The sequence below is a fragment of the Podarcis liolepis genome, assembly GCF_965112155.1.
Source record: "Podarcis liolepis genome assembly, chromosome: 1".
Lineage (NCBI taxonomy): Eukaryota > Metazoa > Chordata > Lepidosauria > Squamata > Lacertidae > Podarcis > Podarcis liolepis.
In genome coordinates, this window is record NC_139554.1 from 23670590 (window position 1) to 23801030 (window position 130441).

The following is a 130441-nucleotide window of genomic DNA, read 5'->3' on the forward strand; positions in this document are numbered from 1 at the left end:
CACACGCTCCACCACCAAGCTACAACAATTTACTCTTCAGTTTGTTTTCACAAGCTCTTTTGCCCTGTATCTTATTTTATTTATATCCTGCCTCATCTCCCAGTACCTAAGGCGGAACACCACATTAATTAAAGCAGATACAGCTAGAACACATGCAATAAATATTTTTTAAAAGCAAATAAATGAGCAGCCCTATTGAAAACAGCACTGGAGACGGTTAATGCCATTCTAAAGCACACATAAAAGTACAAGAGCCTCCCTCAGAAGACCCTGCCACAACAGCCAGGTAGCAGGCAAAGGTCTGTCAGGACAAAATTCTTTGCATTTGCCTTATTTACCATGTTTCATAAGTAATCCTCTCTCCACCTCGCAATCCCTGTATAGGCTGTGTTTCTGAGCTATGAGACACAAGGTTCTGTCTTGGGCCCGGTCTTATTCAACATCTTTATCAACGACTTGGATGATGGACTCAAGGGCATCCTGATCAAATTTGCAGATGACACCAAACTGGGAGGGGTGGCTAACACCCCAGAGGACAGGATCACACTTCAAAACGACCTTGACAGATTAGAGAACTGGGCCAAAACAAACAAGATGAACTTTAACAGGGAGAAATGTAAAGTATTGCACTTGGGCAAAAAAAATGAGAGGCACAAATACAAGATGGGTGACACCTGGCTTGAGAGCAGTACATGTGAAAAGGATCTAGGAGTCTTGGTTGACCACAAACTTGACATGAGCCAACAGTGTGACGCGGCAGCTAAAAAAGCCAATGCAATTCTGGGCTGCATCAATAGGAGTATAACATCTAGATCAAGGGAAGTAATAGTGCCACTGCATTCTGCTCTGGTCAGACCTTACCTGGAGTACTGTGTCCAGTTCTGGGCACCACAATTCAAGAAGGACACTGACAAACTGGAACGTGTCCAGAGGAGGGCAACCAAAATGGTCAAAGGCCTGGAAACGATGCCTTATGAGGAACGGCTAAGAGAGCTGGGCATGTTTAGCCTGAAGAAGAGGAGGTTAAGGGGTGATATGATGACCATGTTCAAATATATAAAAGGATGTCACATAGAGGAGGGAGAAAGGTTGTTTTCTGCTGCTCCAGAGAAGCGGACACGGAGCAATGGATCCAAACTACAAGAAAGAAGATTCCACCTAAACATTAGGAAGAACTTCCTGACAGTAAGAGCTGCTCGGCAGTGGAATTTGCTGCCAAGGAGTGTGGTGGAGTCTCCTTCTTTGGAGGTCTTTAAGCAGAGGCTTGACAACCATATGTCAGGAGTGCTCTGATGGTGTTTCCTGCTTGGCAGGGGGTTGGACTCGATGGCCCTTGTGGTCTCTTCCAACTCTATGATTCTATGAGACATCTTCCACTACCTAACACTTGTGCACGAGTTAGTGTTTATTATTATTATTTAGTTGCTTTCCTCTCAAAAGTGTACCAAAGCAACTTGCAAAAACAGGTTGGCACTAACAACTGTTGCTCTTTCCACTCAGGGTCAAGCCCCAGGTCTTTCAGAGTTTAGGGCAGTTGGCCCTTGCTTACTTCCAGAGCATGAGGCACCACAGTCACCCTGCTCATAACAACCAGTAGGTAAGTCTATCCGTCCTACTGCAAGAGGCAACCTCTGGTCTCCCTTCAGCCTTTCCCTTGAGGTTTTTAAGTCGTCTGGGAGCTTGCAGCCTCTTATCAGCCTTACCTGTTTGCACCTGCAGCAATCCCAGATGATTATCGGTCAGTCAGTCTTGTAGCTTCTTCCCAACAAAGCGATTTCAACCAAAGATGTTCTACAATGCAACAGACTGCTTTGGAAGGTAGATGGAATATCCTTCATTACTGGACGGCTGCTTATCAGGGATGCTGTGGAATAGTTAATTTCTTGCCTCAGCAGGGGTTGGGCTAGATGACTTTTGAGGTCCCTTGCACCTGTGTTTCTATGATTTCCAGCATGATCTGATGGTGGATAATGCAGTTCTGCTGAGGAAGCTAAACAGGACTGCTCCTGTTAAGAGGCCTGGGTGAATCAGTCATCTCAGACTCCTTACATTATAAATTTAATAATAATCAGGTGGTGTCTATGAAGATTATAAATATAATAAGCATTGTTAGACTGAACCAGTCTAGCTTTGCATCTTGGCTAATCCTTTATATATTTCCCATAGAGCCATTCCTTCCATTTCTGATGTTCATGGTTGTGAGTGCTGTTGCTTATGCAGCCAAAACAGAACTACTCACACAGAATAGGGAGGTATCAGCAGCCTTGAGGGAACCCCGAGTCTGTAGATTTAAAAATAAATAATAAACTGGAAAATAACTCACAAGGAGCAAAGCAAAACCAAAAACCCTCCACAAATGGCCCAATGAGGACTGAGCATGTTGCCTGTTGTTTAAGGATAGAAAACCAGGTCTTTCTTGTTGCAGTTCTTGCTCTGCTTAATATAAATTTCTGCATGGTCTGATGCTTAAAATGATCGAGCGATTGCCAGACTGGAATCCCTATCATTTGTGATCAGTATGTATCAGTAATATTTACAGTACTTGATGATTGCAAAGGAGTCATTGTTTGGAGTAGCAGCTGCTCTGAGACACAGGAGTGCATTTTCACCCATCACCTCACCTGCAGGGGCAACTGATGCCACCACAAAGGCGTGTTATGAGAAGGGGCTGTAGCTATCTTCACTAACACCAATCTTGTTTTTCTGTTCCTACTGGAATGGAATGCTCCGAATGCTTTCAATGCTCTGTGTACTGCAAAGGGAGAGACCGTCATTTAATTCTGCCCAGAGCATTGGCAAAGTCTTAAAACCTTTTCAGAAGCATCCCCTTGAAGGACAGAAGCAGGACAAAAAAATATATACAGCCATGCAGAAGCTTTAGCTACAGCTATATATTTAGCTATATATAGCTATTATATTGCAGCAGAGAACTGGCAGAACTTGCTACGCCACAGCTTGCTGCCTGGGAGTGTTTGTTTGGCATGTCGGCTGTGCGCAATAAGCAAAGGCATGCAGCCTAGTAAGCTATGATCTGCTGCTTCCTAAAGTGCATGCCTATTTGGAAATACGACACATTTACCGTATTGTCTGTCTAACCACCAATATGGGCTGCAGATCCCTTACACGCTGCTGCAGACCCAAAACCAAGAGGTCCTAAAACTAAATCCACTGAGCAGCTGTGAGTAAGCCAGTTATCTGGGACAGCAATAGTGGCTTCAATTAGGAGTTGCGATAATGCAGCGGTGGAGGACCTGTGGCTCTCCAGATATTGTTGAGACCACGATTTCCACAATCCCCGAGCACTGGTCAGAGCTCATGAGAGTCCCCACAACAGCTGGGGAGACCTGAGGTCTTGCTGCAGCAAGGAAGCATTCACCTGCTTCTTCATGTCTCTTTTGATTCCTGGTCTTTAGGAACTAGGATTCTACAGAGCTGCAGGAACCAGAGAAGACTGTGTAGCATAGTTCCCCATTGAGGATTTGATGCTAAGATGCTGGTTTCTTCTAGTGAGAAGCATCATCCAGAGAACTTTCCCTGTCCTTCACACTCTTTACTCACAATGTCCATCTCCCCCAGTACAGACACATCTAGCCTAGATAATGCAGGAGAACAGAAGTTTTATGCTATACATATTCTGGTGTGCATTTTTTTCCTTGCTACTGGTATTGCCCGAGCTCTATAATGCTATTGAACCCAACTTTCAAGTTCTGCAGAAACAAGCTTTAAAAATTAGTAGCTGAACAGGACATGCGGTGCTCAGGGTTTCAGTTCTCCCATCTCTTTCTGCCTCCCCAGGATTAGAAGTAGAAGACAAGACTGTGTGGCATAGTGGTTACAATGTCAGACTAGGGGTCTGGGAGCCCAGGGTTCAAATCCCCACTTGGGTGTGACGTTGGCAGGGTGACCTTAGGCCAGTCAGCCTAACCTACCTCACAGGGTTGTTGTGAAGATAAAATGGGGAAAGGGAGAACCACGTACACCACTTTTAGCTCCTTGGAGAAGAGGGGTAAATGTAATAAATAAATAAAATGAGCAAGAAATCCTGGCAGCCCCAGAGTTCAGATTCTTTTTGGTTCAAGGTCCTTCAGTGTGTAATTTGGACCTCTCTCTTGAAACAGTACTGCATGTAAGGAAATTTGTATTTAAAAATTGCTCCTAGCACACCTTTGTTGGACTCCCATGTGGAAAGCTGTTCTGCCTGTTCCCCATTTCTACCCTCACCCGAATTCTTAATCATGCTTGATAACTTGCTTCCATGCATCTCCCAACAGGATGAGTGGTTAGTAATTTTTCATTTTATTTTTATTTTTGTGTGTGGAGGGGGGACACCCTCAAAAGTGCCCTTTTCTATATATATATATATATAAAGCCTAGCATTCCAGCTAAACACAGACAGGAGAAAAAACAGTGCCACTTCCCTGCAAACTACAGAACGCTGAGTTAGAATCAAGCCAGTTTTGTGAGCCACTGAATTAAGATTGTCATAAATATGAAAGGCAAGCACAAGTTCATTTATTTATAGCAAAGGTCTTGGGTTACAAGAGGTCAGTTCTTGCCATCTTGAAGAAACGTTAAACGGGTTAAGTTATTGCATACATGTGCATTATAATTTAGCAGCAAGTCATTCACAGAACACATTTATTTCCCCTTCCTACTGCCTTCTTTATTTAAATTTTTTTGGTTTCGTCTCTCAAATTGTATATATATATTTATGTATTTATTTATATATATATATATGTACGTATATAGATATATAGTTTCGGCTTTTACGAAGCATGTAACACCACCTTTAAGTTAATGGTCTTTTATTGGAAAAAAAGACTAGCATTTACAACTTGGAATGGACATAACTGTAATATCTTGAACAGCGATGTTGATAGTTGTGCTGAAGTCCACAGGCTACCCCGCCAGCTCCAAGTCTCATTACGGAAGGTTTTTTAAAAATGCAAAAGAGAGAAAGAGAGAAAGAGAGAAAGAGAGAAAGAGAGAAAGAGAGAGAGAGAGAGAGAGAGAGAGAGAGAGAGAGAGAGTTGTGTGTCCAAAAAATGCTCCCGCCCCTTCATGGAGGTTCTCTTTTTTTTAAATAAAAAATAAAAGTTTTGTGAACGGTAACAGCCCAACACCCGTTTCACAATAGTGCAATGCAGACAATATTAAAACCAATGTTAACACAGACATGCCACCCATAACCTCCGCTGCATTTGGGGGTGGGGGGTGGGGAGGACACTGCTTCTACATACAGGATAATCTTTTCCACCTTTGGGGGGGGGGGGAGATTCCTTCTAAACATTTTGCATCCTTCAACTATTTTTGCTGCATACCATCCTGAGGTATAGACCAATTTGAAAATAAACCAGCTATGACAATTTTATAACTACAAATTGAGCTAGAATCCACTTTTGGACAAAAGAGTGGATGATTTTTTTATTTGTTTTTTTTTAAAGATTTGGTGTCTTTTTCCCCTCTTTTTTTTAAAACTGTTTTAATACAAACGTCTGACTGTGCTCAATTGTCAAGCTGCATGCATGAAAAACTGGCCAGCCCAAACAGTGTAATAGTCATTAGCAAATGGAACTTTGAGGAGTTCACTAAGTGCTTTCTTATTTTTAAAAGGTAGTACAATTATTTATATTGGAAAAAACTGATAAGTTTAACTCGATCTTTTTTGGGAACAGGACCACCAACCATTACATGCAGTTTGTGGACAGAAGGTATTTTGACATTCAGTTTTGCTATACAGAAACAGAATGAATAAATGAACATTATTATTTTTTTTGCAAGAGGTAAGTAAAAGATTCAATTTGATTCTTCTAGAGGAAAAAAAAGGTGAAAGGAAGTCTCTTCATTTTGCAGTCATCATCTGTACGAATTCTGAAAAGAGACAAAAGAAATCCCACTACTTTTAATGCATTTTGAAAGCAAGTACTATAAATAGCTTTCAGCAAACACTGAAATTATGGGACAAGCAAGGAAAGTGAGCAACCTACAGCTTCTAGTAGGGCAGGATTTCCCAAACCTGGGTCTCTAGCTGTTGTTGGACTACAACTCCCATCATCCTTAGCTAGCGGGACCAGTGGTCAGGGATGATGGGAATTGTAGTCCAAAATGATCTGGAGACCCAGGTTTGAGAAACACTGTTCTAGGGCATCGATGGGGAACGATTGATCCTCCAGCTGCTGCTTGTCCACAACTTCCCTCATCTCCAACTTGCCATGCTGGCTAAGGTAGACAAGAGTTGACGTCCCACAACATCTGAAAGGCCCTGTGTTCCTTATTCCTGCACAATGCTAATAAATAGCTACAGAGGAAACCACACCTCACCTTCATAGTTGACTTGTCCATCTCCATCAATATCTGCTTCTCTGATCATTTCGTCTACTTCTTCATCCGTTAGCTTCTCTCCTAAGTTTGTCATAACATGACGTAGTTCTGCCGCACTGATGTAACCATTGCCATCCTGGAAAGACAGGTGACAGGGGATTGAGATTAAAGATTTTTTAAAAACCCAGTAGAGGTTGTCATCCACTCTGAACTTCTCAAGCCAACCCAGAACCTATATCGTAGGTGGGATGGACACACAACCTGACCTGTGTAAGACAGCTGCCTAGGCTTTAGGGCAAGAATTTGATGGCTTTTGCATGTGCTGTGTATGCAAGTTCCACTTTGATTGCCCGTATTCCTAAGTAAGGTTTGCCCACTTAAGGTTGCACAACTATCTAGAGAGAAATGCAATTCTACCTTCTAAAATGATAGCCTGAGAAGAGGTAGATGGTGATTATGATTAATTATTACTACTACTCCTACTACATTCCTATCCCACTTTTCATCCAAGGAACTGAAGTCTGACTCAACAGGCTGTAGTCCTCAAGCCGCTTATTTTTGTTACCTTGATGGAACAGTTCTTTAAGAAACAAGATTTAACATCAATGATTCTGTCCACAACCTCTCTGCCTGCCTTATGGAGCTATCTCTAGTATGGAACCACTTAAGAAATGTCAAGAAAGCCCTTGAATAATCATTTAACAAAACTCTTTGATGCAAGGGAAGCTGCTGGGATCATTGTTTTGCTTCATTTGGTGGGAGGTTCCCACCCCCCACTCCAATCTACAGGCAAGTCCGATAACTAGTAAAAGCTGGGAGCAGTGGAATATTCCCCACAACTCCCATTCACAGGGAACAAATCAAGTGTGTGACAGAATAAGATCATGGAAGCAAATAACACTGAAAGTATTGGGGTCACATCACAATTTGGCTCACACAATCAGCTTCAGGATGTTCACAAAGACTTAATATTTTTCTTTCTGAATGTCAGCCACAAGCCAATGGCATCACTAACCACTTTTGAAATCCCCTGAACTGGTTTTTAAAACAGGATTCATGCAGCATGGGAAACTGCTATTAAAACATGATCCAGAAGTCCTGCTGGGTATATATGGCATTAATCAGGTAGTTCCTCAGATTTTGCCCTCTATTTAGCAGGGCATTTTATTTAAGCCAGAACCCTGCAATTGATGTTATCTGGTATACCAACAATACAAAGAAGTCCAGAGTGTTGGGGGCAAATTTGCATTGTTAAGTCATTGGCCTATTTCAGACGTGAGATCATGGTTTGGGAGGAGCCTTTAACACATTGATACAGGGGAATTTGCTCCAGGAGAGGCACTACATGCAGTGGGGACCAGATGTTCAAATTTAGGCCAGGGAGACCAGGCCTCAGTTGTTTACATAGCCACAACCCTCCACGGGGCATCCATGGGGAAATTACCCCCTCTCAAACTAACCTCATTCAACGGGATAAATACTGATGCAACAAGCTTTCCTCCTCCCTTACTTAGAATTCAGCTGAGTCTAAGTGGAAGTCGTTTCACACATTACAGAGCAACAAACCAAACAATTTGCCACAAAGCATGCACTCATGAAGCATCAGTCAATCCTGGTTGTCTGACATTTGTCATGTTCTATATTTTTGTAGATGCCCATCTCAAAATGGTTGTGTGAAGAGGTCCTCCTTCAAGCTCTCCAGAATGCCTTTTGCCCTTGCAGTGGGAATTGTAATGTGTTTGGTACACAGTCATTTTATCATTCCCAAAAAAAGCTGGCTTGGTAAATTACACCAAGTAAGTGACCCAGTAGAAATTTGATTATGGCCTTCTACTTAAAAAGCCATTGATGTATACTGAACCTTATGAGGGTCTCTCTCTCTCTCTCTCTCTCTCTGTGTGTGTGTGTGTGTGTGTGTGTGTGTGTGTGTTTTTCAACTGCATTAAGCAACTGAGAAAACTCCTTATTTTTGCCGTAACCAAACCAACAACTCAGACATCCCAAACACCCAGTCAATGCCTCCAAATATACCTTGTCAAAGACTCTGAATGCCTCACGAATTTCTTCCTCGCTGTCTGTGTCCTTCATTTTTCGGGCCATCATGGTCAAGAACTCGGGGAAGTCAATGGTGCCATTGCCTTTAAAATAAAAAAGGGGTGGTGGTGAGAAGAGAATAAATTATAGCAAAACTTATTTTTAAAAAACTTTATTAAAAAAATGGCAAACACACTCCTTTTCCCTTTGCGACAACAGAGTTTGCTTTCAAAGTTAACAAATCTCAACTTGTTTACCAGGAACAGGGGTGGGGAACATTTTTTCAGCCTGAACACAACATTCCTTATTACGCAGTCTTCCAGTGAGCAATGGACCAGAGGTGGGTAAGGCCAGAAGCAAAAGTGGGCAGAGCAATGGGTGTTCATTTTACCTCTGTACCAAAGGCCTGTTGTCACACACACACACACACACACAGCCCTCTCTATCTTTCATCCGGGAAAGCAAGCAGAATTATCAGAGTCCAAGGACCCATTCTAGCAAAAGCACTCAAAGAGGGTGTGACCTGGAGAGACGAGGCATGGCTAGGGAGAGACTTGAGGGACAGACAAAGAGGTCTAGAGAACTGGACTCAGCCCCCGGTCCTGAGGCTCCACATTCCCTGTCCTAAAAGCATGGTTGTTCTGTTAATATATGTGAACGAGACCAGCCTAACTTGATTTAACATCCTTTGCAGTTGGTTCACCTTCCAACAGGATTCTTCTCTGCCATTACAACCTGAAAGTCCAGCAAAATTGGAGCTACTCTTAATTCTCCTCCTTGAATCACTACTGCGGGTCAAGTTGGTAACTGGTGTATTTAATATACAGACACTACTTAGAAGTGCTGTGAGGGCTTTACAGCTTACAGTGTCCGTTGAAAGACCAGGTATTGATCTAGACATGTAAGAAGCTGGGCCTCTTCAGAAAGACTCTTTAAGATTGTTCAAGAGGTGTTACAATGCATTTTGAATTGAGCTATTGTTAGGAGAATACAATGCCAACAAATAAACTCTCTAGTATTGTCACCTCCTGCCCACTAGGGGCACTCCTGCAACTTCATACACTCAAATAGGTTTTTGAGCCAGAAGCGATAGCTTCCATCTCTACTATTAAAATCTTGAATTCAGGTCCTGTCCTGCTTCCAGGTTTCCCACAGGCATCTGGTTGGCAACAGTGAGAACAGAATGCGGGACTAGATGGGGCACTGGCCTCACCAAGCAGGCTCTTATGATGTTCAACAGAACACAGAAGCGGGCAACAATTCTATTGCCAACCCCCAGAAATAGGCACATGTTCTTTGATTGCCCTTAAAAGGGGGCAATACTGTGACCATTTCGCTTAGCACCTGACTTAACATGTTCCATGCTTTCAACAGCAATTTGCTGAACACAAAAATCCCAATAAATTCCCTCAAATTAAGCTCTACTCTTTTTAGTAGAATTGATGCCAACTGAACCATTTTTTAAATAATGGTTGTTGTTGAATCCCACTGGGGATAAGATGTGTTAGTCAAATGTTAGCGATGGGTAATCTGTTTATGGTGTCGATAGCAGGACAAAAAACCTCTTTAAAAATAAACTTTAAAATACGGTATGTGTAACACCAGCAGAATGTTTATATAATATATATATATATATTCACAAAATACATATACACAACAGATATAATACTTGGAACTGGAGTTGCTAACATATACTCTTGGGCATCATGCCACGCTCAGACACCCCCACTGCTACCCACAAGGCTGTCTATCCTGAGGGATAGCTCAGTTGTTAAGAGCATCTCAGGGTCATGGGTTTGGAGACTCAATCTCAGGATCATGGGTTTGAGCCCCATGTTGAGTGAAATATTCCTGCACTGCTGAGGGTTGGACTAGATGATCCTTGTGGTCCCTTCCAACTCTAGAATTCTGTGACACCCCTCCAGCATTTTTGTTTTATTAGTTGGAAGTAGCAGGAGAGGAACTGCCTGCTTTTTGCCACTGTTTTATTTGTTTGGAGGAGGGGTATAACTGTATCGCAATGAGGTTCTGAATGCAGCCAGTTTTTCTCCTGCGAAATGGGTATTTGTGGTGCGCATTAACAGTCTTACATTTTCCAGGCGGACCCCTGGCCCAGGAAGGTTGGGGACCCATGATTAAGAACATACAAAACATTAGCAAATAATAAGGCATCTGGGATCACCTCCAATTAGCCTATGTGATACCATCTGGGATCTTAGTCACTAAGTTCTTGCACAACACCCATGTGGTTTCAACATGGACTTGTTCAGGAGGAATTTCTCATATATAGTTTTGGTTCACCTCCTTCCAGGCGTTTCTTTTTAGGAGGCTGAGACTAGAGGATCATAGGGTAGGTGCCAGAAAGCATTGGAAGGGACATCAAGGGTAGTCTATAGTCTACAGCATTCCTCATAGGTAGTCATCCAGCCTCCGCTTAAAAAACTATTAGCAAAGGAGAGCCTGCCCCACTGTCATTCAACTCATACCGTTGGAGGAAGAGAACACAGGCTGAAGAAAGAGCTGTGAGAGGAAGGGGGCTCTTTTCCCATTATTTGGACCTGCTCTCCCTGAACTGAGCATGAAGAGTGCAGCTGAATGGGACAATGCTGCCGGCAGCCTGAGGAGGTACCATCCACTTTGGGCCTGCCCATAAAATGCAAATCTAGAATGAGAGACCAGGATGTCGTCTGCTGTTTCCAGGAACCCTTCTCATTGTGAGACTTTTGTGGGTGAGCTGAGAGTTTGTTTGGGCCTTGAGTGAGAACTCGAAGGCTGAGAGGGAAGGTATGTCAGAAGGAGAATGAGCTGATTTATATATATTAGTAACTTTATATTAATGTAACATTTTATATGAAACTGCACATTTTTGTAATATTTTGTTTTAAATTTTCTGTTATTGCTTCAGTTTTTTGTACACCACTTAAGAGATATTTTTAATACACTAAGTGGTAGAGAAATTAACTAATAACATTGGGAAGTTATTCCTAATGTTTAACTGAAATCCTCTTTCTCGCCATCTGAATCCACAGGTTCAGTTCCAACCCTCTGGAGCAGCAGGAAACAAATTCGTTTCATCATTCATTTTGTCCTTTACTCTAGAGGAGGGGTGCCCAAACTTTTTTCAAAGAGGCCCAGATTTGATGAAGTGAACATGTGTGAAAGCCAAAGTTTTTGAGCTTTTTTTTAAGAATTTGACCGCAATAAATATACTGCTATATGCCATAAGGGCTAGAGAAAATCAACCAGGGGGCCAAATTAGGCCCCCAAGATGGACTTTGGGGGACCTTTGGCCCTCCCAATTTTGGCTGGACTGCAACTCCGATCATCCCTGGCAATTGGAGTCAAGCAACATTTGGAGAATCACAGGTTAACCACCACCCCCTGCTTTGGACCAAACAAATTCAACTCATTCCACCTTTCCTCACAGAACTTCTTATCCTGATGGATCAGGTCAATGGCCCATTTAGTTCAGCATCCTATTCTCACAGTAGCCAACCAGAACTTCCTCTCTAGGAAACTCACCAACTTTGTCACTCTCCTCCAGGTAAATTATATTTAATATATATCCTTCTTAAACTGCAGGACCAAGAACTAGACGCAGAATTCTGGATGAGGTCTGACCAAAGAAGAATAGAGGAGTACTAATATGTTACCTGATCTGGACAGTATCAAGAAAAGTAATGGTACCACTATATTTTACTTTGAGCCAACCTAAAAAGAGAGAAATTCCCAGTGGATGTGTATATGTATATATATATATATATATATATATATATATATATATATATATATATCCATATACCTGTTCACCTAAAATGCCACCATGATTTATGTACGAATAACCATTTATTAAGTCATGGCTATACTTATCAGGAGCTTAAAAGCATTTTGAACAAGAAAACCAATGTTTCATAGGATTTCTACAACTAAGCATTTCCAAAATTGCTATGTTCATGCAACAATGGTAAGAAGTTCACCTCTTCAAAATGCTTACCATCAGCATCTACCTCATTGATCATGTCTTGTAGCTCTGCTTCTGTTGGGTTTTGACCCAGCGACCTCATGACTGTCCCAAGTTCTTTTGTTGTGATGGTGCCATCACCATCTTTGTCAAATAGAGAGAAGGCTTCCTTGAACTCTGGAGGACAGAAAAAAGACCCGTCGCAATTTAGCACCATGACTGACATGAAGGGCATTATCAGCTGTCAACTGCTTAGTTCAAGCGATGATCCCCACAGACAAATTAAGACCACGTTCCACCTTGTTGATAATTTACATATGCAAATCTGATTGAGAATATGCAGACCTACATTACTGGACACCAACACTGCATAAAACTGTTTTAATACCTTGCTTGGAAGCATCAATTTGCTTGTCCTAGGAATGCTGTTTGTTGTTGGGAGTAAATGAGAGCCAACATGGCAGCCTCCAGAGGTTTTGCAATACAATTCCAATCAGACAGCATGGCCAATGATGATGGTAGTCCAAAAAAAAAAAAAAGAGAGGGCACCAGACTGGGGTTTCAAAAACCCCACTCAGCCATGAAGCTTACTTGGACCAATCTCCCTCTCTCAGCCTGACCTATGTTAGATGGGTGCTGTGCAACTAACTCCCATGTTCTGAGTAACTTGGGGAAGGTGGGATACAGGTGTGAAAAAAACAGTTATGGCATTACAGACTGCTAGGCAGAAGAGTAAATTTCCAATGGCAGTGTTTGCACATAACATTAACCCATGGTTTGTTTTAATCAAAGTTTATTCAACTGAAGTGGCTTCATAGATGACCAAACAAGCCTTGTCTTGTTTCTCTAAGGTTTGGTTTGTTTCTCAGCAGCTCATGTCTCATCCCTTTGTAGGTTGGTAAGGATCTGAGGTGGGGCAGCCAAAAAACAGAGTTAAACAAAGCTGCTGGGTCCAAACCAAAACTTAAAAACAAGCCATAGTTTGTAAGTCAACAACAAACCACTGTCATTTGTTGGCAGAAAGCAGATCATGGTTCGTCTGCTTGGCTGGCTCACACATTCAAACTGACTACAAGCCACAGCCTAGTGTTATGTGGTAACCAGGGCACGGTTATGCCAAACTCCTTCTGTAACCATTAGCAACCTCTGTTCAGAGTCAATGTCTCTCGGGTTAACATCTTTTTTTCCTCCCCTAGTTCATGTCAGTTGTTCAAATAATAGAAGCTCCCTATTGTTATGAACTGCAGCACATTAACCACAATTTATTTCTTTAACCAGCCAGCATAATTCTTCAGCATACAATGCAGCACAGAGAGTGTGCGTTAAATGTAATTTCACAACACCCACCTCACAAACCCAAAGCCTGACAGGTTGAAAGACAGCGGAGAACCTTATAAGCAATCATGGCCAAATGGAGATCTGAACCCAAAAGTCTCTCACATCCCCAACCATTCACTATGGCTCAAAATGTTCAAGTCAGTAAGTCCAGTTTTCTGTAACTGATGAACAGGAATTGTCTTTATGGTGAGACAAGCTGTCAATTAACACTGAGCTCTTAAGTCTTCAAACAAAACAAAAATCATCTTTCTTTCTTTTTTAAAAAACTAACGTTGTCTTTGATTAAGACCAGCTGTTGCACTCAAGATATAGTAGACATGATTATGTAAAGGCCTTTGCACCACTGATATTAAACAATAATACTTAACATTTTAAGAATGTTTTCATAGTACTCAGTACAACACAATCCTTAGAACAACCCAGCAAAATGGGTTTCTAATCTCTGTATGCTGCAGGACAGGGGATTGGGCACCGAGGAGCGAGAGGTATGCCCAAGTAGACTCATAGCAGGCTTCTGAGTTCAGCCACTATACTACATTACTTGGAGCAAATTGTACCAAGCTGGAGGAACTATTAAGTATATGTTAATAAGCATCTGTCTCACAAAACACACATCATCAAACCAGCAATGCTTGGGTTCCGACCGCATGAACTACCATGTTTTAGTCCAGGGGTGAACAGACGTTACACGGTGGTCTACTAGTGAACCACTGGCCAATTTTTGTTGCTGGGGTTCTTGCAAAAAGTTCTGGACAGGATGGACTCTCGACTTGGTCCAGCAAGGTGCTTATGTTCTTTGGTAACAGTTCATCATCAGGTCTTTTAGAGAAGTGCCAAAGCCCATTAGCTGAACACATGCTCTGCATACAAAAAGGATCCACTCTAGATCCTTGGCATCTCAAAGTAGGGCTAAGAAAGACGCCAACCCCTGAATCTGAAAGAGAGCCACTACTGTTCTGAGCACTAGGCTAAAGTGACTAATTGTCTGATTTCATATTAAACAGTTTCCTATATAACTGTTTAAAAGATCCTGAATATGCATAGAGGTTCTAACAATCTCAGCCTAACAGCATTGTCATCGTCATCCAACAATGTTTCAAGTCAACTCAAGGCAGAGGTGAGGATTGAACCAATGACATCCTAATTCATATCATAGCTCAGTCTTCTAGCCACCGTGCTACATCAGCTTGTGGGGCTGACAAGAATAAAATGCATAGGGATGGAAAATGGATTAGAAGGGAGGAAAAGAAGAAGACAGCCCACACTTGGTCTAGTTCAGCCTCTGCCAACCAACTGCTATGTGCTGATTGGGGCTGATGGGAGTTGTAGTCCGAAATGTTGGGAGGGTGGCAGGTTGATTGAGGCCGCTCTAGTCAGTGCAATTGCCCACAAGACTGTGCAATAGCCTTTCTCTAGTCCTAGTCCTGCACAAACAGAGCAGAAACTATGGTTTGATTAAGCCTGGAATTAAGTTCCATGTGGGAGGAGAAGGGAATTTGCAGTTCTCCAGTCCATGGTCTTGAGGATTGTCCAAATGCAGCCAACATCATGTGCTGTATTTAATATTGTGGATTGCCAATTGGACTCAAGAACTGGCAAATTAGATCTGGGGAAAGCCAGTCTCCTGTACTCCACTGAGTGATCCTTATGCACTTTGAGTGATTTTGTGCTTGCTTTGTGTAGCTTCTACCTATCTGAACTTTCAAATTAGTACCTATTTCATGACTACCAACTGGCAAGAGTAACTGCCAGCTCCTGGGCATTTTATCTTCAAGTAAGTGATTCTTTTGTTATTTTCGTTATTGCACATTTACAGAAAGAGTCAAACAAATCCATCTATTTCTCTCCTTGGGTTGTATCCAAGTAAATTCTACTCAGAGTAAACCCACTGACACTAATGGACCAAAGTTATTCACATCAAAGGGTTTACTCTTGTGTAGAACTAACATTGACTGCAACCATTTTTCTTGATCCAGATATAATTGTATCATGCACAAGAAGAGGACAAGGGATGCATGATCAACCAGTATGTTTAAATGACAACGGTAATAAAGTGATATATTATGTTCAAGAAACATAGTACAAAGTGGGAAACATTTTCCTGCCCATTTTTTTAAAAAACACACAAAAAATCAACCTACTCAGATAGGAATGTACCATCCTGAGAAACAGCCAAGCGATAGCAGCCACCAAGAATGTTCTGCAATATTTTTGTATTCAGAATAGGTTGCTAGGCCAACAGAAACCATCTCCCTCCATTTAGGATACTTACCAGCAATCTGTTCTTCGGTCAGCTGATCGGCCTACGTAAAGAATAGAAAAGTATTTCAGAACATTGTTTTTACCTGTAGCTATGTCAGTCAAAACCACAAGATGCAATTGCAATTCAGAGGCAAGATGGCATAATGTTATGTTAACGTTTGGCACATCCAGAAGCGATTGGCAACAAATCATCGCTCTGTCCGCTAAAGGGAGAACAAACAGGATTGAGGCAGCACAGCAGGAGTGTGCACAGGGTGCCCAGCCAGAATGGTAGCTTGCCAAGACAGGGAAGCAAGAACCTGCTACATCAGTGATCAAGGAACAGATCCTACCCAGATTAATTTCATATCACGGTTTCATTACAGCCAAGAGGCCGCTATAGTCTTAGCATGATGTGGGCCATCTAGCAATGCTTAATCCTTCAGGTGCTCCCTCCAAAAACTGACCACAGTCAGACATATTCAGGACTAATTTAAAAGCTTGTTTTCCGTTTTTGGATAAAGTCTTAATTTTAAGGCAGCTGAGGCTGCCTTCGGCTGACATTAGCACTCTGCATACTCAGATATCACTACTTAAGACAAACACAGGATTGCGTTTTAGCAGGTCAGTGTGCTGAAGAGTACAGAGCACAACCCAAGCAGCATTTAGAATAACTACAAAGTCTCTGTCAATTTCAATGGGACGTGCAAATTATGTACTGAACTCTGGCAAAAGCGGGAAGGAAAAGCTTAACTTGAGCAGATCACATCCATGCCCCCAAGAAATAAATTTGCCTTCCTGTAGTCTTGAAAACCTGCTTCCTCCACCTCACATAGGTGTCTTGACACTGCCAGGGTTAAACCCCACCAAGACAGGTCAGACAGACACAGCTAAATGGCTGCTGCGGGTGGGCTTTGAAGACGAACAAATGCGTCAAAAACACAGCTGCGGTTTGGAAGCCTTTGTTGGCAACCACCGATTTGCCAATGCAGTGGCTTGCCATTAAATTAAGGTCATCCCAAAGGAAGCTTTTCTATTATTATTATTTTTTTAAAAAAAGCAAGAAACAAAAAACTCACAGCATTTGTTGCTGGCACCTAAAAGTGAAACCCTGTCCTATCTCCACCCAGAACTCCAGCACTGGATTTCCCTCCAGTGAGGCAAGTTGACATAGTGATTTACATAACATATCAGAGCAATACAGAACAGGAAACAGGGCCACACCTAATAGAGGGGGAAAATGATGCAAATCAACAGAAGCAAGAGTGTAGGAAACACTCTGCCTGACATGTGAAGGATAATAATCTAGGTTTTGTACTTGCAAGTTGCTACATTATGCAGCATCCTTGTTTGCCAACCTTTTTTGGTTGGCAGGCACAAAACACAGAGTGCCGTGGCTATGGCCAGATAGCCAATATTGTGTTGAAGCAGCCACCCCACCCATTCAAGTAATTAAGGAGGAAAGGGGGGGGGGGACTGTCGGTTCTGGTGATGTCACCCTTCCTAAACAGGATGAAGGGGGAGCAGGAGATCCACCATGCGTGGCCCATATTCATATCTGGCCATGCAAAATCTTATCCTCTCCGTTCCAGGAAACCAAAGCAGAGATTTCCACCCAGAGCACATATACACCCCCCTCAAGACGTCACAATATTGAAGCAAATATCTGGTGTTTTGCTGTGGAAAGAAAAAGAGGGCCGAAGACTGAATGAAAAGGTCACAATCTAATAAATGCTCTTGGGGGGGACGGACCCTCAAGTCAGCATTGGATGAGGTTAAATCAAGTTGCACAGAAAAACAAAACAAAAATGGCAAAGAAAGTAGTCTGCTTCCATGGTGCAAAAGAGGAATAAAGGTTTCCTCTTAAACAGCTACTGCACAAGCAATAAATCTGTTTGTTTGACACTAACAGGAGTCCACCGGTGACCCATCCTTTTCTTGGCATCCCCATCTTGCCAATTATGCTTCTAACACACTTTCCTGTACGCAGATCATGCACCTTCCTTCTCACGCCCACCTAAACCTTATCTGAATCCTCCTGAGGTAGCAATTGCATTTCAGTGTCTTCCTTGAGGCTTACAGGAAACTGATTAATAGAGTCCCTATTAAAACCACCCCAGCTTTTCACCCGCTACTCTTGCTGCCTCTTGGGGTCAGGGTGGAGACCGGAGAGGAAGAAGAGGTGGAGAAATGATGTAATGCTGCCATCACCCAAGGCTTTTTAAGCACTGCTGCGTTTGAGGGGCTTGGGGAAAGGGGTGGGGGAGAAGGAGAAACAGCGCAATAACTGCAGATGTTCCCCCCTGCGCAGTGCAGCTGGTGGAGGAACCGGGATTGTTTCCACCTTCTGAACTGCCATCTCCTTCTAGCAAGCCTGGAAATTTTTCCAATTTCCCCACCCACTAAGGGGAAAGGGGTGATCTCTGTCTGCAATAGCCTCATATATTCCGAAATCTTTGGATTTTTATATTTGTGTTAAGGTAGGGATCCTTGCCCCTATCTGCAGCCACAGCTATGCCATGCACTGAAGATCACACCCTTGCCTAATGCACTTGGCATAGACCCTGGGAGGGAAAATAAAAAGTCGTCATTTCACTCATTAGCACAGGCAGAAAAGGAACAGGGAGAGAGGGCGCGCTAGAGGGGCTGCAGAGTCCAACCGAGGGGCGCCTTTTCTTTTTCTAAGGCAAGTGCTTTGGTGTCCCTGGTCTGCAGTATGCGGTCTTGTGTCCCCAGGAAGTCAGACCGCGCCGGAATCTGTATTCCCCACTCTCCCCCTTGCGATTTTCCACGCGGGTGACAGCTTCGATCCCTTCTCAGCTCGGCTCCCCGATCCATCCTCAGCTGCAAAGAAGGAACCCTGCATCGACTCTTCTGGGACCCATCCAACTAACTACAAGCAAGCTATAAACATAAACACCCCTTTTCCCGTGCGGGGATGGAGGCTGGTGGGGGGAGAGAGAGACTCGCGCCCCAGGCAACCGCCTCCATCCTCGGGAGAGGCGGAGGCCCCACCGTGGGAACCCTGTGCCCACGGGCAAGGCGCGGGCGCAAACACTCCCTCACTCGTGGAGTGGGGTGTCGGCGGGGGCAGCGGCAGCAGGGCGCGCCTCCCGCGCACGCTGCCGCCCTCTCCGCCATCTGCCCCGGAGCGCATGCAAAGCGGAAAGAAAATAAACGAAGCCAAGCCGGTCTCGCTCTGCAGGCAGCAGCGTCCCTGCCCCGGCTGCTTCTCCGAGCCTTTCCAAACCGCGCGATCGGTGGCCTCTCCAGCATCCCCACCCAGCCTCCGGAGGCGCGAACTGCGAGGAACCCGGCTTGCAGTCCTCATGCACCGGGGCAAAGCAGAGCGCGCCAGTTCCGGGCAAGCGGCTTCTCTGAAAGACAGGAACCGGCCGCAGCCCCGGGTTTTTATTCCCCTCCCTTCCTTTTGCTGAGGAGAGGAAGCGAGAACTGCAACGAGCCCCGGAGCTGGGAAGAGGGCGCGTGGGTGGCTGAGTTGGAGGGTGAAGATTTGGGTTGGGCAAGAAGGATCAAGGATAGGGAGCGAAAGCGCAAGTCAGGGCTCCCTCTCCACCCCCCCCCTTAGGACATCCGAGCAGACCCCGCAGCGCAGGCAGCCGTGAATGGGGTGGGGGAAAGCAGGCGAGAAGAGACCACCGATCCTGGCCAGCTGTGCCCAAAGAGGGTCGGCGATCCAGCTGCGCCGCAGCCGCCCGCCCCCCCCCTCTCCAACACGAAGATCAGCCACACCAGCTCGCCAGCCGAGCTCCGGGACGCGGGCCTGACCGAGTCCCCGGCGCAGCCGCCGAAGCTAGCCAATGCACGGGAGCGGCAGGCTGAGAAGAAGCCGGGCTCCGGTTAGGCTCCCGCCAGCAGCAGCCCAGAGGATCCCGCCGCAACAGCAACTTCCGAGGAAGTAAAAGGGGGAAAGGAAGAAAGAAAAAAGCGCAAGCCGGCCACCTCCATCGCGCCCAAGCCGATCCAGATGCTCTTCGTCCATTTTTGCCAAACTGCGAAACGAAGCCAGCCCGCGCGTGCTCCAGGCCAGCTCCAAAGCAACCCGGAAAGTTATCGATTGCCTAGATCAGCGCCTCTCCTCGCAGGTCCAAAGCTACCTACCATTGCGGCTGGTGATGGCGCTTGTCTGTGCACGGGCGAAGGTGCCGAAGGCGGGCGGCTGCTCTCAGCTCTCGCTGCCTCCTCGCTTCGCCAAAAATGCTGTAGGTGTGAGGCTGCGCGGCGCGCTTTTTATACGGCGCGCTGTATCCCTCCGCCGGAGCAGCGCCTTCTTTTTCCCTCTCCCTCCCGGGACTGGGGCATGTGGCAGCAGAGTGACTGCAGCAGGCAGCCCTGCCCCCCTCCCCTCCCCTCCCCTCCCCACACCCGCCCCAGCCCCTCCCCCGCTCCCTCCCAGCCGCCAGCCCAGCTGGCAGGCGGCGAGGAGGAGGAGGAGGAGAGGGGTCGCTGGGCGCGCGCTCCATCTCCCTCCAAGGAAACGGCGGGCAGCAGCAGCAGCCGGCGCATTGGCTTCGGAGCGCCTGCCAGGGGTTGCAGCAGATGCTGCTCGCGGCTTAGGCGGCTTCCGTGTTCCTGCTTTGGTCCGAGAGGCCGAGCTGTTCCGCAGCAGGCAGGGAGAAGGGCAGGCTGTGTGTCTGCTGCTTCCCTCGGAAGCCCGGAGGTGCGGAAGCCTGGCAATAAAAACAAGAGCGAAAAGGGGCCTGGCGAGGATGCATTTGGGGCCGGCCCTACCGTTATGCAGAGTGAGGAGGAGAGATCTTGAGGCGACTGGTTTGGGGGTGGAGGGAGGGCAAGAAAAGGAAGCAAATTGTTGCCTAGTTCACTTATTGTTTCTGGAGTTTTGCTCCCAGGCAGGAGGAGAGGAGCCTGTGGGAATTTTGTTTCCTTTAAGTTAAGGTGCCAAAATGAACTTGGCAGACCTCGGGTTGTACTGTGCACCTTTGCACCTTGACTTGGAGGAGGAGAGTAGCTGTTCTGCCTCAGGTAGCAAAATGTATTGGGCCTGCCTTTGTGTAACTAGAATAATACTGTAACGATCATTATGATCATTTGTGTAATAAAACACTGCAAGGCTGCACACTAACTCAAAAGCCAGCCATTTTGAATCCATTTATGGGATTTCTGAGTAAACGTGCCTAGGATTGGGCTGTATGCAATGGAAGGTTTAGAGTGGACATACGGCCCATTATCTCAGTAGAAAGAACCGGTCCTTCCTATTTCAGTGCTGGCGCTGGCCTAGTTCATTGTAAAGTTGCATAGCGAGAGAGAGATTTAGTTGTGAAATTTGTATTAACCCCTGGTTTAGTCTTGGTGGTGGCCAAGGAGAGGAAGGTTTTAAAGAATGAAGTTTCCATTTGCAATCCACATCTGCAAATACAAGTCTGATTATATTTTTGTACCCCACATTCAGGGAAACTATTTCCAAAAATTGGGAATACGACACAGAGGAATAGTTAATGCCCTTCCATGCCATTTTTCCTAATTACATGGGGTCTTTCAGCCTCAATTCAACTTTTTTTTTAAAAAAAGTCAGGAGACCTGATCAAAGATTTTCCAGCATCAAACTTGCATCTTCGGTAGCCTTTCAGGCCTAAGCATTTTGGATGGGACCTTGAGTAAAATTGTGGGGATTACCTATGTGGGAGATCTCATTTTGCATTCTTACTGAGTTCAAAGGGATTCTACCAACAAGTTGTGCTTCAAATTGCAATGTTTGATACTGTTTTGAGTTGGGGATGTCTTTGATTATGGCAGGTGGATCCATATATTAAGTTTTATTTATTTCCTAGAGCTTATACTCCCTCCTTGGATATAAATTGTACTCAGGGGGGTTCACAAGGGCTTACAGCAACAAAACAAATGTTTAGTTTTGCCTGAAGAGGTCAGGAATGATAAAAAGCTTACTATGCCTTGATGGCTGTGTAATCTTCAAAACAGTTATTGATCATCAAGCCCTTTGTAGAATTTAGGTACAATATGACGTTTAAAGCTTTTTTAATAACAATTGGTAAGCTGTTTTTTATACCATTTCTCTTCAAACAGGACCCCTCATGAGAGTTCAAGGAGTATGATCAGAAAAGGTCTGGAGCAAATGGGTTAGTTCAGATTGGGAAGTGTGTGAGAGAAAAAGCTGCCATTTGGTGAAACTGAACCACTGTGTAGTATAGGGACTCTCTTTAGAAATCTGATGGGAGAACAGCAGATTTGTTTTCTGCTTATAGGAATCTGCTAGCTTCCACTGTGCTGTATTTGAACATTGTCAGTGAAGAAAATATTACAAAGACGATTGAGTTTCCAGTGCTCTCTCATTTGAAAGATATGAAACTCTATGACAGTGCTATGCACAAAGCCATGGCAGCAATCCTAACTCCACCTACCTAGGAGTAAATCCAGTTGCATTCAATAGGATCTGAGTATAGACATAGTTGGGATTGTATTGTTAGAAGGGCTATAACTCCCTGTTGCTTCTGCATGTCTGAACACATCTTTACCGTATTCCAGTGGGCTGTTGGAGAATGTCCAAAACATTTTATAGTAATGTTTTCAGCTCTGGGTGCTAGAACAATGCTCCCCTTTCAGATCCCCTCTTTCTTCCTCTTCCCCCTCCACCCCCCAGCAGATCTTTGGAAGGTATCTCAAAAGTTTCCACCTGCAGATTTCCCTTGTTGGCCTTGATGACAGTCATTACTGAGAACAAAGCCCAGTTCTATTATGAAACAATTCACAATATCCGCTTCCCAGATATCATGTTACAGCAGACAGGGCCAATTTTTGTGCCTAACTTTCCCCCATTTTCTCCCTGGTGCTTCCTCACCAGTCTTTATCTGAGGCTATCAGTACTCTCCATCTTTGTCTACCTTTCCCTCAAGACGTGTCTACATGTTGACTCTTAATGATGGAAGTACTGTATTTTTCTGTGTATAAGACGACCCCTATTTTTTTGGACCGCAACAAAAAAATGGGGGGGGGAGATTGCCCAGAGTTGTTGAGCTTCTTGGGGGGGGGGCATCGCCGCTAATCACTCCCCAGCCTGCCCGCCAATGCAAATTGCACACATTTCTGTGGCCACCAATCGTCTGCACGCTCACCACCAAAAGTCTATCTGCACACTCGACACAACCACAGCCGATTGCACACATGCCTCGCCGCTGCCATAAATAGCCCACCCAATTGCTGCAGCAGCAGCCAGTCCTCAGCAGGCCTTGGCGCAGCAACCAATCACACGCCCAGTCGCCGCTGCCAATCTCCTGCTGGTTGCTGCCACAAATCACCCGTCCCACCTCACTATCTGTGTATAAGACGACCTACAATTTTTACCTGTTATTTCTAAGGAAAAGATATCATCATATACGAGGAAAAATATGGTATTAGATTCCTTGTAAAATATTATTATACATGTTATACCATCTATATCACTTTAGCTGCTTCTGATCTTCAATTCCCCAGATCCATGCATCATGCTGTGTGCTGTGGGACTGATTTGCATTCCCATAAGATTTACCACACAATCTATTTCCTGAAAAGGAAGAATTGATTTTTATTTTTTTTAAAAAAATGGCACTTGCAAATTTCTCCTTTGACTTCAGTCGTCTTTTGGTGGCAAGTTTTATTGCAGTGCCAACAGACACAGCAGTTCCCCTCAAATTGCCTAGTGTTTTTCAAACAAATCAAACCTGCAAAATGTTACTTCCCTAGTCAGCAACTTCCACATCCATGCCCACATTCCAGCATGAAAACCATATTCCATTCCAGTCTCTCCTATGTAACCTGCTTGCATAAACAGCTTTGTAGCAAGCATCCATTTCATTTCAGGTGCTTCTTTAAAGGCTAATTTGGAAGTCCTCACGACTTCCAAAGTCTGCTCTATATTGTTGTTCTATATTAATTTTATATTAAGATATCTTCTGGCATCTTGGTGGTGTTAGCAATGCCTCCAGGCTGTGCCAGCCATATCTTTTGTTGGAAGAGTTGTGCGAGTCAATGACTCAGGATGGAAGAGTGATGTTTCTTCAATAGGAGCTCATTTCTGGAATGTGGCAGACACCTAGGGAATATTTTCCACCCCAACACCACTGAGGGGGGAGGGGGGGAGTGCATTTCATGTTAATCCCACAAGTTTTATTCATTATCCTTTTTGTTAATTTCTTCCGTTTATGAATCACTTCCCATAAAATATCTTGAAGCAATTGCACTGTGAAAACATCGACAGAAATAGTTGGAAGTCGAACATGAATTAGCTTTATCAAATATTTCAAGACAACAATCTGGATTTACACAATAAAGAATTAATAAGCTCTTTATCACAAGCAGCGAGACACAGCATAACCAGACACTGGAAGGATCTTTCTGGCACAACGATAGACAATTGGTACAAAACAGTTTGGGAAATAGTCCTCCTTTGGAGATAAAGAAATAAACACTGGTTGGCATGTGGATAGATGGCTTTCCCCCAGTGTGGTTTAATTTCATAACAGTATTCCAGAAAATGAACAATCCCTTCCATCAGCATTTGTCTCAATCTGACTGATCTAAATCTAAACCTAAATTATTATCTTCACTTTGAACCGCCTCCCACATTCATCAATATGGCAACACTTGATATTGTTTCATTGGTAACATAAGAGGAAAGACGACTTATTACTCATGCTTAATCTAAGCACAACCACAAGGGTTCCTGATTGAACCTTTAGCTATGCGATGTTGAATGTTATCTGTTAACCCTGTTCTATCCTGTTTCCCCTTTGTTTTCGTTTAAATCAACTCACGAACCAAAAACTTCTACATTGACCATTAATAATGAACCATATGCTGTATGTATTACTGCAAATTTATTGTGCTGTTTTTGTGATACACAAATGACATGAGGAGACTTGGTCTATTTATTTGCACCTGCATTATTCTTACAATCCTTGTTCATAAAACCCAATAAAAGTTACCAAAAAATAAAATAAAAGGGAAGATCTTCAGTAGGTGCCAATAACACAATAGAGACAGCATTCCTGATGTCAAAGAAACTGTACTTCAGAGGTGTTCAGAGCGCTCTTCTTCCTTTCCTGTGAGACTCCTGACAGAGTCCTGGATTGCGTCTGCTGCTCCAAGCCACAGTCCTAAGGCTTGCACCAAGTCTGAATAACTTTCCCTCTTTCCGTGGAGTGTTTTCTGCCCAACTATCGACTGGTCCAGTCAGATTGCTTACCCTCTTTCTGCCCAACATCCCAACTTCTTAAGGAGTTTACATCAAATTGGGAATGATTAAGTTTCCCAGGATATTTTCATAGAATCAGAGAATAGAACCATCGACTTGTAGAGTTGGAAGGGTCGTGTAGGGTCATGTAGTTCAGACCCCTGCAATGCAGGAATCTCAACAGTCTTCTGTTTGAAGGTGTCCTTTACTTGAAGAACTGCCTAGTTAAAGGTGAAGAACTGGAAGTATGTGGAACAGGGATCCTGAACACAATTCATTTGATCACAGTTTTCCCCAATATAGAGAAGAAGAAGAGTCTGGATTTGATATCCCGCTTTATCACTACCCAAAGGAGTCTCAAAGCAGCTAACATTCTCCTTTCCCTTCCTCCCCCACAACAAACACTCTGTGAGGTGAGTGGGGCTGAGAGACTTCAAAGAAGTGTGACTGGCCCAAGGTCACCCAGCAGCTGCATGTGGAGGAGCGGAGATGCGAACCCGGTTCACCAGATTACGAGTCTACCGCTCTTAAGCACTACACCATACTGGATGTATTGTATTTCTATTTAAATTATAGGTTTTTTTTTTAAATCACAAGGAAGGTGTTTCAGATCCCTGCACCTTTTTTTCTGCACCATTTCTATTACAGTGGTACCTCAGGTTAAGAACTTAATTCGTTCCGGAGGTCCGTTCTTAACCTGAAACTGTTCTTAACCTGAGGTAGCACTTTAGCTAAGGGGTTAAGATGGCACGGCCAGAATTGTACATAGCATTCCAAGAGTGGTCTAACCATAGAATCATATAATACTCAGGAGCCAGAGGGGTTGAGGAATAAAATTTCCAGTGGAAGAGGGTGAGGCATCAGTGCCCCAATGTAGCTCTATGCCCTTCCCCAAAGACTACCAGAAGCAAAATGAATTATGCGAAATACCACAACTATGCACAGCAGTGCAATGGAAGAGAAACCATGCATATTTTCCTGATTTATACAGGTCACAGAATTCACATTTTCTTTGCACGGAGTTGTGGTTACCTTGACAAATAATTCTGATTTATGTTTTCAGAGGGCAGATTACACCCAGATTATGGCATATTAATTACAAAGCACTAGAATAGGAAATCCATACCCAAACCAGAGGTTGAACTGCCAACTGGGCTTTTGGGTCCTGCAGAATAGAATGATGATAGGTTTCAACCACAGCATGCAGAGCTTCAGAGAAGCCAGTTATTTGTTTTTAGAGAGGGCAGACACTGCAGTTTGAGGTGAAAGGAGTCTTCAAAACTTCAACGTTCTATTTAAAGAAATGAAACTGTTATTTATTTATTTTTAATTTCCTCTGAACTGCCTGCCCTTCATCCAAGGATTCCAGGGCCATGCACAATAAGCATAAATAAAATTATATCCTTACACAATATAAATACAATAAACATGACCTTCATGACAACAAATTGAGAGGCAAAAAACCCACCCTCAAACACAGAACAAGAAACACTAAAGCAATGTAACTGTTTACAATGTTAGATTGGTGACCAAAATGTTTGCAGTTATATTCTAAGTATTTGTAGAACAATGGGGTTTACACAAATCTTTAATTAGATAAGAAGTCTAGGAAGTACCTTCAAAGATTAACTGGCTGGACAATAGGATCCTATTGTGAAGCAGTTTATAGTGATTTTCCACTAGATTAGGTTATGTCACCATTAAATATGGCGAATTATGCCAATTTGGATTCACATACCAACAAGAGCGGGCATTGATTCCATGAAGTCCTGATGATATATACTGTACTTGATATGCTTGACAACTTGGAATATATGAGTCTGCCTGTGAATTGGGTCAAACTTGGGTCTCCAGTTGTTTTTGGACTACAATTCCCATCATCCCTGACCAGGTCCTGCTAGCTAGGGATGATGGGAGTTGTAGCCCAAAAACAGCTGGAAACCCAAGTTTTGGCAAACACTGGCATACATGCTGTATCATCCTTGGGAAACCTTCCTTCTCTCAAATCCCACGGAAGGGCTGCAGTTTGGCGGTAGAAGAAGAAGAAGAAGAAGAAGAAGAAGAAGAAGAAGAAGAAGAAGAAGAAGAAGAAGAGTTTGGATTTGATATCCCACCTTTCGCTCCCTTTAAGGAGTCTCAAAGCAGCTAACATTCTCCTTTCCCTTCCTCCCCCAGAAGAAGAAGAAGAAGAAGAAGAAGAAGAAGAAGAAGAAGAAGAAGAAGAAGAGTTTGGATTTGATATCCCGCCTTTCACTCCCTTTAAGGAGTCTCAAAGCGGCTAACATTCTCCTTTTCCCTTCCTCCCCCACAACAAACACTCTGCGAGGTGAGTGGGGCTGAGAGACTTCAGAGAAGTGTGACTAGCCCAAGCAGCTGCATGTGGAGGAGCAGGGAAGCGAACCCGGTTCCCCAGATTACAAGTCTATCGCTCTTAACCACTACACCACACTGGCTCCCAGCACCTGCTTTGCGTGCTGAAGGTTTCAAGTTCAATCGCCAGTATCTTCAGGTAGGTATGGGAGAGATCGTCTCCATGAAATCCCAGCTCCAGTCAATATGGAGCAAGATGGACCAACTCAGTAGAATGTGACTTCTCGTGTTATCTGTTATCTCAGGGGGATTTGTTGGGGCTGGAGCCAGTGATGGGCAGGATCCAAGCCAAAAGTGAGAGTGGCACCATGCCTCTTCTCTTTCTGCCACCTCCCCCCACATCTTGCCCCAATGACAAAATTAGGAGGTCTACATGCAGCTCACCTTTGGCTTACATGGTGGTGTGTAATTGGCAAAATAGCCCCGAGTGGCGGTGTTGCCAGGGTGCTGCATCTTGAAGCACTGGTTAATATAACTTTTAACTGTTCTTTTGTTTCAAAATAGTAATTAAGCAAGCATTAAACTTGGAGCCAGGCCTCTCCCAGAGGTCCTTGCTGGCCAGCAATTTGTAGTTCCAGTTAATGTGTAACATTAAATAGCCCTCTAGATCTTCTCTGAAACCAACCTCCTTATCTTTTAGAAAAGGATTAGCCATTCGGCAGATAATATGCCTTTAAAAAAAAATCAGTACCTCGTGATTTTCTTCTCAGATTATCTTTTTGTGATCTGGGATGGATTTAACTTTTACTTCCCCCTTCCCCAACCCCCAGTTCTATATTGTGGATATTTACCGTAGTTAATATGTAACATTAAAGTTGATGTCTAGGTCTCTGCAGAATCAACGTTGTTCTCTTAGGAAGTGAATGGAAGCTAGAATAGACTTCATGGATCAAGTGACCAAGCGGTTATAAAATTTATGTTCTAGGGAACCCCAGAATTCCTTGGAAGGTTACTGGATTTCTTAGCTTGGAAATGGAATCCTCAAACACTAGGCGCTCCCTTCTCCCAGTTCTACTTAAAAGCACAGGGACATGCAGAAGAGAATTAGGTGTGTTCACTGCTTCTCACTATCAGGCCTCATTAGCAGCAGAGGTCCCTTCAGGCATTCTGGAAAAACAGGGAAGACAACAAACGAGAGGAGCCAGAGAGTTGACTACAGGGCCGTGCTGTCCACGAGGCAGGCTGAGGCACCTGCCTCAGGTGATGGAATCCAAGGAGCACCTCTGCAACAATCTGGTCTGCTTTCGTATGTGGATCTGAGGAGAGTCCCATCTTGTCCTTCACTTCAAGCAACGAAACGCCCTGGCAGAGTTCCTTTCACTTTAACCACTTTGTCTCGGTGCTTCGAAAGGCCAAAGGTCAGCCTTGCCATAAAGCTACTGTAAGATGTATAGAATACCCTGAACAAAGAGTTTTTCGAAAGCTGTTCACATGAGGAAATTGGGGGATTAAGTCTGAATCTCAGCTTTCACAGCTCACAAAAGCTCTGACAAATAAACTCCTCCGGACTACAAGTATATCAAGTTCCTTTTGTGTCATGTATTCTTGGATGGTTATTTACTGTTTTTCTTCCTCGTTAGGCCAGATGCCAAATAGCATTCATTACACGTTTTCCCCCCTTAATCCCAATCATGAGTAAGGGAAAACTATATATAGTTTCTAATGCCACAGTCTTGAAAATCACTGAAATAGGCCCATGGAGTATTGCAGTGTAAACAGCTTCCAACTTCATTATACATTCATGCACTCATACCTGTAAGCCATGGTGTTTTTAAGTGATTTTTTTTTAAATGAATGACAGTTGTTACCAAGGTATCCAAGCAACTACAGTACAATCGCACCTTACTCAGGAGTTTGGTTCCAAGGCATGTGCCCAAACCCTTGGAACCAGTGAGCGGGAGAGAGGTGCAGAGCGTGCTCTGCATGTCCAGAGCCTACACGACAAGCAGGCCTTGCCCAGCAAGCAAGGCTGAGAGGTTAAATGCTCTTTCTGCAATGGGTAACCCAAGTGGACCTTACAAAGACAGCCTATAAAGGCTGAGTTAGGGGATCTTGCAGGTCTGCTTTTCCCAAGCCACACCCTCCTGCCCCACCTCGAGCAGGTAAAGAGATCACTGGAACAATTGGGCTTCCGGACAGATCACATTCCTGCCAAAAGCAGAGCTTGAAGGCAACACCGACCAGGTGGTTAGCAAGTCCTGCTATGTCTGACCTTCACTCAGGAGTTTCCAATCAGGAACTTCACAAGCACAGCTTTCATTCAACCCATGCCTGCAAAGGAACATTTTTTTCCTTTGCCGCCTGGCTTGAACTCAAGGTGTATTGTGAAGGGAAAATGGGTTGACTGATGTCACAGCAATATCAGGTGACAGGCAGGTGTGTGGCAAAACCCACCTGTTCAGTGGCATGTAGGGAGTGGGGCAGTTTGGGATCTGGCCCACCAGTTGGATCCTGTTCTACATCCCTGATGCAGACTATCCAGTGATCTGGCTTTAGATGTAGATGTTAGAAGTAGTTGTGGTGGCACTGGAGAATAACCCTGCAATTACCCCTCCCCATACAGGTGTTTTTATTATTGGAATTTTTCTCACAGATATTTGCCCCATGTGCAGCTACTTGTATGCATCTCCATGTCGTGTCTCATTTGAAAAGGACAAAAAGAAGCTTGCGATGGCTGTGGTTTTGTATATACTCATTTTTCCTTCTTTTTATTTTGAGCTAGTGGGAAGTCATTTTGATTCTACATAATGGCAGTCTTTCAGGTCCCTTCAAAGTGGTCTCTCTCTCTCTCTCTCTCTGGATCAAGACTGACATCCAACCTGCTAATTTCTATATCCATGCACCTTTCAGGATCTTTATTGAATTCAGCACCCTGTGCAAGACACTCCACCTAGGTGCAAAGTGGATTCTCTGTCTCCTGCGGTCTAAGCCTTAGAAAGCTTAATGTGAATTGGACTCCCCTCTGAGTTCTCATTTGCAAAGGACATGGGAGCATGCATCTTAAAAATGAGATGCTAGGAACCTAAGACGGGTTTCTTAAACGCAGTCTGTAGTCGGCTGTGATTGAGAATTACCCCGTATCACAGGGGAACGGAGGTCATGCTTTCCCCTGACCTCAAGATCTTTTCCTACATGAAGTGAGGTTGCAGTTGCTAGATTTTTGTCTTCCTGTTGGGTTTTTCTAGGACGATTATGTTACTTTCAGTCCCCAGGCTTTGTTCTCTGAATTTCTGTGTGCTTTTGGACAATGGGTCTTTCTCTTTTCTGTCTCTCTATTATTGATTTTTCTTTCCTCTTATTTTGGTTTTCCATTATTCTTCATCTTTAAACTAGTTTGACTTTTATTGTATTTTATGTTGAAAGCTTTTAATAAAAAAGGGGGTTCCACTAGCCCAAATACCTGCAATGTGAACCCAGACTTTAAAACATATCTTTGGCAACTGAATGATGTAACATAAATGTTGAGTTTTGTTTTGTTTTTGCCCTGCTTTATTATCAACAACATGAACAGATAAAATAACTAACTAGAAATATATAATTTATATCGAAGATTGTTCTGCCTCTTTCTTTTTAAATAAATCTGTTTTATTACATTTTGGATCTTAAAAGCAATTGGGCCTAGAGGGACTACCAGATTGGCTCGTTTTATGAAAAAAGCGCCATGCTAAGCTAGGGCAGTTGATCCTATCTTGGATGGTAAACAAGAAGCAGAGCAGGTCCATGACAGCTGGCCCAGAGATAGCTATCCTGGCCAGAGTGATTTTCATCCACTTTGAATGGGCATCTATTACTGCCAGGGAGGGGAACTGATACAAGAAAAGAGCTCCAAACAAGTCAAAGGGCTGAACAGTCAGGTTCAGGATTCCCATTGCCATTCCCATGCTGGTGTTTCTGACCCATGGAATAACTTCTTAAGGTGTTGGAATAATGGACAGCTCAGCCCTTGCTGTTCGACATCTATATTTCATCAAGGCCACCAGAAGGAGAGGAACCCACACCCAAGCACCCTCTATCGTATCTGGAAGCAGCTCTGGCTGTGTGCCCTTTTCTCTCACTCTGCCACACCAGTGCAAGTAGATGAGTAGGTACCGCTGCGGCGGGAAGGTCAACGGTGTTTCTGTGTGCTCTGGTTCCCGTCACAGTGTCCCGATGCGCCAGAAGAGGTATTGTCATGCTGGCCACATGACCCGGAAAGCTGTCTGCGGACAAACCACAGCTCCCTCGGCCTGAAAGCGAGATGAGCGCCGCAACCCCATAGTTGCCTTTGACTGGACTTGACCGTCCATGGATCCTTTACCTTTTTACCTTTACAGTGGTACCTCAGGTTAAGTACTTAATTCGTTCCAGAGGTCTGTACTTAACCTGAAACTGTTCTTAACCTGAAGCACCACTTTAGCTAATGGGGCCTCCTGCTGCCGCCACGCCGCTGGAGCACGATTTCTGTTCTCATCCTGAAGCAAAGTTCTTAACCTGAGGTAATATTTCTGGGTTCGCGGAGTCTGTAACCTGAAGCGTATGTAACCTGAAGCGTATGTAACCCGAGGTACCACTGTACTGTAATGAGCATTACAGTGTTAGTTTGTAACAAATAACCGGATCCAGGGTTTACTTTTTCCTCCTCCCTTCCAAACCCTTTTCCTTTTGTGTCGTATCTTCTAGGGGCTCATCCACACTTCTGCTTTCTCTGCTGCTTTCCCCCAGGGAAAACCCTCTGTTTACTGCTGAACCAGAGCAAATATTAACCGGGTTTTTTCTGGATGGTCGTTTGCTTCCATTTAGTGCTAAAGAGTGGGTTTTCTGCAGGAAGGAGGAAGGGCGAAATAAAAACTGCTTGGATCCATGCCTAGAAAGCACAGAGAAGCAGAAGTGTGGATGAGCCCTAAGATTGTGAGCCTGGTGCCGGAAACTTCTTTATTTCTTATCTAAGTTGCTCCGGAAGCCATTTTTGCCTCTAAAGGTAAAGGTAAAGGGACCCCTGACCATTAGGTCCAGTCGTGATCGACTCTGGGGTTGCAGCGCTCAGCTCGCTTTATTGGCCGAGGGAACCGGCGTACAGCTTCCGGGTCATGTGGCCAGCATGACTAAGCCGCTTCTGGCGAACCAGAGCAGCCCCCGGAAACACCGTTTACCTTCCCGCTGGAGCGGTACCTATTTATCTACTTGCACTTTGATGTGCTTTTGAACTGCTAGGTTGGCAGGAGCAGGGACCGAGCAATGGGAGCTCACCCCGTCACAGGGATTCGAACCGCCAACCTTCTGATCAGCAAGTCCTAGGCTCTGTGGTTTAACCCACAGTGCCACCGCGTCCCTGTTTTTTCTAGAAAGGGGCAAAAATGCTATAAATCAGGGGTAGCTAAACTCTGCCCCAGGGCGACTGCTCCTCCTAGCCAATTTTTCTAGCCTTGCACCTGACCCCAACCCCAAGTGATTTTGATAGCAGTGGAGGCAAGGAGAACAACAACAAAAAAGAAAATTAAGCAGACACAATGCTGGGATTTAAACCTCTCTACCCAGCCCAGCACCTAGATGGGGATGCAAGTTGCCCTCTCCCTGGTCATCACATTGATCATCTGATATGTGGGGAGGGAGTAAGAACCCTCCTCCTCCAATGATCTGCATAGTTCAGTGGAGAAGGGGAACTGCATGCCCCCCATGTATGCATGTGAGTGTGTGGAATGGCTACACTCACTGCTGGCAGAAGGACCCCCAAACGGCTGGCCAGGGATGAATGTAGCCCTCTTGTCAGCAAAGGTAAGCCACCTTTGTTTTCGCTAAAACAATAATAAATAAATGCATTAATACCTAGCAAATATGTCGCTCCTGCCCAGCAGTCTTATTCAAGCCAAACCGGGAACAGGCTGCATTCAGTTTCTCCATTAACAGATTTCTTGCCAAAAGGGAACTCCCGTTTGGAGACTTAATTCCTAAATACCTGTGATTGTGCGTTCAAGTGTCCAGATGCTACTTTGAGATTATCCATCCTGAACAACCAGAAAAGTCCTTGGCTAAATGCTGCCGAATCCAGACAGCAATTTGCATATGTGTTGGAGAGGCTTCTCCTACTTTGTTTACAGTCAACACAATTTCCTGGGGCACCGGTGTTTTCTGGTGCCCTTCCCCTTGGTAAGAACTGTGGATGCATGTAAACACACGTCTATCAGGACTCAGCGCGTTTATTTTGTCGTCCCCTCATAATGCAAGCTTGCCTTTTCTTTCCAGCCCCAGCTCCCCACATCCCTTGCATGCTACAAGCAGGATATCTGCCTTCAAAAATATTTTTTAAAGATGAACCTAGGGTGGGCCGATCAGAAGCTCGGCAGTTCGAATCCCCGCGACCGGGTGAGCTCCCGTTGCTCGGTCCCTGCTCCTGCCAACCCAGCAGTTCGAAAGCACGTCAAAGTGCAAGTAGATAAATAGGTACCGCTCCAGCGGGAAGGTAAACGGCATTTCCGTGCGCTGCTCTGGTTCGCCAGAAGCGGCTTAGTCATGCTGGCCCCATGACCTGGAAGCTGTACGCCGGCTCCCTTGGCCAATAAAGCGAGATGAGCGCTGCAACCCCAGAGTCGGCCACGACTGGACCTAACAGTCAGGGGTCCCTTTACCTTTTTACTAACTTCTTAGAGGGAAAGGGGGTGGCGGCGGGGAAGCAACCAAGTGTTTACCGTATTTTTTGCACCATAACACTCACTTTTTTCCTCCTAGAAAGTAAGGGGAAATATCTGTGCGTGTTATGGAGCGAATGCCTGCGGGTGGCAGGGAGGATCTGCTGCAGTCGTGAGCAGAGGATCCATGGTTCCCCTTCCATCCCTCCTCCGTGGTTACAAAGCATGGATCCACATGGATCCTCGGGATTTTTGCATTGGGCTACTCCAACCTCACTGTCAGATCACATGTCTGTGGCCACAGCATGAACCACAAAAATCATATATCCACTATTTCGTTTAGAATATTTTTTTTCTTGTTTTCCTCCTCTAAAAACTATGTGCGTGTTATGGTCTGGTGCGTGTTATAGAGCGAAAAATACGGTATATATGGAATTACTAGAGAGACTACTTAATCTGTTTTTAAGAGATCCAATTGCATCCTTGTTACATAGTGTAGCAGTGATGCCTTGTCCAGGTGCAAGGGGAACAGAATTCCTTTGTGACCCGGAAGCTGTACGCCGGCTCCCTCGGCCAATAAAGCAAGATGAGCGCCACAACCCCAGAGTCGTCGGCAACTGGACCTAATGGTCAGGGGTCCCTTTACCTTTACAGGCATTATATTAAATGTGCCTTTTTCAAAAAGTGTGACCAATTCTTTTTTTAAATGCTTCATCTATTTAAATACCGCCTCTCCTTGTATGCCCCACAGAGAAACTTATGGTCTTCAAATAAAAACATCTTGAAGGTCCCAGGCCACAGAGAAGTTAGGGTGGCCTCAACTAGAGCCAGGGCTTTTTTGGCTGTGGCTCCGATCTGGTGGAACACTCTGTCACAAGAGACCAGGGCCCTGCGGGACTTGACATCTTTCCGCAGGGCCTGCAAGACAGAGCTGTTCCACCAGGCCTTTGGCCAGGGCACAGCCTGACTCCCTCCCTCGGCAATCTTCGCAGAGCTCTGGCCCAATGGTTGCCAGTGGCTTGAATTAATTAATTTTATAATGAATGGTTTTAGAGTGTTGTTTATGCTGTACTTTCGTACTGTTTTATTGTTGTTAGCCACCCTGAGCCCGGCTTCGGCTGGGGAGGGCGGGATATAAATAAAATTTTTTATTATTATTATTAAATTTTACAATAAACAACCTATGTCACAGGGCTCTTTTAATTTTCATTTGTCTATATAGCAAACAGAGAACAAATCTGGACATTCAACGCCAGCAGGTTCATAGTATTAAGGAGGCCTCCCAAGATAAGGCCTATCTCCAAAATGGATATTGAGCAAATGGTAACTTGCTACTACCCCCCCCTTCCCCGCTCCTGTTTACATATGCAGGGATGGAAAGGCAGAATAGGTTTTTACAACTTTGAAAAATGGCTTTGGGGAGGGGAGGAGATGGTTTAGTGATGTCAGATGAGTTTCTAGCCAATCATTGCTGTTAAAAGCCAGCTGCTTGTTGGAAACACACATAGCTGGCTTTCTTGAGCTTGTTACAGGAAAGAGGTGCTTGTCCAACTCTAAAATTCCATGATTCTAAGATGCAGGAAATGCAAAATTTTGCAAAATGTATGAAGGCAATTTGGTTTCCTGGAGGAAGGCTCCTGATCCAGCCACAAGTTTGTGTCCTTCAATAATTAATGAAAAGATGTCAATATAACTTCCAAACATTGCATTTAATAGTTTAAAAGCCTTGTGTGTCCTCGTCTCCTTTTTAGAATAAGCTTTTATTTTTATTTATTTTTATTATGTTTCCATATGTGATGGAAGCCACCCAGAGTGGTTGGGGCAACCCAGCTAGGTGGGCGGGGTATAAATAATAAAATTGTTGTTATTATTAATTTCACAAACCATACATTCAGGTTCCTCATGCAGGAACTCTAACAGGGAAACCTGGCATTCTGGGATCGGAAAATTATTACCCTACAATACATATTTCGGGAGCATCTTAGCCTAACCTTTTATTCCAAAGGACCAGTGAGAATATTCCCAACTTTATTTTTCTTTTTACATGGAATTAAAGAAGGTAGTACAGACATTTATAAAGCAGGAGCTGGGCTTGTTGAAGAAGCGCCATGTTGGCTGGTGAACAACCACCCACAGAAAAAGCAGGCAGGTGACTGGACGGTCACCCCTCTGGACTATCGGTATTTTGCAGGAGTAATTCAAGAGCATATTCGACATTTAGGTTTGCATAACTGAGTGCCAACAAAGGTCCGTATAGTTAAAACTATGGTTTTCCCAGTAGTGATGTATGGAAGTGAGAGCTGGACCATCAAGAAGGCCGATCACCAAAGAATTGATGCTTTTGAATTATGGGACTCTTGAGAGTCCCATGGGCTGCAAGAAGATCAATCCTATCCATTCTTAAGGAAATCAGCCCTGAGTGCTCACTGGAAGGACAAATCCTGAAGCTGAGGCTCCAATACTTTGGCCACCCCATGAGAAGAGAAGACTCCCTGGAAAAGACCCTGATGTTGGGAAAGATGGAGGGCACAAGGAGAAGGGGACGACAGAGGACAAGATGGTTGGACAGTGTTCTCGAAGCTACCAGCATGAGTTTGAACAAACTGCGGGAGGCAGCGGAAGACAGGAGTGCCTGGCGTGCTCTGGTCCATGAAGTCACGAAGAGTCGGACACGACTAAACAAGAAAAAAAACTGAGTGCATAGAAACACCACACAAGCAAACCAAGATGAATGTTCATTATCGTATAACTTCTTCGCAATACAAATCAGAATGAATGCTCAATAAATATAGCACACAGTCTAACCTCTGTGTAAGCAAGCCAGCATTAATGCTCAATAAATGGGTTGTCTGGAAGAGCCAGAAGAACAATGAGCTGTGGGTTTGCACACGAGGTTCTTGCATTTTTATTTTAAGAATTTTTATTAAGTGGTGCTATTAATGTACAATTTCCTCCAGTTTTATCATCAAATTAGTTTCCTCATATTTTGTGATGGCTTTTTCAAATAGTTTACTGAACTAAGCAACAAACCACCATCCAGTGCTCAGCTTATACAAGACTGATGGTAGTCGGTGGGATATATACCGTATTTTTCTGTGTATAAGACAAGGGTTTTATATTTTAAAATAAGAAAGAAAAATTGGGGTCGTCTTCTATATGGTTAGTGCAGAGGGGGGACGGGCGACTGTTGGCAGCCGTGAGTAGGAGATATCGGGCAGACGATTGGTGTCTTCTGCGAGGCATGCGATTGGCAGCTGCGGTCAGGCGCAGTGGCGTAGCGTGAGGGGTGCAGGGGGGGCCGGCCGCACCGGGCGCAACATCTGGGGGTTAGGGTTAGGGGGTGCAAATCCACGGGTTAGGGGGCGCAAATTACTTGCCTTGCCCCGGGTGCTGACCACCCACGCTACGCCACTGGTCAGGCGGGTGAACGATTGTCGGCAATCCCCCCCAAAAACGCTCAACAACCCTAGGCAATTCCCCCCCCCCAAAGAAAGCTTAACAACTCTGGGCAACCTCCCCCCCCCCAATTTTCTTAATTTGGAGTCCCCAAAAATAGGGGGCGTGTTATACACGGAAAAATACGGTATATCACTGATAGATATATCTATCTATCTCACTGGTTCATGTTCATGGCTTCCAAGAAGGTAATAAAAAATCTTTATTATCAGACCGCAGGTACCTGACTTTACACTTTGTACTATTAGATTTTGTATCCTCAATATTATTCTGAGAGGACTAGGGGCCGAGTTAAGAAACCAGTAGACCAAAGTGCTAAATCTTTTCCTGCATTGTACTACTTCAAGTTGCTGGTTGGTCATTATCATTTTATCATATATACCCCGAAAGACTGTGCTAATCATACTAGTCCAGAAACAAGAAAGCTCAGCGATCAACAACAGAAACAAAAGGTGCTTCAGATTTGTTTTATTTTTAAATTCCCAATATGCTTAGAGCTTTAATTACTCTATTTTATAGGCATTTTTTTTTTTAAAAAAGCTATTTAGGGAATAGAGAATAAAACTACAGACCGAAAACATCTTTGAGAATTTTCCTTTTATTTGATTATTGCTAATGATGTGAATCACCCTCAATCTCACGGGTTTCAATAGTAGCTAACATAGTGCCCTCCAGTCTTGTTGGACTCCAACTCCCATCAGCCCCAGGCAGCGTGGCCGAAGGTCGAGCATCACTATTATTTAACACATCGATAAGATGGAAAAAATGAATAAATCTAAAAACTTTCTCTCAAATGTGATTTCAGGGTTGCCAAGAGTATCATACTTCAGCCATCAAATGCCTTGGATAAACAAGAACGTTTTAAGATTATTCCTGTCAATACCGAGGGAGGCACACCTCACGAGGAAGGGCATTGTACAAACCGGGAGCCATCACTAAAAAGGCCCTGTCATGGGTCAATGCCAACTCAGCAGCCACGAGTGGCAGCACCAGCAAGGCTATCAAACATCTGGTGGGAACCATACGGGCGATGCCAGAACTAAAGCGTACTTGTTTGGATGTCCCATTCTGTGGGAATCTGCAGCACCTGATATGCTTTTAACTTGTACCTGAGTGTTCACAGGTCACATACATACTTGCCATACGTGGACACCAGGGCAGAGGCTTGCAGCACAAGTCCAGGACCCCACACATGAGAATAAGCAAGAAGGGAGTTATTTCCTTACTTAATAATTACTGTATACTCAACTTTCACTCCAGTGCCACTGTCCCATTTAACTTACTTCCTCTGGATGGTTAATTTACTATTAATCTGGTAGCTGAGAAAGGGGGCGATGGTTTAGGAGGAAAACTATTATTTTTTATTAACTGGTACCTGATTTGCTTTTGAAATACTGTTGTTTTATTGCACTATCATTCGCCCTATGCACCATGAGGCTAAAAGGTGGGAAACAAAATTCACAAACAAGTCATTTCCCAAACACATCTCCTCCCTATCCGTCCTTTCCGGTGTGACTGGGTTTTTTATAAGGCTGAAACCAATTAGATGAAACGTGGGTCCCAAATGCTAATCCTAGGCCGGCTGAAGGAGCTGTGGGCATCCATTCTATTTCACGGAGCTATGAGGTCTGCGAATAAGGGGTCATTCTTCGCTCGAGCGGGATGTCAACACTTTTCTTCCCATCTTAGCGCTCTTCTCCGCTTTCCCCCCAGGACACCCAAACTGTTGCAGGAGCCCAAACCTCCCTTAAGCATATCCAATTGGCATCCAAAGAAAAAAAAAAGCTTGCTGCAGAGTTTTTAAATGGATCTGCAGGAAAGGAAGTCTGTTGGATCTCTTGTGTGTCCCCCCCTTTCTTTCTTTTTTACAATACGATCCCACAATTTTCTTCTGCTTTGCCGCTGCAACCAAAAACAAAGCAAAACAAGAGCCGCATTTGAAACGGTTGTAAAAAGCCCGTTTCAACTTCAGATGCGCCCAAAGCAGCCCGCCGTGCCGTTAGCTCCCCAAGACCAGATCTGTGCTGTGCAGGAGCGGCTTACAAGGCGAGGCGCGAGCTCAGCAGCAGCAGCCGTGCAACGAATCCCCAAAGCGAGGCGCGCACAGCGCCTGCCTCCGACGACGACGAGCCCAGCCCCGGGCAGCTGGAGCAAGAGCGGAGAAGCGCTTGCATGCGAATTAATCGGGGAGGGATTACATCTCCTCGCGGAGGGTTACCAAGCGCGCTCCATCTCTTGGCCCAGCCCCTTAACGCTCCGGATCTGCCGAGGCGTCTTCGCCGGAGGTTTTGTGAGGAGCTCTCCGATTGGCCGAAGGGACCCTGCAATGGTTGGCGGGCAAGAGCCGGGCGCCCGGATTGGCGGCCTCGTACCTGCAATGCGTCAAGCAGTGATGCTGGAGTGAATGTGCCGGAGAAGGGGTTTTGTGTGAATGGCGGGGGGAGGGAATGGAGGGCGACTCCTTTGCACGGGGTTTGCGCCGCCGCCGCCGCTCGCATCTGCTAGGTTGGCCCGGTGGGTGCAATCGGGGCTTGTCTTTGCGATTTGCAGCAGAGGCGGCTGAAGGCGCGCGGGATTTGGATGGCCAAACGCGTGTCAGGGCTTCTGGCTTTCTCCTGGCTCCCGCGTGGAAACGCGGTCGTGGGGATGCTGTCAGAAGCGTGACCAGCGCGTCGCCACCCATCTCTCTCTCTCTCTTTTTATTCCACCCTCCCTCCTGAGTAGGACACACACCCCGAGAGCAGATCCTGGCTGGGCAGGTGGTTTTGCAACACGCCCCAAACCCGGACCTTCCCCCTCCGATGCTTGCAACACAGACCCGCATCGTGTCGGCGGCGGCGACCGTCCGAACAGCGCCGTGCCCTCGCGGGCGCAAGGCAACCCAGAGGCTGCTGGGCCGAGGGGAAGCCGCGAGGGCGGGACGCGCGGTAACCGCATCCCCAAGTATCGATGTCGCTGGCCTCGCCCGGAGATCGTAGGGACGCGCTGCTCAGTTTCCAAGCAGGGCTGGGACTCGGTGACACTTGAGAGAGGAATCTGTAAAGAGCAAGCTTTAAATAGGTAGAAGTAGGGCGAAGGCTCTCGATCGTCCTTTCGCGCTCCGATGCGAAAGAGGCGCGTCGCCATAATATATATGTGTGTGTTTCATATGTCTCAACTATCATTTAAAGGGGGCAAGGAGAAAAAACCCACGTTAGGGGAGAGAGGGAGGAAAAAAGAGGATTCTTCTCCGTATGTTTAAAAACGCTTGAATATTTATCTATCTATTGCTATCGCGGTTTTTTAAAATTTTTATTTTCCCCTTCAAGAGCTGCGTTAAGGGTGACTCAGCAATAAGCCTCTGAATGCAAGGCATTCAATTCGATGAGGCTTCGACACCGAATAGCTTTTGGAAATAATAATACTTAATACTCAGAATACTTCTCATAAATAGTAGGAAAAGTTCCGGTGCAAATCTGCCCGAGCCAAATGCCCGAAGTCTTTATAGAGTACGGTTTTTTAAAAGGTTTTCATGATTAGGTTTACAGTATTATATTAATTTTAAATAATTCCAAGTTTTGTTTGTTTACCCTTTGATAAATGACATGCTTGTACATTTTGTGTTTTCTTCCAAACCAACGATGACCATCCAATTTTAAATATGTCATCTTTTAAAAAGTAAACTATTGCAATACACTAAGTCATTTGACTTTTCCATGCCTGTATAATTCCATTTTTAGTATTTGTGATTTGAGGGTTTGTAATTTGTCTGAACTGAGCAAAGGAAGATTGGATACTCCAGTTCCTTCCCCTCTTTCCTTGTTCTGTGGTGGGTTTGTCTGTCTGCCTATTTTTTTGGTAATTTAACCCAGGGTAAGCTAAAAGCAATACCAAGTTTGAAAAAGTTAAGTGCAACGTTTGTGTGGCTTCTGACTATTTTGAGCAAAATAATTTGAAGTATACCAAAACACATTTTTAACTCATTTAAAAAAGGGTATTACATATTTCTCGTATGTATAGGATTAACCAATAATGATTTAATACATGCATATTCAAAACTTAGTCTGGTGCAGTTTGTAGGAGCACCAAATGCAAAAGAGAACAGAGTTCTTGTGCCATTAGTAGTTGTGCACCAGAGGGAGTTTCAGGAGATGACAAATCTGCACATGGCCAAATTGCCTCTTTCTCGCTGTATTAAAGCACCTGTTCTCCTTTGTGTCTGGTCGCTTTAGTACATTTGCTTGACACGCCCCCCCCCCCAAGATCCTAATGAATGGAAATCAGTACACAGGCCAAAAAAACGTCTGTGTGCATGTGTGTTTGGTAATTACTTGTGGGACCTGCAGTCAAATGTTGCAGTGTGAAGTGCTCCTGTTCAGTGTTTCAACTTGAGAGCTGAGCCATTTTCCAGGACACTCCACTCAATTTCCCTCCTCTGGGTTTTATCCTCCTCACCCCCCAACAGACATTCAGCATTCTGTAGCTACTGAGCATGCTTAGTTCTCATTGGGCTGTTTGGGAGTGCCCCCCCCCCAGTTCCCCTATTTCCCCCAAAATACCTTTTTTTGCAGTTTTGCAAACCTGAGGAACTTCCTCTTGCTTCTCAGAGGCCCTGTTTGGGCTACAGATAAGAGTTCACTATCATAGAAAGTGATAAAGTCCTAGCATCTACTTGAAAAGTAAATTATTGCTTTGCTGTTTGTGTGGGTCTCAAGGTAAATGACATTTTGTTGTTACCTCTTGCTACAGTGATGAAAACATTGTTGCTTGTCCAAACTCTACTGTTAACAAAGAACTTGGTGTTTTGGAGCTGGATGGAACTGGGACTCATAATATTTGGCATATAACAGTAGCCCGCTTACCTAGTTTATGCTTCATTAAGAATATATGTAAGTGTACACACAAATTTGTTGAAACAGGTTGTAAGTTGATTTTAGACTTGCTATATTAATAATTATGGATGATATCCCACATTTGTTCTACTGCAGGTAGATGCACTGAAATAAAGGACCTTCAGCAACGTAACTGCTTTCATTGGGTATACCCTGAGTGTCATTTAGTTAGATATCACTCTATATATTCAGTGAAGGGTACCTTTAGGGCAGTGTTTCCCAGACTTCCCCCTGCCCCATGAATCACTTGAAAATTGCTTAATCGTTTTTCTGCCAGTCGTAGCAATTGTGCTGTGCTAGAAGCTGTACGATTTACCGTATACTTGCACCTTATTCCTTATTTTATTTCTTATATATTGCATTCTATTGTGTTTCAATTTGAATTCCACAGAATTCAATTTTTAACACAATACAATGCAACATAAGAAATAAAAGAAGCAATGGAAAATACAGTTGAAAATCAAATTGAATATTTAATGCGATGAATGCGCCATCTTCTAAGCACAAATCCACAGGCGCTCTGTAGACCCCTGAATAAAGCGTGTAGACCACAATTTGGCAACTCCTGTTCTAGAGAAAAACGGAGCAGAATATTAAAAAAATAATTGTGCATGTTTTTAATGGGTCACAGTTTAAAACCTTCAGATTTGTTTCTTGAAAAAGTTATATAATTAGACAAGTGGTGTGATAAAATAGCACTCATTTCAAAACATACTAGCATATTTTTATAAAACGGCACAATTACAACTGAAATCAATTCAAAATATGCAGCTCTACCATCTCATGGATCCTGGCTGGTATTACCAAAATAGATAAAATGTAGAAGGTAGTCATTAGTATCAAGAGAATGATCTGTTTACATTTTCTTTTTTCTTTTATTATTCTTCCTACTGAAGTTTACTTGCTTGTTTCCTCCCCTGCCCCTCAATTCCCCCCCTGAGACCCCCATTTTACAATTCTAGCAAATATTTTGTAGGATCAGAGCCTGAGTTCTTTAACAGATGTTTGGGAGGTATCTCTCTGAATAAATACTCGCATTGTTGCTTCTGTTTTGCATATGCAAATATGATGGTACTTCTTTAAGTAAATTCAGTGTAAATTTTTGAAATTCAAACAATGTTGGTTCATCTCAGAAGAAATTGCTAAGCTCTTTGGAAGCTTTAGAATGACATTGTAGAATCAGTGTTTGCACGAAGTTGACAGAATTAGAATCAGGCCCATTCTACAACAAGCCAGTTAACTGAAGTACTACAGTTTAATCCCATTACTTTTAGCTGGGCCAGATAAGTGATTGGGTGGGCAGTTGACGGTGCTGAGCAGCACTTTATTATAATTAATGACCTCAGCATCTTTGTCCCTTCAGAAAGTTGAAGCAAGGGCAATCTCTTTCCCCCCTCCTACACTTGGGTTTAATTGACAAGCTTTTAACTTCCAGCGTTGGAATACCTCTTTGATATCATTTAATAACATAGTGAAATTGTTTGTGAGATGCTGACCCTGATCAGTGAATATATTTATTTTGTCCTTCTCTAGCTGAAGGGAAATCTTTCGAGCACCAAGGTTGTCAGGTGTGCCTTATTTTATAATGCAGTGCTTTGCAAATAAGCTCTCAAAAGTTAGTAACTTGCCAAGTTTTGTTTTGTTTTTTCCACTAGCCTTCTGAACATTCTCTCTTCACCCAACTCCTATCGTCTGCTAAACCACTATATGCAATTCCTTTTAATCTATGGCAGGGATAGACAAACTAAGGCCCAGGGGCTGGATGTGGCCCAATCGCCTTCTTAATCTGGCCGACGGATGGTCCGGGAATCAGCGTGTTTCTACATGTGTCCTTTTATTTAAAATGCATCTCTGGGTTATTTGTGCGGCCTGCCTGGTGTTTTACATTAGTAGAATGTGTGCTTTTATTTAAAATGCATCTCTGGGTTATTTGTGGGGCCTGCCTGGTGTTTTTACATTAGTAGAATGTGTGCTTTTATTTAAAATGCATCTCTGGGTTATTTGTGGGGCATAGGAATTCGTTCATTTTTTTTTTTTCTTTTCAAAATATAGTCCGGCTATCTGAAAAAAGATGGAACCCCAACTGCGCATGAATAAACACGAGATTTTACAGATGGTAGGAAGAAACTGTTTCTAGTCATTCCTGCTAAGTGGTTTAGAGCACCGCATTCTACAGATTGCCTTTGAACCTGAAAGATGCCAGCTGTGTTGTAATTAACATGGAGTGAGTGGTACAGAAAATATGGCTGTTGTTTGTTGCCTTTGTCCCTCCCGAGATGGAAGGGGCCAGCAGAAACTAGACAGTCAAATTTTAAACGTTTCACAATTAAGGTTTTTTGGCAAGAAGATTCAAGGATGATCAAATAAACATTTAAACTTCTCTCTCTCTATATATAGTTTGGCCCACCACATGGTCTGAACCCACGTGGTCCAGCCCACAGCTGAAGGATGCTGACGCCTGATCCATGGTTACCAGAAAGAGTCCTTAAATGCAGTCTGTGTTCCATATTCCAGAACATTAAAACACCACAGAATATAAAGCATCCCTCCTTCCCCACCCCCCAATTTTTAGAATGCTGCATACAGTTTTGAAGATCTGTTGCTGCAGAATGCTTCTGTCTTGCATGAGCAAGGCTCATGTTTTTTCAAATCATCGCCCACAGCCATTTGCCTGATGGCCAACTAGTTTTGAAACTGCTTTCAAAGGCAGGTTTTAATGTGGTGTTGGGTACTTCCTGTTCAGAGAAATAAAAGTGTCGATGGTGGCTACTGCTATTGAATCAACTTTTGCAGTTCAATGTGATTTGCAGACATAGAAGAAAAACAGATAAAGAGGTTTTAAAACAAATTGAAAATAGGTTTAAAACACTACAGATGAGCACCCGTGGCAGAGATTTTTTCATCCAGCTGGAAAGACTTGTAGAAAAAAAATATGTATTCGATTGTTTACGGAAAGTACAAATAGTGGACTGCTGTTGTATCTCAGCTGGGATGCTCTTCCATGGAGAAGTAACCTTAAAAAGGTAAAGGGACCCCTGGCCATTAGGTCCAGTCGTGACCGACTCTGGGGTTGCGGCACTCATCTCACTTTATTGGCTGAGGGAGGCGGTGTACAGCTTCCGGGTCATGTGGCCAGCATGACTGAGCCGCTTCTGGCGAACCAGAGCAGCGCACGGAAATGCCGTTTACCTTCCCGTTGGAGCAGTTTGCACTTTGAGCCTGGGTAAGCTTACAGGAAGTCCCACTTCAAAACATTTCAGAGGCAAGTAAGGTTATTCCCCTAACTAACCTTACTTGCCTCTGAAATGTTTTGAAGTGGGACTTCCTGTAAGCTTACCCAGGCTTTGGGGACTAGCTCCACCTTTCAAGTCCTACTTTCCCCTTCTGCAACAGAATTTGAACTCTGGTCTCCCAGGTCCTAGACCAAAACTATAACCGCTTCATCACACTGTCACCCACCAGCCTGTCTCCTATCAGTAATGCTATACAGTTCCTTTGTATGCAACCCACCCAGGAACCAAGTGGGATCCCTGTTTGAGCTAGACCCTCGGGTGATTTTGAGTGTTTCTTGCTTGCATCTTCCTGATTTTTTTGCGTAGTCATTGAAATGTCTTGGCTGGAATAGTATAGTTCTACATTATTTTGTATATTCAGGAAGATCCTGGGCAGACTCGCATTGTAATTTGACACACGTCCTTGACAAGCAGATTGAAATGTCTTCCAACTGGGTTTTGATAAAAAAAAATAAGTTGCTTCTATGAAATAGGGTATGGCTTCCAGTATGGCTGGGGAGGGGTTTTTTATTTTTTTGCAGAAAGGTTTTTTAAAGTACACATAGGAACAAGGCCTTGTATTGTGAATCATCTATAGCTATCTATTATCTATCTAAAGAATGCAAACAAGAAAAACAGCAACTTTAGCTTCTGAATACTATAAAAGACAAACAACCCAGTGATGATGATCATTCCCCGAGGAGCTGGTTCTTGTTACCATCTTTTCAAAAACACAGTTGGAGAATATTCATAGTACAACAATTAAAATAAATTCGGGGGGGGGTGAGGGGAAGGAGCGTGATTACTCTTGCTTGCAAGGGGCTGCATCCTTGGTGGATGCACAGGAATTAATTTATTCAGATAACAGTAGGAAGCACTCCGTTCCCATAAAAAATGGAAATGGATGTTGTGATGGCTGAAAGTGTATATGCCATTTTTTTTTTTTAAAGATGCGTTTGTGGAGGACAGATCTATCAACAGCTCTTAGCCATGATAATGAAACTTCAGCAGCCTTCTCCAGTTTGGTGCTGTATTAGAACAATCATCCCTGATCATTAGCAATGCTGGCTGGGGCAGATAGGAAGAGTTTGGATTTGATATCCCGCTTTATCACTACCCAAAGGAGTCTCAAAGCGGCTAACATTCTCCTTTCCCTTCCTCCCCCACAACAAACACTCTGTGAGGTGAGAGGCTGAGAGACTTCAGAGAAGTGTGACTAGCCCAAGGTCACCCAGCAGCTGCATGTGGAGGAGCGGGGACGCGAACCCGGTTCCCCAGATTACAAGTCTACCGCTCTTAACCACTACACCACACTGAGTTCAAAACCACCCCCATAGGAACTTGTGGAAGAGCTAGGGTGTCCAGAACTGGGAGTGAGTTGAGGAGCGGACTTCACCTTCATTGCCTAGACCAGGGATGAGGAGTCTCCGACCTTTCAAATGTTGAATTACAACTCCCATGATCTTAGATCTTTAGCAATGCTGGATGGGAGTTGGAGTCTAACATCGGGAGGGCACCAGAAGGTGCCTATGGGGAAGGGGTGGGAACCTATGGCCTTCTAGATGTTGTGGGACTCCAAACTCCAGTCATCCCCAGCCAGCCTAGAGAGTGGAGAGCTCCCTGCTTTAATGAAAACAAAAGCAGATAGCTTTCCTTCTGTTGCCCTTAGCAGCTGTGTTTCAGTTATTGTGAAAACATCAACAGCGATGCTCCAGCAAGTACTCCTGTCTGCACAGCCAACAAGGTGGGAGTAAATACTCTTGTCCGTTTTAGGGTATTGATGCCTACCAAGGAAATTACTATTATTTGAAAGACTAGGTGAAAACACACCTATCTCTCTAATTTACAATGTGAAGTGTCTTCTGAGATATGGATCTCACATCTTTTATGTTTTGTAAGGATAAAGCATCAGTGGTTTATGAATGAAATAATATTTTGATGTAATGTGACTCACAGTGATTTCTAAATGCATTAAGGTCACAATAACCTCTTTGTACATTAGCAAGATCATTCAATAGTTTACAACTGCAGTGTATTCCAGTTCAATGCACTGCAGAGGCTCTTTTACTGCATATGTATTGACTTCCTCCAAACCTCTGTCATATTGATTGTTCAAGAACTGCAGAGAGCTTTCTGCTGAGATATAACATCTAATTCCACCAACTGTCCAGTGTAATAATAAATCATTTTTATAATTTCAATACCAATAAAAGATACCTTGGTGATATAATTTACTGAGGTTGGCTTCTTCAACATGTCAAATCCATCATCTTGTTTATAGCTGCATTATCAGAATTTGGTAGGGCCAAAGACGAGGGAAGCGTTAATCTTCTCCTTGCATTACATATCAAAGTGGAGAGGTGCTCTGATGGTGAATGAAATGAATGGGTACCAGTCCTGATAGCTTTGGCAGCGTGACACTAGAGCAAGTGGCACTTAGGAGGTTTATCCTTTTTACATTATTTATAGCTTGAAAAAACAACAACACATGACTCTGCAGTTAAACGGAACTCTGTGCCAAAGAGAAAAGCAATTTACAACATATCAAAACAACATTTCGGTTCAAGTTTGTTAAAAACAATCACACTAAGAACTGAATCTCCGTTTTTCAGTTAAGAACATAAGAAGCGCCCTGCTGGATCAAGCTTGCCTAGCATCCTATTCTCACAGTGGCCAATGGGAAGCCTGCAAACAGGACCCGGGGGCAAGAGCACTCCCCCCAAATGCGATTCTCAGCAACTGGCTCCATCGTTTATGTGCTGTGTGCTTTCATTTATCTGTCCTGAATCTTGTAACATTCAACTTCTTTGGCTGGCTCTGAGTTCCAGCATGACAAGCAGATCTGTGACACACATTTAAAACACATCCAACACACATCACTTCTCCCAAAGAATCCTGGGAACTGTAGTTCCCCCACAGTGCCATAATTCCCACCATACTTAACAAATGACAGTTCCCTGGATTATGTGAGGAAAGTCATGTACTTTAAATGTGCGTTGGAATCTTATTTTGCTTACTCATTGGTCCGTACTTTTTTCACATCTGTTGCACACTGGGCTGACATCTTTAATGAACCATCTGTTACAACCCCAAAGTGTTGTTCCTGATCAGTCACCGTCAGTTCAAATCCCATTAGTGTGCATGTTAAATTATGATTTTTTTGCCCCAGTGTGCACTGTACACTTGCTTTACATTAAATTGCATTTTCTATTCCGTATCTGGAGTCCCGCTGCATGTCTAGATGATATTTTTTTTACTTGATGTATCCCTAATACATTTTTCTAATAATAACTTTTAAATCTCCTTTCATCGTTATATTTTATAAGCATACATTTGAAATGCATCCAGTTGATCAGTAAGTGAGACTGTGGACTCATTTCAAATCAAAATTTCAACAAACCATTACAAAATAGCTTGAGGGGAAATCCTTTATCAAATACATGTTCAAAGTGCTGTTAGGAGCTCTCTCTAGACTCTCTGTAATACTACTCATTACCATACCCGAAGTCCTTTGTCTGCATTATATCTTTCCATCACAAAAATATCGGCTGCATTTTATCTAAATAGGTCTAATGTACTAAGGAATAAAGTTTTAGTGTAATTGAAAATGTAATCGATAGCACCCAGAGCAGTAAATAAATCACTGGGATTGTTAATTCAAAGTACAGTGAAGTAATTTGTTGAGCACTGTAACAGCAAGTGTAAAATCATATTAGCAATGGTAAAGGAATGAAAGGGAGCTATAATTTCATTATTTCAGCTGCCTGCAGGAAATATTTTTGTATCCTTAAGGTGTGTGTGTGTATGTTTTACTGAAAGGCATATCAAGCCACTGTGGGTTTTTTGAATAACATATTAAACGGAACTTATAAATGTATAACAATATTGCACATTAAGCTATAAGTATGTACATAGAAACGAGGAAACTATATAGCTCAGAAGTGAACCCAAACAATAACAAAAATATGTTATGATAAGATCTTTCCAATTTAGCAGGACTGGAGAGGTCTCGCAGAGCCTAGCTGTGTTTCAGACCATTTGAGATTATTCTCCAGAAGCAGCTAAATAAATCTCTGTCCAACCCACCTGTTCCACACACCGAGGGCACATCTAGATTGTCACTATTTTGGGGAGGAATTCAGTCACATTCTGGCACATTCAGGTTACGCAATAAAAATTGATTTGGAGCTATTATGCAACAGATTCCCTCCCCCAATTGGACTTCTTGCTTTAAGAAAAGAGATGAGGGAATGCACTGGAAAGTGTGTTATAACATTTGCTTGGTGCAACATTGTCTCATCTTTTTGTAAACAAATCAGAATGAATGTTTAATAAATAGCTGGCTTCATCTAATCTCACAAATTAGGAACAATGCTCAGGAAACAAGTTTTCCAGAAGTGACCTGAATAACTATTGTTCTAAACCAGGTTTGGGTAACCTGAGGCCTTCCAGATGTGGCTGGACTTCAACTCCCATCAGCCCCAGCCGGCATGGCTAATGGTCAGGGATAATGGGAGTTGTAGTCCAGTTGCATCTGGAGGTCTCCTGGTTCCTCATCCATATCCCCCGCCCCCAAACGATGTGCATGCCAAATGCCCAAATCTCTTTGAGAGGTACTCTGAAAATGTGCTGCTTTTTAGCAGTCTTTTTTTGAATCACATTTGTGGTTTTGAAGTATCTGACACCGATTGAAGGAGCTGGTGGTAATGATCCCATTGCACATGGAACAATGCTGTCAGAATGTTCTTAGAAAGGCAGGGAACTGAATCAAGAAGGAGCTCTGCCTGACCAGCTCCAGGTTGAGGAGGCCCTGCGTACCGTGTCCTCTGGGTCTCTTTCCACTGTCAGAGAGCCCTGACAGGTTTATCTAGCTGTGTTGGAAGCATTCAAAACTGTGCTGGGTGGCTGTGTCTAGACACCCCATTTAATTTCTCACAATGCCATGCCCTCCAACATTTCTCTGATGAAATTAGTGATGTCCTATTCCATAAGGATAATAATAATAATAATAATAATAATAATAATAATAATAATAATATCCTGCCCATCTGACTGGGTCATCCCAGCCACTCTGGGTAGCTTCCAACATATATAAAAACATCATAAAACATTAACCCATTAAAAAACTTCCCCATACAATGCTGCCTTCAGATGTCTTCTAAAGGTTATACAGTACACTCATACCTCATGTTATGTCCGCTTCATCTTACGTTCTTTCAGGTTACGTCCTGCGGCAACCCGGAAGTACCCGAAAGGGTTACTTCCGGGTTTTGCCGCGCATGCATGTGCAGGAACGCAAAAAACCTGAAAAGGTTACTTCCGGGTTTCGACGCTTGCACATGCGCAGAAGCGCAAAATGACATCATGCGCATGCGCAGAAGCAGCAAATCGCAACCCATGCGTGCACAGACACGCCGCTGCGGGTTGCGCTCTTTTCATGTTGCGAACAGGCCTCCGGAACGGATCCCATTCACAACCAGAGGTACCACTGTATAGTTAGGGTTTTTTTTTGCATAACTCCATACCCGCCAACATTTCTCCAATGAAAATAGGGACAAAAACTGGGACATTCTGGGATCAAATCAGAAACTGGGATGGCTTCTGTAAATCTGGGGCTGTCCCTGGAAAATAGGGACACTTGGAGGGTCTTCAATGCCCTAGGATGATGGTACATCGGAGGCACTGTGGGAAGTCACTGGTGCTGATTTTAAAAGGGGGTCCCACAACAGGCACCAACAGGGCTATAGCATCTGATCAAGGATACCAGGTGAAGACAAGTAGTATCCCATGTGGATCTACCTTCCCAATCCCAGTGTTGCTGTAGCTGGGTGAAGTCTGGACTGTCTGCATGTTCTTGCAGGACCAATTCAATGCACCTGCTGGTATACCCACAAGGCTCTGACCTTGCTGCCAAGCTGCCCTACTCTGTTCTGGTACGCTGCCTTGGTGCTAGAAAGGCCACTCCTCCCGCCACATGGCCCACTACTATTGAAAGCGCTTGTCCTTGCTCTGACAGTGCTTAAGAGTTAGAAAGGCAGGATGCATTGGGAAGAAACAGGAAGTAGGACAAACTAGATGGCAAACTATAACAATGGGGTCTGCTGAGGAAATGATAGTGTTTGGTAGGCATATATTGTAGAACCGGAAGCAAACAGAAAGTGAGGACAGGAAGAGGAAAGGATCGATAAGTGGAACGTGCTCAGTTAAGTCATTTTGTAACGTAAAGTTCTAAACACTTGTTCATCAGTAATAACTGGCAAATAAGTGAAAGGAAAAAGGGACCTAGAAACAGACCAAAAAAGGCAAACAAACAAGGTTGGCCTTGTTTTAAGTAGAGTGACTTTTCTCATTGTAAAATGGCTGGACAAAGCCAATCATTGTTCCCACAGTTTGAAGTGCAGGGGAAGGGAAGGGAGGGGGAGAGAATGGCCAGAAACTTCAAAGATTATCTCTGGCACTTGGTGTTATTGTTTTTTTTTATATATATAATAATTTTTATTAATTTTCCAAACATATAATAAAACAAATAACAAAACAAAACCATACAAGACATACAGACAAATAAACATGTATAATTTCTTACACTTATTTTCATAAACCTTCTTTCCCGGACTTCCCCATACCTCCCTTTTTCTGCATCCTTATGTTAACCCTTTCTCAGCAACCCTTCGTTTCAGTTTGTTCGCTCATTTTCGTTATGCATTTTTTTAAAGTTAAGATTTACAGCTGCAATTCTCTATTTCTTATAACCATAACATCTCAGCCATCATCAATTTTACAACAGTCTTTAAGATATTTTTTAAATTTCTTCCAGTCTTCTTCCACCGTCTCTCTCCCCTGGTCGCGGATTCTGCCGGTCATCTCTGCCATACCCATGTACTCAGTCACCTTCGCTTGCCATTCTTCCAGAGTAGGTAGCTGCTGCGTCTTCCAATACTTTGCCAGAAGGATTCTCGCCGCTGTGGTAGCATACATAAAAAATTTTTTGTCCTTCCTTGGCACCAATTGGCCTACCATACCCAAAAGAAAGGCCTCTGGCTTTTTCAAAAATGTCCATTTAAGGACCTTTTTAATTTCATTATAGATCATTTCCCAGTAGGCCTTTACCTTCGGGCAGGTCCACCAAAGGTGATAGAAGGTACCTTCAGTCTCATTACATTTCCAACATTTATTACTGGGCAGATGATAGATTTTTGCAAGTTTGACTGGGGTCATGTACCACCTATAGATCATTTTCATTATATTCTCTCTTAATGCATTACAAGCTGTAAACTTAATACCTGTATTCCATAACTGTTCCCAGTCATCAAACATTATGTCATGACCTATGTCTTGTGCCCATTTAATCATGGCTGATTTTACTACTTCATCTTGTGTATTCCACTTCAGCAGCAAATTATACATTCTCGACAAGTTCTTAGTATTGGGTTCTAACAGTTCTGTTTCTAATTTCGACCTCTCCATCTGGAAACCTATTTTACTGTCCTGTTTAAATACCTCATTTATCTGACGGTAGTGCAACCAGTCTCGTACCTTAGACTTTAATTTATCAAAACTCTGCAATTTAACTCTTTCGCCATCTTGTTCTAAAATTTCGCAATATTTTGGCCATTTGGACTCCATATTTAGTTTTTTTATCTCTTTGGCCTCCATTGGTGATAACCACCTAGGGGTTTTACTTTCCAACAAATCTTTGTATCTTATCCAAACATTATACAGCGCTTTCCTCACAATATGGTTTTTAAAGCCTTTATGTAATTTTACCTTGTCATACCATATATATGCATGCCAGCCAAATCTATTATCGTATCCTTCCAGATCCAAAATGTCTGTATTCTCAAGAAGTAGCCATTGTTTCAGCCAGCAGAAAGCTGTCGCTTCATAATAGAGTCTCAGGTCCGGCAGGGCAAAACCCCCTCTATCTTTTGCATCAGTTAAAATCTTGAAGTTTATTCTGGGCTTTTTGCCCTGCCAGACAAATTTTGATATGTCTTTTTGCCACCTCTTGAAACAGTCCATCTTGTCCAAGATCTGGAGTGTCTGGAACAAAAACAACATTCTAGGCAATACATTCATCTTGATGACAGCAATTCGGCCTAACAAGGAAAGTCTCAACCTTGACCATATTTCTAGATCTTTCTTCACCTCTGTCCAACACTTTTCATAATTGTCTTTGAATAAATTTAAATTTTTAGAAGTCAAGTTTACACCCAGATATTTCACCTTTTTTGATATTGTTAAACCTGTTTCACTCTGAAACTTCTCTTTTTCTGCCATTGTTAGATTTTTCTCCAACACCTTAGTTTTTTGCATGTTCAATTTAAATCCTGCTACTTGACCAAATTTTTCAATTAGTTCTAAAACTCTTTTGGTACTAGTCTCTGGCTCTTGCAAAGTCAATACCAAATCATCTGCAAATGCCCTTAATTTGTAGTCTTTTGCTCCGAGCTGAACACCTTTAATCAATTGGTCCCCTCTAATCATGTTCAGCAAAACCTCCAGGACTGTTATAAAAAGTAAGGGTGATATTGGGCATCCCTGTCGTGTACCTTTTTCTATAGGAATCTCTTCCGTTACCACATTGTTAACAATCAACTTTGCTTTTTGCTTAGAGTATATAGCACCTATACCGTTTTCAAATCTTTGGCCTACCCCCATCCCTTGGAGATTCTTCTTCATAAAGGTCCAAGAAATGTTGTCAAAGGCTTTCTTCGCATCCACAAAAATTATAACTGCTTTTCTATTAATCTTTACTTCCAGCAACTCTAAAATGTCTATAATGTTCCTTACGTTGTCTGACATATGTCTCCCTGGGAGAAAGCCTGTTTGGTCCTTATGAATCTCCTGCACCAAAACTCTCTTTAACCTTTTTGCTAAAATGTCTGCAAAAATTTTGTAATCCACATTGAGTAATGATATAGGGCGGTAGTTTTTAACCTGGTTCTTTTCAGTCTCTGTTTTCGGTATAAGTGAAATAAAAGCTTCTTTCCACGATTCGGGTGCCTTTTTCCCTTCCAAAATTTCATTGCAAACTTCCTTCAGTGGTTGTATTATCCATTCCTTCAGTGCCTTGTAGTATCTAGCAGTCAAACCATCTGGGCCTGGAGATTTTCCCAGTTTCATCTTCTGGATGGCGTCCTCTATTTCTTGTCCTGTTATTTTCTCATTCAAAATCCTTTTACTTTGTTCTGAGATCTTTGGTAATCCATACTTTTTAATAAATTCCTCTATTTCCTGCTCATTTGCCGGCCCCTGTGCATATAATTTCCTGAAAAAACTTTGAAAGCAATTATTTATCTCATTTGGTTTGTGGATAATTTTTCCTTCCATTTCCAAACTTGTCACAGTGTTCAATTTTTGTCTCTTTTTCAGTTGCCATGACAGAAGTTTCCCACATTTGTCTGCTGATTCAAATGTTCTTTGTCTCATTTGCTTTATCTTCCATTCTATCTCTTGGTTCGTCAGTTCCATGTATTGTGTCTGATAATACTTTATTTCTCTCAGAATCTCATGAGACTTTGGTTTAGACCTCAATTTCTTTTCAGCTTCTTTTATCTTCTCCAAAAGTTTTTCTTTTCTCTCATTCTGTTTTTTCCTCTTTATGGAGTTTTGTTGTATTAGGAAACCTCGCATCACGGCCTTACTCGCGTCCCAAATTGTTCTTTTTCCCACATCAGTTCTCAAATTTATCTCAAAGTAATCTTTCACTGCTTTTTGGGCCTTTTTGTAAATCTCTTCATCTCTAAATAGGGCGTCATCTGAAGGTTCCAGTTGTTGTTAATTTCATCTCTATCTTCACTGCATTGTGGTCGGAGCAAGTCTTTGGGCAGATTTCTGCTTTTTTTATCTTCGGTGCCATACAACTAGTTACCCAAATTTGGTCAATCCTTGTCCAGGTCATTTTTGCTTCAGAGAAGAAAGTTCCCTCCCTCTCTAGAGGGTTCTTTACTCTCCAGATATCAATCAAGTCCAGTGTTTCAGTCATTTCAAAGAAAGTCTTTGGAAGTCTTCCATCGTTGGAGATTATCTGTCTCTGTGCCTTATCCATGTTAGTGGAGACAACACCATTCATGTCTCCCATCATTATAATTTTAAAGTCCAAATAGTCCATTAAAGTCTCATGCAACTTCCTGAAGAATTCCGCCTTCCCCTCATTTGGTGCATATATTCCCAGTATCATAATTCTTTCTCCTTGAACTTGTATTTCTATCGCCAGGTATCTTCCTTGTTCATCTTTAAAGATCATTTTAGGGGCCAATCTTTCCTTTGCATAGATCACAACACCTCTTTTTTTTAACTTTGTCTGATGAAATAAATTCTTGTCCAAGCCTCTTGTTTGTAAGTAGTTTCCTATGTGTCCTAGTCACATGCGTTTCTTGCAAACAAATTAAGTCCAATTGTTCTCTTTTCAAAATATGAAAGACTTGGCGTCTCTTCCTGGGGAGGTTAAGTCCATTACAATTCCAGCTAAGAAGTTGCAGAGACATTTTGATACTATGTGCCTACTCCTCCAACTGCTCCAAGTTTTTGTTCCTCCTCCGATGGTGGTAAAAGTCCAAATGAAAGATTTGCTATATCAGTCGGCTCTTTCTCTGCTGTTGTATCTATTGTTCCTTTCTGTAGGTCCTCCAAGTTTCTTTCCAAAAACAATTCTTTGTCTTGAACTGTTTTTATTTTGATCTTCCTTCCTGTATAATTAAAGGACAGCCCTTGTGGGAACTCCCACCTGAAAGGTATGCTGTTCTTCTTCAGAAGGTAGACGAGATCTTTGTAAAAGGCCCTCACCTCCAGTATGTATTTAGGGATGTCTTTGAAGATCTGGACTTGACAATTCTGGATTACAAGAGACCTTTGGTAGTGCAGGTTTAGTATTTTGTCTCTCTCTTCTTTAGATCTCAATGTAATCAAGCAATCCCTAGGCTTCTTGCCTTGCCTTCTGCCCAACCGGAAGGCCGTTGTTATTTCAAATTCTTCCTCCTGAAATTCGTCCTGCCAAAATTCAAAAATATTTTCTGTGAGGAATTCTACAAGACTGTCTTTCTCCTCCTCTGGCACTGATCGTAATTTAAGATTCTTCTCCTTTCTCTGAAGTTCCCACAAAGACAAAGTTGCCTCGTGTTCATTCACCTTTTTTGTAATTGGTGCAAGCTCCCTCTTAGTTTCTTCTGCTGTATCTTTTGCACTTTGGGCAATCTTTCTTGTTTCAGAATTTTCTTGAATAAGTTTGTTTATAGAATCTGTGTTAGAGGCTACACTTGCTGTGTTCAAATCTAGTCTGGTTGTCAAGTCATTCAGTTTTTTTGTGTTCTCCGCCGACTGCTTTGTCAGTGCTTCCAAAGACTGGTTTATTTTGAGCAATGCCTGTGTCATTGACTCCATAGATGCAGTTGGTGCTTTTTCCTGTCCAGCTGGTATTGTGCCTTGCATCGACCCTCTTTTCTTTTGAGTTTGCTGAGTTTGTTTTGCTTTGGATCTAGTTGTTATCTCATCTGGTTGGCTACTCATGTCCTCAAGGTCAGTTCTCACAGGAAAGACTTAGAAGTGGAAATTTCCACTCTTTCCCTCTCACAGTAACAGGTTTTCTTTAAGTCCTCTAGAGGGAGCATTTAATTGTATCCAGTTTAGAAAGCCAGAAACACATAAAGTAGGAAACAAAGAATCCAAACAGCAAAGTCCAAAAGTCCACAATCAAAGCACTCTTTACAGTTTCAACTTAGCTGTTCACAAAATAACTCCATTAAAGTCTTGTAACTTTGTCCCAGTCAGGATCTTAACTTTGTATCCGATTTAAGTTGACAGCTCAGCTGCCCGGTGTTTACTCCGGCAGCCCGACTCAGGGTTTTGACAGTGGAGGCTCTCTTTCCTCCGTTCTTTCCAGCAGGTTTGTAAATTTTCCAATTTTCCTCCCCCCCTTCTCCTGCTAACTGGGGGGGAAATTTATATCCGATGTCCGGTTTAAGCAGCTTAAAAGTTAACCTTCATTTAAATGCAGCCTTGTCTTTTCGTTGCTTTATTTACATGCAGTCCAGGGAGGCAGACTTCCTTACTTTATGCCTTTCCCGTTTTCAGCCAAATTAAAAAATCCACTTTTAAATGTCCCGTTCCGTCTGTCAATCTTACTCACTGGTTTATAGTCCAGTTTCAATTTTCAGGAAGGAATCGGCGCTCTCTGTTCAATGGCGACGCGGCTTCACTCCGCAGGCTGGGTGACGACTCTCAGCACCGCGCTCACACCCGATGCCGCTCTGTAGCCTTTAAAAAGGCTCTTTCACAGTACCGGGGGGCGCAAAAGGTGCCCGCCGAGTCTCCTTGTTTACAGGCTTCAGCGCCTGCAATTTTAGGGGTCCCCCGCTCGCCGTAGCGGGTCAGACCCGAACTTGCGGAGCAGTCCTCCCTCGGAGCTCGAGGCAAGGACCGCCATTAAACACTGGCGCCGACCGGAAGTCCTCTGGCACTTGGTGTTATTGATAGTAACAGGAAAAGAGCTTTGCTCTTCCTTCAAACAGGACAAGGCATTTGTGATATATTTGACACACGCCTAGTAGTCACAATGGATGAAAATGACTTCCAAACAGACCTAAAATGATTCTCAGATTATTTTGACTCTAAACCAAACACTGACTTGTTTTATATGGAACGGCTTATTATGAATCAGTGACATCATATAGCACTGCTGTTCAATCTGAGTGAAAAAGGGAGTTCAGTGCTAGATCTAGAATGAATTGGCTATAGATGACACAGTTGTCCTATAATATTAGATGTTTTTTTCTGTAATTCTAAGCATTACATTGTTGTTCTGATTATAAAATGATGCATATATTTACATTTTAACTTCTCCATGCAGGGCATCGTTAAACTATAGAACTTGCTCCCAGATGGAGGCAGCGATGCCCACTCACTTGGATGTCTTTAAGAGGATTAGACAAATTCATGGAGGACAAAGCTATCAATGACTACTAGCCTTAATGGCTATATTTTACCTCCATAGTCAAAGTTAGTATGCCTCTGAATACCAGATAATAAAAAAATTCCTTCCAGCTCATACCAATAACAAACTTAGTTGGTCTCTAAGGTACTACTGGAAGGAATTTTTTATTTTGTTTCTACTACGGCAGACCAACACGGCTACCTACCTGTAACTCTGAATACCAGGTGAGCAGTACTTTTGCATTCATGTCCTCCTCCCACAGGCATCTGCGGGCCACTGTGAGAACAGAACGTTGGATTAGATGGGTGATTGGCCTGATCCAGCAGGCCTCTTCTTATGTATTGATTTTGGCAACCATATTGGATTTTAACATTTCTCTTTTCTCAGCATTCTAGTGTTATAGAAGACTGGTTTAGACACCATCAAACTTTGTGTCATTTAACAACTAACACAGTTGATCTTCTAATGTATTTAGTGCAGAGTATGTGTGATAGCAAAAAAAGAAGAGGAAAAGAAGAACTCTTAATTGTCTATCATTTTGTAACTTTTCAACTTAATTTCTAAAAACCTTTAGGATAAATGTTAGGTCTAATATTAGCTTGCCTTCACTATTTCATCAATATTGATTAAACATCATGGCTGCAAGGGCATATTTACCCTACTAAGCAGGAGTTGGCATCAGCACTATGAGTGTCATCTAAAAGTCAAACATAAAAGTTATCACTTAGCCTTAGTTACAAAAAGATTTGGATTCACGTGTTAAAATAAAAAAGAAAATACTAAAGCAAACAAATTCCCCTCAAATAGTCTCAAAATTTGAGAAATCTCCTCAGAGATTTAGAAGTTTATTGTGGCATAAGCTTTTATGGTCTACCGTCCATCAGATACACAAAAAATAATTAAATTGGCAGGCATTTTTTGCACACTAGCAAATATTTATGTGTGTGTGTGAAAGAGAGAGAGAGAGAGAGAGAGAGAGAGAGTGTAATTTGTGAGTTTGGGGTCACCACACCAAAAAATGGGCAGTCTCATTTTGGTCATCCATCTTCAATCAAAATGGCACCTGCACTCAAACACCAACAATGAGCATAGCTCCTACCTTGGGCACTCTCATGCTGAGTTTGGCAACGATATATCAAAAGGCGGCCAAACCTATGGTAAAATACACATGAAGTCATACCAAAGTCATGTTTTGGTCTGCCATTTCGATTCAAAATGGCACCTGGCATCAAAATGCCGACGCCAGTTGCCATTCCCACCTCGGGAACCCTCATGCTGAGTTCGGCAATGATGTATTAAGAGGCAGCTGAACCTAAACATAACAGATGGACCAAAAAAACCCAAAAACACCACTTTCCAAAACATACCTTATCACAGATATTTGGGGAGGTGGGTGGAATGGGGAGGAGTGAAATCAGAGAAAAATAAAGATGCATGGAGAAGAGACAGCGACAATAGTAGCTGCAGCAACACAATTACAGCGACCAGGAACAAGGCGGGGTTTGCTGAGACTGCAGCCACCTTAATCCTAGCCATTCGCCCACATTATAACCAGTGTGGCTTCTTCGCCTTAGCATCTTGTAGCCGGCGCCATTTTGGAGCTGAAACCGGGCGAAACTACATTTCCCGGCATGCTCGGGCAAAGGCGCTGCGCTGCCGCCATCTTGTCTCGGCCCGCGCGATTTCTTCCGTGGGAACGGCATCCGGGAAGCGCCGCCGATGCTTCCGTGAGCAGGGAAGGGATGGCTCTTTTCCCGGCTTTCGCGGGCGCTGCTAAACCCGGGGAGGCGCCAGCGGGCGAGACCGAGGGCTCCAAGAGAGGTAAATGGACTCTTCCTCCCCCCCTCCGTCTGCCCTGATGGGCTCGTCCTGTTCATTGAAGTCACTCGCCCTTCAAAGCGGGTCCCTGCTTTACCTCCGCGCGCCGAGACCTAAAGTGGTTTCTGCAGGGATATCCTGCCCCTTCACCTCTGAAAAGTATGGGATTCTTGCATTTCGTGTGTGTGTGTGTGTGTGTGTGTGTGTGTATATATACACACATGCATACACACACACAAAATAGGCTCATTCCCCATACAGGCAAATGCACATTTCCCTTAGTTTTGAGCAAAATGACGGGATGGACGGGTGGCTTGTAAAACGATGGCAGCGGAGAAACTACCTCTGATCATCGCCCTCTTTCCAAGCATCTCCTTTTTCTCCGTCTTCTCCGTTCTGATTTCTTGTGCTCAGAGCCTTGTTGAAGAAGTCCAGCAACACCAGGACAGAACTGGGCCACAGGTTCTGTTGGTTTCTGCGGGATTTGCTTCTAAATAAATTGGCTTAGATTGCTGTCCAGCTCTCATTCTTTTGACTGGTCTTCTGAGTCTCAAACTTTCTGGCCAAGTAACATGATAGAGAACTGTAGATAACATGGCTGATTAAAATGGACGACATGCGTTAACACCCCTTCTCCGTGACAGCCATGCACCTCGGTCTGCTTACATGCATTTGATATCCTGAACTGTCATGCAACTAATTGTTAAGAGGATTCATTCTCTCTGAGAGATCCTAATATGGTGTAAAGGTGGTGATGGCCTTTTTGAAGGCATGTTGTGCTCAAGCAGTTTGAAATAATCCTGCTGAAATTTAGAAACTGGCAAAGAACTATGGGATCCACATTTGTATGAGATGCACGTGCTTGAGGTAATGTTTTAGGGATGTCACACTATTAAAAATATTTAAGTTTCTAGCCCTCATGGTGGATCATCGCGGCTGTGAGTCCTGAAAGACCAGCTCCCTGCCTGTCAGGTGGGGCCCTGTCTGACTCCAGTTACAAAAGCTGAGGTTGCTAAACAGACTTTTGTATCGTTTAGGGGTTTGTGGGAGGCGGGGAGGGGGTGTTTGTTGCTATTATTGATATTTTTTTGTAAATTTATTTTAGATCCTATTATTTTTGTGGAAAGTGGTTCGATTTGGTTGTGTATTTTTTGATGTTTCATTGTTTATGACTACTTTTGCTAAGTTTGCAATTATGTAATTTTTTTAACGTTCTAAGCCACCTTGAGTATGGTTTTAATTATGGAAAGGCAGCATACAAATAAAATTATGTATGTACTCAGCGCCTGGCAGCCTATGCTGAAACAAATAATTATGTACACCAGTTAAAATACAATAAGAACAAGACTGGTGGCACCTTCCTTGAAAACTCCTAATGACGGCTCCCAAAAGCCGTGTTCATATAGGTGTTAAATATCATTGGAGTGAGGATATTACTCATAGCACTAGTGCCTGAGTCTTACTGTCTGATCACAGATCTGAAGGTAAGAATGGAACTACCCTAATTTGGTGCTTCTGGTACCTACCCTTCTGAGTTGGTCCAAGAGGATAGTGTGGTAAATGGTATCAAAAGCCCCTGAGAGACTGATCAAAAGTAGCATGGTCACACTCTCCAGGTCTCTCACAATAGAGGTCATCCATCAAGGCAACCAGACTGATTTAGTTCTGAGCCCAGATTGTTGTGGATCTAGATAATCAGTTACAACTGATTATCATCTAGATAATTCCCCATATTGGGGGTCAAGTGATGGGGTTATGGCGGGATGCCCACTACCCTCTTAATACTTTATGTCCTCACGTGTTCTTTGAATGCTTGAACAGGATTACCATCTGTCTGATGTCTGGTTTCTCTAAACCCTCTCAGTTGCTATCAAAATGCTGCAAGTACATAGCTTCCTGTCAGGCATGTGTTTTTGTGGGTGGGTTAAAAATGTAATTTTCTTTTAAATTCACAAAAATACATACTTATGCATCTGTAGAGTGCTCCCCAAGACTTTAGCTTTGAAGCAATAAGGTACCTCCGAAGTTGCTGTTTAAAGGAACGATACTTTTGCATCTCTGCGTTGTGAACTGATTTCATACTTTATTTGGACTAAAGCCATACAGTTTCTTTTCTAAAGCTCAACAGAGTTTGAGCCTGACCTACACATGGATAGATAATTTGGAAATCCCAGGTAGTCTTTAGAGTCTTATAAGAAGAAAGGAGCACAAATTTTAGCTAAAGAAAGAATGGCTCTGGAAATTTTGTATCCATAGAGGTAGCAAAGAAACAGCAACACTTCCAAGCATCTGGTTGACCACTGTGAGAACAGGATACTACCAGCAGGATTCTTCTTATGTCATCAAATGTTATGATCCCATCAAAATTCATTCAAATTACCACAAAATGGGCAACTAGTTCCTGCAGCAAATGGTATTGAGTTCTCTTTCCTTTGGGGGCCTTTACTGAGTCTACATTCCCCTCATAATTTCTGGGCCATAATGTTGCCACTTACCCTCTTTTCAAATAAAAGCTACAATAGATACTATGGTTTCCACACTGGTATCTGGTTTCATACATTTTCTGCGCAATTCATTTTCACATTCACCGCATCATTCTTCCTGGTCTCTTTCAGGCAGGTGACTTCCTTGAGGCCACATAGTAGGTGGTGCTGGCTTTCAAAATTGTTTTCACTAGACCCTGATTATCCCCGCACGAAATTTGTCTAAGCCACTGTAATCATTTTAGAAAACAGATGGCGCTGACTGCTGCTGTCAGCTGAAGATCTCTTTTTCTGAAAACTGATTTAATTCTTGAGTCCTCATTTGATTCTACGAAGTTATACGATTTGCTCTGCAGACAAATTAAGGAGCTTTTTTACACTGCCAGTTATTTAGGAGTAATGACCCATGAACTCACTTCAGCTTCTGATTTGTTTACATTATGAGTTGTCAGCTGGCGGCATTAGCAGTGGGAATGGTTGGCATTCTTGAAATGGAGCGTTCCCACCTTGTTACAAAATATTCCAGATTCAATTCTGTAAGCTGCCCACTAATAACTCAGAACTCTAATCCCAGAAGCTGCTCGCTGTGTGGTACAATGGTGGCATGGTGCAAGCGCATGGCCGGGACTGCTGGATTGGCTCTGCTGGTGTGTTTGCTCCGCACTAACCTCCCTGCTGCCTTGCCCCTCTCCCAGTAAGCAACAGTGACCGTCCTGCCTGGAAGTTAGCATAGCAGCTCCAGCCTACCTGGTGAGCCACATCTGTCTGATCCTAAACCATTATTCCAGCCTTAAAGGTGGAATAAGGCTGCCAGATTAAGGCTGCCAGCCGAGATCCAAATGCCTAGGCAACTGTGCAATACAGAGATTGGAAACTTCAGGCCTGGGGGGATGAATATGGTTCTCCAGATGTCTCTGTATAGCCCCGAAGACTCTCTGCGGGCCTTGTCACTCACCAGTTCTGTTTTGTACGCTCCTTGAGGGCTGGAATGTACCCTTGACCTCTGATAATGCCTCTTGCTTGCCTATAAGAGGGTAGATAGGGATGTATGTGTGTGTGTGTGTGTGGAAATTAACCTACTGTTCAGAGGTAAATTTTACATTAATTGCTCCACCCACTGGGTCTCCCCATCACTAGAATGTGGTTCTCATAAGAGAATGCAGACCTCGGGCAGAAAAAGGTTCCCTACCCAGATTTGATGTACTAGAAAGGCCAAATGTCTTTCTCAGTTTTGAATAGATAAATGTGATTCTGTTTCCCCCTCATAATTCTAGATGAACCAGCTGGACAAACTGTTGGCCCTTGCTGTGGCTCAAACTAGCTTTCCATAGAAAACGTGACAGTCTACTTCACGCAGCCCCCACACGACTATTCTTCCTACTGTGAAGGACAAAAGAAAAATTACCAGAATGTTCCTGGTGATAATGCAAACATCATCTCTTAAACCTTCATAGGGCTTCTCAACGAGATGAGCAGATATTAAATCTTATCCCGTTGTGATTTATAGGACTTCATGCTAAGTGCTGCGCAAAGATATATGGAAATAAATTCTTGGGGGATTTTTATGTCTTGGACAACTGATGGGAAAAGAGGAGGAATGGATTTAATTTAAAAAGCCAAAGTGATAACCATGAAATATGTGACTCATTTCAAATATTTTCTCCTGACCCACTGTGCAATGGCATTATAGCCAAGCGCCTGAATAATAAAAAATAATTTAGTTCTCCTAAAAGTAGCAGATGAGCATGACTTGCGGGCAAGCTAAGCCACATTTAAGCCCTCATAATTTCAGTGCATCTTCATTTCATGTAGCTATTTACATTGAGAGTTGCCTTATACCAAGTCAGATCATTAGTATTGGCTACACTGATTGGCAATAACTCTTCAGGGTTCCAGACAGGGCTCTTCTCCAACATTACCCAGAGATGTTAGGGATCAAGCCTAGGACCTTCTATGTGCTCTGCCATTGAACCATGGCTGCTCTCCAACTACAGCCTACAAACATTAAAGGTGGAACTGGAGGTTCCTCTACCAGCTTTTCTCAACCTTGGGTCCCCAGATGTTGCTGGACCACAACTCCCACCATCCCTAGCTCACAGGACCAGTGGCCAGGGATGATGGGAGTTGTAGTCCAGCAGCACCTGGGGACCCAAGGTTGAGAAAGGCTGCTCCAGACACAGGCTTGCAATCCAACGTCTCCCCCCCCACTTTAGTTCCAGAAATACGTAATGTGATGCTGTCATATTGTAGGGTTGCCAGAAAAGTTGTTGAGCTTTTTTGGCATAGTTGTTAAGCTTGTTTTGTTTTGTTTTATGGCACAGCCAACATGGGCTGCCATATAGCTGGACATTTTTCTGGTGTCCACCTGAACACTGCTGGAGACAGCTGGATTCTGGATATGTCTGGGAAATCCCAGAAATATTGTATGCTTCTCTGCCCTTCCACCTTATTGGCTGTTGGGTGGGAGGCGGTTGGGAAAGCACAAATTTGAAGACATCAGGAGTATTACAGGGAAAAGAAGGATATTGGGACATGGCATGTGGAATTCCATCTAGTTCCCACTGTTATTTGTGCAGGTGGCAACCATTTTGCATGGAGGTTCCCTTCCTGGTCCCCACACGTGTTGGTTGAGCGTACATACGCCCACCCCTGTTCCACCCGCTCCTGTTCTGCCCACATATTGGCGGTCGTGTGTCAGTAGCACATGCTCACTATGGTTCCCACCTGTATAGCATTGTCAAAGTGTTTTTTAGCACCATTCTTACAGTTCCATTTTTATTATCCGGTGGAAGGCATTTACCTTGGAATACAGTCATACCTTGGGTTGAAGTAGCTTCGGGATAGGTGTTTTCGGGTTGCGCGCTGCGGCGACCTTGAAGTGATGGAGCGTGTTACTTCTGGCTTTTGCTGCTTTTGCATGCGCAGATGGTCAAAATGACGTCATGTGCATGCAGACGCGGGTTGCGTTCACTTCTGGATGCAAACAGGGGTTCCGGAACGGAACAATATGTGAAAGCCATGCCTTTACTTTATTAAACTTTCAAGGACTGTAATTGATGATGATGATTTGTTTCCTCATTATGTCTGTTGTAAGCTGCATTGTCTGCTGACAAGGTAAACCCACAGCTTAAAAACAACAACACAGTGAGGACTTTTCTTGAAAAATTGACCTGTCTTTTGTATCTGCAGAATTGAACTGGCTCACCAACCCGAGCTTCTGCAGTGAAGATGCTCTGAGATTACACCAGCATGCTTTAAAGGCCACAGACCTTGCCTCAGACAAATCCCTGCTCCAAAGGTAGTGTGTTCTTTGGGACCTTGCCTTCCCACGATACATTGTTACTGTTTCTGATTTCATTTAATTGCAAGAACAACATATAACTACGGCAACTTGTCCAGTGGTACATTCTTATTTAGTCTCGCATGCAGTACATAGTACACAAGCAATATGATTATTTATGTATTTATCAATTCCAAGTAGCCTCTCCCCAGAGATTCTTGTTTTGAAGGTGGATTGAAAGTACAGTGGTGTCTCGCAAGACGAAATTAATCCGTTCCACGAGTCTCTTCGTCTTGCGGTTTTTTCATCTTGCGAAGCACGGCTATTAGCGGCTTAGCGGCTTTAAGAAAAAGGAAACAAACTGGCAAGAACTCGCAAGACGTTTCGTCTTGCGAAGCAAGCCCATAGGGAAATTCGTCTTGCGAAGCGACTCAAAAAACGCAAAGCCCTTTCGTCTAGCGAGTTTTTCGTCTTGCGAGGCATTCGTCTTGCGGGGCACCGCTGTATCTCCCTTCCCATTTATAAGGAAAAAGAATGGAAGACAAGTCTCGCCCAAAGTGTCCATCTTTGAAGGGCCCGTAATTACCTTGCTGTGGCGAGTAAGGTGTTCTGATAAAGCCATGTTCAAAATATTATTTAACCCGACTTAAATGGGGATTTCTGTAGATTGTTTTGAATATTGGGCTGCTGATAACAAGAAAAAATGCTAAATGTTGATGATGATGATATATAATACCCCGCCCATCTGGTTGGGTTTCCCTAGCCACTCTGGGCAGCTTCCAACAATGATTAAAAATACATTAAAACATCAGCGATTAAAAACTTCCCTAAAGAAGGCTGACTATCTTTTCATTTAAGGTTCTTGTTTGAATTTGGATCTAATGATAAGGGAAGACCCAAATTGGGTCGGAGGGGGTTGCTTGCTGTGCCATTATGGCAATAACGTGAAATGCCTTTTTCCCAAAGGACTATACCAATGTCCAGCTCCAACATGCATGAAAATAGGAGACTCTCTCCATAGCCTTTCCAGCAAAGGGCAGAGAGATCCTGGTGTTTATTTTGTGTTCTTTGGCACTTTTGAGCAACCCCCCTTGTAATATACTGAAAGCAAGCGGAAGCATGTGGCCAGCTTTACAGTACAAACTTGGTTGCTTATATACAGTAGTAGTAGCATCCTGTGTTTATATTCATTAGGGCACAAAAGTAATGATTGAACCCCCCCCCTTTAATAGATGCATCAATTAATTTGTTCTTCAGTGAACTTTGATTTTTTTTTGCAGAATGTTTTTGAGGACCTTTTTAAAAAAATTACGGTTCAGCATTCTCATTACAGGGTTGGTGTATTCGAATCATAGAATTGTAGAGTTAGAAGGGACCCTAGCGGTTATCTAGTCCAACCCCCTGCAATGCAGGAATCTCAACAAGCAGGCCTCCATCCAGTTTGAAACCATACCGCCACTCATTAATTGCCATAAAAAATAACATTGTTGTCTAGAAATCCTTTTGAGTAACATACAGCTTTGCTCTTACACAGTTGACTGCACCTAAACCTTAGATGGGTTTAGCCTAAATATGTTTAGGCTAGTCTGCTAGTTCCTTGATGCAAAGTTTATTTTGAGTTCTGTCCTGCTGAACCCCAATGCACCTAGAATTTGGTGGTACTTTGATGTCCACCCACCATGTTTAAAATGCTATCTACCTGAAGCAAATTAAGATTTACACTGCTTGGGAGCGTCCTTTGCTTTCAGGAAAGAGCATTTGAGAATACAGGGAAAGGGTATTAGGAAAAGGGAACTCTGAAAAACCTTAGTATAACAAGCACATATATTCCCCACTGCACGTGGCTCTTTAGATCACAGCCATTACGTTTAGGTTAATGCTTACTTTATAAATAGTAAGTGATTGTCTTCATAGATGAAACATGGTTTTAGGCCGCTGGGAACAATGCTTCATACTTAATTTCTGTGGCTGTTGAATTTCGCATTGATTCAAGAATCATCCTGTCACGACCACTAAGATGCTCTGCTACCATTGATGTAATGCTCTGTTCAGTATAGCAAAAACGTACTGGATTCTTCCCAGTAATCAATCTGTGTTAGAAAAGGTGATGGCTTTGGCTCAGCTGCCTGGAAGGGACACTTCTGTGATTCTTCCTCATGATAATGATCATTAGAAACTGAACTCAGGTGCAAAGGAGGAGGCTGTTCAGTCTTTCTCCTCTCAGCTGTTTTTCTGCTCAAAATCACCTCCCAGCTACTTAACTCCCCTGTATCTTTTCCCTGTGGATGAGGATGCTGTTGTTGTTGTGTGAAAAAAAGGCTGGCATAGGTAAGGCAAGGAGCCCCTACCCAGCAACACCCTCTGCTCTGTTTTCATTTTTTTTTGGGGGGGGGGAAACGTTAGGAGGAATAATGCAAGTCCTGTACAGCCTGGGTTCAGATTACCTTAAGGACTGCTCTCTCCTGCACACACTTGTCTGGTTTTTAAGATCCTCCTCACAGTCATTTCCTTCGTGGGTTCCCATTCACCTGCTGATGTCTCAGCTTATCACGTGGAATTCTTTTCCCAAGGAGGCTCACCTGACTATGAGCCTGATAATTTTTTGGCGTCTTATTTTCCCAGGCCTGTAAAGGTATGGAATTCCATATTGCTTTAATCTAGCCTTTTTGGTTTGTTTTTTTAAAACTCATGGCTATGTTTTATATCGTTTTTATATTTTTAAAATCTTTTGTTAGCTGTTTCTGAAATGTTTTAGCTGAAGAGCACCCTATGAATAAATAAATGAAGCTGCCCGTTGTGTAGCTTTTGCCCTTCAACAACGCACTAGCTACAAAGGGTGACTTTTAAAATGCCTTGGAATAAATTAACCTTTTGATTACCGTATTTTTCGCCCTATAGGACGCACTTTTTCCCCTCCAAAAATGAAGGGGAAATGTGGGTGCGTCCTATGGGGCGAATGCAGGCTTTCGCTGAAGCTTGGAGAGCAAGAGGGGTCGGTGCGCACCAACCCCTCTCGTTCTCCAGGCTTCAGGAAGAAATCCGCAGCCTAGGCAGCCCTGTGGGAGGTTCCGCAGGGCTGTCTAGGCTGCGGATAGCAGCCTGCTTCCCGGAGCGCTGGGTGCGCTGAAAGCAGAGCGCCCGGCGCTTCAGGAACGCATCCACAGCCTAGGCAACCCTGCGGGAGGTCCCGCAGGGCTGTCTAGGCTGCGGATAGCAGCCTGCTTCCCGGCGCGAGGGCGCCCTGAAGCAGAGCGCCCCTCGTGCTGGACAGACATCCGCAGCGTGGGGAGCCCTGCAGGAGTTCCCCGCAGGACTCCCCACGGTGCGGATAGCAGCCTGCCACCCAGTGCGCGAGGCGCAGAGCGCCCCGCACGCCGGGCAGACATCGGCCAGCCCCACAAGATTGGGGGACAGCAGGGAGGCGCAGCGCCGCCATCCCGCTGTTCCTCAACCTGGTTCGGTTTCCCCGACCTGGTTTTTTTTGGGGGGGAAATAAAGGGAAAATTGTTTTCCTTTATTTCCCCCACAAAAAACTAGGTGCGTCCTATGGGGCGGAGCATCCTATGGGACGAAAAATACGGTAATATCTCTTTAGTACTTTAAGTTTATGCATGTATTTCATCCATTTTTTAAAAAAGAAGTTTTTCTAGCATTCCCCGCCAGCTCTTTATGTTTTTGCATAGTTTGAAGTATTGGATTGTGAATATTATCAACAGTGCGGTTTTTGTTCTTAGATTTTTGTACATTTTATAAACAGAACAACCTCCAGCTTAGAGACATTGGGAGAAAGTGAAGTCAGCGAAAGTGTCCAAAAACCAGCCAAGAAAAGAAAGAAAAAGAAAAAACAGCGAGACCACAAGAAAGTAAAAAAGAGAAGTAGAAAGCATCAGGGAACAAGTGAATCGGAATCAGATGCTGATGATGTGAAAGACGATAGAAATAATGAAAAAGAAGCAGAACTGAAGTACGTAAGTACCCTTTATTTCTGAATTTATATGTGCCATGATCATCTCTTTGTTCCATATACCAGGGATGGGAATGGGGAACCTGTGCCCCCCCCATTGTTAGAGTCTCATATCCCCCCACCAGCGTGTTAATTGGTCAGGTATGATAAGAACTGTAGTCTAACAACACCTGCAAGTTCCAAGGTTCCCCATCTCCAATATATGCTAACACCAAACTCATTTCTTTGATTGAGAATGACAACCCCTGCTTTAGGAACCCTGTGATTTATAAACCAGATGTTTAGAAAGGTGATCAGAGTTTTAATTTGTTTTTAGTTAGTTGTTGTTTTAACTTGTTGAAGGAATCAAATCATTGTTGTTCTTGGTTCTAATTTTATTCTTTTATCTTGCTGTAAATCACTTTGAGGGGTTTTTTAATTTAAAAAACTGTCAAGCAGCATATACATTTTATGAAATAATAAATAATTAAACTGACCGCGGAATACTCTCACTAAGGAGGCTCACCTCATGCTGACACGGGAAGTTTTTCAGCGCCAGGCGAACACCTTCCTGTTTGCCCAGGCATATTAAAATAACAGTTAAGGAACGTTAGCTCTGCTCCCAGCCCAATAGCGCAATGCTCCAAAAGAAAAAATTAAGAAGGCAAACTTAAACTTGTATGTCCATTTAAAAATTAGGGAGAAAATTAGGGCTTAACCACCATCCATGATTCCCGAAATTGGCTTTGGGACTGTAAATGAAAGCTAAATTTTTCATTCCCAACGGCATGCTGGCTTTCCTGGGATGTTTTGGAATATATGATGGAAACTAGAAATCTTGAATCTCTCCCCCGTTTTTTTTTTTCCTTTGCAGTTTAGGAGACAAAGCTTCAAATGTGAGCATTCACTCCATCTGGCTAGATGATGTTCAAGGTGTGACAGCAGAAGTATTCAGAACAGATAAGAAACCAGATCCTGCCAACTGGCAGTATAAGTCTCTGTATCGAGGGAACATTGCAAGGTAATGAAATTTACAGGTATGAAATCTGATAGCAGTAATGGTTTTTGATAAATAAATAAAACCTGAATATGTGGCAAGAGGAAATCTTTGGGCCCGATCCACATTTTTCTGTGTGTAGCTGCATGCGTACAGTCTGCATGGAGTCCTTGCTTAGGGGCTCTGTGCTAGAAACACCATTTTTCTGTTGCCCTTTTAGGTCGCAGGGTCTTGTCTTCTGCTTGCTCTACATTGTGAAGCAAAATTGCTTCGGTATTTAAAGAGGAGGAGATTAGGATTTGCAAACTTGCTTTGCGTTCATGATTCCGTACCTAATTGGCTGTGCTGTCTCTGTACTTGTTTGTTCTATTTATAGAGGAGAAAACATTTTGTCACATTGGTGTTGTGATCAGCTGCAACAAAGGAAAAACCCAAGATAAACTGCTGATCGTTTTTTTTACCGTTAAAATAAAATGTGGCTTTTAATAGGCAACTCTTCCTGTACGTAGCTCGATCCCTCGAGAATCTCTCATAATTTTTAATGTGTGCTACAAGGATGCTTTGAATCCAGCTGGCAAGTGGAAAGAAATTTGCTCCCAAATGTCATACTTGCACTCAACGAGCTGCCTTCACTATTCACCATCTGAGTCCCATTTTAATTCCTGAAGTTCCCACGGTGGCAGATCCATCGCTGTCAACGTTTCCCTTTTTTAAAGGGAAATTCCCTCATTCCGAATAGGATTCCTCGCAAGAAAAGGAAAAAGTTGGCAGCTATGGGCAGATCCAACAGCCTGATGGGATTGCATCCGATGATTGTGGCCACATAGGGTTCGTTGAGTTCAGTGAGCTTAAACTGTTCTTTCTCCCTTGTCCTAGCCTGGAAGAGTTAGTCATATGCCATTTATCATTGCACATATACACGTTTGCTTATCTTGCTCTGTACCTTGAAAACTCCTGATTCATCGCAAGAGTGGTCAGTTGCAGCTTCCCCCTGTTTCTGTCCTTGTCTTGATGTCTGTCTGCCTCGCCTGCCGCACAGATGGAGTCTGGCTTGTTAGAGCCGGCAAGGGAGCAGGGTGCATGATCGGAGCCCGATACATCTGGAATCTTAATGATCTGGGACAGATCTCCATTGGCAAGACAGATCAGCCTAGGCTGTGGTGCCCATTTGTAATAATTACTTTAAAAGCATTTTTAGTTGAGCATCTCTGAAGTACACTCTTGCTCATTTGTTCTGTTCCAAATATAATTTTAAAAAACAAACACAGATGCCTCTCAGGTTCCTTTCTTTTTTCTTTTTTTGCATTCTCAGACCTCAGTCTCTTCACCCATAACTTTTTAATGAGGCACATAAGGCGCTCAGAAAGGTTCAGGAACTGGCCTCTGGCAAAAATAAGCGCAAGGTCTCAGCTCTGACCTCTGAGACTGCAATCCCAAGATGCACTAATTTGGTCGTCAGCGTCCTTGAACTCGGTGGGACTTTGAGTTAATATTCTCGGATCATGCTGTGTGTCTGGGGGCTGCGAAGGAAGCAATATCTATAGACTGCTCTTCCAAACACTTAATGAAGCAAGCGCTAAGTAATACTGTATTTGCCCAGTTCAGGAAAAAAGTTTTGAAGCCTGTGATGATACCGTAATCTGGGGGTTTGGCTGAGAAATGCTTGTCCCCTTCCTCCTTTGCCCTTTGGAAAAGACTCACAGTTTCCACTATTTCTTTTAAAGATACAGGAGAAGAAGCAACTTCTGTCTGGGCGTTGATCCAAGGAGGCAACATATTGCCTGGGAGAGTTCCTCAGCAGAGAAAAAGGCCCCCCATAAGCAGCCTGAGCGTTACTTTTCCAAAGGTGGCCGGAAGCTGTTGAATGCGGATGGCATTCCCGTCAGCACAAAAAGTCAAGGCTCTTTGTCTGGCCCAACTGCTTGGATACCCATTTCGGAGCAGGACTCAGCTGATGTTCTGGCCACAAGCTGGGCGAATCCTCTTGGGATTTATGATCCAGGGACCACATTGTGGCTGCAAGGGAAGGGGCCCCCTCAGCATGATTCACGAAAGCTGCAGGAAGCGCAAGAGAGCTCTGAGAATGGGGACTCCCGCCTCCTGGCCAAAGTGGAGGACTATAACAGGAAGGTCAGAGAGGACCCTGGAGATATCAAAGCATGGATGGATTTTGTTTCTTTTCAGGTAGGTGTCTCTTTAAAATGTAAAGTTGCAGTACGATTTTCTAAAGACACTGGGATTCACCCAATGTGCTCCATCAGCAGAAGCCCTGAACAAGGACTTCCAGTTGTGCAGCAAGGCTTTCTGTCGCCCCACCCGCTGCATGGCCCTCCAATTGGCTCTGGGCAGATGAGTGGGTGTCAGGAGAACAGCAGGGGGAAGGGAGGGGTGATCGTTCCATCTGCCAAGCTGAAAATTTGGTGCAGATGGAATATTTGTAGTAGTGTGATGTTGGATTTGACCCTATGGATAAAGACAAAAAGCTGGTGTTCAACAAAATTTAACTCAAAAGTTGGTTAGAACATGGTGCTTATAATGCCGAAATTGCTGATTCCATCACTGTATGGGACAGTTGCATGTTCCTGCATTGTGGGTGGTTGTTGTTGTTGTTGTTGTTGTTGTTGTTGTTTATTGAATTTATATACCACCCTATCCCTGGGGTCTCAGGGTGGCTCACAGAGTAAAATCAAGATACAAAACCACAAAATATACAATAAAAACAAAAACAACAACCCTATACAGTGGTACCTCTAGATGCAAATGGGATCCGTTTCGGACCCCCGTTCGCATCTAGAAGGAACCGTAACTAGCGATGGCACGTCTGCGGACACATACGTCACTTTTTGCCGCTTCTGCGCATGCGCGTGACGTCATTTTGTGCATCTGCATATGCGGCGAAACCCGGAAGTAATGTGCTCCGTTACTTCCGGGTTGTCACGGAGCGCATCTCGAACGCGCTCATCCCAAAGCACATTTAACCCGAGGTATGACTATCTCCTCCAACCACATTTTAAAAGGGCATAGGATGTCAATCAGATCAACCAATGGCCTGGTTAAAAAGGAAAGTTTTTGCCTGGTGCCTAAAGGTATATAATGAAGGCACCAGGAGAACTTCCCTGGGGAGAGCATTCCACAGACAGGAAGCCACTGCAGAGAAGGCCTGTTCTTGTGTTGCCACCCTCCGGACCTCTCGAGGAGACGGCACACGAAGGAGGGCCTCAGAATATGATCTCAGGGTCCGGGTAGGTTCATATGGAAAGAGGTGGTCCTTGAGGTATTGAGGTCCTGAGCTAGATGATCCTCAGGGTCCCTTCCAACTCTACATTTCTGTGATTCTAAGTTAGGTCCAGTACCTTGTCCTCACAGTGGCCAACCACATGCCTAAGGGGAGGCTGCAACACAGACTCCATCCCACTTTTATGGGACACTTGAGTCCCCTTTAAGCCATCTCTCCCATCCAAATTGCAGCAGAGGCTTTTGGTGGAGATTTCTTGCTGTGCAAAGTAGCTGCCAGTTTGTTTCTACCACTCCTTTTATTTTACTTTTTTTTGAAAGGATGAAGTCATGAGAGGCCCCAGCTGCTATGCCATCAGCGAGGGAGAACGCGAAACAAGGAAGGTGTCCCTCAAGCTCATCTTGGAGAAGAAGCTGGCCATTCTGGAAAGAGCTATTGAGAGCAACCCAAACAACGTCGACCTGAAACTGGCCAGGCTCAAGCTTTGCACAGAGTTTTGGGAGCCGTCGGCTGTGATCAAGGAATGGCAGAAATTGGTGTTCTTGCATCCAAACAACCCGGCCCTGTGGCAGAAATATCTCCTGTTCTGCCAGAGTCAGTTCAGCACCTTTACCGTTTCCAAAGTTCACAGTCTGTACGGGAAATGCCTGAGTACTTTGTCGGCGGTGCATGATGGCAGCATGGTGTCTCATCCAGCCCTGCCGCACACAGAGGAAGCCATGCTAGGTGAGAGTACAACAACAACTTTATTATTTATACCCCGTCCATCTGGCTGGGTTTCCCCAGCCACTCTGGGCGGCTTACAGCACATAAAAATTGTAAAACATTAGACATTAATTATTTTCTGATACAAGGTTGCCTTCAGATGTCTTCTAAAAGTCAGATAGTTGTTTATTTCCTTGACATCTGATGGGAAGGCATTCCACAGGGTGGGTGCCACTACTGAGGAGGCCCTCTGCCTGGTTCCCATCTCTTGTCTTGCCCGTCCGTTGACTCTTAAAGACCACCACTCACTTCCCCTCTTTTTGACATGGAAACAGTGATATTCTTCAGCGACCTGCTAAACCAAATACTGTTGTGAGAGGTACATTACGTGACAAAGAGAGAGAGAGAGCCTTCTCTGTGATGGCATCTCTATTGTGGGATTTCCCTCCGCACAGAGCAGAGGCAGCGAATCTTTTCCAATCCAAGGTCACATGACAGTGAGGCCAGAAGCAAAAAAGGGTGGAACAATGAATGTATCTATCTTTATGCAGTAGGTTTTGCTTCTGTATGCACTCACACAACCCTCTTGGGCTCCAACCTTCCTCCTGTTTACCTTAGAATCATAGAATTGTAGAGTTGGAAGGGATCCTGAGGGTCATTCAGTCCAATCCTCCAATGCAGGAATCCAAACACACAGTGGTCTCCCATCCAATTTGAAACCAGACCAGACCCTGCTTAGCTTTGCAAACACGCCAGCAATTTTATTGCCGCACCACCAGGGTCTGCGGTGGTGCTAAACGCTACAGTGTTTGCAAGCAGCGGAGCCAATTACTTTTGACACGGCAGTAAAAAAGAATGCCGCTGTGGGGAAGGATCGCCGTCGGGTTGAGGATTTCTGAATGCTCCTTCTTAACCACACTGCTAACTTCGACTAGATTTGACTTGACAGGGTCCCATTTACTTATTAAGGAAATTACACAATTGTCAGTCATTTATGGCTATATCAAATGTCTAGCCCTGTTACGAAGATCCTGTTGGATAAAGCCAGCTTCAGATGACAGTCTCTGATCAGCGCTGGCAATGTCTGCGAACCAAGATATGCTGAAGGCCTCTGCCCCCTAGCGTTCGGCTCATTGCACTGCTCATTCGTCAAACAAATGTGGATCCTGGTCATTTTAGACCCATCTGTGCGCTCAGAGAGGGCCTTCAGCATCCAGAGGTTCTTAAGAGTTTAGTTTATGGAGTGCAGTTACCGGTTGGCATAGCACAGTGCAGAGCACGTGCATTGGATTCCCGGTTCAAGACACCTGTCGGAAACCCAGGATTGCTGCTGCCAGTCAGAATAGACAGTGTTGAGCTAGGTAGGCCCATGGTCTGTATAAGGCAGCTTTCTACATCCCTAAGCTTTAATTCGTCCCGCCTCCTGTCCAGAGATGAATAGCATTTTAGTTCAGTCCCTCCATTGCCAGTTGCTTCCTTTTCTGTTCCTAATGTAGTTATCCAGCTTTTAAGGGCACAATATATTTTCATTAAAAAATTTTTAAAAACCTCTTCCTCATGAAACGCATTTACGCACTCCTGCCATGTTCTTCCCTGTTTCTCATTCAGCTCCCAATGACGCTGCGCTTGCTATTTCCTCCTTCATAAGGAGACCCCTGCTGGTGCTCCCAAGTGCAGGAATGCTGGTGGCACTGTGGTCTAAACCACTGAGCCTCTTGGACTTGCCAGTCAGAAGGTCGGCAGCTCAATTCTCCCTGATGGTGGTGAGCTTTCATTGCTCTGTCTCAGCTCCTGCCAACCTAGCAGTTTGAAAGCACACCAGTGCAAGTAGATATATAGGTACCGCTGTGGCGGGAAGGTAAAAGGCATTTCCGTGCGCTCTGACTTCCGTCATGGTGTTCCGTTGCGCCAGAAGCAGTTTAGTCATGCTGGCCACATGACCTAGAAAGCTATCTGTGGACAAACGCTGGCTCCCTTGGCCTTAAATCAAGATGAGTGCCACACCCCATAGTCGCCTTTGACTGGACTTGACCGTCCAGGGGCCCTTTCCCTTTCCCTTTCCCTTTCCTTGCTCCCAAGAGCAGCCAGCGAGCTGCCTCTGGGTGCCTCCAAGTTACAGTTCGTTCGCCTAAACTGAGATTTTGGTAAAATGCAGATTTGTTTAAATGATTGGTTAATCTCATTAACGGGAGGTTTACTTTTAATATGAAATTAAGAATTCAGTTGGCCCCAACCTTTTATTCCTTCAAACGGAAGTATAAAAGGCATAACATTTATTCTTATTTAATGCGATCGCCGTAATGCAGCCTCTTGTGTGACTCGCTGAAACGCGGACCCAAATCTCTTGGCGCCCTCTGTGTGAAATGTGGCCTCTCTCTGCTTTGACGTGGGTTATCTGTGAGAGGTCTAGTACTGTGGCCCTACCTTATTTATGTACCCCCTATGATGTTATGGTTTATAATTATTGTGTAATGTTTTAATTCTGACTATCGGTCGAATAAAGGAAATTGATTGATTGCCTCTCTTTCCTTCCTTCCAGCCATCTTCCTTCAGCAGTGCCATTTCCTCCGGCAGGCCGGCCATTCGGAGAAAGCAATATCGTTGTTCCAGGCCCTGATTGACTTCACCTTCCTGAAACCAGAGAGCGTAAGGGAACTGCCAACAAGGCGGCAGGTAAGAGGAGGCAATTGTATTTTCCATCGCCTTCTCTAACCCTGCTCTGTATCTTTTCATCTGCCCTGCTTTGTTCCCCCCATCTCCCCCCCCAAGTTGTTTCCTCTTGTTCTCCTCCTTCCCTCCTACATAAGAAAGCAAAATAGAACAGTTCAGAAATAAATCTGGGTTTCTGTAACTGTAAGAAAAACCTCTGCAGAATGCACAAACGTTCATCACCTGCTTGAATCATTTTAATAAAAAAAACTTAACACTTGTGCAGTGCTTCCCAATGTTCACGTGTACTGCCTACTTGCCACCCCTTGCAACAATCCTGTAAGGTAATCCAGTATTATCATCTCCCATGCTGCAAATGAGGGTACTGAGCCTGAGAGAGAACGGTTTGCCTGCAGCTACCAAGTGAGTTCGTGGCAAAGGCAAGATTCGAACTGTGAACGTGCCGATTCACAGCCCAGTCTCTTTAGTCAGCATGTTACACCAGTGTTCTGGGATTGTTTTGTGCAGAGACGCTTCTTTTGGCTATGAGGACTGAAACGCAGCATGATCAAGGAAATGATATTGTTTTCGGGGGGGGGGTGTGTGCCATTCTTTTGCCTTCCAACAAAAGGAGGGGGGAAATAACAAAACAGCAATACTACAATACTACGGGTCTATAGGTGTTTAGAAGCAGAGAAACAGCTACTGGTTTTCAAGAAAAGAATTATTAGCTGGTTTATGGGAGATACAGTGGTACCTCGGGTTAAGTACTTAATTTGTTCTGGAGGTCCGTTCTTAACCTGAAACTGTTCTTAATCTGAAGCACCACTTTAGCTAATGGGGCCTCCCGCTGCTGCCACGCCGCCGGAGCACGATTTCTGTTAGCGGAGTCTGTAACCTGAAGCGTATGTAACCCAAGGTACCACTGCAGTTCCCAAACTACCAGGGTTTCTATCTTCAAACCCAAATCTTAGTGCTTGGTAGCAGAGGGGCTCGGGAGCGGTGGCGGTTTCACTTGCGATATACCGTTGGGTGAAGCTGCCATCACGGTCTGGCCATCATACTGGTCCTGGGTGATGTATCGATACACCGCCCAGGCCTAGTCCTATCAGTGCAAAGAAGAACCCCCTGGCTGTTTCAGCTCCGACCTCTTTACCGTGACTATTTGGGTTATTCAAAGGCCACCATGACACCCATGCCTCCCAAAATAACAGCATTTTCTTTGTTTTGTGTTCCCCCCTCTATCATGATGGGATCAATGACCTGCCTAGGAAGCTGTCAATCTTGCTGGAGATGACTACCTCTCTTTTGGCTTGCTTCTATCTCTGACTCACCCTTTGAATGTGTGAATAAGCTAGAAGTTGAAATGAGTTCAGAGGTTGTTATCCCAGGGTAGTAACCCATTGTTCAGAGATACCTTTTCTCTGCGACAGCCGTTAGTCGCGTGTGGCTTAGTGAGTGTTCAAGCGGCACAGGCAGCCCGTAGCATGTGGCCTCTCAGCTCACGAAGGGGTCGCGACTCATAATTTCAAGGATTTGGCACCGTGCCCTAATCTGAACACAGAGAAGGGAGGCTTTCCTTAGCAATAAATAGCATAATAATTGAATTCAGCTTGGAACATCTTTTGTGCATATTAGGACTGCTTTGTTATTTATAGTTTTGAATTCCAACGAGGCTAAATTTAAAATATATTGGTAGTAAGTATAGTTCCTCTCCAAGTTAGAGCAACGAACTGGAGACCGAAAAAGGAAATGTCACAGGGATGCCTGCCTTTAACTAGATCCATCCCTACCATTTCATCACTGGTTTCCCAGCTTAGGTTGAACTTGATGTTTAGTGTGCCCATGCCACTAGGACTGAAAAACAGAAATATCGCATTTTCTCTTTTGTGCTAAGCAAGTTTACATATAAGTCACCACCACCACTGGTTGGCTCTAGTCTTCAGTTAAACCCACTGGTATTTTCCTTTCAGCAAGAAGAAATAGTGCAGCTATAACCCAGATTATGCCTCAGAATGAAAGGTTTCTTTCCCATAATATAAAAAATTGTAAAACATCAGACATTAAAAATTCCCCTTTACAGGGCTGCCTTCAGATGTCTTCTAAAAGTCAGATAGTTGTTTATTTCCTTGACATCTGATGGGAGGGCATTCCACAGTGTGGGTGCCACTACTGAAAAGGCCCTCTGCCTGATTCCCTGTAACTTCGCTTCTTGCAGTGAGGGAACTACTAGAAGACCCTCGGAGCTGGACCTCAGTATCCAAGCTGAACAATGGGGGTGGAGATGCTCCTTTGGGTATACTGGACCAAGGTCATTTAGGGCTTTAAAGGTCAGCACCAACACTTTGAATTGTGCTTGGAAACGTACTGGGAGCCAATGTAGGTCTTTCAAGACCGGTGTTATATGGTCTCAGCAACCACTCCCAGTCACCAGTCGAGCTGCCGCTTTCTGGATTAGTTGTAGTTTCTGGGTCACGTAGAGCACATTGTAGTAGTCCCAAGCGGGAGATAACCAGAGCATGCACCACTCTGGTAAGACAATCTGCGGACAGGTAGGGTCTCAGCCTGTGTAACAGATGGAGCTGGTAGACAGCTGTCCTGGACACAGAATTGACCTGCGCCTCCATGGACAGTGGTGATTCCAAAATGGCTCTTCAAAAGCTGTGAGGTCCACGTTTTAAAGTTTGTTGTAGACATGAACTTGGCAGCCCAGGTTGGATGAAAAACTAGCCTTCCAGTAGACTCATGCTTCCCTCCTGTCCCTTTTAAAGAAGTACTTACATTTAATTTTGTGATTTTTTAAAAAAAAATGTGGAACCATGAATTGGCAACACTGCTCTTAAGTCAGCCAGAAACTTATAAAATTGACTTATCAGTTGAACTAGCGAAACGTGTCTCCAGATTCTTTTGCACATATAACTGCAGTTGTACGTGCTGTGTATCAGACTGAAGAATGTGTGTGTCTTTATCCTCAAACTTTAGGTGGAGTTCTTTGAGCCGTTTTGGGACAGTGGCGAGCCTCGGATTGGAGAAAAAGGAGCAAAAGGCTGGAAGGCCTGGATGCACCAACAAGAAAAGGGTGGTTGGGTTGCCATCAACCCACCTGGTAAGAACATAAGGAGAACTCTGCAGGATCAGGCCAGCAGCCCATCGTGTCTAGCATCCTCTTCCTTTGATTGCCAACCAGATGCCTATGGGAAGCCTGCAAGCTTGCTCCCCACTTACCGTGCTCGGAAATGGGTGTTCAGGGTCACACTGCTTCTGACAGTATGGAGGTAGACTGTAGCTACCGTGGCTGAGAGCTGTTGATAACCATTAACGTATCTGTGCCCATTCTAAAATCATCCAAGTTGGTGGCCATCAGCGCATCTAGGACCTAATTCTATAGTTCGTGCTGTGCGAAGAAGTCCTTTCTTATTTTCTCTTTCCTTAATCTCTCAACATTTCTGCTTCGTTGGACATCCCTAGGCTCTAATATTGTGAGAGGAGCAAGCAGGAGCTCACTTTATGCTCCCGGCTGTTTCTTTGTAGCTGTCTCCTCACATAGCCCCCATTCATGCACTAGGAGTTCCCCCAGCTTTGCCTTATTGCAACTTAAGCTGAGGTATGTTCAATTCACATAATCAGATGCTCTTTCTCTCCATACTTCTGTGTCCTCCCACCCCACAACGTCTCTGTAATTTTCTGGTGTCTGTTATAGATTGGGATCTCTGCCATACCATATATTTGTTAAGCATCACATACATAGATGGTGCTGTATTAAATTATAATATAATAATAAATTTGTAAGCCTTTGTGGCACCAGAAGACTCCTTGTTGTCTTTGCTGCAACATGGTACCGCGGGTACCGCCACCCTGCAAAATTGCCACGCCGGTCTAAAGAAATTGGCAGAAATTCAGCGAGGCTACTTGAATTTTATGAGCTTTTTTGGGAGGGGGGGATTGCTGCCCTTTAGCAGCTTGCAAGCCTGGAGTTGATGGGATTGAACAGGCCAGATTTTGAAAACCTGCTGGTGTGTTTTTGGCTTCTCGACAGATGAAGACGAGGAAGACGTGGAGGAGGAGGAAGAAATAAAGGATAGATCTCTACCCAAGTGGCAAAACTGGCTTCACGTTGAACGTTCTCGTGAAGGAAGGCACTGGCTGCCTTGGCGGCTGGACAAAACCAAGAAGGAGACAGTAGATGATTGTGAAGATCCAGAGAGACAGGTGGGTGTCATAGGGGTGTTGTTCCGCCCCCTTGATCATTGTTGTTGGCCTGTTCTGTTCTGTTGTGCTCATGCTTTTCTCGGAGGCATCTGGGTGGCCACTGTTGGAACAGGAAAATAGACTAGATAGGCTTGATCCAGCAGGCTCTTCTAATGCTTTTATGACATGACAGAAGTTTGTACAATAATGCATAACGTGGAGGGAAAGTGGTGCTGTGCCCCTCCGGATGTGCTGGACTGCAACTCCTTCCATCCTCTTGACCATTGGTCTTGCTCACTGGGGCTGGTGGGAGTTGGAATCCAGCAACATCTTGAAGACCAGTGGTCCTTCCTTCCTGGCATATTGCTTTCCTTCTTCGCCCTGCCTCTACTTCCACATACTTCTCCTGTTCTTTTCCCCATTTTCAAATTTTAGATTGTAAGCTCCTCGGGACAGGGACCTGGCCTCTTCCACTCTGTAAAGCACCAAGTTAACATTGTAGGGTTGTTTTACGCTTGCCTTTTTTCTTGCCCTCTGAATTCCACTTCTTGAATGGTTTCTAGGATTATTCCGTTTTCTTTCTAAAATTCCTTCCCTTCGTACCTAACTGCGTTTTTATGTGTGTTTAACAGGTCCTATTTGATGACCTTGGTCCATCGCTAATACAAATTTCCAGCCCAGATCTTCAGTTTCAGCTGCTCTGCTCGTTTCTGCAATTCTTAGGCGTGCCATGTGAGTGCAGCCTCCTTCCTTCCTTCCTCTACACAGCAATGGATGAGAACAACATCTTTGAGGATCGGCAGCATGGCCAAGGACCTCTGACTTCTTTTGACCTGTCACTTCCCGGAGTCAGTAGAATTGGCCAGATGGACTCGGTGCTCCAAGGAGTCAGACATATTGGCCACCCCAAAGAAGGGGAGGAGTTCATACAGAATTTCTTCCATATGATTCTGCCTCTGCTTTCAGGAAAAGAAAAATCTAATCTATCCAACTTTTGGCTTCAGTATGAAGTCTCTAAGGTAAGTTGGGATTTTATTTTTAAATTCTTCCGCCGCCTTGTACAAACAGCAAATGTACAAATATTAGCAAGGCTCCCCCTTGGCTGAAGCTAAGCCAGTCTTGAGTCTGGTGAGTGACTGGTTCGGTGACCATCCGGGAGCTGTCTTGGGTTCTGTGATGGAACAAGGCAAGATGTACTTGTAAAATAATTAATCATCTCTGTAACAAACACCAGACACTCTGGAGTGGCTTGCCCGGGCTAGCTGAGAATCCCCATGGAATTCTAGGATCTGGGGACTAATAGGAAAATACATTTGGGTAAAATTATCCCTAAAGCACTCCAAAAACACGAAGCCATTGTGTAGGTTAACCCTTCCTTTCCTGCCCCCCCCCATAATTCCCCCCCCCCCGCTCCAGTCCCACCCCCCAGAGCTTCTACTTCCCAAATGGGGTAAAGGTCCCTTGGCCAGCTATGTGGAACTGCTTACAAATAAGCAAAACAATGAACCTGGTTTTGTTTTTTCTTGGCTGCTTCATCATCATTATTATTGATTAACATGCAGGTTATTCAGTGTTTGGAAACAGGCAACAAAAAGAAACTGAAATGGCAAGGGAAGAGAAGTAAGAAATTAGCCAAGAACCTTCTTAAGACCCATGAGAACAGAAACGATGTTTCCCTTTGGCGACTCTACGCCTACCTGGAATGGTTGCTTGGCAACGTGGAAGATGCTAGGAAAGTTTTTGATATGTCTCTGAGCACGGTGGGAACGGCTGGGATCCAGAACCCCCAGCTCTGTAATCTGGGCCTGCTTTATGCCGAACTGGAAGCAGAGTTGCTGGGGAGCCAGGAGGGAACGCTCGAGTCTCGCGCCGTTCACATATTGACCAGGGTGGCCGAGCAAGGACCTTACACGCCGTACAGTGGACAGACATCATCTGTGAACATTTTGAGAGCTCGGAAAACATATGAGCATCTTCTCCAGGATTACTTGAGCAAGAGAGGCTCCTCTAAACAAGAACAGATCTGCGGCTCCGGCCACCTCGTTGGCTTGGTTGGTTGTTACACCCTTTTCCAGTATTTGACTCTTGGGATTGATTCTGCAGTGTCGATATACAGGCAGGTTTTTGAGAAGCTGGAAGGCGAAAGCTCTGGCGGTCAGAACTGCACTGCCAGCCTTGAAGCTGTCGCACTGTTGCATGTGCGTTTGCTCAGATACCACATGAGAACGAGCGTCTATCCTTTGGCTCCTCTCCGCGAAGCACTGCTGGAGGCTTTGAAGAGGTATCCTAGCAACCAGCCTCTCTGGAGGGCATATATCCAGATCCAACGCAAGTCGCACAATGCTAGCAAAGCGCGGCGGTTTTTTGACAGCGTTGCAAGGGCTGCGAAGTCGCTGGAGCCGTGGCTGTTTGCAATCATAGCTGAGCAGATGAGGAAAAAGCTGGTGGAAAGTGTCCAAAGGTAATACTGCAGCTTACAGATGATGCATTTCTCTGCCTCGCTTGCTTATTAACTGGCACAGGCCTATTCCCCTTTGCAAAAGTTAATTTCATTTCTATGTGACATTTGTATTCTGCCCCTCCTCCAGGGAGCTCTGGCCAGTCTTTTAAATCCCCTGAACAGCCCTCTAAGATTTGATTTGCCCTGGGATACAAGGTGAGCTTCATGGCCAAGTGGTGATTCAAGCACCAATTTTCCACATCAAACATAGGCTGTTGCCTTATATTGAGTCAGACCACTAACTGACAGCAACCTTCCAGGGTTTTGGGCAAGAGAAATTCCCAGCCCTTCCTGGAGCTTATGGGTTTTGAACCTGGGATGCTATACCAATGAGCTATGCTTAAAGCACTGCTATATTGCATTGTTAATTTCTGCAGGGTTACATCCACTTACATTTCTTCTGTTGTCACATACATGCCTTCCCCAGCCCTCCAGATTATTTATTTTGCATTCCTCTACATCACCTTTTGCAAAAAAACCAAAACAAAAAAACCCCTGACTTCCCAAAAGGCTGCACCAGAACAAAACATATTAATAGGAATGACAGAAAGCAGATAAAAATGCAATTAAAATCCAATTTCATACTGGCAGTAGGTATAAAACATAGAAGGACTAAAGGCTGGGAAAAGTGAAATTAAACTAAAAATGACCTAAGGAAGGTTGGGAGTGCAAGTAAGTCTTCACCATGTAGCAGAAATCAGCTATCCGCATATCCATGGGAAGGGAGTTCCATGACTGGGTGCCACCACGAAGAATGCCTTGCTGTGCATTACCACACAATCAAGGTTGTCGGACTACAGTTCTTGTTACTCCTGACCATTGGTCAACCTGGATGGGGCTAATGGCAGTTGGGAGGCCAGAATAATCTGGTGAGCCTGAGGCTGGGGAGGGCTGCTCTACGGTATAACAATAATTGAAGAGAGCACTGTGGCGGGGTGTGAGCTTGGACTGGAAACTTGTTGGCCAACCTTGGGCCAGTTACCTCCTCAGCCTAACCTAACGTGCAGGGATGCTGAGAGGACAGGATGCAGAGAAGGAGGAGGATGCTCTGTATGCTGTTCTGAGCTTGCTGGAGGATTAAAAAAGAATCAGCATAGGATTGCATGCAAACATTAACATGAGTGGTCATGCCCCATGACTTTCCTACCCTCTTCTCCCCGGTGCAGCTCCTTACACACAAGGCCTTGGAGTTGTAGTGTGAGGGGAGATTTCTAAAACTCAGGGAGCCAGTGTGGTGTAGTGGTTAAGAGCAGTGGACTCGTAATCTGGTGAACCGGGTTCGATTCCCCGCTCCTCCACATGCAGCTGCTGGGTGACCTTGGGCCAGTCACATTTCTGTGAAGTCTCTCAGCCCCACTCACCTCACAGAGTGTTTGTTGTGGGGGAGGAGGGGAAAGGAGATTGTTAGCCGCTTTGAGACTCCTTCGGGTAGTGATAAAGCGGGATATCAAATCCAAACTCCTCCTCCTCTTCTTCTTTTCTTCTTCCTCCACTCATACATTTGGATGCAAACAAGGTGCCACCCCTCAGTTGGGTAGTGCACATCCTTTGCATGCCAAGGATCCAGAGGTCATTCCTGGGCATCTCCACCTCCATCAGGTGACAGGAAAGCCCCAGCACCACATGTAGCTCTTGGGGGCAAGAAGGTTGCCCATCTCTGCTCTCGAAATCTCCAGTTTGAGTTTGTATTGGAAAGAATAACCATGTTCATTCCTGGACCTGGACCACCGAAAACACTGTTCATGCTCTTGTTTTTCTTTGTTTCAGAGTAGCCACTGGCGATGTGTACGCAACCATCCCTGAAACCGGGATAACCAATCGAATCAAAGCTTTATTTGAACATGCCATTGAGACTGAAAATGGTGCTCATTGCCCATTGCTTTGGAGGCTATATATAAACTTTATGGTGAGAGACTGCAGCCCCCTCTTAATTTTATTAAGTGATTCTTGGATGCTGTTGTGTAGATCAGAAGCTATAGAAAAATTAACATTTAAAAATGCACCGTAGGGATGTTAATGCAAATCTTAACATAGATTATTAGAAAACCTTTTTGTGTAAAAAATATATGGCCCAGATCCCATGTTGATCCTCTCTTCATGTAAGGAGGAGGGCAGTAATTTTTGACAGCTCCCCCTCCTGACCATTGCCAGTTGAGTTAGGATATAGACAGCCTAAATATGCATAGATGTTGTATCACATCATATAATATTAATACAGTGGTACCTCGCAAGACGAAAGAGTTTTCCGTTTTTTGAGTCGTTCCACAAGACGAATTTTCCTATGGGCTTGCTTCGCAAGACGAAATGTCTTGCGAGTTTGTTTCCTTTTTCTTAAAGCCGCTAAGCCGTTAATAGCCGCTAATAGCCGTCCTTCGCAAGACGAAGAAACCGCAAGACGAAGAGACTTGCGGAACGGATTAATTTTGTCTTGCGAGGCACCACTGTATACAGTTCTTTAGAGTTAGATTTCTCCCCTGAGAAATTCTCAGTCTGAATATTTAATGGTTCGTTCTTCAATTCTAAATGAAAATAACATTGTTTATGTACATAGAGTTCTGCATCATTATTATTTTTAAATGTATGTTTGAAATGCAAAACTTTGTCTTATTCTTTTCAGGTTTCTTTAGGAGATAAAGGAAAAAGTAAAGGAGTGTTTTACAGAGCGCTTCAAAACTGCCCCTGGACAAAAGTAGGTTTCTTTTTAAAAAATAAATGTATGTATGTGTGTGTGTATGGTATGTATGTATACAGTGACAACGCAATAGAACATGTGTCTCTGGTAGGGTCAAACCAGATTCCTGATTATTTGCATAGCTGGTAAAATGGAACTATTGTTTATAATTGACAGTAGGTTGCAACAGGTTCTGCAATAGTATGGTGGGTTTTTTTGTGGGGGGTGTTAAAACTGCCCAGAAAGCAGGGAAACTGAAGAGTAAATCTATGAAATATGTAGGAATAGAGACTTAAAAGTTTACATGACCAGTATCTAATATACTGTGAATTATTCCTGATTCTTGACAAGTTTGGTTTTAACTGGACTTGGTGGGGATTTCCCCAAGCATTTCTTCATGACCTATAGCACAGATAGCAAATTCTTGCATTTAATTTCTTTCGATGGAAAACTTTGGGCATACAGAATTGGATTTTTTTTTATTTAGTTTTTTATGGACCAGATTCAAGAGGGTCAGAGTGTGCAGACTTGAAGGGTGGGAGCACTGGAAGCATAGTGTGGTTTGGAGCAAGGACACGAGATCTGCGGCACCGTGGAAGGGAGCTGTACTCACCTGTCCTAAACAGCTTAGTTGCCTTGATTGTTTTTTATTTCATTAGAGTTGGGTTTGTCTTTTTCTTTTTCTTCTCCACATTTCTCTTTGGCCATGAATTTGCTCTCTTGTCAAATTGATTCCTGGCCCGACTTGTGCTGTTCCACAAGCATGGCAGATTGATTATTTTCAATGTAATACTTGTATTTGTAGGTGCTGTATATGGATGCTATAAGCTATTTTCCAGATGAGCTGCAAGAGATCCTTGATCTAATGACCGAGAAAGAGCTGAGAGTGCGGGTACCAATTGAAGAGCTGGAGCTACTCCTGGAAGACTAGAGAATCATGTGAAGACCGCAAGTGGGCCTTGGCTTGAGCCTTCAGTCTCTATCCCGGGCAGAAAATAATTCTACACTTCCTTTAACAGATGAGAAACAATTATTTCCCTTATATGTTTTTCAGCACAGCTATCTTGTGGTTGGTTTTCCCAGTGCTGTTAAGTGCTCTTGTGCATCAAAGTGCCAAGATGGGTGACTCAGTCTGTTGCTGTCATCGGACATCGTCACATGCATTTGTGCGACTATGCAATAGCCAAAGGACAAGCCATTCTCCCTCAGCTGATTAATGCACGAACACATGATCAGAATAGTTTTATAGGTTGTACGGAACACGAAAATTTGCACTTGCGTGACGACTCACGTGATCTTTTAGGCAGAGAAGCCTCATGTAACCAAATTTTTATTGGTTTATAAATGGCAGAGGATGTAAATATGCTTGTAAAGGTACATAAAATATTTTTGAACTGGATTGTCTTTATCTCTATATCTCTCCCTTCCTCCAAAAAGGTGGAAACACTTAAGCTCTGCTTTTAGTGATTCTTTCGTTGTTGCATCTGTGGAATTTAACATGGTTGCACAGCTGCCAACTCATATGCCACACTCAACAGTGATTTTGAACTCTCCCAGGATATGCATTTTACGAAATTGTTTTCTATTTAGTTCGGAAGTTTGGGCTACCCACTACTGAAATCAAGAGTTGCTAATGAGGATGCACACAGGTTGGCAGATAAGATTTTGAAAAAGTAAATGCTAAGCCAGGCTGTGGAATAGAGCTGCATATCCAAGCAGTGTCAGCTGTAAAACAAGTGAGCTGTGTGTGCTCTCTAGGGCACTCTCCTGTGATGCCGCGAGGGCATCCTAGATCCAGAGGAGTTTGTGGATCTGCCCCTCTGATTAGGGGTGATTTCTCCTGGGGCAGCCCCTTCCCAGCTGACATTACTGCCCCTCTGGCCAGCAGCACTCCTGTGGTGAAGAGGCCAAAAGGGTGACAGGGACAGCTTTGGATTCAGCAGATACTCTCCCATCGTGAGGGAACGAGGAAGTACACCAGCCGTGAAACTGGCATATTCTTTCCTCTCTACCCTCCCCATCTTGCCTTAGTTGGCACCAGACAGGCAGGTCTTGGCATCTGTTGGTTGGAAGGCATCAGAGTCCTCCTCGTTGCTCTGTCTGGCTTCTAAAAATACCTGGATAGAGATGAATTGGCTGCTGAACCCTTGATTTCTTCAAGATTAGATTATTGCAATGCACTCTAGGTGGAGCTGCCCTTGAAGACAACTCAGAAACTTCAGTTGGTCCAAAACGCAGCAGACCCGGATACTGGCCTGTGTTCAGTTTATAAATCCCGTTTTAAAACAGCTGCACTGGTTGCCAGTTTGTTTTCGGGCCCAATTCAAGGTGCTCACATTGGTGTTTAAAGCCCTAAACAACTCAGGCCCCAAATATCTGAAAGACTGCCTCCTCCCGCACAGACCTCCTCAGGTGCAAAGGGGGTCTTCCTGGTAGTTCCTCCATCCTCAGAGTTTTGAGGGAGGCAGCCTCAGTAGTGGCCCCTAAACTCTGGAATCCCTTCCCCACAGAGGTGCCTCTTGCACCACTGTGATACAGCTTTCAGAGATTGCTGAAGACGCACCTCTTTACCCTGGCTTTTGACACTTGACAAGTACGATTTCAGGGCCCCATATTTTTATGGTTATAAATTGTTTTTAATACGGTGTTTTAATGCTGCAACCCACCTTGGAACCTTATAAAGGGCAGGCAATAAATGAGTAAATAATAACAAAAGTACAGTAAGCACTCTGGAATTGAAAGCAAGGAGCGAACAGCAGCTTACTTTATGTTTGCACTGGGACTTCTATCGCTATTACTGGATGTGTTTTAACAAGAGAGGGATGTGAAGCCTCTGTTTATATGATTGGAAACCTAGGTAACAATTACAGGGATGCCTCTGAATATCACAATACTTTTGTGATATTCAGACATTCAATGTTTTGCCTTTGGGCAAAACAGCTAATGTTTCCTATAGGAAGCAGAGAGGGCAGTTGCTTTCATGCTGCTAGAATCCGAATGGAAGCAGCAGAGAGCACAACTCACAGCTATGAAAGCTTTTAATTATTTATCCTTTATTCCATAAGCAATGCCTTGCGACACTTGCTGCAAGGTGCAATTAACTAAATAAAGCTTTGGACTGTCCTGAAATCTAATATAGGCTGTCAACAACTAGGCTGCTCAAGTATTCAGCAGGGGTGTTATGAGCTCTGGCCACAAATCATGCCATTAACCGGATCTCAGAGGAGCCAAAATAGTATTCTCAGACAGAGGTATGTTCTCTTCAGCAGAGGTAATTCAGTGGTGGGCAGAGGATTTTGTTTCACCACTGCCTTTCTCCAAAGGGAGTGTTGTGCAAAGCAGCCTCTTAGAGTAGTTGCAAAAGTTTTACTTTTCCGAAAGCCTTCTTCAGATAACAAGGTGGGGACAAAAAAGGTATTTGTATAGTTGAATTCCTGGTCTGTGCTGGTAGCCACATTTCTTTGCAAATAAATCCCACCATAATCAATGGGACATACCATCAAAGCTAAGATCAAGCTCACAGTTACATCGGGCATCTAAATCTTTTTGGCTTTATGGGTTGGGGGCATCTGCCTGTGTCAAAAACCTAAAACCTGTTAAAATTGTCCTGGCTACAAGCCAGGGAAATCTGGCCACTAGTTCTTTGGAGCTACACAGGACCTGGATAAGTGAAGACTCTTGGCATTACTTTAAAAAGCCAAGATTCTTTGGGGAAAGCCAAGGCACTTAACCCATTTTCCAAACTGACTTAAACTTGCAGTGAAAAAATGTACCCAACGTATTAACTGTGAAGACATGCAAAACTAGGGCTTCCATTCAGGAGACTTGCCTCTACTGGCTATTAGCTTTCCTGTTATGTGAGTTTCTAAACAAGAGCATATGGAGCTTAAGACAGAAAAAGACATGGGCTGCTCTTCTGTGGAACAGGATAAAGTGCCTTTCTCTTAGAAAGTCTCCTACCAGCTTGCCTGGTTAAAACTTCTGCTGGCAGAAACCTTAACCCACATTTGCTGTTAACCAGCATTTGGATATGGGTTCCAAATACTGCTGAATGGTGAAATCTGGTTCACATCTATTATGGCCAAGATCAGTACCTTAACCACAGCTGACATAACCAGGAGCATGCAACTGCAGTTAAGATCCTGGGAATATTTATGGGTGAAACCCAGTGGTGTCCCTGTTAGAATTCCTGTTCCATGATTGCAGTCATGGGATTGTTGTCTATCACATGATGGTGTATGTTTTGACTCCACAGAGTGGGAAGTGACGGAGACAGGATGTTTGTGTTACTGTGTTCTGTGAAGTGGGACTATGTCCTTTGTTCATTCTCTTTGCTGTCTGATGCTAGAAAGAGAGGGAGCCAATCAGACAGCAAAGAGAATGAACAAAGGACAATAGTTCTGTGTTCATGGAACACAGTAACACAAACATCCTGTCTCTGTCACTTCCCACTCTGTGGAGTCAAAACATATACCATCATGTGAAAGACAACAATCCCATGACTGAAATCATGGAGGAATTCTAACAGTCCCACCAGCAGAACTGCTTCCCTTCCCTCTGCCCCACTTTGATCCAGAGGATTGGGGGATTGGAGAGCAGAATGGCAGGGGGAGGGGAATTGCAAGGAAAAGGAGAGGAAGGGGATGTTGCATTCATAAGAAGTCCACTCACACAACACTGGATGTCCCCCTGAGTGTTATCATCATAGCCACAGAATGACATGTACAAAGAACAGTGGTTGCTCTGGCAACAGAGCAAACAAGCTTAATTAATCCACACCGTTGTCAAACTGAATAAACAGTACATGGATGGACGGAGAAATCTGTTGCTCAGGAGTGTCCCGAGTATTTGTAAGCACAGCTCACCTACAACTAGTGATGAAGAGAGGAGATGGCCCTGTCAGTGAAATACAATCTCCAGGCGGCCACCTGCTCATGGCAGCTCCTTTGTGATTATACTCCTCTAGCAACATCTATTTCTAGCGCTTAGCGTTGTCACAGCCTGTCTTGTTCAGCTTGAGATAATACGAGAGCAATTTGCTTTCGACGTGGTTTAAATTGTTCACCGGAGCCATGAGAAACCCCCTCAGGCTCAGAACACATGCTTCATAATTCAGGAGGAGAGGGAATCTGCTAGCAGTTAATGGTGCACCTTGTAGTGCAGCAGAGGTAAAAATACGGCCCCAGTTGTTTTGAATAATACACATACGCATAAAAGCAATTCAAACCCCTTTCAGTTTTTCTGCTGCTTTTTGCTTTCTCAGGAGGAAAGAAGTGCCTGTAGGCTTGTTACCTGTAGGAACTCTCCCCATACCTGCATGTCAACAACAGCTGTGGGTTAACTTCCCTCACTCCATGAATGCACGACCCAACCTGGAGAATCTCTGCAGGACCCCAAAGCCTGGAATTCCAGCAGCGGTTTGACCATGGAAGTTATGTTTATTACCACATATTACCATTTTGTGAATCTGGCACATTCTTGGAACCAGGCAGGAAGTGATGAAAGACGCAGGGTGTTCTGTTCAGCCCTCCAAGTCATTTTGCTTCTTCTAGTGCATCTTCCACTGAGCATCTGTTACCACACGTTGTCTAACTGCTTATCTGGATGGATTTTCCAATAATGTGGGCTTTTGAAAGCAATCCCAGCAGAATGTTTTTCAACATTATTTCGGCATTCTTTCTCAGTCTCTGTGCAATCACATAAATGCCTGTGCAGCTAGGCTGGATTTTTGGCAGGCTTCCCACAACCACCCTTAAGAGCACACACCAAAGGACATGGTTTTCCCACTCACGTTCTTCCACTACAGTGGTAGCCTCCAAGCCTTGTTTTTTATTATTATCCAATTTCTACCCAGCACTTCCTTCAGATTCTCTTGCTAGAGTGTTTTTTTCTGTTCAATTACCACAGTTAAGTCCCATTTCTTCAGCTTTTATCCTCCCTTTCTCTTTTACAGTTTTATCTGCCTCTCTCTTTTTGTACATTTAGTGCTGTTTCTTTCCTCAATCACCTTTTTGTGCATCCCCACCTAGATTGGGTTTATGGGGCTTTCCCCATAAGTGCCTGTCCTGTGACAGCAAAAAACTTAACACCTGAAATTCTGGAGATTCATATTGTGACTTAAGCTATTTACTTCTAGTTGCACCCAGGACTAAATGTAACCACCAGCTGTGGAAAAGGTATGGAGTCAACTGGTTTGCAGACCAAGAGGCAGGCAGACAGGCCAAGATACACATCAGAAACCATCATTGCTTAAAATCTTAACCCATTCATTCCAATCCATTTGGAAACCAAGGTTTTAATGGCAAATAAAGTGTTTAAAACTACAATGTGGAGGAATTCACTTAAACAATGCTTTAAGCAGCAAAAGCTTTTTCTTTCCGCCCAAGGCATTTAATTTCTCATGCTTTTCCTGTACTCTGAAAGGAAGGTTCCAATAATTTCTCTTGCCCCAGGACAAACAAACAAAAGGTAAAAAGTTACAGATAGAGGCCCTCTGGGGTGCCTTCTTGTTTCTTATAAAGAACATTCTCTTTTGATTTTTTGAAGTCTTCGTTTGTTACTTTCATTCTCCGTTCCCGCAGAGCCATCAAGCCAGCTTCTGTGCAAATAGCCTGCCAGAGATGGAAGCCTCTGGTTAGAAAATTATGAATCTCACTTTTATTCAATGCAGTGAAAAAATAATTTTCAGTAAGCAATACTTGCAATATTGTCCAGCTAGGGCAGCAATCCTATGCATACTTACTTAGGAGTAAGCAGCACAGCACTGACTGAGACTTACTTTTAAATAAACCTGCACAAGATCGGGGCATAAGTCTGTTAAGGTTGGTTCATATCTTAACTAAACAAAAAGGCAATTGGACTGTAACACACAGTAATCTTTACATCCTTTTTTTGGTTCTTTCCCTCTCCATACTCTGCTCTCGCAGAAGCAGAGCCCAATGAATCTTTTCAGCATTTGAGTGAAATGCCAAAATCGAAGTTTTTACAATGAAGTGTCATGGGTTTAAGCAAGAAAATGGAGGAGATATCTTGTGAGTCAGCCATGGTGCACCCACCAGTGAAAGACAAGGAAGCAAAACAGGCCAGAGCCTTTTCAACTCTGCAACTCATCTCTTATCAAGACATATGAGCAAGTGTCTCCATACCTCCCTGTCTGAGCATCATACTCAACTGCAGAGGTCCTCTTAGTTTTCCTGCATTTGGGGTTAGCACCCTTCCTATCAATTCCTCCAACCCGCGTCAATGCTGGCAATATTTCAGCTCTTGTTAAAGCATGCCTCATGAAACACACTCAAGCCTTTTCTGTTGGTTAATGTTAGGAATTAATTAATGGGGCCCTTTTGATTATCAGTTGCATTTTATCTATCGTATTGTGATTTTAATGTTCTATCATTTTAACCTGAACACTTGAGATGGATTACAATGAATGCAAGGCCTTAGCTGCTCCCTTCTTCCCCACGAAAGGCATTCTGCAAGTGTCACTGATTCCTACAAGCTTCTAGCAAAATTTTGGCAAAATATTCAAGCATTTCTTACCCTCATTTCATGAGTTTTGGCCCCTCATACCAAAGGCAGGCCCACTTCCAAATATCAATGACTTTCTAACTCAGGAGGAGGCAAAATAGCTGACTAACATGGGAAATACTTCCATGACACGGGAAATTTGTTATCAGGCAAACTGGAAGATGCCAGTTCATATTTTTTTAAAAACTAACCCTTTCAAAAATCAAGAATGTTCAGGTAACAGTTTCTCTAAAATTTGATAAAAATAATGGTGTTTGTGAGAAGGGATGAAACATATGAGGAAAGGAGGCTGAGATGATTTACTGTTAAGAGGAGAAACTTCGTTTATCAAGCATCTTACCTTAATATCTGCACCAGAAAGATCATCTTTAGCCATAATCAGCTCATCCAGTGTGACATCATCTGCCAAAGTCATTCTGCTGGTATGAATCTGAAAGATGCGCTTCTTTGTTTTCTCATCGGGCAGAGGGAATTCAATCTTCCTATCGATACGTCCTGGTGATTGAAAAACAAAAACCAGGCAGCTTAGATTTTTACTGAGATGGAAGGATTTCCTTGGGTGGTGGCTTCACACTGCGAGTAAACAGTTTACTTCTTTAAAAAAAGTTTTATCCAGCAAATGATGGCATGCCATCTGAAAAGCAAATAAGCAACTGCAGCATAAACAATTTTTGGCACTTTCTACTCCACAGCTAATATGTTCCCTGACTAATGGAGATAAGCACCCCCTGAGGTTAGATTTCATAAACTACATATTTCTCTTACATTTACACCCTGCCTTTCTTCCATGGAACTCAAGGTGGCCCATTGAGGGTTTCCAGGCCATCTCCCATCTAGGTACTGACCACACCCTGATTTGCTCAGCTCCAACCAGTTTGTTGTATTATTTGTCTTCAGAACATACCCCGGGACCTAGCATGCAGAACTGTAACTGCTCACATCCCTCATTTTTCACGCCTCTCTCTCCCCAGGTTCTAAATCTAGATTATGAGCCACTGAGGGAGAGGAACTTGCCCATTTTTGCTTGGATAAAAGTGTCATGTCCCGTAATAACATCAATAAAGAGTAAGCTGCATAAAGGAAGCACTTAGCTTATTTATTGAGAAACTGCAACATAGTCAGTAGTCAAATGCAAAAAAACAAGTTGAAATAATTTGCAACACATTGATCACCTGGCCTGATTAAAGCTGGATCCAGTGTTTCTATTCTGTTAGTGGCCATGATCACTTTTACATCTCCACGTGAGTCGAACCCATCTAACTGGTTCAGCAGCTCCAGCATTGTTCGTTGGATTTCCCTTTCGCCCCCCGAATTTGAATCGTATCTTTGGAGGAGAGAGAATAACATGAAAGTAAGTTGCATGCAGCAGTCTCCACAGAAGATCACATTTCCCTTTATCTCTAAATAAAATCACTGAGCAATCACAGGCAAATAAGTTATGGCACAAGGAATGGCTACACAGAGATCTCCCCCAACCTCTTCATAGCTGCTGCAAGTCTTTTCTGCCCCTTCTCATTCCCCCTGCCCTCAGTTGAAATAGCACAAAAAGCCTTCAAAATGGGGAACAGGTGCTTTTACAATACCATCAGATTTCACGCACATAATTTGTTCTGTTTAACACAGCTGCATTTCAGCAAACTTCCTTTGAAATTTTAAGTGACTGCTTTAGCCTCCAGTAATTATTACAACAGGTCTTACAAATGGCTCAGTTAGAGTATAGTCTGAGAGTGCTCTTGGCACCTATATTACATCAGAAGTTAGCTTCATAGCATCTTCAAACTTACTCTTACAATGTGGGGTAGAATTTTTTTTTAAATGCAAGATGGGATTATCAGGATTATAGGCAACTTCCGGTTTAGGCACAGCTGAATTGACGTGCGATCACACACATGGCACCGAACCTGGAAGGAGCCCCCAAACGTCATAAAGACGTCATGAAAAGGTATGGAACAGGGGCAGAGTTGGCTTACATGTGCTCTACCAATGGATGCAGGGGTCCATAACAGAACCCTCACACGAAACAAGCATTGGCTCTGTAGCAAAAACACCTGTGAGCAAAAGCAAAGTAACCTTTGGGGAGCGCAGAATGCAACACAGCTCCTGTGTCCCAACTCCTATCATTGATTGACTGGAAAGAAAGGAAAAAATGAAACCAATTCATAGAATTGCATTTGTTACATCCCACATTAAAGCGACAACATCCTACCTTTTGGTACCTATAGCATCGATTTCATCGATGAAGACAATTGACGGGGCATGTTCCTCAGCCACTCGAAACAGTTCTCGAACAAGCTTTGGACCATCACCCAGGTACTTCTGTATGAGTTCAGAACCAACCACTCTCAGGAAGGTGGCAGAGGTTTGGTTTGCGACTGCTTTGGCTAGTAATGTTTTACCTGTTTGATTTCCAAAACACAGTTGAATTTAGAGCTTGCAGAAACAGTGACTAATCTGCATTACAATGCTATGCATGCAGTTTGGAACTATCCACAAGGTACCCATATTGTCTATGAGAAATTAACCTCTGAGGTTAGCCAGTGTGGTGTAGTGGTTAAGAGCGGTAGTCTCGTAATCTGGGGAACCGGGTTCGCGTCTCCGCTCCTCCACATGCAGCTGCTGGGTGACCTTGGGCCAGTCACACTTCTCTGAAGTCTCTCAGCCCCACTCACCTCACAGAGTGTTTGTTGTGGAGGAGGAAGGGAAAGGAGAATGTTAGCCGCTTTGAGACTCCTTAAAGGGAGTGAAAGGCGGGATATGAAATCCAAACTCCTCTTCTTCTTACAATTCAGCTACTGCCTTGGAAGTACTTCAAAAAGGTTCCTACAACTTGAACTCATGCTTCCTGGGGGAGAGGTATGCTTTATATTTATATTTTGCTGGAAGCTGCCTAGAGTGGCTGGAGAAACCCAGCCAGATGGGTGGGGTATAAGTAATATAATAATAATAATAATAATAATAATAATAATAATAATAATAATAATAATAATATGCTTGACTGGAATGTTGGTGCAGAGAATGCAATTAAAGGAATGTCTGGAAAACATGGCCATATTTGGTGAAGATGTTTTCTTAAAAAATAACAATATCAATACAAAAAAAACCAAATCAATACATAAATTATCCAAGTCAGTTTAAACCCCAAGGCAATATAAAATAAAAACTAATAAGTGGACAAAGAGCTGGAAAAACATTTTGCAAACTCAACTTACAAAGGCACAACCTGCCTTAACCTGCCAAGCAGGTAGCAGCCTTGGGCTTCCTTGCAGAAAAAGCTTTCCAGAGTTTCAGCACTGCAGCAGAAAAGGCAATGTGCCTTGTGGAGCCAATCCAGCCTCCACAGAAGATGGCATTTTCAGCAGCACCTCATGGGTAAATATTAGCTTATCACATCCCACATTTCAGAACCACACTGTTATAAAGAACAATGCCAGAGATACTAGCAAGACCTTATTGCTCCAGCCTCCAGGCAGAATATCTATGAGCTGTGTACCAATCATGAGGTGCAGCCAGGAGTGTCAACATTTAGAGACATATAGAACCAGAATGACAGAAGAGTAGTACCTGTGCCAGGTGGTCCATACAGAATGACTCCTTTGGGTGGCTTGATGCCCATCTCTTCATAATATTCAGGATGGGTCAAAGGGAGCTCCACAGACTCCTATAGGAAGAAGCAACAACATATCTATCTGTATATTAGCTCTTCCTAGCTGGAAAAAAAATAATCACAGACTGGGCAGTGAATTAATGATCAAAATTAGAATTTTCAAAAGTGAATGTTAACACTGAGTATTTTAAAGCAACAAATGCTGTTAACTCCAATGTTTCCGACAGACCCCAGTGTGATGAAAGAGCTGGAGTTTCAAGCTGAGAAACAAGAACCCTGAGAAACAGAGATTTGAAGCGTCACTGAGCTTGGATAGTCCCAGGCAATTCTCTGTAAGCCTAATTCCTCTTATAGGATTAAAGTGCACAATTTCTTTGCAAGGTGCTATAATACATACATACATACATACGAATGTTTTTCACCATCATCTGGGTCTCAAAGTGGCTTACAATGATAGAAACATGAAATATTACAATATACGAAAACAATGCAGCTCGCACATGCGCAGAAGCTCTAAATCGCACTTCGTGCATGCGCAGAAGCGCAAACCGCTCTGCGTGCATATGCAGATGCAGCGCTTTGCCCTGTGTCCTTTCCGGCTAGTGGCTGGGGCTCCAGAACGGATCCCGGCCGCAAAACAAGGTACGACTGCAAACAGTATTTTTAAAAAATGAACAAGGATTAAAAACTGCAGAAATAAAATAGACTCGTTTTGAAAGGCTTGGGACAGAAAAAGATGATTTTTCAACAAACACTGAAAAACAGAACAGGAGGTTGCTTCATTTCTAAAGGAAGAGAATTGTAGTGGACTGGAGCCTCAGCACTACAATCACATGCTCAAGCCGCAGGGACATGTGGCACCATCAAGAGAGATCATTACCTGACCGCCTCTCTGCTAAGCAAAATACAGTTGAAGTTCCAGCAGTAGTTGCTGAGCAATAGAATCAAGTAAATACCAGCACTTTTTTATTACTTTTTAAAAAATTGTGACATCAGTGCTCCTTCTTTCATCAGTGCTGAAAGTATAAATACCTTAATTTCTTGAATCTGGTTATCTAAGCCTCCAATATCGGCATATGTCTCTTGAGGGGCTTTCTCCACCTTCATCACTGTCACTAAAGGATCTGTGTCATCCATGAGGACTCCTATCACAGCGTGGACCTAATCAAAACAGGCAGCAGCACCAATAAATAATATTGCAAGTAATTCACTTGGGTCTGGGTTGGAGAGAAACAACACGTTTATCTGAGTGTTTGTCCCATTCCTAGCAAGGAGGCAAAGCATAAATGTCATTGACATAGGTCTGTGGGCCAGCTCTCTTGGTCAAAATCACCACCAGAAAAGGATGCCCAGGACCACCCCAAATCAGCAGCGACCTCTGCTGCTTCTGCCTGCTCCAAAGTACAGTGCTATCTGGCAGATTTCTACACCACAGCCAAAGTTTGTTTGTTTACTTATAAGAAACTTATTGGTCGCTTGTCACCCAAAGGGTGCATAAATACACTGTACCATAGAAAAAGAAGAGGGGAATCAAATAAAACATATGCCATATTGGGAAAACAAAAAATGAAACACCAGCCGCCAGTTACAGCAACAAAATACATTAGTAGCACACAAGAAATTAAGTTCTCTGACTCGCTCGGAAGAGTCAACAGCAAACACAAGTAACACAAGATCCTGAGTCAAGGTTTTGGTTGCTGCACATTGGGCCCTAAACACGTCTACAAATACAAATGCATGCAAGATGAATAGTGTGATCTAAGTTACGCACAGGTACAATTATAGCATTCCAGCGGTAACTTCAATGAAAATGTCAACTGAATTTCAGCCAAACTGCTGCAGCTCTATCGGTCAACAGGGCAAGTTTGCTACATATCCAATTAAGCATGGCTCAGGCTACATCATTACACCATGCTGCAACACCAGCAACAAAAATTAAAAGAAACTGGTGTTGTCTGCCACTTTGCATTGACTAAGCTGTCCAAGGGAAGTGACAGGGCAGATGACAAGTAATTATCCTCTCGTGAAAATGATTTCACAGCTGACCAAAAGAGGCACTTTTCTTTTTGCTTTTCTTCATACCTTTCCATTCTAATCCAAAGAAGCAACAACCTGGTGCTGTTCAAATCAATAGGAATCTAGTGTCTCATAACTAGTTGACCTCATGTGATCAGCTCTCGCTACACAGGGCTGTTTACTATCTCTGTTGCCCTCCTCTGAGTTCTCCATTAAGTTTGAATCCTTTTCAAATTTGTCATGCCCAGACTACAGCAGGTCGTCAAAATATGCATGGTGCAAACTCAAGACTGCAGCAGAGGGAAAGGCAAGAAGCAGGCTGGGCTGAAAACTAGCTCCATTTGGTTCCCTCTCTCTCTGAACTGTTTCTATTCCATTTTCAATATTGGTGCCCAAGTTTGTTTTCTTCTTCCTCCTCAACCTTTTTTCCTTTTGTGCCATGTATTTTAGATTGAAAACTGGCACGCAGGGATTGTCTTACTTGCTCCCGGCAGCTCTGGGAGATTTTTGAGCTTCAGAGTGGGGCACAATTTTTTAAGATAAATAAATATTAGTAAATGTTACGCACTTTCAGAGGCAGGCTACTCATCTTTAAATATGACAATAATTACCTTATGATTAAGCAGAACTGAACACCCTGGCTCCAGCAAATCCTTGTCTACAAAGGAGAGAATGCTGACATAGTGCTCTGATCCCACCGACGTAGACACGATAGCATGATTATCATCAATAATCTCCTCCAGTGTCCCTACAGACATCGGGGTCCCTCTCAGATCATCCACCTTTGATCTCTCTTCCTGCAAACAAAAATAAAATGTAAGTATGCATGGATTGACCATCACCCTGCCAACCTTCTATGTCTACAGTAGAGAAAGGACTGATAGGGCCCCATTTGGTGGCAGTCCCTACCTGCAAACAAGGGCCTCAAGCTAATTCCATTATGTTAGAACAGAAAGTCTGCAAATAGGCAAGATAGCAAGAATGTAAAACTGACAATAGGTTCTGCTTAAGTTTGTGCTTCTTAAAGTCCTAAGTAATCAAGCTTGTTTTATGCCACCCTATCTTTACCTAGAGCAGGTGAGTCCTGTGCATCCTTCTCAATATACATCTATATTGTCTTGAGAACCTCGGATGTCATTTTAAATAGCTTTGTTTGTGAACCTTATAAATAGAAGAGCAAGCTAAAAATGTGATGTATTGGATTTTCCTTCCTTCCTTCCTTCCTTCCTTCCTTCCTTCCTTCCTTCCTTCCTTCCTCTCTTTCTTTATCTTTATTTGCCAGACCAATAGCTACTATGGTATACTAAACCTGCAATGTAGTTTCTTTAACGCACTACCTGAGAACACCTATAGGGCTTATTCTCTTACGGTTCAAACAGAAAAATGATTATTCTGCTTCATAGCATAGCTTGAGCCAATAGGACAGGGGAAAACTGTGGCCCTCCTAACGTTGCTGGACTACAGTGGATTTTCAAAGTGCAGAAATAACCCACGTCCATTTTGTTCTCTATATAATAAGCACAGTTTCAGAAACATGGCAAGGTCATTCACGATTCTGAACAATTTATTGTGGAATGAGATTTCCTCAGCCAACGCCTGTTTCACTAAATGAATAGAAGAGGCAGAAGGTGGAAAGTATACAAACAAATGGCTTGAGATACAGACTGGAGCAAGTTAATAACTGGAGATGGATAAGCAAAGAGAATATTTGCCTCTCAACATATACCTCTTGTTTTTCTTCCAAAGGTTTCATCTGTTCCTGGTTCCTGATGAATTCTTCCTCCATCAAAAGGTAATCTTTTATTCTTTCCAATTTCAACAGTTTGAGTCTGCACTGGGTGTGAGGGGTTACTATAAAGAAAAAGGCAAAGAATAAAATTATTCAAATTTTGTGAGTGAAGCTCTGGGGAGAACACTGGTATCGTCATTCTTTGGGACTGCCAACTAAATGGGATTTTTAAGCTCTTAAAATTTGCCTTGGGTTTCCTGCTTTCTACCCTTAGCTACTACTTTCCTGTGAATGTAGGGGGAGCTATCTTATTCTGAACTGCAGTGAGAAGGAAGATTTCATGTCAAAACTCTTGTGTGGAGAGGTTATATGACATTATAGAGGAGCCTTTATTTATTTATTTATTTATTTATTTATTTATTTTATTTTATTTATGAGGGATAAATGTGCTCATTATTTACTTATGTTAGTATATTGCCCAACATCTTAATGTTCTCACACAAATCCCATAAGAGATTTTAAAAACAAATAATAACAATAAAATTAGAAGAAATAAAACCAGAGGCAGCAACTCATATAAAAGAGCATTAAAAAGCACTAAGAGCACAACTCTAACTCTGTCTAACTCGGAAGTCCTACTGAATTTGATTTTAGGACTGCAGCCTAAAAGATTTAATTTCAAAGCAAAAGGATTATAACACAGGGTGCCAGGGAAACCTCTCTGGAGAGGGAATTCCACAACCAGTACAGTACCACTGAAAATGCCCCCTCTCCAGTAATCACCCACCACAACACCTCATTTGGGGATCACACTCAGAGAAAGGCCTCTGAAAATGACCTCAGAGTCAAGGTAGGTGTATTTTAAAGGTTGTTTTAATATGGCTAAAATCTGCTCTGTGCTTCCAGTATTTGCACAGTAATCAGATTATAAAATAAATTCTAAAAGTTGAAAATGACTAGACACCTACAGGCTCAAAGTTCTGGATTCCATGACACAGTAGTAAGCAGATGTTACAAATATAAATGGTTGCCTCATGCCAAATCAAACCGTTGATCCATCTAGCTTTCACTCGGCTTGACAATAGCTCTCTGAAGTTTCAAACAAAGAGGCCTCTTCCGGCCTTGCTATCTGAGCTTTATAAGCAGAGATGCCCAGGCCTGAACTGGGGCTCTTCTATATGTAACACGTACTCTGTGATGGTCCCTTCCTGAAATATGCACAAACCAGCTGCGCTTACCCAGTGGGAGTTTGCTGGCAGCATCTGGTCCCTTTGTCTTCTTCTTCTTTTTCCCCACTCGAGTTGGAACTGGAGGCTCATATTTCTTCTTCTTGTCCTTTTTTATTTCAAGAATCAGGTAGAAAGAGTCAGAATGATGAAAGAATTGACCCCAATGAAACCTGTGCAAGAGTTAGCACTGCAGTGTGAAGAAATATGATTGCTGACCAGGGATGGAGACCCATTGGTCCTTCAGATATTGTTGAACTACTGCTGCTTTCAAAATCTTTGCCCACTATTCATGCTGGATAGGGCTGATGAGAGTTGGAGTGCCACAGGTTTCCGACCCCTGGCCTAGACCAGTACAAGGAGAAACACTGAATCAACTCCAACCCGCAACTCTTACCAAAAATCTGGGAAGCAAGTTATTAATACAGAGCTCTCTGATCAATAAACTACAACCACAGGTTCCTGACTGTGTCTTAAGTGACCTCCAAAGGTCCACTATATACAATTTCAAGTCCAGCAAACAGGCTGAGATAACACATCCTCCTCCATGCTGCTGTGATTCTTGGCAACTGGAGCTAATGCTTCACATCTTACTATGTATGGCCTTAGAAATCAAGATCCAGGTGGCTGGAGAAATAAATCAGCGCATACAATGCTCACAATTTGTCCAAGAGGACTGCTACTGAGTTGGCTCCAAACAACAGAAGGCACAAAATGAGATGTATTAGTTATGCGGTTGGTAAGATTACTTAAATGCTGCTATGGAAAGGACAGAGGAAGTTTATGTTGGTGAAAAACGTGTGTTTAAAAGTTTCTGATTACAAACTCTTGATAATCACTGTAGTACTAACGGATTCTAGATTATTAAATTCAGTATTTTCCTGTGTGTCAATGTAACACAATGGTGACTGATAATGTTTTATGATTAAGTACAAATTCAATTACACAATGATACACCCGAGGAAATGCTGCCCAATTAGCACAGAACAGATTTTCTAAACAAAATTGTATTGCTGCATTTCTCAAGGAATTACAGCTGATAAAAACATTTTTACATTTTCTTACTTTGTCATCCTTCTTGCCACCTCCAGGACCATGTCCACCACTCTGGCTTTGACCCTAATAATGGGAACAAACAGAAGATCAAGTGGCATACTAAAAGTCAGTCTACTTCACATGCTTGAAATATACAGGAACCTCCCCTCCTCCCCTTACACACATCCCACTCATGCAGAATCGCATTTACGCGAGTCGCTGCATCATAAACAAATAAATTGCCCTTCCCTCGACCAGTGGCGCAGGAGGCACTTTCTCCTTGCCTCCGCCATCCTGGCACCAGTTCTGCTGGGCGCCATTCTCAACCCATGCCCTCCCTGGCCAGCTGCTGCAGCTGCACTAGCTCACCCTAGGCAGGCAGTCCAGGTAGTGGCCTGAGCAATTTCCAGGGTGAATCGGTCTCTCTGCACACTCTCCCTATTACAATGGGGGTTCTCACCACATTACATGATTTCATTTATGTACACAGGGGCCCGGAACATAAGTTGGGGGGGGGGAAACCTGTACTAAACATATTGATATTCAAATATTTACACCATGAACCAAGTCCCATTCTACCACCCAAGTAAGGTTGTAATCCTATCCGCACATTTGAGGGAGCAAGTCTCAATGAATTCAGCAGAAATGACTTTTGAGATATTTAGGATCATACTGCATGCATGTTTAGGACTGCAGCTTAAGATGTGCAAAACAGATGTAAACTTCCAGCATATTAATGAAACTGGAAGTATAGACTACGATCTGCTACACTGGACAAAAATTCTTCACAGTGAAGTGCTTTTAAACAGCAGTAGTTTAAAACCAAACCGACAAAAAAATTCTCATTTGTGTTTGGAGAGCTAATCACACTAGCATAGTGATGTGCAGTCCAATCCTACGAATGTTTACTTGGAAGCTTTATAATGTTCGGTGGGGTTGCTTCCAGGTAAGCATGTATACAACTGCACTAAGGGCCAAAAGCAGGATGTCCTCAATTCAAATCACTCCACTACATAACTAAGTAAATGGTCTTTCACTAGGGCAGCTTACGATAAACTAAGTAAATGGTCTTTCACTAGGGCAGCTTACGATAAAATGCGACTGCCCTGCACAACCAACCTGCCAATGAGAAGCTTTGTGGGGTTTTATAAGTTAAAAGCTACTGCTGCGTTTTTTATTTTATTTTTTAGATCTGCCAAGTGGTTAAAGAGTTTTACCCTTTGACTCAACGGTCTCTTGGAATCACAGCTTTACTGGGGTAAACAGGACACAAAAACCTCCGTAAACAAACAATTCACACACAGAGACCTGTACGTGTGAGCCGCGATTCACACACAGAGACCTATACATGTGAGGCATGAATACAGTGGATGCTTGGGTTGTGAACGTGATACGTGCGGGAAGCACATCTGCAACCCGCAGTGTCCGCAATCAGCAGCGCTGTGTCTGCACACACACGGATTGCGATTCGGCGCTTCTGCGCATGCACCGAAACCCAGCCGTAACCCATTCCGGTACTTCCAGGTTCGGCGCGGTGCACAACTCGAAATAGCGCAACCCGAAGTGTCTGTAACCTGAGGTATGACTGTATATTTGTGTGCATAAGGCTCGTGAGTTACACAAACCAAAACAATTATTATTATTTCATTGTTTGTACCCTCCCATCTGACAGGATTGACCTAGCCACTCTGGGGCACAAAAGTCTGTGCAGTACAGTGGTGCCTCTGGTTACGTACTTAATTCGTTCCGGAGGTCCGTTCTTAACCTGAAACTGTTCTTAACCTGAAGCACCACTTTAGCTAATGGGGCCTCCTGCTGCCGCCACATGATTTCTGTTCTCATCCTGAGGTAAAGTTCTTAACCCGAGGTACTATTTCTGGGTTAGCGGAGTCTGTAACCTGAAGCGTGTGTAACCCGAGGTACCGCTGTATTGTACAGATAGACGGGCAGGTGTTTGTGTGTGTGTTTTCCACACCAGAGGCTGACATTGGCAGATGCGACTAGTGGCCACATAAGTCTCACTTTAGGCGTCACCACAACCGACGAGCGCCAAGGCCGTCACAACCTAACTCTTGACAGCGAGCTCCCAGAAGGGGCCCGGATTCCTCCACCTTCGCCGCCGCAATGGGCCCTCGAGGCCTTTAGCCCCGCTCTTCCTTGCTCTCTGGTCCCCTCGCCCCGTCTCCATCGCACGCCATCCACCCCGCCTCGGGTAGGGGGCGGGCCATGACACCGCATTAAATCTGCGAAGCCCACGCAGAGAGACGGAAGCGGCAGGATCCTGGTCCACCTCTCCCTCCTCCTCCTCCTCGCCACCTCTCGGTTTCTTCAGGCGAGGCCCAGTTGCGGCGCCCGCAGACCGAAAAACCCCGGAATCTCCGGCCTCCCCAACCCGACTCACCATTCTGCTCACTCACAGCCGGCCGCCGGAAACTGAGCGGACCCTTGAAGCGGCGGAAGCGGAAGCGGGCTCGCTACGGACCGCCGCGAGGACCAAAAAGCATGCGCGAAGCAAGAGCGACGCCGATAGGGGACGGAGCCAAGGATTGGCAGGAGCCTATCAAAAAGAAGACTCCGGGAAAAGGACGCCCGCTTGTTTCTATGGGAACGGGAGAAAGGGCGCCGTCGTAGATGTTTTGATTCCCTGGGGGTGGAGGACGGGTTGTGCGTGTTTCAGTGTGCCCCCAAAGAGGGTATATTTAGAAAAGAAAAATGCTTTAAATGAGTTGATCTTGGAAGGGACAGGAAACGTTTTGGAAGAGAGGGGTTGCAATGGAAAAGCTCTTGGCGTTGGTTTGGGAAGAGAAAGGGAATTAACATTTTGATAAATAAAGGATCGACGCGTGCTGATTTATGTGCAAAAGCTCTGTTGTTTCGGTTTAAAAAAAAGGATTTATGTTAAGTGCATGTTCATATTAAACGTCCTGCTGATGACCTGAAGAAAAATGTGTGCGTGCTGCTCCCAGAACGGTCGAAGGCGATATGATTGGAACATGCAATAGTTTTTTCTGATGCAAAGACAGGAGTAACCTCAGATCTGAGTCGCTTTCCACGGCCCTGGAGCGAAGTGATCTCTGGTGGGTCCCCTCCTGCATTGGTGCCCACCACAGGGTGGGTGTGGAAAACACACACACACACACACAGAGAGAGAGAGAGAGAGAGAGAGAGTTTTAATTACATAAAATGCTTCATCTCGGAGCAAAACTATATTAGGGGAAACTTGATAATTAAAATGGTGAATAATTTGCAGATATTATCTGCAGATATACAAGTAGGTTTAGAATTCTGTTAGACAGAGCTTTGAGGTTAAGGATAGGAGAAGCAGAGGGAACACTATGCTTTCCTCCTCCTTTCCCTGAGCGTGACCCATACACCCACCCCCAATCCAGGGGTTTGAAGAAATCCCTAGAACAGCAGGTATGCGAGGTGCATGGGGAGAGGAAAGATGGAGCACAGTTGCACAAGCAGAAATCTTTGCTCTGATGAAATCTTTGCCTTAGTGCTATGTTAGTCACCAGGGGACTCTAAAATTAGTTATACTCCCGGTCGAGTAAGGACTTCCCGGTGTCCTGATCTTGCCGGAGAGAAATAATTTGTCAAGCTTACTGAAATGTGTGTCCTTTAGCCTTCTGTGACACCGATGTTGATTCATACATTATAATATTTAATTCCTATTAGTTTTCTCTATTGCCTAGTTTTCTTAGTTGATACTTAATTAAACCATTATTTTTCTTTTTAAGATTTATACTTTGTTTACCACAACTTGTCTTCCTAGGTTCTTCTTACAGTCTCCCATGGAATTTAAGGAGAAAATAATAATAGTAATTTTATTATTTGTATATATGAAAAACAAGCCTTTTTTGTCTGCTTTAAACCATGGGTAGGCAAACTAAGGCCCGGGGCTGGATCCGACCCAATCACCTTCTAAATCCGGCTCCCGGACGGTCTGGGAATCAGCGTGTTTTTACATGAGTAGAATGTGCCCTTTTATTTAAAATGCATCTCTGGGTTATTTGTGGGGCATAGGAATTGGTTCATTATTATTTTTTCAAAATATAGTCCGACCCCCCCACAAGGTCTGAGGGACACTGGACCAGCCCCCTGCTGAAAAAGTTTGCTGACCCCTGATCTAAACTCTCTGTACTTGCAATACTACAAACTGCTTTCAAAAATGTAGGAGGAGAAAAAAAAAAAGCCAGCAGAGGGCTCTGCATAACTAAATTTCATAAAGTTGATACATTGCAAGCAGAGGCCAAATTCAGGATGGATTTTCACCAACCCAGTGCTTCCTCCCCCTAAAAAAATGTTTAGGGATACTCTCACTTTCCTACTCATATTGAAATACTGCCCCTGAATGAGGCCAAACTTAGATTCACAAAATGTTTAGGGGTATGCGTACCCCCGCATCCCCCCCAGAAAAAAGCACTGCACAAACCTATTGATTGGCTGCATTGCCACAGTAGTTAATAAAGATCACTCCTGCTTTGCTCCATTGTAACCCAAGAAATATTATGCCTCTGCCACAAATGTAAGTAGGAGGATTTGTGCCTTTCATGGTATGTCAGAATGGCCTCACACTAGTTTAGTCAAGAAACTAAACTCTACCAATATTACATAAATGGGTACTCAGGACTTGCTCACACCCCTATTTTGATGGAGATAAGCATGATCTGCAGCCTGATTCTATGAATTTACTTGGAAGTATTTATATGGTGCCATCAGTGTACAACTTTCTACCTGGCGTAGCTGATTAATAAAGGATAGCAAATGTAAACTGCGAGGCTACAATTCCATAAAATCATGGGATTATAAAGTTGGAAGGAACTTGAAAGTCATCTAATCCAACTGCCTGCAACGTGCTGGATCTGCAATGTCAGATGCATCTGCATCATCCCTTGCAGATGGCTGTCCAATCTTTGGTTAAATGTCACTCCAAAGAGAGCCTCCCAAGGCAATAACAACATTGTTGGGCAGCTCTTACCATTAGGAAGACATACCACTTTAAAAGAATATTTTGTTCCCTCTGGAAATTGGTCCTTGTGTGTAACTTCATTCAGTATCTCTAAAGTGCACCTGTACTGAAGCTTTGCACTTACATCCTGACATTCCTGCTTCTTGTAAACATCCAAATCTCTTCCAAAGGAGAGTTATCAGGGCAATTATGCTAAAGCTCTGGGGACAGCTACACATGCTCACACACAACCATTTGCATTTAGAGCACATGCTAGAGAAGTTGTATTTTGCCTTTTCAGAGTGACCATGTTACTCAGCATGCTTAGTTGAAAGTACACATTCCTCTGAGATCAACAGGACTTACCTCCAAGTACATGTGCTTAGACAAGGCAAGGCATGATTTGCACCATGCTCCTCTTTACTGAAGAACAGAGATTTCCTGTTTAATCTGCCAATTTCTGCTGGTAAAAAGTATATATGCCAACTTCAGGGTTGGTGTGGAAGCCCTGCATCATCATCATCATCATCATCATCATCATCATCATCATCATTATTTTGCAGTATCTGTTCCTGCTAAATCTGAAAATGGCATGAAAATATTTGCTTACTGGCTAGGTGGCCGTAAGGAAATATAGCCAGGCAGTAACTATTTTTATATCTGAAGAAACAGTTGAAATACTGTGTGAAGGATAAGGAAAAACAGTTTTGATTCCTTATGACTACAGGAAGACAAAGCTAATAGGATATTGTGTGACTAAGCAGATCTCTTGCTGAGAGTCATGTTTAGTCTTGCCCTGCAGGGACACCACAAGGGCATTGGACACTACAAGGGACTGTTGATGAAGACTGGCATGCTCTTTGGTTCATGATAAAAAAAAATGTTGCTTCCTGTCTAATAGCTTAGCCTTCCAACAAAGCTCTGATGGCCAACCTATGATATTGACTAGGGCCAGCACTACCAATAGGCAAATTGAGGGAGCCACCTGATTCACCAACACCAATGTTGAATTATGATTCATCTGCCAGTCTAGTTGTCTTCTGTATGTGAAATGGGGAGGGACACTGTTATGTACTGAAGTTCTCTCCCTGAGCCAGCAGGGGGATAGTGTAGATAGTTTTCACTCAGGTCTCCATATGCAAATAAGGAATTGAAAGTGACTTTCAGTGATTGGATAGTTACAGAAAGTTGTTACTGTTGCTTTGTAGTTGAGCTCTATATAAGCAGGTTGGCTGAACCCTTCAGCCCAGTTCTGTTCTAGTCTGTGAATAAACAAGAGCTGTCTGAAGAATCGCTGTGTCGTCTGATAAGTTCACCCACAACTTAACAGGCACCATCTTGTCCTTCGCCAGTTGTTTGGCCCTCCAGATGTTGTTGAGCTATAGCTCCCACCATCCCTGGTCATACTTGCTAGGGCTGAGAAGAGCTATAGTTCAGTAATATCTGGAGACCCAAAGGTTCCCTACACCTGTCCTTCACCTTAGCCAGCCAAATATCTTGGGCTGTTAACCACATCATTTGCCCTTAAATATGTTGTATATCTTTCAGAAACAGCTATCATAGGGGCCCCTTTCTCCTTGCTATATGATCCTGATCCTGATCAGTCTTCCTGTGCCTGCAATTTGTCCTTAGGCATTCTTCCCACAGGTTGGACTTCATTTGCAGTACTTACCAGCAAATACAAGCATACATGGACAGAGATGGTATATTAAAATATAAAACGAGGGATGAAACCTAACCTTTAAAGAGTCAAGCATTTTCTTAAGGTCTTACATGTGAAATTTATTTAAGCTGCCAACAAAAAAGGAGCTTGCCGATAACCTTTCTGCTGTGACCTCTTACTGCCGGTCGATCAGTGCGGGGATGCAAAGCCAGAGCGGCAATTAATTATCCTTGAGAGTTGTGCTAAAAGTGTGGTTCTCAAACTTTTTTTTCCTGGGCCACACTTTCAGGAGAAAAATTTGCTCACACCACACCGATTTCCCTCCCTTAAGAAATACATTGGAAAACAAAAATAAACAACTCCTAGCAGTGCTTGATTTAGAACACAGCTACTTTATAATATGATCGTGGGACATCCAAAAAGCATAAAACAACCACTTGAGAACATGAATCATTCTCAAAATATAATTATAAACAAGCCTCTTACATATGTACCTTAAATATTTATACAAACTCAATGGGTAATCTCTTTTATATTAAGTCTAATTTGAGACAAACAAATTCTCATCTCCTCATCAACACAAAGAAGCCTTTCCCTTTTCTGATCGTTCATAGTTGAAAATCTCTCTTCACAATATGTCTGTACTATACTACACGGAAATGTTTAAATGTTCCTTTGATTGTCTTTGTCCTTGAATCTTCCAGCCACACTTGCCATCCTTTCGTGGCGGTGTGGCATCCCAGACCCGCTGTGCTAAATGGCCTCTTGTTTTAATACTATGGTATCAGGAGTTGCAACTTGAACAAAATATGGGGGGGGGGAGGTAAGCCCCACCCCGCATAATCGATCTCATGATGTGGTTCACACACACCATTTGAATGGCAATGCCCATCAATTTGGGGGGCATTCCTCTCTCAAATATTTTAGTGGGGTGCAATGACTCCTCAGCCCCTAGGAGTTGGCTCCTATGTATGGTATAATAACTTCTCTCTTAGGTAGAGGCGTAGTGGTCTGGGGTCAAAGATCCCTTACTACTCCCTTACTCCAGTGTCTTAGAGCCCAATCGGCATGATGTTAGCCACTGAGAAGTTCTTTGTGCTGATTGGAGCCAATCAGAGAGAAAGGAAGTGAGGATTGGTTCCTAGGCTCACTGAAGTAGGCATGCAGGAAGAATATCGAGGAGGATTTATTCTGTATGCTCCAAAGCTAAACGTTTAGGAACTCTGAAAACAGAAGTTGCTTCTGTTTCAAGAGAATGGTGTACAAATTTTGTTGTGCGCAATGGAACTTATTTATTTATTAAGTTTATATATCACCCTTCATCTGAGGAACTTCAAGGAAAACACAGAAGGCTAGAAGAACAAAGCTGCAATCCCTTGGATTCGTAGGATGCTATCCTTAAGAAAGGAGCTTCAGAGGAATGTTATGCCAACAGAAATTCATCAGGTGCCTTCTGTTTTAGTCTTTAAACATCAGCTGAAAACCATTCTGTCACTAAGTTTATCCAGGCAATTAAGAAACTATCTGTAGTAGTTAATTGATCCCTAATTTTATTTTATTTTTAATTTCACCATTTAAATTTTATACATGGTTTTTATTGTACATACATGGGGTTGTTGTAAACTGAAGGTGTGTGAAATAAAGATATAAAAATACAAGAATGCAATGAAGGCAGACAAACTTTTAGATCTGACAACAGAACACAGTACAGGAAAGCAAGGCGAGATCTGAAATACGCAAAGAAAGTCCCCTGGAATCAAACAAAGTCAAGCCAAAGTAAATGATCAAGATTCTAAGCCCTCCTTTTTGCTGTGCCAAAGGCACATCAATATTTCATAAAAACAACCCTTTGCTGAAAAAAGAGTCAATTCAAAGAAAATGCGAAAAACAAAAGATGCAAGAACATCAAAGCAAACAGTAAAAACAGGCTCTGTAGCATTGCTCTGTAGCAAGGTAAAATATTCATCTGCTTTATACATTAGAAATACAGCAGCAGGGAAAACAAATGATGCTCAAAGTTGAAAATATAATGCTGATTGACAATGATAGTGGATGCTTCCCACCTATATTGAATATTATGCTTGTGGTGGTGAAGCCTCTCAGCATAAGGCTACCAACAGCAGCTTTGCAAGAAAAAATTGAACCCCCCCCCCCGAACATTCGTGATATAAAAAGGTACAGGATTTCAGCAGGACATTGCAGGCTATGTACAGAAAGAAACAGTGTGACATCTCCAAAACTCTTGCTGAAAGTTGGAATCCAACAACATCTGGGAAGCCACAGGTTTCTCATCCCTGAGGCAGACAGAAAGAGGGATAATAAAAAATTCCTTCCAGTAGCACCTTAAAGACCAACTAAGTTAGTTCTTTAAGGTGCTACTGGAAGGAATTTTTTATTTTGACTATGGCAGACCAACACGGCTACCTATCTACTACTAGAAAGAGGGATGTTATGTATTGAAGTTCTCACCCTGGCCACCAGGGGTATTGTGTATATAGTTTTCACTCAGGTCCACATAAGTTAATTTAGGCAGGAAACCCTGGGGTGTTACAATGTTGACAGCCGGCTGCCTATAAAAGCAGGCCGGCTGAGCTGTTTGCTGTTCAGTTCAGTTCCAGCTTACTATAAAGAACCACTTGGAGAAATCTCTGTGTCGACTGCTATGTCCACCCACAACTTAATAAGAGACTTGAGCTTTTTATAGGTGTCTGCCCAGGGGCATAGTGTAGAAAGGGCCAGGAGGGCCGTAGTCCGGGGAGCATGATTTTGTTTCCCCCCCCCAAGTGAATTTTTATTGTTTTCCTTACATATTCTTTTCCAACAAATTGTAATAGCACCATACATTCCCTTTGACTCTGCCGAGTCACGACCCCCCCTCCCCACAACTGGTATATTTATCCTCTTTCCATCACACACATCATTCTCAAATTAGTACAATTATACATTGGAGGTATTATGTCAATCCTGCTAGTGTCTTGACCTCTTTACAATTCTTCTTTAAATATTCAATAAAAATTTACTCCAGTTATTTTGGTATCTTTGATCTCCCTGGTCCCGGATCCTCTCTGACAGTTTGGCAAGTTCTGCATATTCTGTCAACTTCGCCTGCCACTCCTGTATAGTTGGTATATTTTGTACTTTCCATCTTTGGGCCAGAAGGGTCCTCGCGGCAGCTGTAGCATACATGAACAAATTTTGATCTTCTATTTTAATTTCTGTTCCTATTAAGCCTAATAGACACGCTTCCGGTCTTTTGGGGAAAGTATATCTAAATATTTTTTTGAGTTCATTATAAATTGATTCCCAAATTTTTTTTACCTTATCGCAGGTCCACCACATATGGAAATAGTCCCCATCTGCCTTTTTGCATTTCCAACACTTTCTTTCTTTTTTCCTATACATTTTAGCTAATTTTACTGGCGTCAAATGCCATCTATACATCATTTTTAGCAAGTTTTCCTTTAAAGCCATGCATCCTGTGAATCTCAAACCCTTCTTCCATAATCTTTTCCACGCATCCAATTCAATGTTATGCCCAATATCAATTGCCCATTTTATCATTGATTCCTTTACATCTTCGTCTTTTGTATACCATTCTAGAATAAACTATACATTCTTGATAAAATTTTATCTTTACAGTCTATTAACTCGATTTGGAATTTCAATTTTTTATCATCGAACCCATTTCTCTTTTTGTCTTCCTTTAATAAATCACTGATCTGATGGTATTGCAGCCACCCTGTTAACATCTTTTCACTTTGGTCATATGGTTTGAGCTTTATCCCTTGGGCTGTTTTCCTAGTAATATCCTCATATGTTACTCTTTCCCCTTCCATGTTTACTTTTTTTGTTGTCAGCACCTCAATTGGTGATATCCACCACGGTGTCTTTCTTTCCAGGAGGTTTTTATTCCGATCCCATACTTCATATAAAGATTTCCTAATCACATGGTTTAGAAAACCTTTATGTATCTTTACTTTGTTGTACCATAGGTATGAATGCCAACCATATCTATTGTTGTGGCCCTCTAGATCTAATAGGTCAGTGTTTTCTAAGGTCAGCCAGTCTTTTAACCATACCAAGCACGAAGCTTCATAATATAAAGTCAGGTCTGGTAAATCAAAACCTCCTCTCTCTTTCTTATCTACTAGTATCTTCATTTTTATCCTTGGCCTTTTCCCCTACCAGACAAACTTCACTAACAGTTACAGATAGGTAGCCGTGTTGGTCTGCCATAGTCAAAATAAAAAATTCCTTCCAGTAGCACCTTAAAGACCAACTAAGTTAGTTCTTGGTATGAGCTTTCGTGTGCGTGTGTGTATCTGAAGAAGTGTGCATGCACACGAAAGCTCATACCAAGAACTAACTTAGTTGGTCTTTAAGGTGCTACTGGAAGGAATTTTTTATTTAAACTTCACTAAGTTTTTTTTTGCCAATCCTTAAATTGTCTTATCCCTTTTACCACTGGTATTGCTTGAAATAAAAATAACAGTCTAGGTAGTATATTCATTTTTATCACAGAGATTCTGCCTAATAATGACAATTTTAGTCTACTCCATATATCCATATCTTTCTTAATTTCTTTCCATACCACCTCATAGTTGTCCTTGTACAGGTTTATATTTTTTGTTATCATCCAGATTCCTAAATATTTTATTTTTTTAGCTATCGCGATTCCTGAGTCTACTTGTAATTCTTCCATCTCTTCTTTCTTCAATTTTTTTGCTAGCATTTTCGTCTTGTTTTTGTTAAGTTTAAACCCCGATACCTTCCCAAACTCTTCCATTCTTTTTATTGCCTCTTTCACACTTTGTCTTGGTTCTTCCAACGTTAAGACTAGATCATCTGCGAAGGATCTTAACTTAAATTCTTTTCGTCCCACCTTAATGCCTCTGACTTCTGATGATTCTCTTAGCTTCTTATTCAAGACCTCTAGGACTGTAATAAATAGCAAAGGGAGACAAAGGGCATCCCTGCCTAGTACCTTTAGTTATCTCAAAGTTATCTGATATGTTGTTATTAATTATTAACTTTGCTTTTTGGTCCGAATAAATCGTGTCAATACCTCTCAAAAAATTTTCACCAATTCCTAGTACTTTTAAGTTTTCTTTCATGAAATGCCAAGAAACATTATCGAACGCTTTTTCCGCGTCTATGAACAATAGTACTGCCTGTTTCTCATTTCTGACTTCAAGATATTCAATTATATTTATCAGGTTTCTTACGTTGTCCCTTAGTTGCCTCCCCGGCAGAAAGCCTGTTTGGTCCTTGTGTATCACCTTATTTAACACCATTTTTAGTCTATTCGCTAGTATATCCGCAAATAGCTTATAGTCGTTATTCAATAACGAAATTGGTCTGAAATTTTTTACATCTAATATATCCCCCTCTTTCTTCGGGATCAGTGTAATATAAGCTTCTTTCCAGGTGTTTGGCATCTTTCCTTCTCTTAAGACTTTATTCATTACTTCACTTAGAACAGGTGTCAGGTATTGCGATAGTGTTTTATAATACTTTGCTGAGATACCGCCGGGAGCATGATTTTGAGGGGGCGTAGCCAGGTGCCGACACGCAGGGATCCCCGCCCTACCTGCCGCCAGGGGTCTCTGGGCCCTGAAGCCTGGCCTTGCCACTGCACCCCCAACACCCTCACTGAATGGCTGCTTGGTCAGTGTTGGGGCAATGTGCCTGTCAAGGGCCAGGTCAGCTGGCTGGCTGGGCTCCCCCCAGTGCGGGTGGGCAGGTTGCGCAATGTGGCGTGGTCCTGTCCCCATTCATTTCAATATAATTACCGTATATTCCAAAAGGGATAATTAAGACCACAGCCTCAGAGCTAAATGCTGTGGAGCTGCTACAAGAACGCCATATCTGATTCTTGGGAAAGGAAGAAGAGCTACTCAGCAGAGCTACCTTTCCTCCCTAATAATAATAATAATAATAATAATAATAATTTATCATTTATACCCCGCCATCTGGCTGGGTTTCCCCAGCCACTCTGGGCGGCTTCCAACAAAACACTAAAATACTATAACCTATTAAACATTAAAAGCTTCCCTAAACAGGGCTGCCTTCAGATGTCTTCTAAAAGTTTGGTAGTTATTTTTCTCTTTGACATCTGGTGGGAGGGCGTTCCACAGGGCGGGTGCCACTACCGAGAAGGCCCTCTGCCTGGTTCCCTGTAACTTGGCTTTTCGCAGCGAGGGAACCGCCAGAAGGTCCTCGGCGCTGGACCTACCCTTGATCCCAAGTCCCATTGAACTAATGCATAGAATTGCAACACCCACCTATGATACTAGACTTTCAAAAGTCTCCTGGAACTCAATGAGACTTACCGTATTTTTTGCTCTATAAGACTCACTTTTTCCCTCCTAAAAAGTAAGGGGAAATGTGTGTGCGTCTTATGGAGCGAATGCAGGCTATGCAGCTATCACAGAAGCCAGAACAGCAAGAGGGATTGCTGCTTTCACTGCACAGTGACCCCTCTTGCTGTTCTGGCTTCTGAGATTCAGAATTTTTTCCCCCTTTTTTTCCTCCTCCAAAAACTAGGTGCATCTTGTGGTCTGGTGCACAAGAGCAAAAAATACGGTATTTCAAAGTGAGCATTGACAGAATTTCACTGTAAATGTCTTAATAGTGAAAAATAGTGTGCTCAGTTGAATCTCTTTCACTTCACACACAATTATGCCCCTGAGCATATTTGCTTGTAATTTGGCAGGAAGGGATTTCATACATCTTGGCGAAAAGAAGGGAAAGTTAAAGCTTTATTTTACACAGAGCAGCTCAGAACCCAGATTAGGTATTGGAGAGAGCACAGAGCAACTCAGAAATAGTTAATATTTTTTTTAAAAATGCACAGCTAGTCAATATTAGGTGTATTATCTTTAATGACATGCTTTAATGCTCTGTAACATGTCTTGATTCACAGCTCTATTAAGACAATGTGCAAATGCGTCTGATGACAAGAATTCAGTTTGTTAGGATTTCATGAATATTTCATTGCCACATGTCAGGATACTGAACAGGCTAAATAAGGTGTAATTTCTACCTTTATTTCTTCAAGCACATTATTATAAGCACTGAGGTGTTTTTCTTTAATAAAAAAAAGACATAGTCAAATCTTGTGTGCTTTCAAGGGTGTTTTGTTCCTCTGATCAGGGGCAGACTTAGGGGTTGTTCAGGCTGGTCCCCCCACCAAGGGTGCAGGCCAAGGGAGGGGGCACAAAAATCTTGCCTTTCCACTCTGGGTCTGAGTAGTTAGGAGCTCACCCGTCCATCTGTGCAATCCCCTGGGCTTCTCCTCCGAAGAGTCTCTGAGACCTTTAAGGAACATAGACCGACCTGGAGATGCCAGGGACTGAACCTGTGGCATTCAAATAAATGCTCTATCACCAAGCTACAGCCCTTCTAGTGTCAGCAATCCTGTATTTCCCTTGTTCCCTAAAGGGCTCGGAGACTCTGCTCTGCTCAAGGATTCAGGCAACGATTTCATCCACCAAGTTCATGCAACATCAACTCCCGGTTGTCATTCCACCCCCATCATTCGGCCTGGACACTGAGGTCCAGCGCCGAGGGCCTTCTGGCGGTTCCCTCACTGTGAGAAGCAAAGTTACAGGGAATCAGGCAGAAGGCCTTCTCGGTAGTGGCTCCCGCCCTGTGGAACGCCCTCCCATCAGATGTCAAAGAGATAAACAACTATCTGACATTTAGAAGACATCTGAAGGAAACCCTGTTTAGGGAAGATTTTTTTTAATGACTGATGTTTTGATGTATTTTTAATCTCCTGTTGGAAGCCGCTCAGAGTGGCTGGGGAAACCCAGCCAGATGGACGGGGTATAAGTAATAGCAGCAGCTGCTGCTGCTGCTGCTGCTGCTGCTGCTTCTTCTTCTTCTTCTTCTTCTTCTTCTTCTTCTTCTTCTTCTTCCTCTTCCTCTTCCTCTTCCTCTTCCTCTTCCTCTTCCTCTTCCTCTGTTGTGCATCTTCCAGCTTCCCATACTTTACCAATCTTCCCAGGGCCGTCGCACGCAGCACAACAACAACTACATTCTGTTTAATAATATATTGGGGGGCTGATTTCAATCTCACACATAAACTGCAAACACCAGCTCTAATTGTTTCAGAGAGTCGAAGTTAAAGAGTGTACTGTTGTCAATCAGCGCATCCCAAAATTTGAGGCTCTGGGCGTTGATGGCTTTGCAAAAGGGGTTGGCATGCCCCAACTAAGATGAGCTTGCAGTATGCTACAAAATTAAAATTCATACCCAAATGCTGTTCTATTGCCAAATTCAGCAGGATAAAAAGATAATCAGAAAGCTGCAGAGACAAGCATGCAAGCAGTTCTCAAGGGACAAGAGATGTAACTGAGTGAGATATCCCTGGGGAGAAACAATTGTGAAAGTGCCTATAAAACTTTATATTGACTAGTGCAGGAATGTTACAGCTAATAGAGCGTGTGACGTGATCTTCATTTAATTACTACTGATAGCTCATGATATGTATGTGTGTTTTTCTTCCAGATGAAAAGCTAAGTTGCAATTAGGAATTATTTTGTACTGCAAGCGAATGAGTAAGAGTCATTTCTTGCTCTAGAGAGCTTTTATGTGAACAAAGTAACAATGTCTATTATGAAGAGTTAGGGCGTCAAGAACATAACAATTCACTGAGAAGAGAGGTTTTATGGCTTTGCCATCCTCTGGTCCCTGGGCTGGTGACCCAGGCCTCCCTCTGGCCTCTGTGTTGTCCAGTCCAGAGAGGTTGATCTGATGTTGGATTTCTCCTCTCTATTACTGTAGAAACCAGTGGTGACTGGTACCTATTGGGACCGGGAGGGTGGAAGGCTGCAAGGGCAACAGAAGGCGGAGCCGAAGCCAATCTCAGGCCCAATCTGATGCCTGATCCCTCCTCTCCACCGCTGCAGAAAGGTCTGTAGCCCTTGCTCTAGCAACATCAGAGCTCTGGTGCAGTAGGCCTGGGACGGATCAGGAATGCAGAAAGTGTGGACTGGAGCGGAGCATGAATCCACAGGGCCTGTAGCCTCCAAAGCACTCCCTGCAACCAGGGAGATAGCTGCACCAGCCCCAGAGCTGGCAGAGAGAATTTCCCTCTCATCATTTGTAATGGGAGAGAAATGGTCAAAGAAAAGCCCAGAAAAGGGCAAAGGAGCACAAAGGCATTGGATGAGGTGATTTGTCTTCCTTCCCCACCACTTTAGGATTGCAACCTTAATTACTTGATTCAAGCCAAAGATATTATCTGAAGCCACTTGATGTAGTTTTGTGCCTGAGTCTCTGCAGGAAGTTTGGGCCTTGTCCTTTTTTGGATGGGAGACTGCCTTGGAAACATGTGCGCTCTGCTCTGAACTTAGAATTAAACTTGCTATAAGGATTGTGCAATAAGGCCCAGACCAGGCACACAGTTACACTGAGGCCAATTCATGGACCACCATCAACGTTCTTTCTGCCACAGGGATAGGAGGCAATGACTGCTGTTATACCACATCCCAAAGCATTATAAATTAAGTTAATGTTGCGTGTGTATCTTTCGACATTCACATCCATTATTGAATAACTACGTCTTTAGTTTCAATCAGCCTCTGATTGCAGCGCTATCACGAGGTAGCGGGGTTGACATAACTGGTGTAATGATGTTTACTGTTGATAATGCAAAATGAATTGACTTAATTACTCAAATCAGACATCACCTCCCTTAGCCACAAATCCTCTCTACACCTGTTTTGGCAGCTGTTGGTGAAATGCCATGCTCATGGGTGACACTTCTGCCACTGCTCGCACAAAGGAACTGCTTATGAAGGAGTTCTAGGTACATGAAGCTAGAGCCAAAGATTTACTGTAATTTGTTTGACTGTTAAGCAAAGTGCTTTGGATCCTTCTTTGCCAGCCAAGGAGGAATAACGTTCAATATGGTAGAACTGGTTAAGATGCAGACAGTTCACTCTAGTCATGGAAAATAATATTTGGAGTATAGAGAGCTTTTAACTAAAGGGAGACAATGAAAACATAAAGCCCTTCTGGGTGAGAACTAGACTGGGAGTGTCTGCAGTACCCCAAGGGAGAGGTGGAGTAAGGCCCCTGGATGTTTGAAGACTGCGTCTTGATCCAAACTATTGGAAATTGATGCATCATTTGGAGTGTGTGGGTGTTTCGTATACTAATTTCTTATTTCTCTGTTAGGCATTATTCTCTTTCCTGTTTAGTTTAAAGCTGCTAAATTAGATTGGTTTAGTTGTATTGTTTTACACAAACTTGTACGAATTGGGTTTCTTGTATTTACTTATTAATATTATTATTTCTAATAGTTTCACACACACATATATAAGTTGTATACCACCCTTCATCCAAAGATTTCAGGATGGACCACAGCATAAATATATGTATCTAACTGTATTATTTAATTGTCCACCTACTATATTGTAAACCACTTTGGGCACAATTTTGTGGGGAAATGGCATACAAATAAACATGATGATGATGATGATGATAAAAACCCTTATTTTCTAGGTAATGCTGCTGTTAGGGCAGAACTTTGGGGGCAGAAGCCAAGGATCTCACTCAGCAAAATGAGCCACAGGGTCCCCACCACAGCAAGTCTATCTTGCCATATTTTGAACTAAGTGAAATGATACACATAACCATTTAAAGAGTCACCCAGTTCCATTAAGTCCAGAGTCCAAATTACCTAATTGCACCACTACACCCAGGCTACTAGCAGATTCGAGGGGTTTTTTTCAGCAAGACCATGGCATGACGAGGGTGGGAGAGAAGGGTTGATGCCACTACATGAGCCATGGTACCAATTCTGCTTGCCCTTCCCCTCACAGATGATAGTGGGTGTAGTGGGGCGGAGGAGGTGGAGCCACAACCAAGGAAGTAACTGGTCTAGGTGGGAGGTAGCCACCCAGGTGCCATTGACAACAGACACAATAGTGCCCGCATTCTCCTCCCTTCCTTAACATGCACCTCCCATCCAGAATGAAGGCAACGTGAAGGAAGGGACAGAGGACAGGGAGTGGCTAGGTAGAGGAGGGCAAATTATTTTTTATTTGTCAAGGTTGTTTTACTTCTTCACCACCCTCTTTTGGCACAGAGAAAGTTCACAGGAGAAAAAGTGGCACAGAACAGCTCTGAGTTGATGGAAGACTTGGCTATTAGGAGATTCTGGGCTGAAGGCAAACATCAGGGGCAAAGGGCAGGTGTTTTTTCACTTCATAACGCTTTAAAAAACCTTTTTATTGGCTTTTATAAACAAGGATCATAGGAGTAATAAACGATACAAATAAACAGACCAAGTCTTCTCATGTCATTTGCATATCGCAAAAATAGGGTAATAAATTTGCAGTGGTATCTACAACATACGGTTCCTTATTAGCGGTCAATGTATAAGTTCTTGATTCGTGAATTGCTTTAAACAAAAGCAAAGGGGAAACAGGATAGAACAGAGTTAACAGATAACATTCAACATTGCATAGCTAAACGCCTAATCAGGAGCCCTGGTGGTTGTGCTTAGATTAAGTATGAGTAATAGCCATTTTCCCTCTTACGTCACCAGTGAAACAATATAAAGTGTTGGTACTTCACAACAATGTTGCCGCATGCAACACTTTTCTCAACCCACAGAGCAAGTCGATTCAATTTGAAAACTTGACATAACATTCCATCATAAAAAGTGTTGTTGTTTCTGAACAAAAAAACACCTCTCTCTTTGTGCCTGCATGCGCATGTTTACCTCATCTTTTGTAATTAATTGGAGAGATAGCAGAGTGTTTACCAAGCACTACCAGTATATTGATACACAGTTTTCAAACGCCCTTTGATTCTGAATGTCAGACTTAATTAAGTTGCTTTGATGCATTTTTTACAGAGGGAGGCCTAGTTTCCAACCTTGTCTTAGGGTCAAAGTTTGGCAAACTAATATCAGTGTACTGGAAGAAGCAAAGTTCATCAGTGTCAAAGCAATGATTCTTCAACATCAACTTCGTTGGACTGGTCATGTTGTGCGGATACCTGATGATCGTCTTCCAAAGCAACTACTCTATTCCGAACTTAAAAATGGAAAGCGTAATGCTGGTGGTCAACAAGAGAGATTTAAAGACTGTCTCAAGTCAAATCTTAAAAAATGTAGTATAAACACTGACAACTGGGAAACACTGGCCTGCGAGCGCTCCAGTTGGAGAACAGGCTTTACCAAAGGTGCCATGGGCTTTGAAGACACTCGAACTCAGGACACAAGGGAGAAACATGTTAGGAGGAAGGCACGCTTGGCAAATCCACACCGTGATCAACTCCCACCCAGAAACCAATGTCCCCACTGTGGAAGGATGTGTGGATCCAGAACTGGCCTCCATAGTCACTTACAGACTCATTGTTAAAACCGTGTTTATGGAAGACAATCTTCCGCGGCTACGAGTGATCGCCAAAGAAGAAGAAGAGGGTCAAAGGTAAAATTAATTTGGTGTCTCAATTTAACACCCCAACCTTACATCACCAGAGCCATTTTTAATTTGAAATAATGTCCGGTCTCAGTAACAACAAAGTACTAGGGCAGGGACTTGTTGGAAACAGTCAACTGGGCTGTTAGTTTGCATTTCTTAGTGTGGAAAGTATTGAGCTGATGTGTAAAGATCTTTCCTATTCTAATTAATCCAAGAGGGTTCTGGAAGCTTCTCTGTGTGAAAGAAACAAGAAGGAGGTTCATGATGTTTGGGTTATTCCTTCAGAGAAGCTGAGTACAGCTGGTTTAAACTGGTTCTCTTATCTCTTTCTGTCAAGGTCATGCTGACTATAAAAGGAAGGCCAGAAGCAGACTGGCTTTCACTTTCTCTTTCTATCTCTTTTCCTTCTGGTGTGGTGTTCTGTACATAGTACACTTAGGGTTAAGGTTTAGGCTTATTAGAAGTTATTGTAAGTTTAAGTTAAGTCTGCTGCAACTGGATTTCTTATGGACAGTGCCAGTTCTGAATGTATTGGATTTGTGACCATTATGCTCATTTGTCTTCAGTAGCAACAAAGCTCCCCTGGATGAAATATTAATCATCTCTGGTCTATTTTTTGGGAATCCTGCAATGTGTTTAAGTTATTACTCCGCTAACTATACATTGGAATCTACTTTGGATCAATAATGAGTAGAATTTCATAACAGGGACAGCTGTTGGCTTTTTCTTTCCTGAGCTGTATTGCTCCTTGAGGGTGCTGCTTTTATTCCTTTTTGAGTCCACAGCTCCCTTGACCAACTGCATTCCTTCTGCTACACTTCTGTTGGGCTCAGGAGCCCAGTTGTATTACCCCTTGCCTGCAGAGCTGGCAGCCTCTCATCCTCTCACTCAGCCAGTGTGGTGTAGTGGTTAAGAGCGGTAGTCATGTAATCTGGGAAACCGGGTTCGTGTCTCCACTCCTCCACATGCAGCTGCTGGGTGACCTTGGGCCAGTCACACTTCTGTGAAGTCTCTCAGCCCCACTCACCTCACAGAGTGTTTGTTGTGGGGGAGGAAGGAGGAGGAGAATGTTAGCCGCTTTGAGACTCCTTAAAGGGAGTGAAAGGCGGGATATCAAATCCAAACTCTTCTTCTCTTCTTCCCATCCCTGCATCACATCTAGCAAAGAATCCCTGCTTATATTGTATCTTGCAAAGGCAGCAGCAGGGAATTCCCGCATCCTTCAGGAAGTTGTCCCTTTCCTATGTGCAGTCGTACTTCAGAAACTGAACGGAATCTGTTCCGGAAGTCCGTTCAACTTCCAAAACATTCTGAAACCAAGGTGTGGCTTCCGATTGGCTGCAGGAAGTTTTGAGAGTTTGCTAGCAGCAGCTTTTGGTTTTATCCCATCTCCTAAATACAAGGGCTTTAGTTGTGTTGTAGCTGTTTGCACATATATGGTTATGAAGTATATAAAGCAAGGCCATAGTCTCAGCGTGGTAAGTCTCTCCAGAACAAGAAATCTCACTCTCCGCATTATGGCTTAAAAATAAAAAAGGGCGCTTGAACTAAAGGTATGGATAAAATCGCATCTAGTTTGACTCTTACTGCCAAATTGTATGGTAAAGTCTCATCAGCTCTGTACTTCCCTTGCAGCTGGTGATGCTGGTCTAGAGAATTACTATGTGATTCTGCCAGCCCACTGAAGGGAGCCAATTAAAGACATTAGAGGAGCTCAAGAGAGTCTTGCCTGTACCAAAGTATTTTTCAGCAGCAACCACCGTAAGATTTTTACTGGACCCAATTGCAAAATGTCAATAAGGGAAAGGGGACATGCCATATAATCAGTTAAGGAGAACTGCCAATAGCAGATTGAAAAGTTAAGTTAAAGGCAAGGCTAGGCCATGCTTAAATTAAAATGGCACCTGGGGAAAAAAGTACTAACAATAATCCTGACTTCCTAGACCCCACAGATGTCTTTCATACACAGATTTTAAAAAATATATGGTCAGCTGATTCCAGAAAGAACATGGATGTGGGCAAGGCTGCAGCAATCAGGTCTTGAGCTTCAGGAATCAAGCAAGTCCTCAAGCTATTGCCTAAAGGCAGATACACACAAACACAAGAGGCAGCCTTAATAGTGAAGCAGACCGTTGATCTGAGAGATGGAGAACTAGTTGCTCTCTAGATGTTGTTGAACTCCAACTCCCATCAGCCCCAGCTGGCCACGGATGGTGGGATTTGTAGTCTACCAATATCTCCCTACCCCTAGGAGGTTCTTCATCAAAGTCTAAGCCAATAGTTCTTTGTAAGCTCTTTGAGATGTTCTCTTCTGCATCTCTCTCATGCTCATTCACTCATGGTTGCTACCTAGATTTGGGAAAGACCATAGTTCAGTGGTAGGGCATCTGCTTTGCACACAGAAGGTCCCAGGTTCAATCCCAGCATTCCTGATGGGGCTGGGCGAGACTCCTTGTCTGAATCCTTGGAGAGCAGCCGCTGTTGCTAGCCAGTGTAGACAACACTGAACCAGATGGATCATTAGTGTGGTTCAGTATAAGCAACTTCCTAGGTTCCTAGACATTCTTATGGTGAAACATTTCTGCTGGGAAATGGGAAGGCTTTACACTTCATTCAGAATCACAGTTCAAAAATATGGTTGCATATTGGAAGAAAATGAGAGGGTAACATATGGTGTGGTCTTGTGAAAGGACATGCTCTGAAGAACACTAATATACTTGCGGTTTTCTGGATACGATCAACTTGTGATCTTATTGAATGGCCAGGCTTTCAAGGCACTGTGTTACCACACACACAAAAACAGATAAAAGTTGCCATGTGAATATTTTACCCTCAAAAAGACACTGTACAAAATTAGCTCCTATTGTTTATGGAGCTGTACCTTCACTCCCCATAATTGCTGTGACGCATTATTTTGCTAATTAACAACATTCCCTCTGTTATTATGTATTATCTTCAAAAGGTCTTTTAAGTGCATTTCCCCCTCTAATGTCTAAACTCATTTGCAGAATGAGAGGGAGACCTGCTTACACTCCTTTGTAATTGCCCTAGGAATTCAATATGGAAGCCATATCATAATCCTGGGCAGAAGAGTGTAGGCTGAATTGATAAGCAGTGGGTCAATCTCCCCCCTCCCCACATATCTCTAAAATACCGTTCCCTCTTAATGGCTCCATCAGTGAGCACAATGCAGAGAATGGAGGCTTTTAGGCACAGGGTTTCCCTACACACAGGCAATAGTACATAAGTAACTGAAAGGAACATTCATAGCAATCTCAGGCCATTATGTTTAATGGAAGTAAAACCGTTCCTCCTTTTGAAATGAAATAGTGTTACAGTGGTGGGAGGAGACAAGAGAGGCAGATATTTTATACTCTGCCAAACCTCCTGGGAAGAACTCAGGCTGTAGATGCTGAGAGGTTAATCAAAGGGTTTTAGTTGCTCAGTACATTGTGAAATTGAACGTGGAATTGTTATTTACATAAAATCAGGTAAGGATAAGCAGTGCAAAGTACCCAAGCAATATAGCCTTGTGCAGTGAGGAAGGGTTGTTTTCCCTTATGCGATTGAACACTATAACCCTGTTATAGCTTTCTCATTATGGTATCCTGTTGCATGTTACTGTGGCTGATAGTGAATTCGTCAGCAACTCTTCAGGATTTCAGACAAGGAGATATTCCTAGCCCTGCTTGGAGAAGAAGAAGAGTTTGGATTTGATATCCCGCTTTATCACTACCCTAAGGAGTCTCAAAGCGGCTAACATTCTTCTTTCCCTTCCTCCCCCACAACAAACACCCTGTGAGGTGAGTGGGGCTGAGAGACTTCAGAGAAGTGTGACTAGCCCAAGGTCACCCAGCAGCTGCATGTGGAGGAGCAGGGAATCGAACCCGGTTCACCAGATTACGAGTCTACTGCTCTTAAACACTACGCCACACTGGCTCTGGAGATGCCAGAATTGAATCTGGGGGCTTTTGCATTCAAAATTTGTGCTGTGCTGCAGCCTTTCTCCTTAAAAAACACACCACACATATTTATTCCCACTTAGGAACATAAGTACATTATACTGGGCCAAACCACAGGTCCATTTAGTTCAGTATTGCTTGCTCAGACTGCCAGCAGCTCTCCAGGCAGGAAATTTCCCCCATCCCTACCAAGAGACACCAGGGACAACCTAAGACTTCATTCCTGCAAAGCAGATGCTCTACCCAGTGGCCCTGTTTCAAGCCTCAATACTGAAGCTGAGCACAACAGCAAAGGTCCCTGAGTCCAGACTCTCCAAGACTGCATCTAGCAGTACTTCATCTATCCCACTGGGAGTTCAGCCTTCTCACCCCTTAAGACCTTGTGCTTCTTTGGGCTTGCTCACCAGCACAGGCAATTTGGTTCACAAGAAGTAATGGAGGTGCTATGGAGTTCTGGACTCCAGACCAGAGGGCTGCCCTTTTAGGGCTCTGCACTTCTCAGCAAGAGAGAAGAACCTGAAACGGCTGGTATACACCAAAAGTGCTACGTTCAGAACTGTATTCTTCCCTGAGCTCTATCCAGGGTGCTGAAAACCCCGCTTCTGTCTGTTTTTGTCTCCTGGAGCCCTAAACTTTGGTTGAACCAAAAGCAGGTCACATTGCCTAGCCCCCTCCGTTAATGAGGGAGTTTGCTACAGAAGCTGTCTCCCTATTAAATTTCCAGCACCTACTGAAGGGTTTTTTATTTTTTTTATTTTTCTCCAGCAGGCATTTTAATTGAATCCTGATTTTTATAGTTTTAAACAAATGTTTAAATTTCCATTGTATTGCTTATCTTGTACACTGCTCAGAGACAATTCTAATTAAGCGGTATATAAATAGTCTGAATAAAATAAGTAAATCATAGCAATGGTTCAGGCTTTCTTAGTGTCAAACTAGGGGTGATGATAATACATGTGTGAGCTTTACATGGGGAGTAGTATATTTTGTACATGAGGATACCCTCATATGAATAAATTTAAAGCGACAAAATATTTTCCAAGCATTCTAAAACGTAAGTGCAGATTATTATAAACATATGAAGCTGTCTTGTATACTGAACAGAAACCCTGATCCATTTGGCCCAGAATTGTTTCTTGACTGCTCCCATCAGCCCCAGCCAGCATGAGATGACGGGAATTATAGTCCAACAAGATCTGCAGGTTTCCCACCCAGATCTGAAAGTCTTAGACAAGGTCTTTCCTAGCCCTGCTCTCTGAGAAAATGTTCTCTAGAAAATTGAAGCTGGTTAGACCTTCTGCATTTGCTAGACCCTTGGGCTGTGGGGCCACCCTTGTGAAGAGAACTGTCCACAAAAAGTTGCCTTTCACCAAATTTCTTCAGCCTATTCCAGTTGATAGAGGCTTTTCAAGATCTCCAGCAGAAAGTTCCCCCAGTTCTGTTTTCTGGAGAAACTGGAAAATGGCCCTTAGATCTTCTGCATCTACCATTAAACTGAAGTGCCCTCAAATCTAGAAAATATATGACCAAAACAATGGGGAATACATGAAGCCAGACTCAACTGAAGGATAATCAGCAACTATGTTATGTTTTTGTCAGCATTTGATAGATTGATTGCACAATCATTTTCTGTCTGAAATCCAGCAGTCTTTTGTTAGAGTATTCACAGCTCTCCTGCAAACTATCTGCTCACTTAGCCCATTAACATTCAAGGGAGCTGTAAAAACCCATTGCCAGTTGATGGAGCAACAATTAGCATGACATAATTCCATACTAACTAATTACAAATCAAATTATTTTACCCATGTTTCTCATGTAGGCTCTTAAAAATGACAATCATACACAAAAACGAAATGTAACACACACACACACACACACACACACACCCCCAAGGCTAGTGTTGCAACTTGGATTTTAATAATGTGACAATTATTATTTTACTACATACAGTTTATCCCGAGACGGATGACATTTCCAATTTTAACCAATCCCATAAAATTTTCCTAATTATCACTACACCAACTGACAATGGCTTTTTACAGCTCCCTTGAACTTTGATGCAAGTGTTAGCAATTTATTGGATGTTATTATTAAAACTAATTACGTACAGAAAAGCATAATATCGTTCTTCTACCACTGGAGATTAACATTCATTGGTCTGTATTTCTACTTACATTTTCCTGTTCTAAACTGAAGATGAAGAATATTTTAATCTCATGATCTTAGCATTTGTGATAGTGGTTTGTCTGCCTGTTCTCTATGGATTTGGGTGCCTTTTGATATGTTGTTGCTCACTTTGGCATGAGGGCTCCTGAGGTGGAGGAGCTAGCTGGTTTTCAGCTACATTTGGACACCAGATGCCATTTTGAATCAAGATGGCAGACTGAAACTTTGTCCAGCTTGGTGTGGCAGGTCCAAACTGCAGTGACTTGGGTGCCAATTTGATGTGACTTTGCCCATTTTGGTGTGACAGTTTGAAAATGTGTTGATTTGGATGCACGGAATGGGGCAATGATATCTTCAGACACATCCAAGCTTGGAATGGCCACACCAAACGGGTTGAGAAGTATCTTCAGAGGCATCCAACTTGCCACACTTGCCCATTATGGGAAATTGGGTGTGGAATCTGGACTCCCTAATTGCAAGATCAGGCTGTTTTCTTTGGTGCAGAACCCAAGAAAGTGGGGACATGCATGCATTTTTCTTTCAGATGCAGAAACGGCAGCCTGTACTAGCCCTGGAGCCATTAATTGCATGTGCCTGATATCTTTGCACAGATCTTCTGTTGATGAAAGACGGATGGTCTTTCGTGTCTCTTTCCATTGAAGTCTGAATCTGTATATTCTTGCCTGCAATAAATTTGGTTGCACATTAACCTTTACACTTGCAATCAGTAAAGACAAACACACAAAAGGGGGAGGCAGTAGGATAACTAATGTATTTGGGCCCAAGGAAATGGATGCTAATTCACAATGCTGTGGACTTGATTATGTTGATAATTTTTGTTTTTGCATTAACGTTCCACAAGTCCTAATAATGAGACCCTGAACTGATGACAGAATATATCTACTAAATGTTAATCTTTATATCTGACTTCTTTGAGATAAGAAAAGCACCCAGCATCTCATCTACGTTTTGGTTAGACAGATCTGAACTTTTCTGATGAAAGAGCATGTCACATACTGCCATTATGTGCTTTGCAAAAAGGCAAATTGCC

General features: G+C 43.3%; 3 protein-coding genes across 4 annotated transcripts; 1 reads left to right on the forward strand and 2 right to left on the reverse strand.

The window, feature by feature from the left end:
• Positions 1-4490: 4490 nt before the first annotated feature.
• On the reverse strand, positions 4491-20257 carry CALM1 (calmodulin 1). 2 transcript variants are annotated; one of them, XM_083503730.1, is made up of 6 exons: positions 20018-20257; positions 15927-15957; positions 12350-12493; positions 8353-8459; positions 6322-6457; positions 4491-5871 (listed from the first exon to the last, which is right to left on the reverse strand). In XM_083503730.1, the coding sequence occupies exons 1-6, from the start codon at positions 20018-20020 to the stop codon at positions 5843-5845; spliced, it is 450 nt and encodes a 149-aa protein (XP_083359856.1). In that variant the 5' UTR covers positions 20021-20257; the 3' UTR covers positions 4491-5842. The 2 variants fall into 2 exon arrangements, with proteins under 2 accessions (XP_083359856.1, XP_083359857.1); XM_083503731.1 differs by lacking the exon at positions 15927-15957 and having other exon boundaries at positions 20018-20160.
• A 39602-nt stretch (positions 20258-59859) lies between these two features.
• Positions 59860-88467, forward strand: NRDE2 (NRDE-2, necessary for RNA interference, domain containing). Its single transcript, XM_083501274.1, has 14 exons — positions 59860-60420; positions 66090-66198; positions 69938-70144; positions 70998-71144; positions 72845-73304; positions 74676-75081; positions 77600-77733; positions 80692-80815; positions 81746-81918; positions 82530-82916; positions 83460-84358; positions 86165-86303; positions 87015-87086; positions 87874-88467. Exons 1-14 carry the CDS (start codon positions 60231-60233, stop codon positions 87997-87999), a joined length of 3573 nt encoding a protein of 1190 aa, XP_083357400.1. The 5' UTR covers positions 59860-60230; the 3' UTR covers positions 88000-88467.
• Positions 88468-93347: 4880 nt separating this feature from the next.
• On the reverse strand, positions 93348-106701 carry PSMC1 (proteasome 26S subunit, ATPase 1). Its single transcript, XM_083502984.1, has 11 exons — positions 106604-106701; positions 104233-104286; positions 103180-103276; positions 101939-102063; positions 100824-101009; positions 99229-99357; positions 98154-98250; positions 96799-96988; positions 95765-95916; positions 94933-95087; positions 93348-93679 (listed from the first exon to the last, which is right to left on the reverse strand). Exons 1-11 carry the CDS (start codon positions 106604-106606, stop codon positions 93545-93547), a joined length of 1323 nt encoding a protein of 440 aa, XP_083359110.1. The 5' UTR covers positions 106607-106701; the 3' UTR covers positions 93348-93544.
• Positions 106702-130441: the final 23740 nt, after the last annotated feature.

Coding starts and splice junctions, on each gene's coding strand:
- CALM1 (XM_083503730.1), bottom strand. Junction 12,494..15,926: donor GACCGAAGAACAGATTGCTG/GTAAGTATCCTA, acceptor TCTGTCCTCCAG/AGTTCAAGGAAGCCTTCTCT. Junction 5,872..6,321: donor TGGACAAGTCAACTATGAAG/GTGAGGTGTGGT, acceptor GTCTCTTTTCAG/AATTCGTACAGATGATGACT.
- NRDE2 (XM_083501274.1), top strand. CDS start 60,231: ATGCTCGGGCAAAGGCGCTGCGCTGCCGCCATCTTGTCTCGGCCCGCG. Junction 80,816..81,745: donor GGTTGCCATCAACCCACCTG/GTAAGAACATAA, acceptor GCTTCTCGACAG/ATGAAGACGAGGAAGACGTG. Junction 84,359..86,164: donor CTGGTGGAAAGTGTCCAAAG/GTAATACTGCAG, acceptor TCTTTGTTTCAG/AGTAGCCACTGGCGATGTGT.
- PSMC1 (XM_083502984.1), bottom strand. Junction 95,917..96,798: donor GATGCTATAGGTACCAAAAG/GTAGGATGTTGT, acceptor TCTCCTCCAAAG/ATACGATTCAAATTCGGGGG. Junction 93,680..94,932: donor TTTCTGGTGCAGATATTAAG/GTAAGATGCTTG, acceptor CATCTCTGGCAG/GCTATTTGCACAGAAGCTGG.